The sequence below is a fragment of the Protopterus annectens genome, chromosome 8.part0, assembly GCF_019279795.1.
Source record: "Protopterus annectens isolate FY-2018-M chromosome 8.part0, PAN1.0, whole genome shotgun sequence".
NCBI classification, from domain to species: Eukaryota; Metazoa; Chordata; order Ceratodontiformes; family Protopteridae; genus Protopterus; species Protopterus annectens.
Genome location: NC_056741.1, coordinates 882,962,287 through 883,106,465, shown reverse-complemented (window position 1 = coordinate 883,106,465; position 144,179 = coordinate 882,962,287). Strand labels below are relative to the sequence as shown.

The 144,179-nt window shown below is 39.0% G+C and overlaps 1 protein-coding gene across 1 annotated transcript; it reads left to right on the top strand.

The window, feature by feature from the left end:
* The first annotated feature begins 39,752 nt into the window (after nucleotides 1–39,752).
* LOC122809134 (troponin C, slow skeletal and cardiac muscles-like) lies at nucleotides 39,753–130,688 on the top strand. Its single transcript, XM_044080403.1, has 6 exons — nucleotides 39,753–39,948; nucleotides 51,915–51,945; nucleotides 61,282–61,428; nucleotides 101,703–101,817; nucleotides 107,867–108,003; nucleotides 128,880–130,688. The coding sequence occupies exons 1-6, from the start codon at nucleotides 39,925–39,927 to the stop codon at nucleotides 128,909–128,911; spliced, it is 486 nt and encodes a 161-aa protein (XP_043936338.1). The 5' UTR covers nucleotides 39,753–39,924; the 3' UTR covers nucleotides 128,912–130,688.
* Nucleotides 130,689–144,179: the final 13,491 nt, after the last annotated feature.

Genomic DNA, 144,179 nt, shown 5'->3' with positions numbered 1-144,179 from the left:
TGTTGAAATTGATCATCTTGTCTTCATATTGTGGCATCATTCTTGGTGAGGGTAAGATGCTACTCAAGGTCAGGATCATACCGGCCTGGGCTACATGCTCAGAGAGCTCCTCTATGTCTCTTTACATGTAGTCCAGGGAGGTACATCTCAGGTCATTCACACCAGCATGGACAATGACTGAGTCATATTTGTACTTGCCTTGGAGTGACCTGAGTGCTTGTGTTATGTGGCGGATCCTAGCGCCCGACAGGCAGCTCACCGTGACCTTCTCCTTGTTCAGCCTGGTGAGCGGGACGTCAGTGTGCCTGACAATAGAGTCACCTATTACAAGTGTATCAGGTGTGTTGTTTAGCCTTAAGGGCTGTGACTGTTCGGCACACTGGCTTTCTGAGAAGGCACTACCAAGCCTTGTTTTCTTGCTAGCATGTTCTAACTGGAAATGTGTATATGACTCTGAGAAGCCTTGTTTGCAAGATCATCTTCATGGACCATGTGCAGAAACATGCATACTCAGAGGCAAAAGTATATCAGACTGTAGCATCTGCAAGCACACACATCAGCTAATGGAAGAGGAGGTTAAGATTAGAAAAAAATAAAATCCCTCATGGCTGCCTGGACAGTAGCCTGCAGATGTTAAATGTGCATGGTTGTTGTGATGAGGACTATACTGGCAAACACAGGGAGAGAAAAAGCTATAAAAACTGGGCTGAGACATTAACATACCTTTCAACCACTTACTGCAAGCATCTGGACAAAGGGAAAAGTAATGGAGGGACAAAGGCCCAAAATCAGGGACGGATTTTAAATATTCTTCTTATAAACTTTGAAAGGTGCTAGAATAATAGGTTTTACATTAGCAGGTATTTTTTTTAGAATACAAACTCTGTCATTATTTAGTGACTTCAATCCTCAATGATTTACCAAAAAATACTGTATATGAAAAATAAGTGCTGCCCTCATCCTTTAGTGGCAAGTGTTCCCTCAGTTACCTCCAACAGTGCTGAGGGGCAAAATACAAAGAAAAACTTGGTCCCTTGCTTTGTGGTTGGGAGGTCACCAATGGAGAGGCTCTCCTGTAGTGGTCGGTTCTCCTGGGGTTTCTCTTTTGCTCAGCCTAGGTCAGGGGTGTAAGCCAAGTATTCTGTTCTCTTGATAAGGAATATTCTTTATTGGAAGATCTGCCAATAAAGAATATTCCTTATTAAGAGAACTGAGTGTTGGCTTTAATTTTTGGCTACTAAATAAGGAGAGAAAATGAGGAATCTGACTCTTACACCCCTGAACTAGGCTGAGCAGAGGAGAAACCTCAGGACAATTGAAGAAAGAGCCACTCATCACTACAGGAGACCCCCTCCATTGGTGACTTCCCAACCACAAGGCAAGCAACCAAGTTTTTCTTAAAAAATATATGAGGAACAGACTAAAAATATGAGGTAAATATATGAACATTCTATGAAAATCTGGACAGTTAAGAGAACATTAGACATGAACTACAAATGAGCTGAAATCAGAAAGCCCAAACATATCTAAACCTATTATAGTAAGACATGGGAGGGTACTACATCGTTCACGTCTACCTATGACATTTGCATTCCTTACGTATATAGTTCTGTGTATACCTATACAGTACCCACCCAAGGGCACACGGGCTCAATGACTGGTAATCCAGCTTCAAAAGACAGTCACAGTTGCTGTATCACTGTATGGTCAGTCACTGTAGTTCAGTCTCAGGCTATCCACTGTGGAAAGCAAAAGGAATGTACAAGCTGGTCACTATGGAAGACACATATTTGTGGTTAGTGGCCCTGGGAAAACAACTACAGTTTTGAAAGACGTTATCATCACAGGCATATTCTGTCACTTCGTAACATACAAATTGACCAGACCTCTGTGGGCCAAATCCATATCAAGGGACTTTCAGATGACTTAAACATACATATTCACCAAGTTTCTTGGCATTTATATAGTTAACTCTCCAGTCCAGACAGCTATCATCATTGTTGTTAAAGCATTTCCATTTTAGTTTCTGTGGGTGTGTGTGTGTGTGTGTATGTGTGTGTGCACGTGCGTCCATGTGCATGCGTGCGTGTGTGCGTGTGTGCGTGTGTGTGTGTGTGTGTGTGTGTGTGTGTGTGTGTGTGTGTGTGTGTGTGTGTGTGTGTGTGTATGTGTATGTCTTTTGTTGCACGTGTTTGTGTCTGTCATCGTCTGTCACTTGTTTGCTTTCTCATTGTTTGAAACCAAGATATGAGGTTTGAATAATGTCAGTAGAGAAGGTTACAAATATTACGTTGCACAGATGAGTTACAAGGATGGTGACAGTCGCTGAAAGGAACACTAATGTGATATCACATAGACAGGGAAGGAAGGGTCCTGCAGAAAGCTGATAAAAATAGAATAATGATTAATGAATGGCACCATGTTCTAAATCAACTCCCAAAAGAACAAAAGGAAAATAGAATGTTGACTCATAAGTGTTAGGTCTTTTCTTGCACAGAGGTGTATAGCCCTCTGCAGGAGCTTTCTTCAAATGTACAGTTCCTAAAAATTAATTAACTAGTTTTATGTAGAGAAATAGAATCTGATGCGGAAAAAATAGTTATTTGTAAATTACTGAATCAGCGGCAATGTCTTCAACAGGTACTGTCAGGTTTTTGATACAGTAATACAGTCTACCAGAATAATCGAGCCATATAGGGATTAATAAAAGAAAATGAAGCCAGACTACGATTCTTAAAGTGATACATCTGAAACTACATGACACATCTGAAAATCAAATGAAGGTTAGGAATATTTGCTACAGCAAGGCCTGGATTCAAAGACAGGCTCATTGCAAGTGATAAGGGTGCAGCAAAAAATCCTATTAGCATGACTGCAAAAAGAGATTCAGGGAGACAGCAGCTACAATTAGGAAAGATCCCATTATTAGCTAATCTGCATGTATCTGAATTACTTGGTGATTCCTGCAAGCACTAACAGACTCCTTTCTGTTGTCCTTATAGTAGCTGGTGTACTCTTTTAGCACATGAACCGCCCATTTACCCCACCACCCACAACCATACCTCTTACCCAAACCCGAGTTTACAGAATACTCCCTAATGTTGCCTTCTAGTTTGACCCATTTCCTAACAAATCATGAATGCTTACAGTTAGTCAATAATGCCAGACATTAGAGTTTCATTCTTATTATTGTTCAGAAAATACATCAGGATGCAAGACCTGTTGTTCTACTAACTCTTTTAAGTGGATTACGGCAATATTTAGAAATTACTCCCTGCTGTTATCTAGTGTTCCCTCCTGCATTGGCTGGAAATCTTGATTATTTTCCCTGTACATCACGGACCATTACAGTCAATCAACAAAGCCAGACATTAGAGTTTCATGCTTCTTACTACTGCATGCTTCATTCTCCAAAACCTGTATTCTGTTAACTGTGTAAGTGCATTAGAGTATTCTTCAAGATTACCCCAGGTGTCTAGTATAAACTCCACACCACATCTTTCATGCACATATATTTCACGGTCAGTGTTGTCTAGTGTCCCTCCCAGGGTTGCAGGATTGGCTCCTTAGTTAAGAAAAGTGTAGGCACACCCCCCCCAAACACAAACACTCACACAGTCATGCAGATGATGGCAAGGATTTACACAACTGAGTAGTTATATGACTCGCTTTGCTGCATAAATCATTTACTGCAGACATGTTGGTGAGAGCACATGTCTAAGAGTGCCTCATTAGCACTTCTGGTAGGCCAGAGAGAGTCCACCAAGGTGCTGCACCTCTTTGAGGTAAGCATCGCAGTGGGGATGTCTATGAATCGGAAACAGCTACTGCCAGTGGTAAAAAGGGCTTACAGCTGGCAGTAATGTCTCTGTATCCTGGACAAAATCTGCCAGCATTTTAGTGTGCATTATGATATAATTATGTAAGCATATAGCTATAGGGTTGCATGATGCATACTATGTGCTGCTGTACATAAAATGCTTCTTTCTGCAGACGAGACAAAATCAAATACACTGCAGTAATGATAGGCCATGTAAGCCCTGGCATTAACTCACCATTGCCATCTGAATAATCAAGCATCTTAATCCCTGTGGCCTGATTTCACTATTTTTAAAAACATTATCTTCTGGTCAAGTGACCACTCACCTTCCTAATGTTTAATTGGCTACACAATTCTGCTGCAGTGTGGCTACATAATACGACATGATAATATTGCCACCTATTCTCCAGCCCTCCCCTTCTGTTAAAACAGTACTTGATTATCTGCTAGATTATCTACCACCCAAACACATCCACTAACACATGTAGAGAGAGAGAAGGAGAGACAGACACACACATGCACACGTGAGGACACACACACCCTTCATGAGCATATATACAAACACGTGTAACCATCTGTACAAATCACAGAAACACTCATACAGATATTCACACAAATATACACATGCAGACACACATTTTATGAGTGTTATTAATAGTTGAACATATTTACATTGATACACATTATATCAATGCAAGCACACTGACAACAGAGATGATCAAAAAACAAACATCTTCAAAAGTACACTGATTGAAAAAAGAAACCATCAAACAGTATCTCTTTGTCATGAGTGAAAGATAACAAATTAGACCATTCATCTGTAAAAAAAAACATTGCCTGTGTAGACTACACAGTGGTACTGCTAGGGAAAGGGTATTCAGTAACCTAATGTGTACAGTTGGGGTTGGGGGTAAGGTTGGCAAGTGAGTAAGGGAAGGGGAAAAAAAACATACACACATATACTCATACTGCCTTAATAACCCCTCCTATGGCAGACATCAATTAGCAGAGTTGGCACAATCATTCTCACCACTCCACTGTTGACTAAATATGCATTTATGTACACTTCAAGCCAGAGGTCTGCCACAGAAGTGTGAGAAGGGTTGCCTCATTCAAGAGCTAATGAAGCTCTGTTTAGGAGAGCAGTATGGTTTCTAGATAACAGGATATCATTACACTATTATGAAAACTGAGAGGGAGTTGGGTCAAATCACTGTACTACATTGCCTGACTCACACACACGCACACACACACACACACACATATATATATATATATATATATATATATATATATATATATATATATATATATATATATATAGATAGATATATAGAAACACACATCTATATCTGCCGTCCACTATTTATATGCTTTTTTGCTCATTCTTTGCCTTACTTTACCAATTATACTAGTCCAGTTCATAGCTGCAAAAAGCCTCTTGGACCACTCAAAAAATCAAAGCAATTTTATTCTTTAATATTGATAATTACACTGACTACTCCATGTCCAGTGTGTGTACATACACAAACTGACCACACATAAGCACATGAGTCATATATAGTGGTGCATCTTCCAAAACACCCAAAGATAGCTAGCAAAAATGATCCTGCAACACAAATACCCGAAAATTAATTTTAATATCTTTATATCTATATTTCTATCTGTATATCTATCTGTCTATCTATCTATCTAATTTATCTGTCTATATTCATGCTTCGTTTATCAAGATGTGACATGCATAAATAAAAAAATGATTATAAACAGAATATATTTAATTAAACTTTAATTAAATCCAATTATATGATTAACCTATTAAAGAATAATTTTTGCAAACTTAAGCACATGTAAATCAATATCTTAATTATTTTCAAAATACTATATATACCTCGCACCTGTCTAGATTTTTGTAGACTGTCCAGATTTTTGCTCATATATTTGGTCTGTTTCTCATAAAATATGTGGTTTTCTGGTGAATCACTGGGATGATCTGAGGACTGAAGTCACTAAATAATGACATACATTTCAGTTTCAGACTTGAAATCCTTCAGAAAATGTATGTTTAAACAAACCCTGTTACTCTAGGCAACTTTCTAAGTTTATGCGATCAATATTTAAAATATGCCCATATTTTTGGGCCAATGCACCCCCTTTTGTTAGGCTTTGTCCAGATTTCTTGCACTAAGAGGTTGAAAGTTACATCAAAACTGTTTTAGATTAGAATGATTTGTTCCTGAAAACTGATTCATATAGGTTTACACTGTTGTCATATTTTTGCTACCATAATTTTATTAGTACTATCTCTTCCTCTGAACATGCATTGGTCATGTTTGTACGTGCCTTTGCTTTGTGATTAATTTTTTTTCTTGTTGTACTCCTTGTGATAAACTTACAAGTGAGTTTGCAAAATATATAGATTATAGTCTGCTGTTTGATATTTTAGGTTCACTGTTTTCTTAGTTTTTCTCTATAACCACACCCATAAGTTAATGTTATGTTAAGTACTGAGCAATGGTTTACCTACAGCTACAAAGCATTATGGGTAATTAGCATAGCTTACCTCCATAGAGGAGCTGTTTCTTAATTACACCATGGTTTCTCCACTATATGATCGTATGTTAATTTTCAGTGTGGGGTGTTCCTTCTACAAGAAACTACTTCTTATGCATTTAACATTGAAATGCAGTAGTCTAATTACAGATTTAGTCTTTCTTGATGTCATGGCAGGGATTTTCAAGTCTGAGAATAATATTCAAGGGGCCATCCTTACCAACAAAATAAAATGCAAAATAACTCAATTTTTGCATCAAAATCTGTATAATTTGGTATTGTATATAGTAAGGAGGTTATATCCAGTTCCAAATTTTGTTACTTACCCTTACTTCAGAACATGACAAACACAGTTTAAAGTTAATCTAACCATGACGATTAACCCAATAAACAATAACTTAAGATGCCTATAAACATAACATTTGTTAGACTTTAAAATAGTACTTACACCTTTGTTTTAAACTGGTTTCACTGAGAACTAATTTGATTGTGGAAACTCATTGTAGGTCTGTACTGACATCATGTTTTTAATACCATTGCTTTGCCATGAATATCACTCCTTCTTAAAGTGACTGTCGCTTTCTGCAAACATTAGAATAAAAAGCTATGTCTTTCTTCATTTTGCAATATATACTTACATAAAATTTTCTCAATTACGACTTTATGTCATTGGCACATTTACTAGTTCTTAAATTTCTGCATATTTTCCCTTGCATAAAGCGACACTACCTACTCACACAGAACAATATAAGCTCATAATTAATAAACTCGTGCATAGTCATTTTTCAAAATGGTTGATAATAAGCTATGTAGAAGACCTACTATATAGTGTTTACATTGTGCTAATGAATTGCGCTTTAACTTAAAATACATGCTGTTGTTAGACAATGCATGCACTGTATATTTGTCATAGTGGCTTGCATTAATGATTATTACCAGTCCACCCTTGCTGGGAAAATTACAGGAATCCATAGCCAGTTGTTCATATTTAGTATTTCATGTTTTAGATTGGAACTTAGGAGCTTACACCCCCATTCATATGAGCAAAATTGGCTGAAGTAGGTTATAATGTTTAGTACACACATATGAGGCCTCCTAAGGTATGAAGAGACAAAGTACAGTTGAACTTAGCATAACAGTAGATGTTAGAATGATCACTGCTGCAGTAGCCTTAGCTATATGGGTTATATTCGACCAAGGGTATAATAGCTGGCCAGCTTCCAAAGCTTCAGGGCACCTTCCACGAGCCCAAACTGTCAGGCAGCTTGAGCTGAGCTGACTAAAAGACAAATTTGTAAGCAAAGCCCTTCAGAGCTTTCCTGCCAGCAGAGAGAGAGAGGGAGACTGAGTGCTGAAAGGGCAATGCTAGGAACAACAAGAAATAAATGTCCACACCCTGGCATAAAAAAGCACACCAAAAACAAGGGGGGGTGGAGGGAGGGAGGGAGCGGCTACTGCAGCAATGATCATTTGAACATCTACTGTTATGGTAAGTTGAACTGACACAACTGCACTATGTTCTTCATATATATTGATCACTGTTGCAGTAGCCTTAGCTATATGAATACATTACCAAAGCTAACTACATTTGGGAGGAAGAAGGAGAAGAGTCCAAGAACACATAGAGAATGGTCCTAGCTGGATCTGGACCTAGAGAAGGAATCAAAGTTATAGCGCTTTATAAAAGTATGTACAGACTACCAAGTAGCAACTTCTAGAATATTTCTAGAATCCACCCCATTCCAAAAAGCTGTAGATGAAGCCAAGACCCTGGTAGACAGAGCCTTGACTCTGCCTGGAATAGATTTGCTATGGTGAGTATAACAAAAGGTAATAGCCTTAGACAACCATTTGGAAATAGTCTGTTTTGTCCCTTCTACTTACCTTCATAAGAAACTCACAGTTGATCTGAAGTTCTGAAAGATATATTTCTGTCAAGATAGTACCTGAGTTGTCTGTGGACATTCAAGGAATGGAACATCATTTCTCCCTCATTTTTAGATTCAGTAAAGAAAAGAGAGAGATGAACAGATTGGCTTAAAGTAAACTTGGATACCACTTTAGGCATAAAAGAAGGATTCGTTCTCAAAGAAACCATGTCCCTATGGAAAATGAGGTAGGATTGACAAACCATAAGAGCTTGCAATGCATATACCCTTCTTGCAGAGGTCAGAGCAATCAGTAAAAACTGATTTCCATGTTAAGAACCTCGATTAGCTGAGTCAAATGGAGCAAGTGTTAGCTTCTCTAACATAAAATTAAGATTCAAAGAGGGGCCACCTGTTTACCTTTCAGTGTCTTATGCAAAATCCCTTTCAAGAACATTTTGAAAGGAGACTACCTTGAAAGAGGAGGATCTATGGGCAGACATGCTGAAATGGCTGATAAATGAAACTTGAAAGAGGAATAAGAAAGGACACAGGATAATAACTCACACAAAGATTGTAAAACCAGAGAAAACCTAGCCCTGAACGGGTGCTGGTTATGTCATTGGCACCATCTAGAAAACCTTTTCCATTTCCTAATATATGATTTCTAGTAGCAGGCTTTCTTGCCTCCATTAGTACCAGCTGCATGTTCTCAGTAAACAGGTGTCTAAAAGGAATTAAGACCTTATTATACAGGCAGTCAATTGAAAATGATTGATGTCAGAGTGTATCAAACACCCCTGTTATTGTGTGAATTGATCCAGTCTGTCAGGAAGCTTGTGACAATTGCCCCTGGCCATTTCCAAAAGAAGGGGGAACCATAGTTGCCTAGGCCAGAAAGGAGTCACCACAATGATCTCTGGGGCTTCCTTTTGAATCTCCAGAAGTACCCTGAATATGAGTAGAAAGGGTGAAAAAGCATACAGGAACATTCCTGTCCAAAGAAAAGAAACGTAAAGGCACCTGTCTTCCAGACCTTCTTGCACAGAGTCATGGGACAGAATCTGGATAGTTGACTGTTGAAAGTGGAGGGAAAAAGGTCTCCTTGAGGAACTCCCCACAGATGGATCAAATCTTGGAAGACTCCCAATCTAGTTTCCATTTGTGAGGGTCTATCCTGGTCCTGCTCAAGCTTGTCTGCCACACAGTTTTGCTTTGATGGAATGTAGGATGCCTATACAGTGAGATTTTGCTGTGAAGCTATATCCCAGGCTAACATGACTGATCTGCAAAGGGAGTGACCTGGTTTCCCCTTGCTTGTTGATGTACCACAAGACTCTGGTATTGTCTGAAACCACTTTGAAGAAGTCCTGGGGGAATCAAAGATGGTTCACAGAGGTGAGAACCTTGATCAGGGCAAGCATCTCCTAGATATTTATATGCTTGTGTCTAATCCAAGAGCTCCTCCATGTCTCTTTTCATGTAGTCCAGGGAGGTGAGTCTCAGGTCATTCACATCCACATGGACAGTGACAAAGTCATACTTGTACTTGTTGTGGAGTGACCTGAGTGCATAAGTTATGTATTGGATTCTGGCACCTGATAGACAGCTGACTGGTACCTTCTCCTTATTCACCCTAGTGAGTGGGATATCAGTGTGCCTCACTATCGAGTCACCTATAATTAGTGTATTGGGCAAGCTGTTTTGCTTTAGGGGCATAGGTTGAGGGGTACACTGTGTAGATGAGCTATCTGTCTTGTGGTTTGTGTTGTGTTGTGGTGGTCGAGTGCGTTTCTGCCTTGGCGGTCTCTGCTGTTTGGGGTAGATTTCTATTGAGAGCCTCTGTGAAGGTGGGTGTGTGGTTTGTGTTTCTATGTGAGAGCTGTGATGGTGGGGTTTCTGGAGGGCTATGTGTTGCATGTGGTGTGGTGCAGGTGTTGACCTTCTCCTCTTGACCAGCTTTTCCGTTCTTGGCTTGAGAGTTCATGGCTTCCAGTTTGGATATATAAGTGCATCTGTCACAAGTCTGAGTGTTGGGAGGTAAGAAGAGAGGGTTGTCTGTGTACATGAGGCAGTAGCTACACTGCCTCAGAATGCCCAAGTTCACCAGGTTAATAGGAGAAAGCACAGGGAACTGAACTTTAGACATGCAATAAGGGATGGTCATTATTATTAAGTACGGGAGCTGTTTCCTTATATATTTCTGTTACAGGAAAATGTCACTCAAGGTGTCTGAGTCTATACAGAGCACTGCCAAACACTTGAGGGGAAGCAAATACGTAGACCCTGAAAATTTAAGGATGAAGTATTTAGGCAGATATTCTGAAGTTAGAAAGAAGTTAAGCAGTACTTACTGAAAAATAAAGAATTAACTTGTCAAGAATGATGAAAAGAGGGGAATCGTATGAATGGCTACTGCCTGGCTACTACTAATGCTGGTTTCAGCACAGCTTCACTCTATTGGGATGCAATACTCCTTTGCTTCTTCTCTCACCAGAAGCAAAATGTTAGCACCAAACCCAAGAAGAGAAGGAGGCCCTGGCCTGTTTGGTGATCCACAGTCTTGTCCCAGATGATGCAAGTGTCTGCAGGCATGTAGCCTTTTTCTGACAGATGCCTCAAGTAGCAACCAGACCAGTCGGGTATGCAGAGCACAGACACACAATTTCCAACCAGAAAGAGTAGTTATTAAGCTTTCTGATGATCAGCCGTCTCCTGGAAAAAATGTAACTGCACTCCTTCTCTCACCAGGAGAAAACAGAAACACTAATCCCAAGATGACTACTGAGAGGCATGAATGTGGGCTCTCCAATAACTGTGGTCTTGCAATAGATGCTTAAAGGTAAGAAAAAAAAATGGTTTATCCTAAACACTGCAGTGTGCACTAGATGAGTTAGATGTGAAAGTAGGTAACTTAAGTTTTACCTGTCTAAGAGACAGTATGATTCTGTCACTGTCCATGTGGGTGTGAATGACCTGAGATGCACCTCCCTGGACTACATGAAAAGAGACATGGAGAAGCTCTTGGATTATGTGGCCCAGGCAGGTATGACCCTAGCCCTGAGCAGCATCCTACCATCGCCCAGAATGATACTGCAGTACAAGCAGAAAATGATTGACTTCAACAATTGGCTAAGTTTCTGGTGTCATTCTAAGGGGATCCAGTATCTGCCTGCTTGGGATGACATGACTGACAGACCTCGATGCTTTGCCAGAGATGGCCTGCATCTGTCACCCCTGGGTTTCCGGATACTGGCTAAGGCTCTTGCCACCCCTATAGTGCTCTTTTTAGGTGATGTTCCAAAGACCAAATTACCACTGTAACAGCTATAAATAAATGCAGTCTGAGGGTCATGCTGCTCAATGCTAGAAGTCTAAATCTCAAGATGCACTTGTTCGATGCACACCTCAAAATGGAGAATATCAACATTTGTGCTGTAACAGAGACCAGGTTTAAAGCAGCAGAAAGCACCCCTGTGCTATCAGGTTATAACACATTCCACACCTTTCGGCCCCAGAACATGGACCAAAGCTCCAAAGGCAGTGGAGTATCCATATTCATAAAGGATATGCACACCACCAAACAAGTAGCCCAGCATAACACATCCAAAATACTTCAGGTACAACTAACATTGGGTAAGATGGTGATTCAGGTCGTAGCCTGCTATAGGTCCCCAACCATCTCCCAAACTCTCACTCCATGTTCCTAAGCACCCTGGAAACTATTAGGGTCCAACCCAACACTCTCATACTAGGTGACTTCAACTAACCCTCTATCGACTGGGAAAACTACTCATGTACCAATACAGTGGCCCAATACTTCCTGGACGTCATCAATTCCAATTCCCTGGACCAGCTCATTTTTACCCTGACTAGAGGAAACAACATCCTTGACCTAGTTATTGCAAACATGGGCAACCATTGCTCTACACCAGTAGTCAATTCCTCTCTAGTTAGATCCGACCACTAACTAATCACCATGGAAATCCACATCTCACCCACACACCCCCGCAAAGGTAACCACCATGAAAAACTTCTTCAAAGCTGACTTTGGGCTCCTAAAAACAGAGGTGGCTAACTTCATGGCACCAATGTCAATGGAAAATAGATGCATGACTGCAGAATCATACACCAATGCACTGTACGAACATGCACATAAATGCATGGAGATAGCCATGCCCAACAGAACCAAGATGCTCTCCTCCAAAAAAAGAAAGTCAATCTGATGGTCTCCTACCATTAATAAACTCTACAACAGAAGGAAGAAACTGTTGCAGAAAAAAGGTGAAGTCACAAGACTGGAAAAACTCTCTTATTAGCGTCAACAAAAAGTTGAGTTCCCTCATCAAAACATCTAAAGCCAGCTATGAAGGCAGAATTGTGGCAGACACTAAAAACAACCACAAAGCCTTCTATATTTATATCATGAATCTCCATGGCAATACTCAGGTTTGCTCTGAGTTACTGCACAGTGGTACCTCCTATACTGAGCCAACAGATATTGCCAACATACTGGCCAGCAGATTCAGTGCCAACTTTACCTCTCTACCCCTCCCATAAAGTAACAATCACAATACCATGGGAATGCCAGGCACCCAGCATTACTGTAGCACAGGTTAAAGCTACATTGTCCAAGGCCAAGAATACAGCTTCCGTGGGACCCGACAATATCCCTGGATGTGTTCTACATGAACTACAATGTGAACTGTTCAATCACAGCCTCACCTTAGGCTTTGTCCCTACCAAATGGCACACTGCTACAGTCATCCCTCTCTATAAAAGGGGAGTGACTACAGACCCTGGGAATTATCTCCCCATTAGCCTCACAAGTCTGATATGTAAGGCTATGGAGCACATCATCATGGACCTAATTGCAAAGATATAGGTAATCTCCAAACTCTAGATCCCACACAATTTGATTTTTTGAAAGGTAGATCATGCTTGCTCAACCTGGTTGACTTCTTTGAGTCAGTCACCAGACCTGTGGAGAGGGCAAGACAGTTCATATAGCCTACCTCAATCTGGTCAAGGCCTTTGATACTATTCCCCACTCAGGAATTATTGATAAACTCACCAAACTAGGCATCAATCCCTATTTCGTAATCAAAAAACAAACCAGCTCCAAGAAATCTAAAGCTTTTAATGGACCAAACAAACGAAGCAACAATACAAAACTATTAATAGCAGATAAAAAGCAAATAAAGGTGTTGCAACTTAGCACTTTCACCCGTAAAAAATGAACAGGCATCATCAGAGTAACTGAACCCATCTAAGGTTCCAACTTTTAAAATACTCAAACCACCTGTCCCCAAATTAGAACCAATCACAATACAAACACTATCGTAAACAAGCTAATACAGTTTGTTTATAAATCCTGTGTTGTATATAAAATAGTACTATAACAAACTCGCTTATTTAAATAAACAAATAGATTAATCTCTATCAGTGTGTTAAATAAACACTGTTCTAGTGTGTAAATGTGCAAATTTTGTAAATAAATGTTACAAATGTAAAATACAGTCCATAACCTATACTTCCTATTAAATTAATTACATTAATAATCATGAAATATCAATAACTTAAACTTAAAAATAATGTAGAAGTAATAATAATAATAATAATGATGATGGTGAGTACAAAAGTAAAAAATAGTAAAAAATAATAAATATAACTTGTCTAGCCTATCAATTAATAACACTCTATGGTGATGGTCCATTCATATACAGTAAGACCTATATTTTAAAATACTGGACAATGAAATGTGGTTGTTAATCCCTGGTGCTTTAGAAGCGTCAAGCCTAAGCTGCCATAAACATTCTTTGACCTCCAATAAGGTCTTAATGTCACCACCTGTGTCATTAAAAGGACTTCTGTCCACCACAAAGAACAAGAATTCTTTTTAAATTAATACAATTCAGATTATGCAAATGGAAAAATGTGGATACCCTGTAGACTGCAATGTGCTATTACTGGAGCTAGACAATTTGTGAACACACTTGGTGCAATGGATCGTGTAAAGGTTAATGCAGAGAACTGATAATGTGATCCAGACATACAGAGCCTTAAGAATTGACTGAAGTCTGGGTGAACAGTGATGTGATGATAAGCATCTTATAAGTCTAGTGTTACCAGGAAAATTGAAAGAGGAAGAAGTTGTGAAAAACTGAAAGGCTGCCAGCCCAGCTAAATAGAATTTTGCAGATAATTCTATGTCATTGTAAATATTAATAACATCTACAGGCTGCTTCACAAATGTAAAGTAAACTGTGTTAAATGTTGAACTTCAAAAATGTAACCACAAATGCACTCTGCTGGAAGAAAGCTGATAAAGTAAAGCATTTTATGACTGATCTCAAAGCTCTGAGGCAGAATGTCTGGACTAAGGAATTCCTTCTATTGTTTTGAGACCAGAGTTAATTGCTAGATTTTACATGTATAATGTCTTTTATTGCTGTGGTTTCCTGGCCAGGTGCAAGATCAAAGAACTGTTAAAACTCTGAGTTTCCATTAGCCTGGAAAATTAAATCAGAAGTGTCAAGAATGATGTAATCTAAACGAGTCAGCAGTGATGTATTATCAATTTAAGACTTTCTCAGAGAGAGAGAATCAGAGCATTTTGGATTTTTCTGAAGGACATCCACTCACCAGTACTCTGCCTTTGCTCTCTATGTATTTAAGTTATTTAGAACATTGTTTCTCTTAGAAATAGATAGAAAATAGTAAGTTTAGTCTAGCTGTTTTCTATATTTATGTCATAGTATTACTTTAAGAATTTCCTGTGATGTCTGAACTCTTGACTAGCACAGTGTTGAACTGAGGAGATTTGTCTTGTGTTTTTATTATTTATTATTAAATATTTTTAAACCATTCAACTGTGGCTGTTTTGTGTAGAGATAATTTAAGCTCTAGAGTGCATTGAATGTATATAGTGATACTGTACAAAGCCACTCCAATAAGCCTTAAAAGTTCTGCTCACACTTACTAATTGGATAATAATATTGCACAGTAAAATTGGACACCCTTTGGTAAGGGCCTTATTACTAGATAGTGGTTGGTGGCAGTAATTACCAACTTATAGTCTGGGCCGAAAGGGGGCACAGCTGGAGAGCCTATGCCAGCCTTCCCCAGAAGTGTCTGTGTGTTTGTATCTAAATCAAATCTTAAAGTGTGTGTATGTGTGTGTGTGTGTGTGTGTGTGTGTGTGTGTGTGTGTGTGTGTGTGTGTGTGTGTGTGTGTGTGTCAGCTACTTGGGCAGGGACATGAAGCACTGGTTGGACAGAGAGGGTGCTGGACATTTTAGCTTGACCACTAGGCTGGGATCTGGACCCTATAGCTGTGCCAATGTGGAGTCTTATTGGGTATCTGGAGAGAAAGGGACAAACCAGCCCCAGACTGACTGTGATCTCTGTATTCTCTTAAGGGAAATTGTACTTTGGTGTGTGTGTTGCTTGATCTGAAACTTTATGTGCGCAAATTAAATCTGAACTTAATGCTCCACAATGACACTTGTCCAAATAATAGTTTGACAGTTTCTAGTACATTTAACCCCTCCCTCCACTCTTCCTTGGAGCTTTTTGAACATATGTGTAAACTGGACATTAGGTCTATTCTTTTCTAAATCAGAACATTTAGTTCAGTCAGGTAATAAATGAAGTAAAAACAATTTATCTGAATATGAGAGGTTCAATCTAGACCTGCTTTTGTCATCAGTTGGTATTCAATTCATGAAACTTGATAAGGGAAGGGGGTTGGTAATTATGAATGTAAATGATTATAATAGTAAGATGAAAAATATTTTTGACAGTGGAACATATGATCGTAATTCACAGAATGAGCTTAATACCACATATTCTAGAATTAGAAGTTTCTTACAGGACTTCTTTATTGATGGGTTTGTTTCTGTGGATGAGTATAATTACTTGTTGGTGTTATACCTGGTTACGCCTACAATTTTTGGATTACCAAAAATTCACAAAGACCTGAATCAGCCATCTATGCAACCAATAGTTGATGCTAGAGGGTCTATCACTCACCCACTAGCTAAATTCCTGGATACCAAGTTAAAAGATGTAGTTAGGAGTGAGTCACATTTGTGTATAAACTTGTGGGATTTTTTAAGGAGACTGGATACAGTAACTTTTGATTCAGATTATTTATTTATTACCATTGATGTCAAAGATCTGTATTCAGTCATACCCCATGATGTTGGTGAAGACTGGTTCTGTGAATACCTCAGGCTTAAGGGTACAGATCAACAGCAGATTAACACCTTTGAACAACTATTAGATTTGGTGTTAAAGTCAAATTTTATTCTGTTTAATAAGGAACTGTACCATCAGAAAGAGGGGTTAGCTATCGGGTCCTCATGTGGTGGTTTATATGCCAACACAGTGATGCTTGAGTGGGAGAGAAAATTTCTTTTTCCATCTGATTGGTACATCTACTGTGTGTCATATACTCGCTTTTTGGATGATATTTTTATTTTATGGAAGGACCCCAGTACAGGTGTTGTTAATTTTATTGAATACATCAATAACACCACATCATTTCTGAAATTTACTCACGCTGTTAGTACAGACCAAATAGCTTACCTAGATGTTCTTATCATCAAGGACATCTTTAATAATAGACTTATAGCTGAAATTTATCAGAAAATGACATATTCCAATGCCTTCTTACATTTTAGTAGTAACCATCCTTATACACAAAAGTGAGCAGTTGTCAAAGGACAATTTGTTAGAGCAGCAAGGATGGTTACTATTTGGTCATCATTTTTAAATGAGGTTGATAAAATGAAAAATGTGTTCTTACATAGAGAGTATCCCGACCTGATGGTTAATGAATTAAGTCAGGAAGTTATTGAAAAAAGAGCTAGGGGGTATTTTACACCCATTTTGGGTGACAAGCTTAATAAGGATGGTCCCTACTGATATGACTGAGGTAGTTTCTTGTGTTTCATCAATGGATAGTAATAATGTTATTATTTTTACTATAAACGGTAATGATGAAAGAATGAGTAATAAAAATAATAATAATAAAAAATTTTCTCTAGCTTTTCTTACCACATTTAGTAATGACAGTTATATGATTATGAATATTCTCTATAAGAATTGGAAAATTTTGCGGAGAGAAAATACTCTAAGAGACCATTTGGGAGGTTCCCCTATTTTTGTCTATAAAAAGGACAACATTTAAAATCAGCCTTTGAACACATTGTGCCTAGTTGTAAAATAGGTCATATGCATAAATGTGGTTCACGTGTATTTTGTCATTATATTCTCAGGGGCAGCTCGTGCTATAGGACTGTGGGACTGCAGCCCTCCCACCTATAAAATGGGTCCCCCACTTGTGCATAAAATAAAGTCCCCAGTCCTCCCACCGTCCACCGTAGAACATATAAAAATAAAAAAATATCTCGGACTCTGCGCATGCATGCTTAGTTCCTGGCTGCTGTGTTAGGCAGACCAGAACTCCAAGCACACATGCTCAAGCATTCTTGAGCTCCAGACTGCTCAGTTAGGCAGTCCGGATAGGGAAGGGAGTTAACTCCACCCAGTATGGAGGACCGATTGTGGAAACAGGATCACATTTGCAGAGTACATGGCCGTTCTGGAGACAGGTAGGTGTGTGCATTTGCAGAGTACATGGCCGGTGTGTAGAAGACAAGACAGGAGACAGGTAGGTGTGTGCATTTGCAGAGTACATGGCCGGTGTGTGGAGGACAGGACAGGATCGCATTTGCATGGGCCAGTATAGAGGACCGATTGGAGAAAACAGCGGGAGACAGGATCAGGCCAGTATGGAGGACCGATCAAGGGAAACAGGATCACATTTGCAGAGTACATGGCTGTTCTGGAGACAGGTAGGTGTGCACATCTGCAGAGTACATGGCCAGTGTGTGTGTGTGTGTGTGTGTGTGTGTGTGTGTGTGTGTGTGTGTGTGTGTGTGTGTGTGTGTGTGTGTGTGTGTGTGTGAAATGCCCCAGTTGCTTCATGGTGGTGGGTAGAGAATAAGGCTTGAGCCCGTTACCTTGGGCCCAAGTGACAAGAGCCTGAATTCCCTACCCACCACCATTTCTAAAACATTTGCAGATTTTTGCCTCATATTTGTTCTGTTCCTCATAAAATCTGTGGTTTCTGTATTTTTGTTACTTAAAATAGACAGTAGTGCAGTGGTGCAGTGTTGCCTGACAGCTATGGGTTGTCTGGTTTGATTCTTGGCTGGGGTGCCTTCTGTGTGGAGTCTGCATGTCCTGTGTGGGTTTGCTCTGGTGTTCTCAGTGGATATTTGTCCCTATTTTTTGGACTGTATTCTCCTATTATTGGCTTCGTCCAGGTTTTTTGTGCCAAGGTTGAGAGCTATGGTGATAACTGAACTCACTGAATATGTTTGGGGGCTGTATTCCCCTGTTATTGGCTTTGTTCAGGTGTTTTGTGCTGATGTTGACAGCTATGGTGAGAACTGAATTCACTAAATGGTAGCCATTTAAGTTTCAGTCTTCCTTTCTTTCATAAAAATAGATGATTTGGCATAGTGGTATGTTGCTCTGGCTGTTTTGCACAGGGACCTGGGTTCAATACTTGGCAGTGCAATGTATGGTGGTAACACAGCATTTTATTCTAGCAACTTTCCAACATTATACAAGCAATGTTTAAAATGTGTCCCTGTTTTTTGGGCTCCCCCCCCAAATAAATTTTGGCTTTGTCCAGATTTCTTGTGCTGCAAAGTTCAGAGATACAGCTGAGTGTCGAGTAGATTTTACAAGGAGCTGAGAGCTGCATGGGAACAAAAGTTTAGTCCTGCTTATGCCGAGTTTGCTTGGATTGTAAATAGCAAAACAGGTAGTGTACTTTCTTTTGATGCAGAAGGCTGTGGGTTCTACTCCCACAGTAGGTAGATCCATTGCTGATACTGTACTCTGTTGTAAAGCAGATGGATGCTGCAGTCCTCTTTGGTGAAGATACCTAGTAACTATGAACCTGTTATCAGTTTGCCATCCATTCCCTATTGCGATATTACTAGCATTATAATTTTTTTAGTGCAACATAAGCAATTTATTCCTCAAGGGCAACAGGCACTTTATTTGTAGATGAAACAATGACATATAAAGTTGTTTGCTAGCAGTAACCTCTTCATTAGTTAACAGATTTCTTTAATGTGGAATTATTTAGATGGCTTTTACTTCTTCAGAGATCATGCATATTTACTGATACTGGTGGACTGTTAAAGTTTGAGTAGACTTTTATGATGGAAATGTTCTGAATTGGGCAGTTCAACTGTACTGTGTTGTACAAGGAATATAATTTAATACAGTCAGGAAGGTGTATACTGCAGTGGTGGTGTTGCGGTAGCATTGTTGCCTCACAGTAAGACATTGTCCTGTTCGATTCTCAGCTAGAGTGTCTTCTGTGTAGAGACATGCGTGCATGGGTGTACCTTCCTTGAAGGTTGTGCGTCAGAGCTGGCAACTCAGCACGTAAAAATCTACTGCCAATCATTAGCGGACCGGAGTTCCGCTATGGCGACCCCTAACCGAGAAAAGCCGAAAGACACAACAACAATCAGGAAGGTGTATCAAAGAGCATGTGTATGTTTCGCGTTCAAGGGGCTTATGATTTGAAAACAGCCCCAAATTAATCTTTATCTGCCACTGGCAAAATGTATTTTCTTTGAATGTGGATTTCAGTGCTGTTTCAATGAATGTGAGTTTCAAGGGCAGAGAAGTTTTAATGCTAAGTCTATTTTCATTGGTCTGACTGCATTGCTTTGTTTAGCAGATATTTATTAGGGTTTATGCTGTAAAATATAAAATAAAACTTTCAAATGAAATCCATATCATCGCAGAAGTAAAGCAGTATGCACATTACAGTGTTTATGGCAAATGGGGTGAAATAATCAAGGAATGGGACATTGGAATGGATGTAGGGGGGATGCTCCATTCGACCATGATTTTGTGAGGGGGGGAAGGGCAGCAAACTCAGACAGCCCTGGCTGAACTATACCTCTCAACTGTCCAGAATTTTGCAGAATTAATAGATTTTTGCTTCTTATTTTTGGTTTGCTCCTCATAAAATGTGTGGTTTTCTGCCAAATCATTTAGGAATGAAGTTACTAAATAATGACAGACATTGAGTTTCAGACGTCATAACCTTCAGAAAAATGCATGCTAAAGCAAGACCTGTTATTCTATCAACTGTCTTAAGTTTATACAAGAGCAATTTTTAGTACTGTTTGTATGTTCCCCCGATATATTTGGCCTTGTCCAGATTTCTTGCATTAAGAGGTTGAGAGGTACGTGCAAATAAATCGCTTTATAGAATTAGGAATATCCAAACCTCTCAACTGTCCCCAATTTTGGCTCAAAATTTTGCTCTCCCCCTAACAATCCCTCTGAAAAATGGCAATTTTGGAAGAAAACGTGGAGGGTTTACAATTATAAATAACTGTAATGATCAGTTATAGATTACTTTTATGGTTGGGAGGGTGGCCTAATGGTTAAGGTGTTTGCCTTACAAACACAAGGTACAGGGTTTGAATCTCACAGGGGGATAATTGGCTAGGCTTAAAATGGCTCGCAAGAGCAGTTAGCCTAGTACTAACCTATGAACCTATGAACCTATTTCAGAAATACATGTAGATGATCTTATTTTGTCAGCTGCTCAAGTTAACAGTACTAATTTTAAAAAGGTGTCCCTTCTTTGACAGGTTCCCAGCTGTATTGTGTGGCAATTTTATATTTTTGCATAACATTTTTGGTCTGTTTTTCATAAAATTGTGGTTTTCTGGCAAATTAGTAGCAAATCATTAAAAACTGAAGTTAGAAAATAATGGCAGACATTTGAGTTTCAGATTTCATACCTTCAAAAATTCATACTAATGCAAGACCTACTACTATTCTATTATCTTTCTAAGTTTATAAGAGCAATATTTAAACATTGTCTTTATTTTTGGGCCTGTGTCCCACTTCTATGTATGGCTTTGTCCAGATTTCTTGCTCTGAGGTTGAGAGATATGAGTGTCAGAGCCATCACCGTCAGCCAGAGACATTTCAAACTGTGACCTACTTGTTGCACCCCACTCCCATTGTAGTGGCTCTGGATGTGTCCAAGCAAGGCAAGGAGCAGTTATGCAGTGTACGTGTGCAGAGTATTCTCCTATCCAAGGTAGACCACAAGTACGACTGTGGATTTTTATCTGTCTTTGATTTTGCAGAATGTTCTGGTTTTCTGTCATATTTTTATACTGTTGATTTGTGCTTCTTATTATTCAGAAAATGCATGCTGTTGCAGTGCCCTGTTGCTCTGTATTAAAGTAACAATGCTTTATTGACCATCAGGTAAGCTTGTCATAGATTGTAAGATGCAAGTAAGCTTTGATAAGCATACTGTTAAAGAATTACCAGCACTGAAAGCATTTTCATTGTTGCCATGCAGAGAATATTTACATAACTAGATAACGTATAAGCTTTAGGTATTGAAATGCATATGACAGTATTTGAAATAAAGGACAGGATTACTGTATTTTCAGAAGCTCATTACATTTGATGGAGACTTGCAGTTATCTTTGCAGGCTTTACCATAAACTAAACAGAATGCCAATCTATCATGTGTGGTCCGTAACTTGTGCAGTAATCTTGAGCTTGTTTCTTGTTCGCTGATCATTTTTTACTTTGATCATGTGTTCCCCATGAAACAAGTAGATAGTTGTCAGGCAGCATGTCTTTTTTGGATAAGAAACATTTTTACAAGTGAGGGTATCACAGAGATTGCTACTTTCAGCATGTTACTTGGTAATTTTATAAAGCTGAATATAAATTATAATTAGAACTGCAGTGCAAGGAGAAGTGGTTTGAGCTGAGTGCTGCTTGTTTTATTTTATACTTGATTTTGACTGGCATTCCAGTAATGTATTTAAAAGCAATTTATTTTTTCATGCCTCATAACCTTCGTGTTTCCATCTAGATATTAAGTAAGTTGGCATGTAGCCAATGCATTGAAATATTTTTCTTCTACACTTCATTTTGTCTTGATTGGACTCTCGTAATGACGGTTTGGCACCCAGGACAGTGTATTTAATTAAAGTTCCAGTTGTTATGGTTTTGAGCATAGCTCCACCCCTTTCTAGTTGGTCACACCCCTTCCCATTGGCCCCACCCATTCAGCTGTCTCCTGCAGCTCCCCTTTAATTTGAAGTTACCAGCCACCACTGTATATTCTTGAAACTAGTGAGACATTCATTAATAAATATAAGGCGAGCATTAAGAGAAGACCTAATTGTAATAATAGTAAGATAGTATATTGTGCTATTTGTTCTCATTGTTCATGTTTTTATATAGGGAAATCTGAATGCAAATAAAAAATAGAATGAGTGAGCACCTTAGTGACATTTGTCTAAGGAAAGAAACAAATGCTTTAGCAAGACATATTATTGCCAGTCTTGGCCATGTTTTGAATTTTATTGTTTTACAAACTTTAATAATGTCAGAATGTGGAGGTGCCTGGCCCCTTTTACTTGAGAAAGCAGAATTGCTCTGGCATTTACGTTTAAATGCATGGTTTGGGCCAAGGCTAAATGATGCAGAGAATATAAAATGTCTGCTTAAATTAAGAGCTTTAAACAGATTTTTTTTTTTTTTTAGCCTTAGGATGTTACTATTGTGTATAACACTGTTACATTCTTTTTATGAATGGAATAGTATAGTGGTTATCATGTCTACTTTATATGCAGGAGGTCCTGGGTTCAATCCCCAGTGGACTGTGTTTCTTTCACTATGCCTTCTTTTACTATGTTTTTTACTATGCCTAGGTTATGTCAGGCTAATTGATGCAAAAAGGGTGTGTACTGAATTTTTGCTGTGATTGGTTTAAGAGAATGTAAGAATCTTAATGATAGTTTGTTGCTTTATCTGATGAAGTTCCTTTTTATATGTTAATGGGACGAAAGCGCTTATTTTTTTGGATTACTTTTAACTACTGTGTTGGCTTTTTATGTACTGCATTTGGCTGAACAGTTTTTAGTTGTTCTATGTGAAATAAAAGCATTTTGGAGTGTGGAAGCCTTTTTTGCCCTGCTTTTTTGGATTACTAGTGCTGGTTTGGTGTTCTTCTTGTGTGTATTTGTTATCCTCCCAATGTGCACGCCCATCATTGGTGTTAGTGGTGAGGATTGAAGCTCCTTGATTACTGGGCCAGTGCATGGACATCACAGAAGTAAGAGTGGCAAAACTTTTAAATTAGGGCACTATCACAAACAGGTTTAGAAAAGAAAGATCCAGAACTGGTCTCCGAGTATTTTCTTTTTTGGCACTAGGAACATCATTGAATAAAATACTTTCCCCACTTGGAAAGGAGGAATTGGGTCGATCAGTCCTTGGGTCAGCATGTGATGAAGACAAAGTGGAAACAAAAGAGTCTGATCTGGAGGATGAGGGATGACCACTTGAAAAGGAAGAATTTCCTCCTACTGCCATCTGTAATCTTGATGAGTGATATTCAGAACCTATTTGTCTGAAGCAATCTCATTTCAAAGATGAAAAAAGGAGATTCAGTATTTCTGAAAGAAAAAGGGACCAGAATTGGAATGGGTCACAAGGTCTTTTGTATAGTCAGTCAAACATATTTGATGTCCTTGGTTTGGGGAAGTTAGAGATTTATTTTGGAACTCCCTTGTCATTCTTTCTTAAACTTCTGTTTACCTGAATTTTGTTGAGACTGCTTATTTTGTTTTCTGCCAAAAATGGAAGAGGTGAAAGAAAATCCTTTGAATAATTTGGAAAAGGTGAACTGAAAAATCTTAAGAGATTCTGTGGATCATCTCACCTACCTACGGCTGAGGCAAATTGCTAGGCTTCGCAGCAGAGGGCCAAACACTAAATCTCTATTCAAGGGAAAATTTAAAATGTAATTTTTAACATCATCTGGAAGGTTCTATGAATGCAGCCATGCAAACTTCCTCAAAACAGTGCTAGTGGCCATAGCCCTGGAAGTCAACAGTCATACAATACAAACAATGAGTAGTGACCTATGCAAAATAAAAAAATAACTAATTTAAAGTAGATTTTCCTCACAAGAAGAAACTACAGATAAAACATTCCTCATACTTCACAATTTGTCAGAACAAGCTTTAACATATGTGCCTGACAATTCAAATTTTAAAAGCCAAAGTTGCAGAAGCATACACTTTTTCCCCATACCCATCGATAATTTTCCCATTCTTATCAGAAAGAATAGGATTGGAATTAAATAAGTGCTTAGCAGCAATGGGTCAACTAAGGCTATAGCTGTGGGCCGGGTTTGGGTATACAAATTTAAAAGACCAAGGAATTTTATACATCCTATCTGTTTTTTTTAGGGGCAGCTGTCTGGCTAACAGGAAAATTGCAGGCAGTAACACACACACACACACACACACACACACACACACACACACACACACACACACACACACACACACACACACACACACACTCTAAAGTTGACAGAACAGGAGGCATGGGTGTAGGTTCTGGAAAATCCTTTTGCAAAACTTATATTATTTATGAGGGCTGAGAAATCTCAGTGTTCTCCTACTGAGAACAATAACACATTCTAGAAATAGTCTCAGAGAAAAAGAACCCTCACAGGGAGAATAAAAAACTGAGTCTGAAACAGAAATCTGACGAAAAAAACCCTGAGTACATCCCCACATCTTCCTGTTCATATTCAGAATCTTAAATCTCTTCAGGAAAAGAGGAATCCCTCTTTCCTTTACCAGGAACTACTTTACAAGAAAGATCGCTAGCCTGAATTAAACTCTCAGCCAGACCCAGTAAACTACTGCGGTCTAAAGAAAAGTGAGGAGGAGTAACTACATGCTTGGTCTTCTGTTTCTTTTTGACAAGAAAAATGGGGCAAACTGCGTTACTAATGCAGCAGCTGCTTCCCCAGGGATGAGCACAGCATTCTGTCACAACAGGGAAACCTTCCCTGTTCCCTCTCCCAGGACCCACAAGAGTGGCTCACCCTTTATCACTGAGGGGACTCCAACAGCTGCAGAAGATGTGGCTAACCCCTAGTCCATAGTGGCTGTAAGTGTTACACAAGAGGGCTCCTGGGTAAAAATGAGTGGTCTGAGGTACAACAAATGACACAGCTGAGTCACCCACCTGCAACTGGGGAAAATTGCTAGCCTACTGGGGTGGCAAAGGCTGTTGCTTACCTTTTTCTTTTTGTGGCTGGATGAAGGACTGACCATGAGACCAGTAGTCTGTTCCCTGGTCAAGCTTAAAATGGTGCCTCTTTCCAGTGGAAGACAAGCAGCAAATGCCAGTAAATCTAGCAGTCCACAAACGTTATTTTATTTTATTTACTTTATTTATTTATTTTGACAGAAAAAAACACAGCTTAAAAAACATTTTCAAACTCTATGCCATCCCCACCAAGGAAAAATAAACACATTTATCCACAGAAAATATGTTTTCTGTTAGCTAACACTACTTTTAAAATGACAGAAACAGCGAGTGGTCCATTTAAAGGTGTGTTACAGTCTCAAGACAGTCTGTTAAAATGTAACTCAATGCACCTAGCTTTAAAATAAATTTTATGAACAGAAATGTAATAAAACATCAATAAATTTAAGAAAATGGAAGGGTTCCCCCCCCCCCCCAAAGAGAACTTATCTGCCCAGCAAAAGAAAGCACAAACTGACCATCGGTCCTCAAAAGCCTCAGAGAAGCATACCCTTCAGTGGCAGGAAAGCTCTGAGGGACTTTGCACCCAAACCTGTCTTTTAGTCAGTTCAGCTCAAGCTGCTTGACAATTTGGGTGCATGGAATGTACCCCGAAGCTTTGAAAACTGTCCAACTATTATATCCTTGGCAAGATATAACTCATATAGCTAAGGCTACTGCAGCATTAATCAACATGAAGAACATCTGTACATCTGAATCTGTCTAAAATTCATTTAAATTCACTTTCTATATATGGAACAATATATCCATTATTTTCTTGTAAAATTACCCCATATAGTTCAAATGGAATGTATTTCACAGTTTAAAGCAAGCCACGCATGAGTATTTCAGGTATGTGAATAAGTTATTAAAACAGTGTTGTCTGTATTATTTTTCAAAGTTTGTAGACAGGGACATTCATCTTACTCTTCAAAAAACAAAACAAAACAAAAAAAAAAAACATGTAAACAAGCCAGTATCTATGGCAGAGAGGACAGTACCATGACTGCTACCTTGGTGACCAGGATTTGATTAGCAGCCCTGACAATTGTGATACCAGGCACTTGGGAGGGGGAGAATTAAAGGGTGTGGCCCACTCACATCTCCTGGGGGGAGCTGGAGAGAGAGAGATGCATGCACTTGAGGGCACACCAGTGATTTCCCTGGTGGTGACTAAAGGAACCACCACATTTGTCATTTAATGAGTGGGACATGGCTGTTTGAGAAGAAATGCCCCTTGTGGAGGTAAGGGACACACTTCACTGAGCTGATTGTACAACCTTTCCTTGACACTTTGCTAGGTGTGTGCAGGGATAGATCAGGATATCAAGAATCTTAAAGTACCCTTGATAACGTTGGCCCCTCCCAATCGAATCTCACCTTGGTGATGAGAAACAAATGGGCTGATTGGCTGGAAGGGGGCTGATGATCAACAGATAGCAGGGAGAAAGAGAAATAAAAAAATGCAGATGGACCATGCAAAAAACAACTTGGGCAAAACTTAATGTAGAGTCATAAATGAGCAACACTTCATATCCAAATTAGCATCAGACTTGATCAAGAAACATGGAGTTATAATTTCATTACAGCAAAACTCAAGGATACATAGAAATCATAGGTTCTTATGTAGTTAGCCATTTTGTCATGTATGTTTTGCAGCAACTAGAGCTGTTTTTTAGACTGTCTGATATAAAAAGTCTGCCTTTCTGTTCACTGCTTTTGGCATTTTCCCAGTGAAAGAGTATGAACTTCTTGGATCCCAAGAATTCTGAAGAACTATATCACAAGAAATAGATGCTGTTTTTGAGTTCTTACTATTAACACAAGTCCACTAATGCAAAGTGAAGACATGCAGTGGTGTTCGTTAAGAGAAAAAAGTGCATCCATATATAACATGTGTTATCCACTATTGCTCAGCCCACCAAGAAACATATATAGTCTCTTCTTTGATACTGGTTTTCTATATGTCACAGAGTATACTGAGATAGTGGTCCATTGTTAATGTGCTTTTAGTAACCCATCTATCCACAACCCTTTGTCCCATTTTTTGTACATGGGGTTGGGGTGTATCATCAACAGTGACAATAATTTAAAGTCAGTTGTTCACAGCTTTTAACCATCTTTCCGGGAATTTCTGTGCTGGATTTTCCTGTAGTGAGAGGAGTTGGAACTAGACAATTTCTAGGCTTCTGAATGCTTTAGACCTTTAAAGAGTGTTTCTATTGGTCAGTGAGCCTTTTGAGGTCTTCAGCCTGTCTTGGTATAAATCGAGAAAATCTGTACAATAATGAACAATAATATGCCACTGTATACACACACATTATTTGATGTGAATTGTTTATTGGTATGTGCTACTGGACTCCATATATTTTCCATATATTTCCATTGGTATTGGTTTCACCTGTAAACCTTAACTGACATTAGTTGCTCTACGAGCTACAGGGCACTGTTAGCTGTGCTTTATCTTATTCCTGCTAGTGAGTTCATTTGAATGTTGTGCTACTTACATACATTTCCCATAATCCTCCATTGGCATTGGGTTCCCTTGTTAAGATGATCTACAACTTACATAGTTGCATTAGCTGTTCCTTATCTTATTACTAGTAGCTTCCCTTAGCTGTGCTGTTAGCTGTCATGTGATTATTGCTGTTATTGTTGCTATCAGCATGTCCTCATTAATATTCCTATAGTCCATAGTACTGAGTCGCCGGTGCTGACCTCTTTTGATTATAGCATCTGTTTTACCTGCTGTACTATTGTCTCTCACTTATTGTTGTTGTGCTTGCCTTGCTTGTCCCCCAGACATTGTGTAGGTCTTGTACACTAATGCCCCCCCGTGACTAACTTAGTTATTAAACTTAAAAAATATGCTAACTCTATACATATATATATATATATATATATATATATATATATATATATATATATGGTACACTTATCCGTATAAGACACAGACCCATCTGGCTGACATGGAAAACAAATCTCGTGTGCCTTCTTTTGTCAGCCTTGTAGCACTTGATATTTTTTAGCCAGTGTAGGAACTGCAAAAGGTGCACAAATAATGTAGTATTACTTGACAGAAACAATTCAATCTCTAAGAGGTAAAAGTATGTATACAACTTGAAGGACATCCTGTTACCAAACAAGATACTTTGTGAGCACCACAGTATCACCCATACCTCAACATGACAATAACAAAACTAGCATATGCCAAGGCTGTCAAAACGTCACTCCCCCAGACTCTTAAAACTAAAAAGATAAAGTTTCAGCAGATATATAAACAATACATCATCATTCTTACACATATTAATGAGCTACCAGGCTGTAGATAGCAAACTATCCACTATCAGCAATTTCATGAGTACAAACAGGAATGTTCTAGTAAATGGTGACTATTGTTAGGCACACTGTCTCTATGCTTATAAATCTAGAAAAGGTCAGGGTTATAGTTATTTTTTTCTTCAGTATCAAGTCTCACAAGGTTATGAGGGATCTATAATCCCTCACAGCAGGCAAATATGATTATGACCTTGTGGTGGCCTGTGTGGGTGTGAGTGACCTGAGGTGCTCAACTCTGATGGACAAGCATAGAGATATGTTAGATCTGACTATGCATGCTTCAAATGCAGACAAGACCCTTGTCCAGCATGGAATTCTACCTTTACCTAGAATGATGCTTATAGTTATAGAAAAGATAACTGGATTCAATAACTGGCTTCGTTGGTGTCTTTCTAGGGGAATCTGCTACGAGAAAGCTTGGGATGAGATGATAGACAGTAAAACCAGTTTTGTAATGGATGGTCTGCATCTCACTCCATAGCTTCTGTGTACTGGCTAAAGCCTCCCATAGTGAATTTTTAGGCAAAGTCTGCTTGCTGGACATCCTGTCATAACAGAAAAAATACAGCAGATTCATACTCAGATCAGACTACATCAAGTTATCTCTTTTCAGTGTCAGACATCTTAATAACAAACTGCAGGATCTTGAGGCTGTCCTGAACTATGAACACATCTGTGTTTACTTTGTAACGGAGAGTTGGTTTTGCCTTGGAAATAGTACTGCCTCCATATCTGAGTTCTGTGTTTACCTGAAGGAAAATGACCACCTACTCACTTACATCATTAAGCATAAAGTAGATAACCTCCACCAAGTTCTGTATAAATCTATCAGAAACAATAACTTTTAACTCCACTGACTTTCAGAATGAAGTCAGAGCATGCAATTGGGCTATACTTAAAGAACTTCCACTAGGTGATGCTGTAGCCTACTTTAATTCTAAATTTCTCCCCATTCTAGATTCCCACACTCCTATCCGCACCCTCAGAGCCAAAACTAAGACCGCCCCCTGGCTCTCTAAAGTAACCAAAACCAAAATCATAGCAAGAATTAAAGCATGTGACAAATGGCACACCTTCAAAGATCCACTTGACCATATTAAATTCCGACAACTAAGGAATGATACCAAGAAAGCCACACTGTTAGACAAAAAAAAAACTTCTATCATCACCTTCAGCAAAATCACCAGAACAAACCTCAAAAATGTTGGTCAAGCATAAACAAACTGCTCCACCCTGGCCAAACCTCCACTTCCACCCCCTCAACTTGCGGCCTTAAAACTCCAGAGGAAACTGCTAACATCATTAACAATTTTTTTTTTTTTACCAAAACCATCCAATCACTAGCTAGCCAACTACCCCTCTCCAGCTCCTTTCAAAACTCCCCCACAACCATTACCCCACTCCCTTTTGCCTTCCAACCTGTATCTACATCCACCATCTCATCTCTAATTAACAAACTAAAGCCCACTACCCTGGCTGATCTCTTCCCACCAGAATATTTACAAAAAGGGGCAGATGCCATTGCATACCCTGTCTCGATCATAATATACCACACCTTGACTGAAGCCACTATCCCCTCTCTCTGGAAGGTTTCCAGTGTCATTCCCCTTCATAAAGGATGGAATTCTTTAGACCTCTCAAACTTCCGACCAATAGCCATACTTTCACCATTGGTCAAAATTATGGAAAAGTACATCCACAACCAATTAATGCACTATCTCACTCAAAATAAACTACTGGCTAACTCTCAGCATGGTTTTAGGCCACACCACAGCACCACATCAGCCCTCCTATCCTTCTCTAACTCTATCAACACCAATCAAAACAATAACAAACTTACCTCAGCACTCTTCCTAGATCTCTCTAAGGCCTTTGATATGGTCAGTCACCAACTGCTTCTCTGTACCCTGAAGGAACTGTCACTGAATAGTAACTCTGTTAAATGGTTCCAATCTTACCTGTCTGATAGACAACAAGCAGTTTTATGGCAGAATACCCTATCCACACGTCTACCCATTACACTAGGAGTCTCCCAAGGCTCCATACTAGGACCAATACTCTTCTCAGTCTTTATCAATGACCTACCCACCATCACTCCCAAGGCCACCTGCATCCAATATGTGGACGACTCTACTTTAATATGTACCGCCTCCTCTTCAACTGAGCTTATAACCCTAACCCAGAATACTTTCAATGATGTAGAAAAATGGTTCGCAAACTGTCAGCTTCTGTTAAACCCCAACAAAACTAAACTGATCATAGTTTCCCCACCTGCAAATCCTCCTCACCATTCTTTACTATAAGTTCCAACAATGGCACAATCATATCCCCAGATACTCACACAAAACTCCTGGGCATCACAGTCGATAACGCCCTAAAATATAATATCCATGTCAATAAAACCGTCAAATCTGTCAACAAAAAACTGGGCTCCCTATACAGGATCAAACCCTTCCTCACTCGTTTTGCAAGAATCACTATCGCTCGGTCTCACCTACTTTCTACCCTCCTCTGTGCCTCCCCCCCTTCACTAACCTGAACCAAGCCACCCTTAACAAACTTGCTAGTTGTTACAACCATATTGCTAGATTTGCTACAGGTGCTACCTCTAGGATCCACCATTGTATCAACCTAACTCAACTAGAATGGCTGGAGTGGCCCAGTCTTCTCCAATACAACCAACTTGTAATAACCCACAAAATACTGTATCAACCTGAAAAAACACCAGCACTAAATAAGATCATCAAACCATACAGCAACCTGAGGTCACTACGCTCTGCTGACAAACTGCTGGTACAAACAACTAAGAGCATAAATGTGGCTGGGGACTCTCTAGTCACCAACTCAGCAGGCAAAACATGGAATATGCTACCTGCCGAACTTACTCACCAATCCTCCTTAACTCAATTCAAAAAAGCCTCAAACTACACCTCCAACAGCATTGGCAATGTCCCTGCTTAAATCCCGACTAATCACCACTCACTGTTCCTGCAAACTCTCCCTAAGCATTTCAATCATATACTCTAATAAGTGTATAAATTTTTGATGGGACTTAGCCCATAACTGTGTGTATTATTGTCTGGGGTTCCTATTGCGTGATTGAAAATTGTAAACGGCGAACGCATATTGAGCGAACCCGATTGGTTGAAACGTCACGTGCATAACATGGAAATTGCCATAGAGAATATTTTCCCTTTAATGCAGTGCAATCTCGGAGTAGGAATATTTAAATAGTGGGGGTGTGGGGGGGGCACAGCCCCCCACATGGGGCGTGCAGAGGGGCTTGCCCCACTGCCTACAACATTTAGGTAAGTATAGTTTTTTATTTTAAGTTTTTAATTATATTTTCAAAATTTCAAACATCGCTCATATGGTGTCGACCATATGGTGCTCGATGTTTGAAACTTTCAAAAATATAATATAGAGCCTATTGTCTGAAACTGAAGCCGCATAATTTTGATGTTGTCTACTATGTTTTATCTAAGTTTGTAACTCTACTGAAAACTGCATATTATACTTATCTCTAAATACTTCTATTATTCCTAATGTATTTGTACTCTGCTTTCTGGAGCTTTTCTCCCCAGGCCTCCGCTGAAAATAGACATATATCCAGTCGGACTTTCCCAGTAAATAAATGTAAAATAAATAAATAAAATAAAAAATAAAGTATTGTGATGTTTCCATTTTTGTCATAGACCATATCACCTCTAGGCAGATTCCTAGGGACCCAAAAATTCAAACTCCAGTTTACCTTGAACAAAGTAAATTATGAACTTATAGCCTGTTATAGCACACCTTCCATGTCCTCAGCTGACAATTAAAGATTTAAGCAATAACCCACACCTGTGGTGTGGGTAATTCTGGATTTACCCATGGTTGGTGTGGTTTGGTCATGAAGCCGAAGCCCAAGTGGCCAAACAAAGACAACCATGAGTAAATCCAACATTATCCACACCCAGAAGTGGGTTATTGCTATTATACAATGACATTGTCTCTTTCGGCTTTTCCCGGTTAGGGGTCGCCACAGCGGAACTCCAGTCCGCTAATGATTGGCAGTTAATTTTTACGTACTGGCTTGCCAGGCCTGACACACAACCTTCAACGAAGGTACGCCCATTCACGCATGTCTCCATGCAGAAGATGCTCTAGCTGAGAGTCGAACCGGAGAGCATCTTACTGTGAGGCGACAATGCTACCGCAGCACCACCACCGCAATGACATTATTTAAGAAAAAATACTTACTTTTCTTAAATAATGGCATTGTATAATGTCTCCTTGCTGCCCTTCCACAGCTGTCCAGTATTCTGTGGCAGTTCTGATGTACTGTGCATGCGTATGGTTACGCAGTACATCAGAGCTGTGTGTGGAAGCAACGGAGAAAGGAAGATTGCCGTTGCTTAACATAGCGAGATAACAGCAATGGAGCTCTTCCATTCTCCATTGCTGTCCAACACACACAAAAAAAGACTTATACTAATGGAAAAAGTCCGAGCGACCGGGTCTTTTTCCATTAGTATAAGTCTGATTTAAAATGGGCACGCTGACCAATCAGCGAGCATGTTTTGGAATATTAATGGGGGTTCATTGTATAATCCTAAATATACTTATTGAGTTACGATAATGAAAAATACCTTTATGATGGGCAATTACAACTATCTGATGATTAACTGGTGCACCTACACCTCAAACGTTGGGTATGCCTAGAGATTCCTATACTTAATAAGCAGTAATTCCCTAGGAAAATACTTAACTAACCAACTAGAAAGCAAAACATTTTAGATCTTGTCCTGAGAAACATAACCCCCACATGTGGCTCTCCATTAGTATCTCCATCCCTCATTAAATCTGACCATAAACATGTGACCTTTTCCTTTAAAGTCTCAAACATCTCCCATAGTCAAATTTTCTGAATTTAAGGATTTTGAGCATACAGATCAACTCAAATTTTATGATGAGCTTTTGAAACTTACTTGTAATATCACCAGTCCTGATGCAGCCACAGCTGGTACATATGCAGCAGAGTTCTGTTCCCACCTAACTAAACAATTCTCTACTAGAACCAAATATAACTGGAAATTTAGGAACAAACCACCCTGGTGATCTACAAGTATAAAAAAGTAACAAGAGAAAAGATTTCTACCTTATACCAAATCTAAATATTTCTTTAACAAAAACTGTGGCAAAAAGATTAGCAAGGAACTAAAAGCTACCTACTGGAAGATCAAAGCCAATCATAAACTGAAACTAGTATCTGAGGCCAAGGATAATTACAAATATTTCTTTAGTTACAGAGAGTACCATGCCCACTTTGGCATGTATCTATCCAGACACAGCAAGCAACTAGTAAGGTCCTAAAAAAACGTGGGCTATCAGGAGAGATTTGAAGCCGTTTCACTATAAATTGTCTCTTATAGGCTTTATATGGTGATCTAAGTCTGCCATTTCATTCCTTTAAGGATCCAACCCTCCTTAGACTCTTGTGTCTCTGTAAGACCAACAGATCCACAAATAGCAGAGCTAAGGACTTAAATATCTAGCAACAACCCTGAAGAGGCAGATTTATTACCCAGTAATTATCCCATCATTCTAATAAATTACTCCTGCATGTTAAGAAAACTGACACCCTTGCATCCTTCAAATCTAACCTTGATAATTAGATGGTTATGTTCAAATTCATCCCTGGAAAATCTGCTTTGCCCTGCTAGATATGGTGTGTGTGTGTGGGGTGTGCAACATCAGGATAGGGATTGGGAATGCATAAATGATCTCTGGATTCACTTGCCTTGTAATTTGTATGATCCTGTGACCTACTCATTCCTTTAGCAACTTTGTTAAATTAAGGAAACATATAATGAAGGGAGCATGATTCTTCACAAAAGTGGGATCACACAGAGTTAGAAAACTGCAGATCACTTAGTTTAAGTTCACTGGTTGTAACATTCTGATGAACAGAAATAAATAAAACCATGTGAAAGCTAGTGAAAGCGGATAACATATGCATACTAAATCTAGAGCAATTTATAATAGTTTTTCAATCTTACTCACAAACACTGGCTAATCTACAGTGTATGTACTGTACCTGTGTACTATGTATGTATTCTACCTACATTCCAAAGTTCAGCTGTACACCACAAATCTATTACTTACCTTTATTTTTAAAATTAATATCTTTTTTGATTGTTCTCTCCACTGTAACTGTTTGTGCCGCATGTCACTGTAAAAACATGTCTCTTGTAATTTGTGTGTATACTGATTATGTCTAAATAACTAAATGTGTCTGTAATTTTTCTTTGTGGAGCTTTTCTCCCTGGGCCTCTGCTGAAAAAGGGCCTTTTCGGCTCAGTCAGACACCCCCGGTTAACAAATGTAAAATAAATAAATAAATAAAATTTATAAAAGAAAGGCTTACAGTTCACTGTTAATATGGTATGCAATCATGTCAGCAGAGTAAACGCTTGAAAGCCAGATCACCTTCTGCACATAGCTATTTCTTCTTCAGATATTTTACAAGGGTCTACTAAAGTGACATTACTCCTAGTAAAGCTATATGAACAAGGGTTAAGCAAGAGAAAGTGTAATAGAACCTGGGCAAGACCAGCCATTTCATTGCTACTCCCAGTCTGCGATGTGCTCATTCTAGAGTATAAAAGAGTTGTATTACAGGAATAGATCAGTTGTACAATGGCTCACTATAACATAATGTACAGATGGATGGAACAGCACACAGGCCACACCAGAGGAATTCATCTTCCCTGGAGGTAAAGAGATCTAAGAAATGATTATGTTAAAGGGTGCAGAGATAAAGTCCTCTGCACATAAAGTGCCAGGGCTCTACCCCTTCAGAAAAGCAAAACTTGAATGCTCTTTTTTCTTTCGCACACAAAAAGGAACTGAAGGAAATGCTCACAAAATGGATGCCTTAGACATGTCTCAATAGCTTTGAAAGCAGTAGCACCTTAACGCTCTGGCCACTTGTTCCCAGGCTCTCTCACTCTGTTTTTCTCTTGATCCTGCACATTATCATTTTTCTAGAAAGGGGAATTGGTTTATTTCTTAATGTTTCCTTCTCTAATTGTCTTAGTTTTCTCGATTACTCACTCTACTTCAGATTATTTTAGTTTTCTCAGTTGCTTACCCTACTTCAGATTATTTTGATTGCCCTTTTTTTACTGTCGTTTTTTTTACCTTTGTTACAAGAAATGTATGTATGTTTTGTTGCAAGTTTCATCCCTTCCTCCCAGCTAGAGTAAATTGAAATCTAACACTCTTTCCCTATCACCTGTACTTGCTACTTGAAATTCATGTGAGCATCAATCCCCTTAAGCAGTTTCTCAGACCTCTTTTCTTTTAAAAATGTGAAACTGTTTAATCTGCTTATCACAGTCTATTTCTTTCCTTTTTCTTTATTCACTGGTATGGCTTGTTGGTGGAGCTCAACACGCTTATTCATTAGGCAGGTAAATCAAAGAAAACCAGTGTGTCTTACCATTTTGTTTGCTCAGCCTTTATACGTTTACTATCTGAATCAATATTCAGTCCCTACTAGTTAAACTTTATAACAGTAAGCTTCAAAGGAGGCAGTTCAGTTAATTACAGACATGTATAGTATGTTCCTGCTATTTAATATCTTAATGTCTTTCTTAGTCATTGCCTATTCAAGTTTTCACTACCTTCTGCATTTAAAATTAGTATTTGTTTATATTGCATTTATTCAAATGCTATACATATATACTGTAAGTACCACTGAATGTTTCCGTTTTTTTGTCTCACCCTGCACATGCCAACTATCTGACCAACCATTACTGATCTTAGGTTCATAGGAGATTACTAAACTAACGGCTTAACAGCCCTTACAAGCTTAGCCAGTATTACATGAATTTTATGCAATTTTTGATCCCAAAAGGCTAGGGGATAACTTAGGTTTGTGCCTATGCCTTTGAGCATTTTACAGACTGCCCCTGTTCATAACGGACACCGGCACCACCCCAGGAGCGAATTTATGATTCCCCAGCCACTGATCCAAACTGCTTTTGAAGAGGGCTAGGAAAGGGCTCTGCTTTACAGGAATAGGAAGCCAGTTTCAGAGAAGGGGTAATCCCTGAAACACATCTCTGTCTCTCCAGCATGTTTTGTTTGTGTCACAGACCAGGCTTTGATCCCTAGATCCAGTGACTCTCGTGCAGTTTATCTTGCGAATGTGTAACAGTTCTATCAGGGCTGAATTTGTGAGTGCATGTCCATTTGTTTACCTTAAAAGTGAGTAACAGTCAATTGCAGTATAGCCCACAGGGGATTTCTGATGCTAGGCTAACCTTTCTCCACTGGTAGCGGAGTGTGCAATACTGAAACGTGGGCAGCTACACTTTCCCTGAAGCATATACATATGTGCAATGGTGGCCACAGTATTTGGGCATTGTTTAGCAGAGCCAAGCACATGACATCTGACAATACACTGTTATGACATTTTTTAGCGGGTATTAGCAATACAATGGACTGGACCACATCTCTCCATCACAATAGGTTAGATTATGTTGGAGGCTCTCTCACATACACCCTAGCTGGCTTCTCCAGCACCTGCGCCATTACTCAGTCTCAAGTTGGCTGGATCACAGTTAGGGCTTTATCCCTCTATGGCACAGATCTGAAAATTCTGAAGATTTTCTTTTTAGCCCAGACAGTAGCTGAAATGGATCCTGATGGATAAATCTGTTACTCTTTTTCTCAAACATTAAATCAAACATTTTTCTCAAACATTAAATGGATACATAAGTATTTACACAAGATGATCTAAATGCTTGCAGCCATTTGAAAAGGAAGTAAGGAAAGCCTGGAGGAATGCTGGGATGCATTAAACAGAAGTAACACCACTATAAACTGGAAGTTATTCTTTCTCTGTACAGACAGCTGATAATGCCATACCTGGATCATTCTGTACAGGTCATTCTGCACATGACCCCCATTTCTGCAAAATGTAGGCTATGCAGAAAAATGCAATGAATTTGAGAAAAGATGCAGAAGGTGAAAGGGTAGAAATGCCTAGTTTATTTTAACATGTTAAATTCAAAAAGGGAAATGTCATTTAGAGGACATTCAATATCAAGGGAATCGAGTGAAAATAGAAGACAGTTCAATAGTGATGTTAGGAAGTAATTCTACACAGAAATGATGGTAGATGCATAAAACAGTCTGAGGGCATTCTGGGAAAAAATGTATTGTTTTTTAAGAGTTGATGAACTACAGAAACCGGCTCTGTAAAGATGCAGTAATAATCTGGACATATATTAGCAAGGAACCATTAATCATTGTATAAGAATGTGTTTAGTTAGACTAGCTGGAATAAACAGTACTTCCTTGCTGACAGTTTGCCTTACTCCCCAGATCTCCATCAGAATTCAGGTGTGCATTCCCAGATCTCATCCTGAGATCAAACATGTGCTGACTACATTGCCACTAGGGGACCCCCCCGCATATTAGTACCAGCAATTTAATATGCAATCCCTTGATGTTTACCAAGGATAAGCATTTAATATCTAGCTCTACATCAATTTTTTTTGTTGTTTGTCTGTCGGCTTTTCCTGGTAAGGGGTCGCCACAGCGGATCTCCAGTCCGCTAATGATTGGCAGTAGATTTTTACGAAACATCGAGGTGCCAGCTTGAAGCCCATCCTTCAACGAAGGCATGCCCATTTACGCACGCATGTCTTTCGAACGCTACCCAACTGCAGGGAGGACATGCAGACTCCACACAGAAGGCACTCCCAAGTCCAGCCAAGAATCGAACGGGAGAACCTCTTGCTGTGAGGTAACAATGCTACCGCTGTACCACCGCAGCATCTAGCTCTACATCAATAGGGAAGTTTTTTTTATTTCCCAGAACTGCTTCACTGGCAAGCATGCACTCCCCAGATATATAGCCATTGTTGTGTCCACTGTCCAGTTTTCCACCAGGAATCAAATACGCTCTCCATATTTCTATCAGGATCAAACATACTTTCTCCAAGTCTCCTTCAGGACTCTCAACTTCTGTACCAGAGGTCAGCTATGTACTCCCCAGATTTCAGTGAGAGAGCAAATGCATACTCACTAGATATCTGCCAAGGTTCTTAAAGTATTATCCTCAGGTCCTCATCAAAATTCAAGCGTGCACTGCTAGTCAACTACATAAGGCAGTCAGTCACTCCTACCATTTATCAATAGGGAGAGCCTTTCTCTTCCAAGCAACACAGCCTTATCAGCCATTCAGTAATATCCTCCATGTTCTCCATAATTGTCACGCTGAAAAGACAGATTTCAGACATTCATGGAGGTTTACAGGAACTAGCTTCTTGAGTCAGAGAATACATTTGCATTTGACCAACTCCACAGTGAGAATAAAGAGATAACCATTCATTCTCATCTTTGCTACATGTGGCCATGTACCATCCCTGTAGTTTTAACAAGAGATCATAAATGCATCAGATCAGCAAGCACTGATTCTCTCTTGAATGAAGCAGAGCTGCTAATGTAATCTATGGCTCCCTTCCCAAAGCAGTGTTTAAATGACACAAGTTCATTCCTAAACCTTAGCATTACAGGTGCAAATCTAACTGCAGCAGTAATAAGATGCCTTTACTACCACCTGCTATCCCCAAATTCCTTATCTGTGGCTTCTGTTTATACTGCACTGTGTCCCTCTTCAGGAGAATCAGCATTCTGCAAGAGAGGTGGCCAAGAGGAAGTACCTAACATGGAATTTTTTCAAACAAGCATCCCAGTGTCCACTTTATTCTTCCTTTCAGCTTCAAAACATACCGTTGAATTTATGCTGAACACTTGGTACCATGACATGAAATCAGTTGTGCTGTAGTCCGCCATGTGACTAGCAAGCCCAGAAGGGCCTTGCTGCAACTTATACAGCAGGGTGACTCATGTCCTTCTAAATAGGATATTCTTGCTGCTTTGTTCATCTGTTCTATGTTATGCATGTCCTTCATCTCTTGCTGCCTTGAGTCAGTCCCTTTCAATATATTTATAGAACAAGCCAATTGCATTGTGACGCAAGGACACATTCTTTCTTCCACCCTAATAAAAGCTCTTGAAGGTGCTGAGAGGCTTTTGTTTTTTCACTTGAGGATCCAGACAGATTGAAACAGCTTAGCCATGGATGATGTGTATAAGGCAGCGGTAAGTAGCAATGTTTATTTTTCAAGGACAGTGAATAAATAGGCTTTGTGAAGCAGACTATGTCAACCCCCACATATTAGGGGATATTAGGAGATAAAGTAATTTTTATCAATTTTTTTTGCTTTTTTCCACCTCATACACTGCTTGTAAGCACTAAATATAGACTGTTCTCAGAGGTAAAGGGCAAGGGATGACTTCCTGTGCAGTGGATATTGATGCTTTTTGAAACTGTTAAACATATGAGATTTGATATGTCCTTCTCAGAGTCTGATATTGCTTCTTTACAATGCCAACATTAGATGCTACTGTTTTTTCAGAACTGTTTTCTGCCTTACAGTGCTAACAAATTAATCTTTCTCAAGACTTACATACTCAGACTGTTATCCTCATCGTTGTCTTAATTTTTTTTTTTAACTCGGATATTTTTTTTTCATTTTAACTTATGACTGTGGTACTCTGCCTACCACTAACCCATGGAAAAGTACCAGTGGGACCAATGGTACAACAGCACTTTTGTCAGTCAGCATATTTAGACAGAAGAGAGGGGACTTTTTTATTTACTGTAATTTATCTTCACTTATTCTCTGCTGCTGCTGCGGACACTTACATTATTGCCATTATACAGGCTAATACTACAAGGCAACCTATGCAGAATGTATGTGTATCCTGTCTACTTACTTGTGTGGCCTGGCACACAATCAGATCTGACAATACCCCTAATCACATCAGCTAATTGTTCTCTCTCCATCTTCAATAGTGGTTGCAATCTTTTCTCCAGTGCCTGTTGCCTGTATATCAGCACAATAAGCAGGTAATAAACCTGCATTTGCTTACTTATTTTTTGCTAAAGGGGTGGGATCTGATTCAAAGCAGGTCTTTTTCAGTGATGACAGGCAAGAAAGTAAAATGTTTGTCTAAAAATATTCCCTCGACCTCACAATAGCAAACTGAAGTATAATTTAAAATAAAAAGGAATGACATAGAACTGTAATATCTTATGATATCCTTTCACGATGTCCAACATTCTAGTGAGTACAATCACAATAAGATATATATTGCATTATTATGTGTTTTGTGCTGGGAACACAGCAGGTAATATCAATGTTCTGTGGAACTATAGCTTGGAAAAATGCGGTTGCCAGACAAGCTTCTTCTGAGTAAGTGAGTAGCAGCTGCAGGACAGATTCTGGAATTACAACAATGACAGGTGTCAGCTTATTGGTATGCCCTAAATGCCTCATCACAGTTCATGAAAGGTCGGCCATGGAATAGAAGCAGTTTTGTAAAAAAAAAATGTGAACCAACTCTGAATACAACACAGATATAAACAACAGTTCAATGAGGCTTTCTGCACTGTTAAATTCTACTCTTTAGGAAATATTTTTCTGCATTTTTAGCTATTTTTCCAGTAATGGTAGATAAGTCCTGAAAAGTTTTGAGTGAAGTTGTTTGTCTTTCGGCTTTTCCCGGTTAGGGGTTGCCACAGCGGAACTCCTGTCCGCTAATCATTGGCAGTAGATTTTCACGAACACTGAGGTGCCAGCTCGACGTCCAACCTTCAATGAAGGCACGCCCTTACGCATGTCTTTCGAACGCCACCCAACCGTGGGGAGGACATGCAGACTCCACACAGAAGACACTCCCTGCACTCCAGCTGAGTCCACATTTGAATAAAATTATCTGTTTACTTTTCATATCATTAGCTGAATCGGTTACCTGTTATTAGAAATGTCAAAATAATCCACAAATACTATTCACAGGAGTTATTATTTAGATAACTATTTCTACAGCATACATAACTGATGTGTACAATACACTGAAATGTTATCTTTTTAATGCATTCTAGAGATGAAAATAAAAGGCAGACTTTTCCTTCCCTTATATGCCTTATATGAATGCTGTCAGCATTTAATGATGGATAGGTAAGTGTGTCAGACGCATGTGCAAAATATTCCTGTCTTCTTCAAACAAGCCCAGCCTCCACCCTACCTGTAATGAATTCCAGTTTGGGGAATATCCGTCTTGAATTATTGGTGCCAAATAATAGAGTAGAGTAGAGGACCAAAGGGGCCGGCCTAGAAGATAACATGATTTAATGCTGTAGAAACAAGCTACTTATTCAGGGGTCAGATTGTGTTGCTGCAGTGAAATGTTATGCAGTTACTGTCCCCAAATGGCATGTTTAACTACCTGAAAAGGGGAGTGGAATCCCATGATGCCTCTCGAATGGGAGCAGCAATATCATTTGTGCTTTTTTAATCTGCATATAGACATGCAATTAAATACACTTGTGTATATTAACTCTTAGCATTAAAACTCTCAAGTATTTAAATCTTGCTGGCTCTGCAGATGTACAGACAGTCTTCACTATATCCCAGATAACCCACCTTCTATTAGCGTCCAGGGAGCTTGAGATGGCTAGAAAGGAATGGGAGTGAGCACCCAATACAGCTAACCATCCTGAAGGGATAAAATACTGCCACAAGAGAGGCACTAGGTAAACACTGAGGGTGTGCAGAAATGTGCACTTGGAGAAGCTCAGAACAGGCATGGCCTGAACTGTACCCAATCCTAAACTACTACAGGATGGCAGCCTCTGTGCTCAGACTTCACCCCTCCCTCCTGCAATCTGCCATTGCCAGGAGGGAAAAACCTGACTGGATCAAATATAGATGCTGCTTTATGGTCAGAGAATGGAGAAAGCCAACAATAATACCCAAACTAATTTAAACAATTTATTGCTTTTGTTTACTGGTGAGTGGCCACGGAGGTGCAGTGGTTAGCATTGCCACCTCACAGCAAAAGGCTCTCCAGTTTGATCCTCTGCTGGCGTGCCTTCTGTGCGGAGTCTGCATGTCCTCCCTGTGGTTGCGTGGGTTTCCTCTGGGTGCTCCGGCTTCCTCTCACATCCCAAAGACATGCTGGACACTATAAACTGGCATGAGAGCATCCGTGTGTGTGCCTTCTGTGGAAGGTTGGGAGCCAGGCTGGCAACTCGACACCGTCAAACTCCACTGCCAATTATGAGTGGACTGAAGATCCGCTGTGGTGACCCCTAACCGGGAAAAAGCCAAAAGAAGAAGAAGATTGCTTTTGTTTACTGGGAAATTCCAACCAGACAGGTACTTTTGGTGATATGGAGTAAGTATATTTATATCTTAACCCTTTATAATATAAATACCCTATTAGTCTGTCTTTAGAAAATGAAGCTGAAACTTAAGAATCAAGTAAAACAGCATTGATTTTGAGCTGCATTTAATGTGATTATGGGGGTCAGCACGAAAAAAATGGTGTGTGCGAGTGCACATATGCCTTTTTTGTCATTCTGCAGTGATGGAATTCCTTTTAACAAAGGGTCCTAGATTTTGCATCATCTTGGATGCTGGAAAGCACTCTACTGGGGTTTAACTTACAGAAGAGACAAGGCTAAGTGGTGGCAGAGAAATAGGGAAGATGTGTTCCATAGAAGGAACAAAATCAGCTGTACAGTCTTATTTGGTTTGGTTCATCTAGATATTTTGAAAAACACCAAAGTGTCATTTTATATTGGCATTTTGCTACCTTGTGAACTGAAAGACTTTACATGTACCATCTCTTTTCTAATTAAATGGTGATAGACATGGCAAGTAAATTAAAAAAATAAAACAGTGTAAGAAACTTCTCTGTGTGGAAGATTTTCAGTCCATATATCTCTAGTTAATCACTGTATATTAATCAGATCAGACAAAAGTAGGAGAAGTAGCGAATTTAAACTCGTCTTAAGTAAAACAAAATAAATAAATAAAAAATATATAATTGTACAAGGTTACTAAGTTGTTCTTCTTTTGGCTTTTCCTGATTAGGGGTTGCCACAACTGAACTCCAGTCCGCTAATGATTGGCAGTAGATTTTTACTGTGCCGAGGTGTCAGCCCGATGCCCTACCTTCAACGAAGGCACGCCCATTTACGCATGTCTTTCGAACGCCACACGACCGCGGGGAGGACATGCAGACTCCACACAGAAGGCGCTCCAGCCGACAATCAAACGGGAGAACCTCTTGCTGTGAGGCAACAACGCTACCGCTGCACCGCTGCGGCTTGTAAAGAGTTACTAAGTATTCGAAAGTAATCCAAGCAAGGCAGGCAGTCTGTTTCCAGCTGAAAATCCTTTATTAAGTACACAGACAAGCGATCCAAGTAAACCAAAAATAGAGTAATAGTTTCCTCACAAGCTTTCTAAATATATATATATATATATATATATATATATATATATATATATACTTTTTATCAGGCAAGGGAGTGGTTTATTGTGCTGTAAAACAAAGTTTTATTGGTACACGTTAAATTCACATCCCTTCCCCCATCAGTGTGACATTCGAGCTGGTCTTGCCCTAGTTAGTAGCTGTCATAATAATATAACCCTTATGTACTTAAAATAAAATTTATAATGATTTGGTACCTCGTATTTAACCAGATTATTAAGTAGATTATTAAGTCTTGATTTTATCCAAGACAATATACTTCATGGCTGGAAATATATCAACCTTAGTCCATTTGGCAATCAAAAAATATATATAAATATGATGAAAATAGAATATGATTTTTACAATTATTTTTTTTACATGCAAAGTGTGTACGTATATATTTATATATATTTTTTGATTGCCAAATGGACTAAGGTTGATATATTTCCAGCCATGTAGTATATTGTCTTGGATAAAATCACAGACTTAATAATCTACTTAATAATCTGGTTAAATAAGAGGTACCACATCATTATAAAATGGGTTATGTTATTATGACAGCTACTAAGTAGTGCAGGACCAGCTCGAATGTCACACTGATGGGGGTAGGGATGTGAATTTAACATGTGTACCAATAACACTTTGTTTTACAGCACAATAAACCACTCCCTTGCCTGATAAAAAGTATATATATATTTAGAAAGCTTGTGAGGAAACTATTACTCTATTTTTGTTTTACTTGGATCGCTTGTCTGTGTACTTATTAAAGGATTTTCGACTGGAAACAGACTGCCTACCTTGCTTGGATTACTTTCGAATACTTAGTAACTCTGTACAATTATATATTTTTTATTTATTTATTTATTTTTTTGTTTGACTTAAGACGAGTTGAAGTTCGCTACTTCTACTACTTTTGTATGATTTGATTAATATACAGTGATTAACTAGAGATTTATGGATTGAAAATCTTCCACACAGAGAAGTTTCTTACACTATTTTGTTTTTGGACCCACTACACTTGGGTTGTTTTGAGACTTTGGGGATACCACTGAGATTACTTGTTTTTTTTTTTAATTAAAAAATACATACACATATATATAGATATGTGCCTGTGTATGTCATATGTCAGTGCTGCTAAACAGACTAAGACTAAAGAAAGTATATCTTCCTGGGTGCAGCTGCATTTTTTTACTTTTTATGGCTCTTTTTCCAGTGACCTCTAACACTTTGGTGGAATGAATCTACTCTATCCACAGCCAGACACTTTACTAGATTTGCTCCTAGAAATATAGGCTGGGAAGTGGACTCCCAAGATCAACCTGCAGTACCAGGGTTTCTTATTTTATGGCCATCCTTCTACTTGCCCACACCCTGGTAACAGATGTGATGACATTATTGTAAGATGTACATACTGCATGCCCTGATGTAAACATTTTTCTACACTATATCTGCACCACAATGCTTACCTGTTTGTAGCCAATCCCCAGCACCTATCAAGAGGAGCTTCTAAGCAGTTTAACATCCTGACCCCTCCAGAGAGATGACGGCTGAGTACTAACTCAGTATGCAACTCTAAAAGTACCTTTTCATCCAAGCCAAATGTTTCTGCTTCAACGCAGACCATATCACCTACAGATTACCCCCATCTCCTTTCCATTTTTCTTCTGTTTTCACAGAATTATTGAAGATTGACTCACTTTTGTAAAAGAATGTAAAATATTGTACATGACATTCTGCTTGTTTACTATAATTCACACATACATACTTCTCAACTTTTTAGTACAAGAGATCTGGACAAAGCCAAAAATAATGTGGAGGGGGGCAAAGACCCACATTTAGGAAACTGCTTTAGCATGCATTTTCTTAAAGTATATGAAATCAAAAATTCAAATGTCTGTCATTATTTAGTAACTTCAGTCCTCAATGATTTTAGTCAGAAAACCACAAACATTATGAGGAACAAAGCAACAATGAGGCAAAAATCTGGACAGTTGAAAGTTATGAATGAACATACACAGTTTTATGTAACTAATCTGAACTTCATCTGTTATTGCTTTCATTTTTGCCTCTTTGTCTGGGAAATATTATAGCAATAACCTACGCCTGGGTGTGGGTAATGCGGGATTTACCCACGGTTGGCGTGGTTTGGTCCCGAGGGCTAAGCCGAGGGACCAAACAAAGACAACCGTGGGTAAATCCCACATTACCCACACCCAGAAGTGGGTTACTGCTATTATACTATGATATTATTTAAGAAAAGAAACAATTACTTTTCTTAAATAATGGCATTGTATAATGCCTCTTTGCTGCCCTTCCGCAGCTGTCTGGTATCCGCGGCAGTTCTGATGTACTGCGCATGCCCACGCAGTACATCAGAGCTGTGGCCAAAAGCAACGGAGAAAGCAAGATCTCCGTTGCTTTTTACTGTTTCGCTATGTTAAATGGGTTTAACATAGCGAGACAGCTTTAAAATAAGCAACGTAGATGTCCGTTGCTTATTTTAAAGCTGTCTCGCTATGTTAAACCCATTTAACATAGCGAAACAGAGTAAAAAGCAACGGAGATCTTGCTTTCTCCGTTGCTTTTTTTTAAAACCTGTCTCGCTATGTTAAATGGGTTTAACATAGCGAGACAGCTTTAAAATAAGCAACGGAGATCTCCGTTGCTTTTTTTAAAGCTGTCTCGCTATGTTAAACTTTTTTAACATAGCGAGACAGTGTTTTAAAAAAAGACATACTAATGGAAAAATTCCATGCAACCGGACCTTTTTCCATTAGTATAAGTCAATTTACAACGTGCACGCTGGCCACTCAGTGTGCACGTTTTGGAATATTAATGGGGGGTCATGGTATAATTTGTATTTCAAATGAGTTGAGCCTGAAATTGGTCAGTATTGAACAGTGCACTGCCCTGATGCCCTATATCAAAATAAACTCCATCCCCTCTCCCCTCCTCATAATCCAGTCTTCTGGCATCTAGCATGCTAAAGTTACACATCCAGTGCTAGTGATAGGAGCCTTCACTGGGTGCATTATACCAGACCCAGGCTAACTTGTGTTGATAACTACTGACTAACTTGTGTTGATAGCTATTGCTGTTTTCACTTGTACTCCTCTATTATGCATTTATGTTCTTCCACATTCTTGTTTTGTATTCTTCTAATTGTAAATATTGTCAGAGGCAAAGTGAAATATATTTCTTTTCTTTTTATAATAATTAATATATTAATGCAACTAATATGGTTGTATTGCAGCTCTTAATTTCTCTGCTGTCTGCAGATTTGTGTGTTAAATATTAACTTTGTCTGCTCTGTCAATCCTAAATATACTGTAAATTTATATATAGAGAAAAGATAGACATGCCATGCTGGTCCACGAACTGAAAAATCTGGAAAACAGATGTTATGTAACACCTTTTATTGTACCATCCCAGGTTTTACATTTACCTGAGCTTTAGGACGAACAGGAGATTTCCCTCAGGAATTATCTAACAGTCCTAAAGTTTGAGTAACTGTAAAACCTTGGTTGGTCCAATAAAAGGTTATCAGATCACTTCTGTGCTTCAGCATTTTATATATGTAGATGTATAACTATGTTTATTTTTTTGTATACATCTCATTTCATACATACATGCGGTAGTCTCTGTGGGAGCTTTCTCCCAAGTTCCTTTATATGAGACAAGTCCAGCAGGGTTAATAAGCCAGTTTAATAAAATATAAATTAGTAGGAGCCTCTGTATCAGATTTTCTGATGTGTTTCCAGTGTCCCAGTCTAACTCTCTCCATGACAATGAGTAGCAAGTACAGATAATATGTGATGTTTTTTGCCTGAGAAACAGTTATACTACCACATGAAACATTTCATGGAAATGGTCATAGCACCTAACAAAATCCAGGTGAAATATGTAATCACATGGCAGAAAGCTGAAATTCTGCAAATGAAGACAGAGTGAAATTTTGTTTACTTCTGTAGGAATATGACATACTGCTTATCTTTAAGGAAATAATATTTCATTTTCACCAAGCAAAACATTTTGTAAAATTACAAGGTTGCACAAATACTTTATAAGATAATATTGTCTTTAGTTACACACAACACTGGCAGCGAATAGCACTAGTTATTGTCTGTCAGAAGTTTACAGATGCTCCCCAAGTTCAGATGGACTGCCTATAGGTGATGCTAAGTACTAAGTTCTGTGTCTTACAAGTCCAGCGTTTAAGGTTCAATCCTGACCTCTGGTCATTCTCAGTGTGCCATTATATTTTCTTTCAGGGTCTGAGCCATTTTTTTTCCTAAGTACTTTGAGTTCTTCACAGGAATATAGTGGTTGACTGGTCACACTAGAGTCCTTCTGTGTATTGTATTTATCCTTGCCCTTGTCACCTGAATCATAACTAAAAGGGCTTGACAAAAGGCCTGTTCACTTAATGTTAATAAATAAAAATAAATCTTAAAATACAGTTTCCTACTACCTCCTAGAACTTCTAATTGGTTTGACTGCCTTCTGTAAAGTACCTTTTAGTGTGCATTTTGTGTGTGTGTGTGTGTGTGTGTGTGTGTGTGTGTGTGTGTGTGTGTTTGTGTGTGTGTGTGTGTGTGTGTGTGTGTGTGTGTGTGTGTGTGTGTGTGTGTGTTTGGGGGGGTGGACACTGTAAGAGATTGATCTCAACCAGGACATATCCTGCCTTCAGATGATTTATGGGGGCAGTGCTGGTGGCAGTGTAATTATTGCCTGCAAGTCACCCCTCCAACTGCTCTGCCCTCCAGAACCTCTACTACTCCTTGGATTTGGAGCTGTTGTTATGAGGAGGGAAGGGTAGGTGGAAAACAGCTTTAGTCCAAAACTATCTCTTGAATGGGACAATGTGCAGGATGGGGATGTTAATGGGAGAACGGCATCCTTGAGGCCGAGCAGACTTGGTGCTTGCAGCATTGTCCTGCTGCACACTATGCTTTTATATTGTCCTACTTCCCACTTGTGCTGATGTTATTTTCTGCAAGGTTGGACAGACAATGAGGCATGCCCTGTAGGACATGCCCATCCTGGGCCTAGGATTATCATGCCTTCAGCTGTGTTATCCCTCATAGCCCAGCGATTAGTCTGAGCTTCAGTCTCCATAAGGCCTTACTGAATGGTTTGCCTTGGCAGCAGAATCTCCTCCCCCCTCCTGTATGGGTACACCCATCCTTCCTGCCTGAGCTCTCAAGCACTTAAACTGCTAAAAAAACTCTGGTCACCTAGGTCATAGTTAGGGCTCTCTCCCTCGACATTGTAAGTACAGGCTGCTTGTGTCCATTTTTGGAAGGATAGGTTCTATGTTGCCATGCCACTGAATTGGAGAAATGGTTATTGATAGTTTGCTAGATGATAGACAAATGCACAGTATTAATAGCATAGTACCCACCAGGAACATGGTGTCTTTGGCACATTCTCCAGAATCTAGATTTTAGGTTTAAGAAAGCCTTCATCAGATAGTAATGAACATTTCCACTGTGAACACCAATGAAGTTTCTAATGGCTGTTCAGACTAGCTAGGTTAACAGTTTATGTCAATAAGCAGAAGTCTAAGTCTATTACCAGTGTTAGGAACATGCGAAAAAGCTAATATTTTGAGGTGAATGATCTCTTGTCAAGAGTTTGCTGAAGTCTAATTCTAGCCATATGACTGCATGGGTGGAGCTTGCCAGAAAGGTATTCCAGTGAACATCTTGTCCCAATTTCGGCAGAGGAATGGGAGTAAAAAGTGGCTTCTGCTTCTCAGCCAGTATATAAGGTATTTGTTTAGTTCCATTCAGCTAAGAAAGGACCAGAGTATACCTGAGTTGCTGGAGAATGCGTTTATAGGAAAGAAGAGGGCAGAATGCATTGAAATTCTGACAACAATACAATCTATACAACTTTATTATTCCAAAAATTTTTATAATTTATCAGTGAATCTGATGATTGAATCTACCCTCCTCAAGTTTCACAATTCTCTGTCAGTTGTCTCTCCCATCCATGTCCTGCAAACTGTGTACCCTTTTGCAGGGATACAGTTTGCTGCTTCTTGTCATGTGTACCCCCCCCCCACATCCTGGATGTTGATATGGACCAGTAAGTGATATTAGATTTACTTGTTAGGGTTCTCACTTTTTGGTTATATCTAGCTTCCACCACTGTTTCTGCTTTCTCCAGTCCTCTTCTTAGCCAGGAGGTGGACATTTCATAGTCTATGGTTCCACATCACCACATGTATTCTACTTGTTACTAACCCTTTAATTGTACTTGAACATATCATCACCCATCTTCCTTGCAGCTAATGATATACATACTGTAGATTGCCAATAGGGGAACCTAGCTTCTATCCCAGCTTTAAGGCGGACATCTACTCTTTCCATGCATTTTTGTTCTTATTGAACTTCACTTCCACTTATAATCCTGATACTAAGATAGCAAACTGATGTCATAGTATGTACTGAGCAATGCTTTATATAAATCAGAAAGGCATTCTGGGTAGTTACTTCTTTAGATGAACAGCTACTTATCTCTTTCTAGTTTCACTACTTCAGCACATATGTTAATTTTCAATGTAAGGTACTTCACCTGGAAGCTATAGACTCTCTTTTTGCTGCAATTGGTATGGAACTACAATAGATCATATTCTAATTTAGATAGAGAGGTGTTGTTGGTTCAGTCTTTCACTGTACAATGGCAGATGTTTAAAAAACTTCAAGGGGTATAAATTATAGATGAAATTAAAATAAAAATCACACATATACAAGATAAGTTGCATTGTATACGGTAAGGAGGTTAATGCCACCTTGAAGAGTTTGTTACTTTTACTTGTTTTGAAAAGTGCAAACATACACTGAGGTTAGCATCTGTATCAGTTTCTTCCTTCCATCTTGTATTCATCCTCCCCTGTTCTACAAGTTATCTCTTCTGGGGAAAAGTATCACCTTTCTAGCTCTCCTTCCAAAACACCCTAAATCTGGAAGGCTCATTTAAACAGTCCACTTCTCTTGCAGTATATATTTACACTATGGCAGCAAACTCACTGTTTCCCTTTATACAAACCATCTGCAATCAATGCCTATTATTTAAGGATGGTACAGTGGCAGTCTGTACTCTTTCTTAGTGCACCTTTCCCTGTCTGTGCTCCTCTGTTAGTGACTCTCTCTCGCCATTTTAGTTTTAAAAGGATCACTATGTTATTATTCTGTCCGGAGCCATCCTTCAGCATGATTGCCTTCAACAATCGGCTGTATGCCATTGCAAATGTCAACACTCAGAGTTAGATAAAAGTTTAAGTCTTAGTTCTCTCATCCAACTGGGGATTTTAAACCAGCAGGGGATCCATGGCAATTACCCAACTATTCTAAACAGAGAGAGAATGAATGAAGACAATTATTTACTTTTGTGTTGCTATTTTCAAGTAGTTTAAACACATAATAGTCCATACATAGTTGGCAATGACCATTAGAAGCTACTGTGATGTTAAATTGAGACACCCTTATCTCCTTAGTTTTCTGAGATAAACAGGGACTTTAAGATTTTGTTCAAGGCTATATAAAAATAGTCTCGTCTGCTGGGTTGCCTGAAGTTCGAGGAAGTAACCCTGGTAAGATCTGAACACTGAATATCACTGTCCACACTGTTCAACTGAAAAAGAAAAAAAACAATCATTTAAACCATGATTTAGTATTGTGAAACGTTTACAGTAAACACACAGATTAACATTTTTGTTTTTTTGCATGTAGGTGGAAAACTTAACAGAAGAACAGAAAAATGGTAAGTTGAACAATCTGCACTGACTGCTTATAACTGTGGCTTGTCTGTGGGGGAAGGAGGTCAGGTACATGATAGTATCATACATATCCTATCGAGGCAAGAAAAATATCAAAGCTTCTGACTAGAGCTCATGTCAACATATTGACTACAAAGTAATGATTACTGACTTATGCAACCAACTACCTCTCTATATGCTTTATTCCTAACCATGTCATTTACCAACTCTACTATTACTGGGTGGGGGCATATTAGTCCTCTCAAGCAATTGGGGACAAATTTCAACAGAATCAGGGACAAGTCAAGAAAAAATCAGGGACACTTTTAAAATATCAATGCTATTAACTTCAAACATTGACAGAATCAGAGCATATGAATTAATACACATTTTCTGAAGTAAAAGAAGTTTATAACTCTTAATTATTGTCATTATTCATTAAGTGTAATTCACCATCTTTCCTCCAAAAGTCACTAGTTTTAGGAGGGATTAAGAGGGACAGAGTTAAAATCTGAGTTAAAATCAGGGACGTCCCTGAAAATCAGGGACAGTTGAGAGGTAACCCTGCAGTGGGATCTCTTCGCAGCTGTATCAATCTAGGGACACATATTAATTCACTAAAAATGGTCAAAGTAGCTGTGTCACTCCTGAAATAAATTATCTGTAACTACCCGGCCTTACCTGGTTAGAAAAGCGTAAAGAGATGCATTCTAGTCTGTTATCATCAAAGGGTAGAAACAATAGTAAAGGAAGCATTCTACTTATTTGTTTATTTATTTATGTCACATTTGTTTACGAGGAAAGTTTGACTTGGAATGAAGCTAATTTTCAGTCGAGGCCTGGGGATAAATGCTCCAGGCGCATGTCTTTATAATCCATCTTCTAATCCATCATCAAAGGACAGAAACAATAGAAAAGGAAAATTCCAGATGGGTGGCAAGCTAAAACTGGTTTGTCAGAGACCTACTTTTCCATATAGCCATAACTGTCTCTCAAAGAGTTAAATAGTGGCATTAAGTATGAGCAACATTGTGGAATATACTTTGAGATAAGAGGCACACGGTTCTGATGGCCACTTCAGTATTTAAATGCCAAAAGGAAAATGGAGAAGTTTGACAATGGAAGGGGGCACGGTTAAAGAAAAAAGCAGTGTTGTGTGATTGTCTGATTCAGTAACCAACTAATAATCATTTAGAAAAATGAATGGATCTGAAACGCAATACCCTATTGGAGAACATACTTTCTCCAACAGAGTATTAACCTCACTCAAAAAACAGCCCAGGAACAAGTCCACAACAATATATTAAGTCATCAAAAAGCATGTAGAGTGAAAAAAAATGGCACTCATATTATTGTTGCACAATAAATGCAACTGTTTAGCAAGCATTATAATGAAAAGAAAACAAATGAAAGACAAATAACAAGCATAACTGCAATAGGAAACATTTATTTTCCTCCTCCTAACCTGGCATTTGAAAAGGTGCATTGAAGGATGTGTGTGTGTGCGCGTGTGTGTGTGTGTGTGTGTGTGTGTGTGTGTGTGTGTGTGTGTGTGTGTGTGTGTGTGTGTGAACAAGATAGTGTGTGTGCGTGTGTGTGTATGTGCATATGTGTGCACGCGTGTGTGTGTATGTAACCATGTGAGCAAGAGAGAGAGAGAGAGAGAGAGAGTGTGTGTGTGTGTGTGTGTGTGTGTGTGCGCATGTGTGCGCACGTGTGTGTGTGTGTGCGTGTGTGTGTGTGTGTGCGCATGTGTGCGCGTGTGTGTGTGTGTGTGTGTGTGTGTGTGTGTGTGTGTGTGTGTGTGTGTGTGTGTGTGTGTGTGTGTGTGTGTGTGTGTGTGTGTGTGTGTGTGTGTGTGTGTGTGTGTGTGTGTGTGTGTGCCCACGTCTTAACTCTTTGCTCAAAAATTCTGGACAAATCCACAGACCAAAATTCAGGAAAATGTTTAAATATTATCCTAGTTAATTTAAAAGGTTAGTAGAGCAAAATAGGTTTTGCTTCAACACACTTTTCTGACCAATAAGAAGTATAATAATATACAATAAGAAGTATAATTAAACAGCTTTCAAATGATTGAACCAAAATCTGAGGCAAAATCAGGGACATTGTACAAAATCAAAGACATTATACAAAATCAGGTACATTGTACAAAATCAGGGAAACTTGAGAGGTATATGGGATGGGGAGGGGGAGATGCATTGTTTAGAACTCACAATGAGACATCTGAGGTATAGATAGTCAAGAAAATACCTCTAACTGTTGGGCACATTTGTGACTGTGTGTGTGTGTGTGTGTGTGTGTGTGTGTGTGTGTGTGTGTGTGTGTGTGTGTGTGTGTGTGTGTGTGTGTGTGTGTGTGCATGTGGATATGTGAGTGATTGTGTGTTTGTATGTGTGTGTGTGCTTGTGTCTGTGCTACTGCTTGTGTACGCATGATTGTGCAGGAGTTTCTGGATATGTGTGACAGACTCTCTCTCTCTCTCTCTCTGCCTGTATTTCTTTTAGTGTATGTATATATGAAATGCATTGTGTTGAAGTTTATGGCTATGTGTGACAGGCTCTCTCTCTCTATGCCTGCACTTCTACTAGTGTATGCATATATGAAACGCATTGTGTAGATGTTTCTGGCTATGTGTGACAGATTTTCTCTCTCTGCCTGTACTCCTATTAGTGCATGTATATATGAAATGCATTGATGTGTCTGTGTGTGTGTGTGTGTGTGTGTGTGTGTGTGTGTGTGTGTGTGTGTGTGTGTGTGTGTGTGAGTGTGTGTGTGTGTGTGTGTGTGTGTGTGTGTGTGTGTGTGTGTGTGTGTGTGTGTGTGTGTAAAGACATAACATACTTACATAAGGGACCCTTACAGCTGCTAGAAACCAAGGAACTTGAAGCCATGGGCTCAAGTGGTTGGTTCCCCATCCGTGAATTTGCCTGAGCAGGTGCTCGAACTTGAACGTAAGTTCAGGGATGCAGCTGCTGCAGTGGTCAGGCACTATCAAGGTGTCATTGCAGAACTGGTAAGTGAGGGAGGGAAATGGAGAGGGGGCTTAAGGTTTAGGGAGGGGAGAGGGATTTTTAGGTTTAGGGAATGATCGAGAGTTGGTACAGAGTTAGGGTTAGGGAGCGAAGGGGTTGGCTCAGAGATAGAGTTAGAGAACAAAGGATAGTTAGGTCAGATTTAGGGTTAGGAAACAAAGGGGAGTGGGCTCAGCTCAGAGTTAGGGTTAGGGAACAAAGGGGAGTTGGCTCAGAGTTAGGGTTAGGTAGCAAAGGGAATTGGTTTTGGGTTAGGGTCAGTGTTATGGGAAGGATAGTTAGCTTAGTGGTAGTGCACAAGAATCAGGGTAGTGGCATTTAGGGCACTTGCCAGTATGAGCTGGTGACAGCAGGGATATATGTTGCAATGGTATGCAAGCACTTGTAGTAGAACCCTTACATAATGTATATATGTATATTTTGGCTGTAAACTACACCCTCCAACAGTAATTACATATTCTACATCAGCTATAAAACATTAGGTGAAAGAACTATTTTGCATCAAAATTATAAAACATGTATACTAATAGTAAAATACAATAGCAAAACAAATGCAAACCAATTTAATGGATAACCTATTTTCTAAATGCAATAATACCATCCAGGTTGAGCAGTATAAAGGAAATAACAGACTTTACAGGGGGTGCAGTGGCTCTCTGCTGCAGCTTTGAGCTTCGCAACACCCCTGGGTGGTCTGTTATTTTATGTGCATCATCAGGCATTACTGCTTGTTTATGTATTAGCCAAGCCTAAGGCTTGGACACTTGAGATGTATTTCACACAATCACTGTCCATTGTTACGTCACTACAGGATAACTCCATCCGCCCGCTTCACCAGCAATACCAACAGAAGTAATGGAACTGATCAACTTTTACTTTGTTTCCTCAGAGTAACTGACTCAGTGCTATTGATATGCAGAACTTAATCATGCTGTCAAGCTCAAAAGGTTAATTTGTGTTATGAGCGTTCACTATATCTGAAACAATAGCATAAACTCTGGTAACCTGGACTTTTTGGCCAACAGAAATAGGAGAGCTCTGCCATGTTTATATTCCTCCATCCATTCTTCTGGTTTGAAGCTGTAATGCATCAGCTCTACCACTTAGCACAGTACCTGCTATGCATCCTGGTTAGTTGGCAAAGCACGCTTCTCTTACACTTGAGATTATCTTTATTACAGACTCAGAGAGAGAATGTTTTAGTTTATGTGAAGGACAGGGGGCTACAGCACCTTTAACCTGATGTCTAATTATGGTTTCCCAATTTTTTTTTTTTTTTAGTGGAAGGTGGCTATGATTTGGTAGAACTCATTTCTGACCTTTAATACAGGACTGGCTATACCTATACGGTATCTCTAACCATACAGAAATTAGGCCAGTAGAATGACTGCCAGGCAACTCAAGTCTAAGTCACACTAAGAAACATTGCTCTTGACCTCTTAGAGTTTGTAAAGTACAGAAGCTGGGTGTATCTTGCCACCTGCTTCCCTCTTTTCTCAGTGGGCATGTGCTCCTTATAAGGCAGTTACACTCCTTTGTAATGCCCTTGACTGCCATATTTACCCATAAATGATGACACCTGTTTTAACTTCTCTTATAGCTCTGACATCAGGCTGCATACTCAAGACCCAAACATAGTATTCCACAAACAATATTGTCTATTCTTAACACACAAGATATTATTTACACCAGGTGGCCCGTGCAACATCCAGACGTTTCTGATGCAGCATTGTCTCCATTTTGGGGGAGGGCTAAAAATGGGAGGTATGCACAACATGGTTTATTGTTACCATATACATACTGCTGTGGCAACCCTGCTGCGGACACATTTTTAATAAGGCTTTCTCTACACATGTACAAGTAATTTGTGATGACAGTTAAACACAGAACACTTTATCAGGCATACAGGGTTGATGACAAAGTTCTGTTGCATCTTATAAAGAGGCGTGATTATTTTATAGTCTGTGGGTGTGCACTTGCTTTATTCATCAGAATAGTGTTCTGACTCTCTCTTTTCCAAATACCATAGTTTTTGCTGAAGGCATTTTGTCCTCTAAAAATTGGAAATGGAAGAAGCAGTGCAGTTTGCTGCTTTGTCTTCCTTAGAAGCTTCTGCTGGATAGAGACAATATTTAATTTTTTTAACAAAGTGAAATTTTGTTAATCTCCTTATCTCATCTCTTCCCCCCAAGTTGCCCAAGTGTCGTAAATATAAGAACCAGACTTTACTACATATGCATAACAACGTTATCTAGCAGTAAGTGTTGTCTTGGTGCAAATCTACACTTGAAGCAAAACCAACTACAGGCATTATGCAGACTTCCTTGGTATGCACTATCCTGTTCTTGTGCCTGGCATTGTTCAACAAATAGACACCGAGTGCTACATTCCCTGTGCATTCTATTTTATACTGGGGAAGCCTATGACTGGGCTGTAGAACTAGCAACGACTCAACATCAAAGGAGCAGCTGAGAGTCAGAAAGTGGCTCACAAGAGTTTAGAATCCTGAACTGCAGTCAGCTGGATGGGAGTTCCCAAGTAACACAAGTAATTCATTGGCACATTATGGGCCTTCCCAGTCACCAGATAGCATGTCTGTTATGCTTTGAGAGTTGGGCTTTTGATTTTAACATTCTGACATTAACTGAAAAGATCAGCAGTATAGTAGTCAAAGAAACTTTCAGGCTTCTTTAGTTGGCAAAGCAGGAGACACTGTAGAAAGAAAGGCTAACGAATAAGTCAAGGAAACGTCTGCCTATGTGACTAGCCATAAACTAGCTCAAAAAATTAAAATCCTTCCATGGGATTTTCAGTGTAGAACTGAATTATATTATAATACAACAGAAAACATAAACTAGCAGCAGGTTTTTCTAACACACCTAGGCAGTGTTGGTAGACAAATCATACAGTATAGCAAAGTCCTTTTAATTTAATAGGGTGAGATCTGTTTGCTGACTCACTCATAGTTACAGAAACATCATATAAATTACATATGTCCAAAGGGATATGTTGCCTTTCTAGGCCTTTGATAATAATCATTTTTGCCAGAACTGTATGCAGCATTCCAGGTGTAGCCTTGACAATGCCTTGTCTAATTAAAAATATGATATCTGCTTTGTTTGTGCCTCTCATGTTACACTACCTTTTGCTACTGCCTTCTTACACAATGTTGTGGTTTAATTTAATGTCAGTCATCACTCCTAGATCATTTTCCCTCATGGTTTTCTCTAAATGCAGTCCACAGCTAGTGCAGGATTTCTGAAGTCCATTAAATGTAAGCCTTTAGATTGCTTCCTATCCAGTCTTACCTGCTACATAGCTACAAGCACTGCTAAATTTTCAGGTCTAACTGTCTAATAAGGAAGTCATTACAGTCTGTTTTGGTGGAGGAAGTAACCACATGTAGTCCTGCTTAGCAAAGAAGTCATGAATGTTAGTTGTAGTTTTATACTGATAAAATGGTGCAAGATAATTGTCCAGTGATTATGCTATGAAACAAGATGCTGGGCCGGATTCATCAGTGCCTACACTAAGTGTACATGATTTGTATTCAAGAGCATCCTACGACATTGTTTGTGCTTCCTAGTCACTCAGAAGGATTACTCTAAGTGTACACATAGCCTTTGTAGTGACCTATATGAATCCCCCTTAATATTTCAGGTTGCAAGAAAATGTGTAGAAAAAATAAAACCAGGAGAAAGAATAAATGAGTTCTGATTGTGTTGTCTATTAACTTAGAACAGTGTATACTTAGTGTTCATTTAGTCTAGGCATTAATGAATCACAGGCCCTGTTTTCTGTCTTAGTTAAGAACTGGACAGAACAGCTCAGAATGTGGACAAATCAAAAACAAAGCTTGAAAGGGCAACCCCCTGTTCAGATATATGCTTCAGAAATAAAATAGGTTTAGGTTTATTTCACACATTGTGCCATAAACTGCAAATGAAATGGAGACATTTTTGTCTTAATGTACTGGTAGCCATTTTATCTTAAAACTTGGTGTATATGGATAAAAATGGCACATAGAAGACTAGCACACATGTAGAGTAGAACACACTTTGCCTAAATTTAGGCACACTAGATTGTTCCCAATTTGTATTCATTCATTTGTTAATCAAGTATGAGGAATAAGCTTTGCATATTTGTTTCAGGGACTACCCAGGCCATAGCGACAAACACAAAGACTGTATGCATGGAAAAGTCAGAGAAGTGTACCATCCAGTATGTCTTTGGTCAGAAAGTGGTATAATTAGAGGAAGCTCACATGGGAATAGATTCCACACGCATAAATTGTAGTAACCGGTGGTCAGGATCAAACCACAGACAGAGAAGATATGAAGTAGTAACATTAAACACTGCTCCACCTGTATGCAAATAAACCTGTGATAACCATTAGGTAGATGCACACAACTCTGAAACTAATTATTTGCAAAACCACCCAACCAAATTTATATTTACTTCTTTCAAAATTTATTCCATAAAAACAAGAGGCCATTTTCTCTTAAGCAGAATCCTGTTCTAGTTTTATTTTGTATCCTATTTTATCCTATGCCATGAAGTAGATGGTAGCATGCTGTTCTCATACAATAATTTTGTGACCATTTTGCCATAGACATTGTCACTAAACTTTGATTGTTTCTTTTCATGCCTTTGTTTGATGCCCTGCCTTTCCTTACTGATCAGCCTGTTTTGCCCTCACTGCTTGTTACCAAATATTTTTTTTTTTTGTGAACTTTTCCTAGTTCTTGGTCTCCTCTGAAAATTGTGTTTGGGCCTAGTGGATCCAAGTGGCTAGCAAACAAAGATAGCTAGATAGATTAGATAGATAGATAGATAGATAGATAGATAGATAGATAGATAGATAGATAGATAGATATATAGATAGAGAGATTGATAGATAGATAGATAGATAGATAGATAGATAGATAGATAGATAGATAGATAGATAGATAGATAGATAGATAGATAGACAGACAGACAGATAGATAGATAGATAGATAGATAGATAGATAGATAGATAGATAGATAGATAGATAGATGATAGCAAGTAATTTAAGACAAGTGGCTAGTTTAATGCATAAACAAGTTTATCACACAGTTAAATATTTGAGACTAGAACAAGTAAATCTAGGAAAAATTAACAGTATTTATACTGTGATCCTCATTTGTTATTTCTATAAAGTATTTGTAAACATTTTACAACTGCCATTTTATAGGGAAACTATTTTCTTTTGTTTGTGTTTAATGCATCATCTGTATGGTCATTTTGGATGACTGTGTTCCAAATCTTAAAAAAAAACACAGGCTAAAATGGAAATACGTTTTTAGCACTAAACTGTCCGTTGACAGTCAGTTTCCATCTTGAAAAGCACATGTTGAAATAGCAAGTCCCTGCTAAAAGAGGGTTTGTATATTAAAACTGACATACTTGTAGATATCAAAATCCCAGACATCAGACTGTTATTCATTTTAACTGTATTACACCCTTTGACACCCAGATTTTGCTTTGTGCCAGTGTACTCATGTTGTTGCCACACTCTCATTCTCACATTATTGTTTTCAAAACACCTGAAATATCAGAAGTAAACAGTTAAAAAGTGAAAAGTGTATACTATGTGACAAGAATGTCCGGCACTAAATAGAGAAATTGTGGAGTTTCATAATATCACATGTAATACGTATTTGCATTTATTAAAGACTGGGATAATAAACAATACAGATGAGTTAATTTATTTTTGATACCTGCTTTATCCTTTTAGCAATGCTGTCTCAGAGTAGTTGTCTGGTTTGGATTCTTACTGGGGTGCCTTCTGTAACATATCTGCATATCTTCCCTTTATTCACATCAGTTATCATCAGGGTGTTAAATTTCTTCCAAAATCCCACAGACATGCTTAGAGGTTAAGTAGTGACCCTCAAAACTACCTGTAAATGTACTTGTAAATTAATATGGGAGTGACTATGTGGGAGTGTATATGTGTGTGTGTGTGTGTGTGTGTGTGTGTGTGTGTATGTGTGTGTGTGTGTGTGTGTGTGTGTGTGTGTGTGTGTGTGTGTGTGTGTGTGTGTGTGTGAGGTTCCTGTGATAGACTGGCATCCCAAACTGAATTGATTCTCTACCTTATTCTTGCTGAGTGGAGAGATAGGCTTCAACTCCACCTGGGGCACTGAAATAATATTTATGTTGGGTATTTACTTCAAAGTGCTGTCACATGTATAGTTTCATCATCATTAATCAGACACATACATGACATGACTATGCTTTTGTGCCTACTTTTTAATGTATCTTTGCTTCTTGCATTACAGAGTTTCGGGCAGCCTTTGATATTTTTGTGCAGGATGCAGAGGATGGCTGCATCAGCACGAAAGAGCTTGGAAAGGTGATGAGGATGCTGGGCCAGAACCCTACCCCAGAGGAGCTGCAGGAGATGATCGATGAGGTAGATGAAGATGGTAAGCAGATACAATGGTTAGAGATTGTAATGCTAATATAAAAATCCATCTGAGAGCAAAATCATTCTAAGTAGCAATTCTCATGCTGCTAGCATATCTTATACCTTAGTTTTAAAGTAGTCATTATTTGATTCTGCATTTCTCTGTCATGTCATTTCCCCTTAAGATTAATGCTATAATTTAATACTGTTTGAACGTGGATGCATCTTGTTGAATGTTGCAAAAATTGGAAAATACATGCATCATAAGTATTGTTTTGTCATTCATGCATTCTTCTCAACTGTCTCTGGTTTGTTTCATATTCTTGAATTGCTCCTCATAAATGTTTTGATTTTCTTGTAATCACTGTGGATTACAATCATAGGATCATAGGAAATTACTAGGCTAATGGCCCTAGGGCCCTTACAAGCCTAGCCAAATTTTATCCTTAATCCCACAATCAGGGCCTATTGCCTTTGTCCAAGAAGGACACAGGTAGAACCCCCGGTGTGAATTTACAGTTACCTATCTAATCGTCCAGATTGCGTTTAAAGAGGGATAATGAGGTGCTCTGTTTGACATGAAGTGGGAGTCTGTTCCAAAGGTGTGGTGACCTCTAGGAGACAAATCTGTCCCTCCAGCAGGTTCTGTTAATGTTACATACCAGGTTAAGGTCTTCAGAGCAAGTAACCCATGTACCATTTGACTTGTGGATATGCAGCATTTCCAACAAAGCAGGATCTGAAATCGTCTTATATGCAAAGCAGAGATCATCTCTGAGTAGTCTGTATGAAACAGAATAAAGTGACAGTGACTTCAGATGATCCACATATGACAGCTGTTGAAGACCTCGAAATTTTCCTTATGAGGAACCTTTGTGTCTCTCCAGTTGCAGTGGGTGCTTGGAAAGGTACATACCAAAAAGGGCATTGTACTCAATTATTGACCTTATGAGGGAAGAGTACAGGGAGGTTATAACTTTTTTTTATTTTTTTTGAGGCAATGCCCTTACTTGTGAGATGAGTAATATAGAATGCCCTTCTTACCACTGTGGAGACATGGTGATCAAAGGTAAGGTTGCTGTCAGCCTGTGTGCCCAGGTCTGTCACCAGTCAGTGCTTACTTAAGGTGTTGCTATTGATGTGGTAGCTAGCAGGAACATCGTTACCAAAAGGGATGGTAGTACATTTTTTTTGCATTGAGTTTAAGGCCATGACTTTGACACCAATCATTTGTTTGTTTGTGTAAGACCCTCTTGTAGGATGTTGACATTGTTTGGAAATTCTGTCACCACTCCCAGTTTGCAGTCATCAGCAAACTCTGTCAGCCACAGACCTTTAGTTTTTGCTTGTACTTCAGAGAAATAGATTCCAAACAGTAGAGGTCCCAAGACTGATCCTTGTGGAACACCACTGGCTACAGGCCTGCTGCTGGAGGTCGATTCCCCTATTTTGACTCTATGGGTTTTGTCAGTGAGCCAGTTAGCGACCCATCTAATGATATAAGGGTTAATACGTAGCTGGGTGAGTTTGTGAATGATGCTTGAGTGAGGGATAGCATCAAACACCTTGGTTAAGTCTAGGTGGGCTGTATGCACAGATTTCTCCTTGTCCAGGGCCCTGGTAACTGTCTCAAAGAAGTCCATCAAGTTTAACGTGCATGATCTCTCTTTGACAAATCCAAACTGAGTAGGGTCAAGTATTTGAAGATTACCTACATCTTTGTTGATAAGGTCCATGATGATGATGTGCTCCATGGCCTTGCAGATAAGGCTAGTCAGGCTAATAGGTCTTTGGTTCCCAGGGTCAGTGGAAGCACCATCTTTGTGCAAGGGGATAACGGTGACTATTTTCCATTCAACTGGGACAAAACTATGACTGAAAAGAGTACCCGATGGTGTTGCTAATTCTTGTTGGAGTCCATGTAGGATGCATCCTGGGATGTTACCAGGTCCCATGTATGCTGTGTTTTTGGCCTTTGAGAAGGCGTTTGCAACCTGCTCTTTAGAGATACAAGGTAATAGGGATGTCATGGGGTACGTGTGGTGGGGACAGGGGAGTAAAGTTTTCACAGAACCTGTTGGCTAAAAGCTTAGCTATGTCCACAGGCTCAGTATATGTGGTATCATTAACCACCAGTTCAGCATAAATCTGGGCCTTTCCTTTTAGGTTATGGATGTAACTAAATAATGCCTTATGGTTGTCCTTAATTGAGGAAGCTAATTTGGATTCATAGTGTGCTTTGAGGAACTTCACAAGAAGTCTTATTTCCTTGTTTAAGCTGAGGAGGAAGTGTTTCCAGTTTAGGGCTTGCTCCCTCTTACTCTTAGCAATTTCTTCGTCTTATTGTAAAGCTTGTCAATCAAGAATGGCAGATGTTCAAACTTTATTCGTATTGTTGGTACAAAACATTTGGTCTATTAACTTTTTAAGTGAATTAAAGTAATATTTACAAATTATCCTTGATTTTGGGCCTTTGTCCCACCACCCCAGTTATTTTTCGCTTTTTCAAGAATTCCTTTTTAAACAAAAAACGTCTTTATTAAATTATCATTTATGACATAGCCGATCATACATTTATATAAATAAAAACAAACCACACTGACATGTTTTCAGTTGCAAACATTATACATCACTTGTAATCTTTTAAACAGTCAGTCAGTCAAACATTGCACAGCTCATTCAGTTCCTGCCTTCTTTTAAACCACATTCCCCTCCAAAACATTATTCAGCATGTATTGTTCCCACAGTTCCCATTTTTTCCTGTGTAGTTTGCTCGTACTCTTTTCTAAAGATCCCACTTCCAGTTGTTTTATCTCTGTTACTACATTCAATACGTCTAGTACAATTAGTTTAAACTTTGAGTTCCTTTTTCTAGCAATTGCTTTTTTTTTTGGCAGCCACCAAAATTAAACTCGGCAAGGCCTTATCATAACTAGGCAATTCCAATTCTGTATCATGGCTCAAAGAAATCATTTCCTTAGTTACACCAATTTTTTCACCCAGTATTTTTGATAGACTAGTCTGCATGGAATCTTTAAAGTTAGCCAACTTATTACACTTCCCAGAAATATGCTCGCAATTACCTCTTTCTATAAAACGTATTTATTATAAACGGTAAGCGCTTTCACTAAGTAGCTTCATCAGACCATACAACAAACTAATGTCAAGCATTTGAAAAGTTTGTAAAATCCAATCACAGAAAGAAGTAAAAATGACATCACATCCTTTGAATTAGCTGCATAGTAACTTACAGCCCCTAATGGATACATTTGTGTCAGACTGAAGTAACCACTGACTCATATATACAATGTATCTAACGCTCTTATAAAACTATATAACTTACAGAAAGCTCTTAAAACATATCATAAATATTACATATCTTCAGTTGTCAATAGTTTGGCAACTCTGAATAAACTGATCTATGTTTTTTGTTTTTGTTTTTCTTTTGGCTTTTCCCGGTTAGGGGTTGCCACAGCGGAACTCCGGTCCGCTAATGATTGGCAGTCGATTTTTATGATGCCGGGGTGCCAGCCTGACACCCAACCTTCAACGAAGGCATGCCTATTCACGCATGTCTTTTGAATGCCACTCGACCACGGGGAGGACATGCAGACTTCCACACAGAAGATGCTCCAGAATCAAACGGTAGAACCTCTTGCTGTGAGGTGACAATGCTACCGCTGTACCACCGCAGCTATATAATAAACTGATCTATGTAATATAGAAAAAGACACATCCCTAATTGTAACAAAGCTTTCGCTACAAAGATCTTGTTCAGTAAATATGAAGGTGAAAACACACACTCAAAATACTTTTATGTTCATATTTAAAGAATACGAGGGCACAAATTATTGATAGCAAAAAATAAAATAATAATAAAATAGCCCCATCCTAGGCATATGATAAAACAAATATGAAGGTATCATTATATATATATATATATATATATATATATATATATATATAGATGAATTTCCCTGTAAATCATGAAAATGTCTGTCATTAAAGCATGTGTTCTGACACAGATAACTGACTGACGTGAATAGCATATCGCTCAGAAAAATAAACAACAAACACGTCAGTGAATCCATCAACATGATGTGATATGACTAGTTTGTCTCCATGCACTAGTTGACATGAGTTATAATAATTTTTAATATATTTTTTATTATCCGTGTCAGAACACATGGTTTAATGGCAGACATTTTCACGATTTACAGGGAAATGCGTCAAATATATAATGATACCTTCATATTTGTTTTATCATATGCCTAGGATGGGGCTATTTTATTATTATTTTATTTTTGCTATCAATAATTTGTGCCCTCATATTCTTTAAATATGAACATAAAAGTATTTTGAGTGTGTGTTTTCACCTTCATATTTACTGAACAATATCTTTGCAGCAAACACTTTGTTACAATTAGGGATGTATCTTTTTCTATATTACATAGATCAGTTTATTCAGAGTTGCCAAACTATCGACAACTGAAGATATGTAATATTTATGATATGTTTTAAGAGCTTTCTGTAAGCTATATAGTTTTATAAGAGCGTTAGATACATTGTATATATGAGTCAGTGGTTACTTCAGTCTGACACAAATGTATCCACTAGGGGCTGTAAGTTACTATGCAGCTAATTCAAAGGATGTGATGTCATTTTTACTACTTTCTGTGATTGGATTTTACGAACTTTTTAAATGCTTGCCATTAGTTTGTTGTATGGTCTGATGAAGCTACGTAGTGAAAGCGCTTACCGTTTATAATAAATACATTTTATATATATTTTTATGCTTGTGATTTTTCAAGCATTGCCATATTTGTTGTCTGCTGTTGCCGTTTTTTTTTTTTTCATTTGGATTTACTCTTACTTTATCAGCAATCACAACATTTTCCTCTTGGGATTGGCTGTTCTGGTGTTTTTTATGTTTAATAGTAACAATACATAGTTTTGTCCTCATCCTCAATAGTCCACTCTGTCATCTTTATGACTCTTTTTTTTTGTCCTGCCAGATTTTGTGATTTTTGAGGACTACTACTTCCTTCTACAACAGAAGGGCCATCCATCTCTTGAGCCTGGCTTAATCCCCTGTGTGAATGTTTCTGTATCTTGAAGATTCCCATCCTGGCAGAAGTACATGCACCAGAATTGGGCAGTTTTTTATCCTGGGTCCTGTGCATCCAGCTGTCTTTTTTTATTTTTTTAACCTACCTCTCTCCATGATATATAATATGTATGATACAGTCTATATATCAGTGTTGTCTTGGTGAGATTTTGTGAAAACAAGGTCCACCATGTGAAGATACTCACCAAGACTTGAAGACAAATTTATTTCCATCAATACTACTCTCCTTTTCTTGATGATTTCATCATCTCTCCATTACAACTGGTTTCCAGTAAGGAAGCCTACATAACCTGTCAACAGTTTGAATGTGAAATTATCGTCAGGTGTATATACTTAGTAATTTGTTACTGCATCAGAAATAAACTGTCTGTATATATTTCCAGGTTGACAAACTTAGATTATATGTGAATCATATTGGTGAATTATGAAATTATAGCTACAAATATTTCTAAGAAAACTGATATTTTTATGTCATTCTTAACTGAGGTCAGAAAACATTTTTCGCACATACAGGATGATACCCATACAAGTGAGATGGTATAATTTCATTCTTACTGGTGTCATTCACTCACGCAATGTGCTGTGTAAAGATGAGCACACACGTGCCTTCTCTGGAAAATTGTAAAATATATTGTAAACAATACAGATATATTGGCATTCATATGTAGAGTCAACTTCAGGTCAGAAGGCCATCAGAGGTTGCCAGACTGAAACATTTGCACAACATTCAGTTTATAGTAAGTAGTGCAGCTATCAGCTGTCTGATGTGGAAACTGTCAAAAATATATACAGCATTTTGGTGATGTTAGGCGAGAAAGGGCTAGATTTTTTTTCTAAAAGTTTATTTTTATATGTTATGGCAAGAATATTAAAATGTTTTTGTTAAAAGTCAAGATATGGGTGATCTATTGCAGTACAGATACTTAGGTAGGGGACAGCTGCCATAGGAGTAAGCTGTTGGGGTTTGTGATCTGTAGTGTCAAAGAGTTGTTGATCAGGAGCAAGTGCAGTGCTAGGATCCAATTAAGCAGTTATTATTTATTTTTTATTTATTACATTTGTTAACCAGGTTATGTCCGACTAGGCCAGAAGCCCATTTTCAGTGGAGGCCCGGCTAGAAAAACTCCACAAGCAGTAACAAAGCTTACATTAATTATAATTAATATAATACAGTAGACAGTATAGAATACAAACAATAGTACACATGTATACAGAGTCTGTAAGCTTAAACAGAAATACTAATTACGAAAACTATTGTTAAGTTAGAAATACTAATTACAAAGTGTACTCAAAATAAAATAAAATCAGAGACAGTATGTATATATATATTAACAGTGATGAAAGGCATGGAGTTATTAACTATGCACAGAATGTCTGAAAAAAACATTCTGACAAATTAAAGCAGAGTGCAAGCTGTTATGGGTCAGCAGAGTTAGAGCAAAGTTGGAGGGAGTATATTTGGAGGTAAAGTAGTCTAAGGTATGGGAGGTAGTAGAATTAGCCTGGAGAATGACAGGAGCAAAGCCATTGTTTGGCTAGGTAATTTTTCAGGAGTTGTTTGAACTCATGGTGGTGAGAATTTTGTGTGATGGACTGTGAAAGAGAGTTCCACAATTTGGCTATTTTGTGGGGATAAAGGGAGTCACCATGGTAGTTGTGGGAGTGCAGGTTAGCTTGAGGGGTGCCAGTTTGGGGAATAGCTAGTGTACTATTTGACCTAGTTATGATTCTGCTCTTTTGCCTTTGAATTGGGATCACAGTCTGGAAGGGTGTTTACAAATGACTGTGCCAGGCAACTTGTTCAGAAAATTGTATGAGAATTCAAACAATGGGCATTTAAATATATCAGTCAAAAACAGGCAAAAGTAATCAGCAGTTTTGGGATAGTCCCTCTGAAAATGTTCGGTACTGAAGGCGTTAATACTGCCTGAGGCTATGAAGATGAGACAGTGGTAGAAATAGTGGGTTGATAAGACTATTTCCTTATTATCTCTCTGCTATGACAACAAACTGAATCTGGATCAGCCAGCTCAGCATTGCCCTCCATTTCCTTACTTTGTGTAAGAAGCTTATGTCTTCGCACTATTGCCTTTGTAACAGATGTAAAGCCCTGATTACCGCCTTTTCACAAGCACAGCTTGGTGCATCATATCAAGAAATATCTTCACTGGAGTGAAGGGGCAGCCCCCTAGGTGCAAGGAGTTAGGGGGCACGATGGCAGATATTGATCAGCTATTAGTGCTGTAGTAGCATTTTTAAATGTTCTTACAGAAATGAATGCCGACTCTGCTTTTGTGGTTAGGACTGAAGCGCTTCAGACCTTTGTGTGTAATAAAAGTTGCAGCAAGCAGTTTGCTACAGTTTTAATAATAGAATGTTTTCTTAATCTTGAAGTACAGGAGTTTTTATTTGGTCTGTATACCTCTCAACTGTACAGATTTTTGCAGAATGTCCAGATTTTTTCCTCATACTTTTGGTCCATTTCCCATAAAATTGTGGTACTCTACTAAATTATTGGCAAGTCATTAAAGATTAAAGTCAGAAGATAATGACAGACATTTGAGTTTCAGACTTCATGCTCTTTAGTAAATTCATGATAATGCAAAACCTGCTAAGCTATCAACTTTCTAAGTTTGTAAGAGCAATATTTAAAATCGTCCCTCTTTTTGAACCTTTGTCCTCCATTATTTATGGCTTTGTCCAGATTTCTTGAGAGTTTGAGAGGTTTGGTCCTTAGCTTAGAGTTGAGGGGCATCAGAATGGGGAATGGCACTGGGCACTAGATGAGCCTTTTATGGGTCTGTGTTACAAACCTGGATCAGAGCTTGATGCTATAAAGTGCATCAAAGACCATCTAAAATTATGACCCTTAGACACCTAACACACCTGATTAGTTTTGTAGTTACATGCAAGGAGCCAAATGACTCCCAGAAGATAATTTCCCTATGACTTCACTTTCATTATAAAACTCAAAAGATACATAGCATTCATTGCAAATCAAAAGGGTCATTACTTAATATGGCAATTCATACATTTCAGGACTGTGTATAGTGATCAGCATGGAAAAATGTTTATCAACTCACTCAATCCTGTGGTTATAGAACAGGTCCTGTTTAGATGGAGAAATAAGAACTGCAGGCTTTTTTTTCTGAAGCAAATAATATAATATTAGCATCAGGGAACAGTACAAACCAAAACAAGTGATAGAAACCAAACAGAGGCTATCAGCAGAATTATATCAAATGATGTTCCAGATACTTGTTAGAAACCCGCCGAGGGCAGAAAAAAGCCTTCACTGATTATAAAAGAGTGACATCATGTGGTGAGTTTAAGAACTCACATCTCTTGAACATTGTACTGTCAATCTTCTGGACTGTTACATTCCAGCAATAAATCTTTTCATTTACAGGTATTACAATGGGAATGCTTAAAATTACAAATAAATATTCTGTATGCAACATTATTTTTCTTGTAGTTCAACTCCTGTCAGCATAAGGAACCTAGGTATGTCAGTGTGTAAGTCAAACAATCTGCTACAGAGATACACTATTGTGCCATAATGGAAGTTGCTGACAGTTGTTTCCTCACAAGTTCGGATATGACTGTGCTGTTGAGTACGTATGTCTGTCCACTGCTGGGATGTTTAGCAAATTCTTTAATTCATTTTTATTTTTAAAAACTATATCCATAAGCCATTGCAAAGTACATCTCCATGTCATATATATGCGTGATATTTAGAAATAATAGCATGAACTTAAAATCCTTGTGGCAATTCCTGAACCCTAAAAATCTGAAAATGCTGAGGGAAAAATTCACAAATCCTTTGAAGTTTGCACATAGCACCTTCTCCAAACTCATGCAGAGCTTCTAGATTAGAATGGAGAATGAGGGCTCTTGAAACCTCATTTGTATAACTCCAGCACCACTCTGCCAAGACTAAGCACAGAATGATGATATGCAATTTCTGGACATCTCCACTGCTATTGATGGGTCTTGTAGAGTAAGTTATGAACTCCAGCAGTGCAGAGTACTCAACAGCTTTCCTCGTAACCTCCTTATTAGAAACTAGCTTCTCTATACAGGCTGGAATTTAGTTTTTCTCTACATATAAAACAATCAAACATAGCAAAACGGTACAATAGTAAGTAAATAAAACTGATACTAAATTGGTGCATTGTTAATGCAATTACTTGTCAAATAGGTTCATAGATTAGTACTAAGCTAACTGCCCTTGCAAGCCTAGCCTATTATCCCTTGTGAGACTTAAACCCTGCACTTTGTGCTTATAAGGCAAACACCTTAACCATTGTCCTCCCAACCCCTCCAATATAAAATAATATGTTGCCAAATAAATAAACAGCTACATGCATGACCAAAACAGACTATAAAAACACAAGAGTAAACAAAAGCAGGCTCACTAACAACACTAGCTGGGACAACAATGCTACATATTATGTTAACTAAATTTTACTATGAGTTTTTCAGAAAGGCTTCAGTGTTGGAGAGCATACTTCCTCATAAAGCATGTACTACAAACACAAGACTAGAGTGAACCAATCAAGTTAGACATGCAACTAGAATGAAAGCATGCTTGAAAAAAAATATATGTAAAAATGCACCAAACCAAAGCTCAATCCAGGCAGAAAAAACTAAAACCGGTAAATAATAGCCAAAGTGAAGTCTTCAGGGAATAATACTCCACAAATATAACAAACAAAAAGTCTTTATTTACAAAAAGATGTAAAAATGTTTACAAATCAAAAGCACCATTTATTAAAAAGCTTAAAATAATTGTCATAGAATTAAACATATTAAATGCCTTGTTTTAGAAAGACTTGAATCCTGCTGCTAAAAATGCCCTAAATTAATGTCAATAAAAGAAGAGAACCAATATGACAAGAATGAATGAATGAGAATAAACATTCCCTAAGCTGCTCAGACTGAAAGCATGCTTAGAATAAAACATGTTGAAATCTATAGCAAATTTCTATAAAACTGAGAAATATTTTAAGTAGAATTTAAAATAAGTGATTTATAAAAGAAGTACAGGCCGTACCATACTTTTCAAACACATCAATCTTAGTGTTTAAAATTTTCCCAAATGAGCATAAACAAATTAAAAGGGGCATGTAAAGCAGGCCTTACATGTATACATATGCAACCCAAATGAAGTATACTTGAAATACCAGATTCATACAATAAATAGCAAATGCATTATGAATATCATTGTACAACTGCCCTTTGCTTTTCTGAATAGATATAAACAAGAAAAGCACCTTGACAGAATGAACGTGCAAACACATAAATATTGGTAAGGTGAAATTTAAAGACCATATTTCTGAAAAAAACAAGTACACTATGGATTATTACTTTATGGGTCTCAATTTAAAATCACTCTTTATATGAAATTAGCATTTAGCCCAAGTGAACAAGCTGCAGTAAGTTTGACCTGGCATTGTAATTGTTTCTTTTTCAGTGAGCTGTCTAAGCAACCACCCACCACCTCCTGGCATACTTCCTCCATGCTTATATTTCTAGAAAACACTTTATAACAATATGTTCATGTTTTAATCTTATGCAGTTTTTCTGTCTACCTTACAATTTTCGTCTCAACTGATATTATTTTCTGTAACTATATATATGAAACCTGTATTTTTTACTCTCCTGAGCTGTTCATGAAAAGTAGCACTGCACTGTTCAGTGTAACTATCCTAATAGAGAAAACAAACAAACAAATAAATAAATGCATAAGTCTGACTGTGTTATTTTAGTCATTTGTGTTACAATGGAGTCACATGGAATAAACATAATAATAGATTTCTTTAGTAAGCTTTGCAGTACAGCAGGATAAAGCCTTGGCTATGTCCCAAGTAACACAGGTTTGAGTAATAATCCCAGAGGTTGGAGGAGCAGGCCAGGAAGTAATGGGACTGAGTAGCCAAGATTAGCTTGCTCATTTTGTTAAGCAGTCAGCCATCAGGACAGTGTACTGGTCCTACCAAACAGTGTGTAGCAGTATATCTGGGTCACGTGTGTAGAAGCACATACATGACACCAATATTATAGACTCTGCTTCAACACATTATATGCTGTCCTGTAACATTACAAGGGGGTAGGACTTAGGGCTTATAAAATAAGCCCAAATGTCCATGGATGGTTCCCCCCCACTGTGGCTGATAAGTCTAGAAAACAAAATGTCCAGCAGGTTGCTGGAGGGGGTACTAATTACGGTGAAAGAGGAGAGGAAATAAATCATACTTTTTCTATTTTGAATCATTCTTTTTCCAAACCTGCACTTCCTTATTGACCTCTTGGTATATGCTCTTCATCAATAGCACCTCCATAGATGATGTAGTAAGAGACAAGGGGCAGTTTCTGTATCAGTACTATCATACTGTGGGACTGGGAGCATTTACAGTCAGACATACCCCTTGTCTTGAAGGATAAGGGCACCAATGGGAGTTTGTTTCTAACAATTTATTCTTCCAAATTCTTGCCTAGCCTTTGGCATATGGTTAGGTTCAGGGCCATGTCACCAGCATTACAGCCTTTTCTCTGCACTATTGGAACAATTATTGTATTTTATTTCTCATAAATTAATGCTTTTCAGAGTTGTGAATGTAAACCATATAATTACAAACAAGACAAAAATGAATAACTGTTCTAGTACTTAACTTCAATCAAACACATTCAGATTGGGATAAATACTGACTCAGTAGTAATAAAATACTAGACTAAAAAGAACATAAGTACTGGTCCAACAAACTTTGTGACTGCCTAAACTGAAACGGCTTTAGCTGTTTCTTGACCACATTCGCTCAGCAACATTTATTTTAACACTTGATAGACAGAATTCCTAAGAGCATAAACAGTGAAAGCAAACAGTATTGCCGCAGAAGTCTGAAAAATAATTTTGTGTACCGCTGTCAGTCCCTAAGTGTTTAAGTAAAGCTGATGAGCTAGATAATAAGAGAAAATAAGACTTGCAAATAAGGTGGTCCTTGACTGTGAAAGGTCGGTTGTATCGAAACGTTGAGCTTATGGCTGTGGTTATTAAAATGTTGGCACAAACATTGAGGATCTCTGAGTCCAAGGAAAAAGAAATTATCATTCCATGTGATAGATCACTTGCAGACCACATCTAGAATGCAGTGTTCAGTTTTGGAGACCTTACCCAGAAGGCAGAATGTTGCTTTGCTTGCTAAAGTGTTTCTGACATCTAATTTAGGGTGCTCCTCTACTTTTCCTAAATTCTGCTGTTGTCGTATAAGTTTTCTAGATAGTTTTTGGTCAAGTGTCAGCATCTAAGGACCAGTAGTAGTGATTCTATGGCAGGAAAGTAAACTGCTACTGTGTTCCAAAAGTAGCACATTTTGTCTGAATTCATAGTTAATTTTTACTGCTTCTTTCCCTGCTGGAAAAAAGCAGTATTGAGGCAGCCTGCTTCTTAAATTAAAAGCTTCAGAAAGCTGAGCATAGACCACATGGTCTATAATGACTAAAGCATGTATTTTCAGCTGAGTTTTTATCTAATGAGTAAGCAAACACTGTTTTCTTTAGCACTTATAGGTGTCTAATGAATTATACAGTTTAAGTGCAATTTTATTAAGTTTTACTGTCCTTTTTTGCTGTTTGGTGTTCTGTTGTGTTTATACAGTGGCCTGGCTGTTGCACTGCTAAAATTTTTCTGATATTTGATTAAGTGTTTTCCTATGCTCTTCCTAAATGTTCCTGCTTTCTTGTATGTTTTCCAGCTAGTGTTTAAGAACCAGTGGTTCTGGTTTCATGGCAGAGAATTAAACTGCTTCTGTATTCTGGAATTGGGCATTTTTGGTTGAAATCCTAGTTAATTTTCTATTTGTTCTTAAAGTTTTCCTGCTGAGATAAACACACCGGGAGCCATTCTGTGCTGCTTTGGCCAGTGCTGTACTGGATAAATTTCAGATCTTCCAGTATCAAATTCTCTGCAAACAAACCTAGTCATTCTCACACCCACAATGAGTCTGCAGCTGTATTCCAGCACTGTATGCCAATTAGATTCAAGCTCGATACCATCTTAGATAAAAGAAAACTATTCTTATGCATCTTATCTTTATTATTTTCCCCTCTTACACTAGCATAAATCAAATACTACAACACCAGTTAGCAAAACTAGTGTAATTAAATACCCTTCTAAAAAAAGTGCACTAGTGATTGGTGATTCCATTGTAAGACAAACTGGCTCAGTTCTCACAAGGCCAAACAAAGAGAAAGTGACAGTGAGTTGCCTTTCAGGAGCAAATATATCCAACATATCAAGGGCCCTAAATACTCTTAAGTCAAACAAATATGATTATGGCATGGTAGCTGTCCATGTGTGAGCAAACAGCCTGTTATATAGAACCCTGAGAGATATGCAGAGAGACATCCCAGAGCTCTCCATGCATGTCACAAACACAGGTAAGACCCTAGTTCTGACCTGAATCTTCCTTCTCATTGAATGATGCTAATGTACAGGGAACCATTGACTGCAGAGTTGGTGCCATTTTAGGGGGATTCGGTATGCATCAGCATGAGAGGGGGTACTAAACAGTCACTCTTGCTTTGCAAGGGCTGGTTTGTACCTCTTATTCCAGTGCTTCTGCATACTGGATAAAGCCTTTGCTGCCACTATAATGCATTTTTAGGCAAAGATTAACTAACAAAAACAAATCAAGGACCAGGCCATGTTAAAGTGGCCCTGCTCCATGCCAGGAGTGTCTAAATAACAAGTTGCCTGATCTTGAGGCCCTGCTGCAGTGGCCCTGCTCCATGCCAGGAGTGTCTAAATAACAAGTTGCCTGATCTTGAGGCCCTGCTGCAGTGGCCCTGCTCCATGCCAGGAGTGTCTAAATAACACGTTGCCTGATCTTGAGGCCCTGCTGCAGTGGCCCTGCTCCATGCCAGGAGTGTCTAAATAACACATTGCCTGATCTTGAGGCCCTGCTGCAGTGGCCCTGCTCCATGCCAGGAGTGTCTAAATAACAAGTTACCTGATCTTGAGGCCCTGCTGCAGTGGCCCTGCTCCATGCCAGGAGTGTCTAAATAACAAGTTGCCTGATCTTGAGGCCCTGCTGCAGTGGCCCTGCTCCATGCCAGGAGTGTCTAAATAACACGTTGCCTGATCTTGAGGCCCTGCTGCAGTGGCCCTGCTCCATGCCAGGAGTGTCTAAATAACAAGTTGCCTGATCTTGAGGCCCTGCTGCATTTGGAGTGCATGTATGTATGCTATTACATAAACTTGTTTAAAAAGTACAGAAAGTATTCAAACCATTCCAGGTTTTTTTGTCTACAACCTCTTTTAGCCTGATGGTAACTGGAGTGGAGCATCCACATTTATTAGGGACCAGATCACCTCTAGCCAGGTCCTTAGAGATCCATAAGCTAAACAGAGATACAAATCAATATAAACAGAACCAACTACCAGCTCATAGCATATTGCAGGTTCCCCCATGCTCCCCACAAAACCATGTTAAGTTCCCAAACACACCCCATATCAACAGGAGTTCCATTATCCTAGGGAAATTTAACTACTTGACTAGAAAATGGGATACCTATACTACAGCTGTAGCTTACACCCCCAAATTCCTTAATTTCATAAATAAAAACTCCCTGAATCAAATAGTTATGGAACCACCCACTAGAGGACAAAATATTCTTGAACTGGTCCTTACCAACCTGATATCAATATCAACTATCCCCTCTGTTCCTCCCTTTATCCATTAAATCCAATCACAAACTGGTAACATTTTCCTTCAAAATTTTCAATTACATGATGCAAACTTCAAAAACTTCAGAGACTGCAGATGTAGAAATCTTCTACAATTCTTTGATAAAGTCTCAAAATTCAAGTATAACTAACTGTGAGACACAAGTTGCTGCTACAATAAGTAGTTATGCAAGCAAACTCTAAGTGCACCTAGAGAAATGCAATGACCTGACAGGGGTCTACTACATAACACTGAAATTTTATAACATTGAATTTCATAACATTGAGACCAAAACATCTAAATCCCAAAACACTGAAAACCCAAAACATTGAAAACTCAGAACATTGAAAGTGTGCATCATAACATTGAAAACTGCAATGCATAGTAAATAATATCCTCTCTACCTACAACAACACCTAACTAACAAACACATTTTCTACTACATTTCTGCAGGGGGGCATGCCCCCCTGCACCCCTCCATGTGGGGGTCTGCCCCCTCACCCCCATAAATTAAATATACCAACTCCAAGATCGCAGTACAGTGGAAAAAAGTTAATTTCCTAACCTCACTACACTGAGGTGGGGATGCAGGGTGTTTGCAGAAACTTAGTAGAAAGTGTTTGTTAGTTAGGTGTTGTTGTAGGTGGAGGGGATCTTATTTATTTGTGCAATGTAGTTTTCAATGTTATGAGGCACACTTTCAATGTTTTGAGTTTTCAGTGTTTTTGAATTTTCGATGTTATGGTCTCAATGTTATGAAATTCAATGTTATGAAATTTCAATGTTATGAAGTAGACCCCCTGACAGTCCCTACCATATCCAAACAAAATGTAATCTTTAAAAGTAAACCAGCCTGGTGGTCCACATGTATAAATTGAAAAATGTGTAGCAAATAAAAAAATACTCAAATCAAGGTTAACATTAAAAACTTATCAAAAGAACTGAAAAACACCATAAGGAATACTAAGATATCCCATGAACTTAGACTAGAATCAGAAGCTAAAGACAAACACAAATCATTCTTTAGTTATGTTAGGAAACAAAAGAATAACACCCAGAATTGCTCAGAACCTATCTAAAATAACACTACCTACTTGGATCCAGTACAGAGAGAAAAATATAAAAACAAGCTAATTTGGTTCAGTTTTTACCCCTGACACTACTATACAAAGCCCACATATCCCACAGAATCTCAACCCCCTCCATCATGCTCAAAGAACACTTTCTGAGTGCAGTCTCCAAAATTAAAAATACGTCATTAATGGGGTCTGATAATATTTCCAGTTGTCTGATGAGTAGTACAAAACATGCCCTAGTTCACCCACTCTTACAGTTATTAAATCTAAGCTTAGCCACTAGTTTTGTCTCTGAAGTATGATTCACATCTGTTGTAATGCCATTTTGCAATAGTGGACCCATCATTCATGCTGGAAACTACAAACCCACTAGTTTCATCTGCAAAACCATCGAATATACCATAAATGACCTAATTAACTGTGATATGAGGAATCTTATCAGGCTTGTCCTCCAGCAGTTTGGCTTTATTAAGTGTATATCCTGTCTAATGAATTGTGTCAATTTCATTCAGAGAGCAGAACGAGTCTGGACAGTGGACATGCTGTCCATACAGCATACCTCAATTTGGCTTAGGCCTTTAACACCATATCATATGTTAAAATGATAAATAAGTTGAATGAGCTCCAAATTTACCCCCTATGTGGTCAGGTGGAAAGCAAATGGGTTAAGGGATAGAACCTATGTAGTGAGGGTGGTAGGTGCATCCTCAATAAACATGAATGCGACCAGTGGTGTTCCCCAGGGCACCATGTTGGGACACCAGCTATTCAGCATCTACTGTACAGATCACCATATTACAAATGGGGATCTCTGGCTAACCAAGTCTGCGGATGACTGCAAACTTGGTGTCATCCTGAAGTCTCCTTCTGATAGGCAGAATTTCCAAATGAAATTCACACATTTCAACAACTGGTGCTCAAAAAATAAGTTAAAACAAAACGCTAAAAAGTGCAATATCATCACATTTGGTAAACAATATATTCATCCATCTTATGGTATAGACAACACTCTTCTTCAAAATGAAAATGTGGTGAGAGACATGAGTAGATAGTTCCCTTGCCTTTCACTATCACTTTACTACAGTGGTTACGAAATGTTTTTACCTGAAGCAGCTAATTGCAAAAGATATTTCATGTAGGTCCAAGTAAGTTCTTACCCCTATTTATCCCGCATTGGTTATACCTATTATTGAATACAATGGCCCTTTTGGGATGTACCTTACTAGGCATATCAAACAACTGTAAAGAACCCAGAGGTTCCTTTCTATAAAAATCACAGGGTTAAAGTACAACAGCTACTGGGAGAGGCTGGAAGCACTGTTCCTTTATTCAGTGTCTCATTGACTCTTTATGGTTGATCTTGCCTTTTGGACAATTAGCCATTCAGAATCCAGTAGTTCAAGGCTTCTTTTTTTCTCCACAAGTCAAACAGTCCTACTAACACTGGAATGAGGAATCTAAACCTGAAAAAACATGGTGAAGAGGCAGATTTGTCATATAACACTTACCCTTTCATTGGAATAAACTTCATTGGGATAAACTTCCACTGCAAGTCAAGCAATATGAAGGAGTTAGAAGGCTGAATGAGTATCCGTAAATTGATATGACTGGCCTGTTGCTCCTTGAAAAAAGGGGTGAGGTCTAACGGGGGTACTGGCAAGGCCAAAATGGCCACAGTGTGCAGTTGCCTTTGTTTTCTATGATTGTGAGATTCTATGATGTTACTAGAGTACAAGAAACTATTAGGCTGCACAAACAATAAAAGGACGGTTAGTTGTACAGCAAGACTTGATAGTGCTGATATGGGCTCACTAGAAGACTGGAGAGAAAATGGTGACAAAATTAAGCTAAATAACTGATGGAAGCTGTAAGACAAGAACTGAAGAGGAAGCTAGCGATTCATTAGGGGTCAGAATTTAAATTTAATTTATGTTTGAGAAAATATATTTTCACACAGAAAAAGTGCTGGACAGATGGAATGGTCAACCAGAGTAGGGTGAAATGCAAGTCTACAGAAGCATTCAGACTAGTTTGGACTAGATTGTATTTACTGATTTATTTACTATCCTTTGCTAGCTCAGTTAGCCTGCTTGCTAGACACCATTTGAATAGAGGATATACGGAAAAAATCTCCACTATACTATAAAAGGTTCAGAAAAGGTAGTACAAAATTGTAGATTCTAATGAGTTCCACTTTACAACAAAAAGTGCATAAAATATTGTACAAAACAGCAGGTTCAATCACTGAACAACATAAAACAACACATGAATAGCTATAATTAGTAATAAAAGATCATTTTGTACAATATTTAATACAATTTAATAGATAAAGAGCATTACCTGCTAGCCACTCTCACAAATGGAGAATGCGTTTGTATGAGCATTGTGCTTCACTGCTTATTCTTAATATTACAAGAAAGAACAATCATCTGAATCATTTTGTCAGATGTGGATGTAATTTTGTGAATGTAAAGTAGAAGAAAATCTACAGCAAAAGTTAAATGAAGAGTGTGAATGCTGTTAAAGTAAAGACATAGAAAAGAAAGATGCTGTATGTATAGTGTATCAGCCCTGGGTAGAAGGCTTCAGCAGGGAGTCTGTAAATAAACAGTCAGTAATCAGTAATCCCAGCAGGAAAATGTGTAGGCATGTGTTACTGCATTGCTGCCACCATGTGGAGAGTAGGGATGCGGCAGGCTGCAGGGAGATAAACAAGTAATAAAAATGTCGAATGGCTTAAAACTCGAAAATGCTGTTCATCGAGGTTTTTTTGTGAGATCGCAGTAGAATGAAGATTGGAAAATTTGCCCTTTCCTCACTGTAGTGCAATCTTAGAGTTTGGTATATATAATTAGTGGGGTGTGGGGGCGCAGCCCACCAAAAAAGCAATTTTGATGAATGGCATTTTTGGATTTTAAGCTGTTCGACATTTGGTCTTTTTGGCATTTTAATATAGACCCTAAAAATGGCGAGACATTGCAAGAGCTTTGTTGTAAATGGCAGCATATACAAGTTAAGCACAAGTACTAATTTAGAGCATAGCTCTCAACTGTCCAGATTTTTGCAGAATGCCCAAAATTTTGCCTGATATTTTTGTTCTGTTCCTCATGCAATTTGGATTTTTTTGGCAAGTCATTGAAGACTTCTTCTTCTTCTTTCAGCTTTTCCCGGTTAGGGGTCGCCACAGCAGATCACCTGTCCACTCATGATTGGCAGTGGAGTTTTATGGTGTCAAGTTGCCAGCCCGGCGCCCAACCTTCCACAGAAGGCGCACACACGCACGCACTCACACCTAGGGCCAATTTAGAGTGTCCAATCCACCTACAGCATGTCTTTGGGATGTGGGAGGAAACCTAAGCACCCGGAGGAAACCCACACGACCACAGGGAGGACATGCAGACTCCACACAGAAGGCACCCCAGCTGAGGATCGAACCTCTTGCTGTGAGGCGGCAATGCTAACCGCTGCACCACTGAGGCCACCCCAAGTCATTGAAGACTAAAATCACTAAATGATATACATTTGAGTTTCCTTCAGAAAATAAAAGCTAATACAAAACATGTTACACTAGCACAGTAGCAATGTTTTAAGTTTATAACAATATTTAAAATCTGTCCATATTATATTTTTGGGCCTTTGCCCCCCCCCCCAATTATTTTACCTTGCTTTTTTGTCTTATTGTCATTTGTAATGCAAACTACTACTCATACCATTTGTTTGTATTTGTTTCTGGTCCAGAATGTGCCTAAAAGAGGTCTTCAGAACAATCTATTTACTTAATTAACAAATCAGTCAAGTAAGCAATCAAGGAAGCAGCCATTTTTAAAACACTACACAAATATATTGACTAGAACTCTAGGTCACCAGCATACCTCATAGCTCAGGGCTGAGAATAATGAATCCTCAATAACTCACTGTTTTCTATCCCCTTGAGCTCATGTCAATAAGAGGGTTCAGTTAATAACTGCGGGGCAAAATAAAGAGGAGCAAGACAGTAATGACAAATTTAAGAATTAATTGAACCAGGAGGTACATGACAGACAACTAAATATTATGAAAATAAGCAAACTTAATTCTATATTATACAGATGGCCTGCATGTCCAGAAACAAAACAGTTCTTAGCTTATCCCACAACTGATCCAAGCTTCCATTGCATGACTGCCTGAATTTTTTTAGCATAACACCAAGTGAAACAGAAATCCATACTGGTACCAAACTACATGCCTCCTAAGAAGACATGTCCCATAGGTTACAATCTGCTTCTGAGGCCTGAACTGCTGCACAGAGTATCATGGCCTTTGAGAGACGGGTTCAAAAATAAAAGATGACAGCTTGGCCAGGCTGCTGGATTCACATCCTCACAACTGGATCATCCTCATTTCCTTTTCTCTGTTCCACTCAGATTCAGATGTAGTTTTTTTTTCAGTGATAAAGAATGGTGATAGATACTGTTTTGCTTTTAGCTTCCATTTCCATATCAAGTGATATCTAGTGTTTCATGCACTTCCTGTTTCATTAACATTATGTATTTATTTATTCTTTTTTGACTGCATTAGTCCCACTAGGCCAATGGCCTCTTTTCAGAGGAAATCTGAGGCGGTATTCATACTGACTAGGGGAGATTTGGCAGAGCACTGTGGAACTTACCCTACTCTTCATAGTAGGGGGAAGAGTTTGTGTGTGACACAAATGATTTTTTTTTTTCAGTCCAGGTGCGGACGTGGCCAGGAGATACAGGGAGAAAACATGGAGGCTGGAAGCCAAAGTAAAATGGTGGTGAAAAGAATCAAACATGAAGGAGAAATGATAGAATCACTACCAGAAATGTTCTCAAATGATTTGGGAGCAGAGAAAATGTTTTTGAGTGAAGAGGTGGTTGACAAGGAAATAAAGATGAATGCAGAGGTGAAAAATGGATTTGGAGCAAAATTTCCAGGAAAATCTCTTTAAGTCAACAGAAGCAGTGCAAAAATGCATTATTTCAACCATCAAGTCAGGAGGGTTGCAGGTTGTTTATCTGGAGGAGATGATAAACCAGAGTGATCCAGAAAATGGGGCTGCAGCATCCTGGAGTGAGATAATGGAGAAAATAGAAAAAGAAAATGTACTAGAGAAGATTCCAGAGAAAAAGACTCATGCTGAAACAGTGAGACAAGTGGCCAAAGAGGAGGTGAGAATAAAGGAAACGAAGAAATGTCTTGTTCGGGTGAGCAGTAAAAAGGAAGAAGGTTTGCACAGACATGAGGTATGGGACACTGTTATAATACCACAAGGTGTTAAGGTTGAAGTGGTAAGAGCTTTCATTTTAATTAACAAAGAAACATTTTGTGACTTAATATTTGAAATTGGTCAAGCTATGGAATTTTTTTTTAGGGGGGGGGTTATGAAAGACAAGAAAACAGATTTTCCATGGTCAGAATATGTTGTACAACCTTTTCTCAGACAAACAATAAAAGGGCTTTGATTCAGTTTAGAACTGAAGTGGGAGCAAAAGAACTGAATGAACATTTGTTGACAATATGTAAAGAAGTGATAGACACTACTAAAATATATGATGAAAGAGGACTATTTACTGGGGGGCAGGAATGTGGAGTAATTTAAAAAAATGGAAAATAATGTGATACATATACCTAGCATTATTAATGTTCACTGTAATAGAGGTTTTGTGAAATATAGAGAACAACCTAAAACTTGCTGTTTTTGAGGAAAGAATGATCATTTCATAGGTTCGTAGGTTCATATGTGTGTACCAGGCTAATGGCCCCCCTGGGGCCTTACAAGCCTAGCCATAGGATTACCTTGGCATAGTGCCACCCGACCTTAGTTCCCAGTGCCTCTGTTGAGTAGAGCCACTGGTGTTATCCCCAGAGTGAATTTTCTGTTTCCCATCTACTCATCAAGATTTCTCTTGAATCGTGTCAGCAAGGTGATCTGCTTGACATGTATGGGAAGTCTGTTCCATAGCATGAGCAGTCTCTGGGTTATGAACCTGTCCCTCCAGCATGTTCTGTTAATTGTGGTAATGAGGTTGAGGTCTCTGAAGCGTGTTTTTTGGAGGGATTGGGATTTCTTTAGATGTAGCATTTCTAACAGAGCTGGGTCAGACATGGCTTTGTAAGTCAAGCAGAGATCACCTCTAAGTAGGCGATATGAGACAGAGAATAGTTAGAATTTTTTGAGTCTGTCCATATAGGACAAGAGTTTATGGCCTAGGATCCTCTTTTTGAGCTACTTTTGTGGCATCTCCAGTTGTTGCAGGTGTCTAGTGAGGTACATGCCAAATGGGGCATTGTACTCAATGACTGGCCTAATGAGGGAAGATTGAGGGAGACAATGACCTCTTTCTTCCTGGATGCAAAACCCTTAGTAATGAGATATGCCACATAGAAGGACTTTCTGACCACAGTGGCAATGTGATGATCAAAATAGAGGTTACTGTTAACCTGTGTTCCCAGATCTCTTATAACATCTTCTGTGTTCAGTGGACTACCACCGATGTGGTAATTCATGGGAACTGGGTTTTTCCCAAAGGGGATGACCACACATTTTTTGGCATTGAGCTTAAAGCCATGGTTCTGATACCAGTCGTTGGTCACAGTGAAGCCATTCTGCAGGATGTCAACATCACTTGGGGAGTTAATTATAGCTCCCAAGTTGCAATTGTCTGCGAACTTTGTTAGCCAGAGTCCCTTCATTTTGGCCTGGACTTCCGAGAAGTAGATACCAAACAGGAGAGGACCCAGGACCGAACCCTGTGGGACTCCACTTGTGACTAATCGGCAGTCTGACTTGGAGTCAGCTACTTTCACACTGTGGGTTCTATGTTCTATCTGTGAGCCAGTTTGCAACCTACCTAGTGATATAGGGGTTGATGCCAAGTCTAGTGAGTTTTTCTATGGTTCCTGAGTGGGGAATGGTATCAAAATTCTTGGCCAGATCAAGGTAGGCTGTATGAACCACCTTGCCTTCATCCACAGCTCTGGTGACTGACTCAAAGAAGTCAACCAAGTTGAGCAGGTATGATCTACCCTTCACAAAGCCAAACTGTTAGGGATCCAGAGTTTGGAGATTCCCTATATCCTTGTTTATTAGGTCCATGATGATGCATTCCATAGCTTTGCATATCAGACTCATCAGGCTAATGGGCGATAGTTTTCAGGGTCTGTAGTCACTCCTCCTTTGTGGAGAGGAATAACTGTAGCGGTATGCCATTCAGCAGGGACAAAGCCTGAGGTGAGGCTGTGATAGAACAGAGCACACAGGTGAGGTGCCAATTCACTCTGTAGTTCATGTAGAACACAACCAGGGATATTGTCAGGTCCCATAGAAGCTATATTGTTGGCCTTGAACAGTGCTGTTTTAACCTGTGCATCAGTAATACTGGGTGCCTGGCAATCTACTGGTATTGTGATTGGTGCTTTGGGGGGGAGAGGGGAGGGGTAAAGTTAGCACTGACTCTGTCGGCCAGTATACTGGCAATATCTGTTGGCTCGGTATAGGAGGTGCTATTGTGCAGTAGCTCAGAGCAAATCTGGGTATTGCTGTGGAGATTCTTTACATAACTATAGAAGGCCTTGTGGTTGTTTTTACTATCTGCTGCAATTCTGTTTTCATACCTAGCTTTACAGGATTTGATGAGGGATCTCAACTTTTTGTTGAGGCAGATAAGGGAGTTTTTCCAGTCTTGGGACTTCACCTTATTCCACATCAGTTTCCTCCTTCTGTTGTAGAGTTTGTTTATGGTAGGGGACCACCAGATTGGCTTCCTTTTTTTGGAGGAGAGTGTCTTGGTTCTACTGGGTATGGCGAGATCCATGCATTTGTGTATGTGTTCGTACAGTGCATTGGTGTATGATTCTGCAGTCACGCAAATATTCTCCATTTGCATTGGTGCCATGAAGTTAGCCACCTCTGTTTTTAGGATCCCAAAGTTAGCTTTGAGAAGTTTTTCATGGTGGTTACCTTTGCTGGGGGTGGGGGGGTGGGAGGGATGTGGATTTCCAAGGTGATTAGTTTGTGGTCGGATCTAACCAGGGAGGAGATGACTATTGGTGTAGAGCAATGGTCACCCATGTTAGTAATGACCAGTTCAAGGATGTTGCTACCTCTAGTGGGGGGTAAGAACAAGCTGGTCCAGGGCATTAGAATTAATGGACTCCAGGAAACATTGGGCAAGTGTATTGGTACATGAGTAGTTTACCCAGTTAATGGAGGGGTAGTTGAAGTTGCCTAGTAAGTAATTAATGAATGTGACAAAAAAGTTTATATATGTGGGCAGACAGGTCATGATGCAAAGAAATATGAATTAAAGTGTAAAAATGTGGCAATACAGGACATTCATAGCTAGAGTTTGAGACAGAAACACAAGAAAATGAAAATAAGAAAGAAACTGTAAATGAAGTTATACAAGAAAAAGAGATAGAAGAGGGCGTTGTACAGGAAGATACACCACAACTGAAAATTTAGAAATTGCTTTTAAAATTAAAGAAAAGATAAAGAAAAAGAAACAGATGAGACAAATGAAGTAGAGTTAGAGTGGCATATAGTAAAACGCAAGAAAAATTCAATAGGAAAGAGAATGAGGGAGAGAAAAAGAAAGTTTAAAAATATAATGGTAACAGAAAATAAGAAAGGTAAGGGATAAAAATATATTTTATACAACTGTTCTATTAAACTGAACATTTTAGCTTTAAACATGAACAGTATGAAAAATATTGAGGATTAATTGTGAGAGATTTAATAAAGAAGACAATGAATATTTAGAGAAAAAAATATAAATGAGTTGAATGAGATTATGAACGATATTAACATAAATTCAACCCCTTGATTAGATGGGCTTGAATATTATATATTGGTGTGCAGCTGTAGATGCTCAAATAATAGTGTTAGAAGACTTTAAATTGTTAAAGGAAGAGGAAAGAGTACAAACAGAAAGGCTTTGGAATGGTACTGTTATTTGGAATATAGGTAAAGTAATATGTTCAGGTATATGCATATTAAGTAAAGAGAATATAAAGGTATGAGATATAACAATAGTAGAACTTGAGAGAATAACTGCAGTCGATTTGAGATGGAAAAAGCATGTATATAGGGCTAGAGCCTAATATGCATATGTGATAAATAATGTTTAAAAGTATACTTAATTATGTTTGTGTGAATATGGATATAATAACAGCAGGTGACTTTAATTGTAACCTAAGGAATAAAAAGAAGGACTGTGATGTTAAAATAGTTACAGAAATTATAAGGAGTGGACAATTAAAAATATGAGAGAATAAACACTGGACCTATAAAATAAGGGTCTATATTATATCCTCGAATGCTTAAAAAAGCGAACGCTGATTGATCTAACTTATTTTCGTGAAACTGCAAAATATCGAAGCAGCAGAAACTCAAATTTTTTCCTAGGAAAAGAATTCAGTTGTCCGTTTCTGTTGCTTCGGTATTTTCAGTGTCATGGTGGAAAGTTACCGGTCAGATTCAGGTAAGTGTGCGATTGTGTGGATGTGAGTGTTAGGGTGATTTAGGTGAATTAGGGTTAGGGCTCGGGTTAGGTGTGTGTGCGATTGAGTGGACATGAGGGTTAGGGTGGATTTACGTGAGTTAGGGTTAGGGAGCGGGTGAGGTGAGTGTGCGATAGCGACAGACCTTAGGGTTAGGGTTTGGGTTAAGGTAAGTGGGTAGTTAGTGGTGTGTGCATAGTTTAGTGTAGGGTTAGGTATCAGATTTTAGGTGTATGTGTGTGGATTTCTGTTTGTTTGGTTTGCTTGTGTTGCGTGTATGTATTTTGGATCAGCAATTTTTTTCCCTGGGAAAAAAATTGCTGATCTGACAGTTCGAGATTGTAAGCTTTTGCTTAAATTAGGTCAATCAATCAGCATTCGCTTTTTTAAGTGTTCGAGGATATAATATAGACCCTAAAATAAATGAAATAAAAACAGAAACTGATTGCTTTTTAATATGAGAAAGTTTAAAAAGTACTCAAAAAGGATTAAAATATACTGGATTTTCTGATCATGTGACTATTTGGATAAAAATTCAGGAAAATGAGGAATATGTTAAAATAGGAAAAGGAATAAAAAGAACTGAGGAAAAAAAATAGATATAGGAAAGAGAAAAGAACTTATATAGAATTATGGAAACAACATATTAGTATGAGACCTTTCTATGAAAACTTTACCATTTGGTGGATACAATTTAAAAATAAATATAAAAAGCTATTTTTAGAATGTGTAGAAGAGAAGAGGAAAAGAGAAAAAATGGAATATAGTGTATTAAATAAAGACCTTTTCAATGGTTTACTAGAAAAGGATAGAATATTATATGAAGAAGAAAGAGAAATATATAAAAGAAATCAAGAAAAAAAAATAATTTGTTATATAAGCAAAAATATTGCTTATAAGGAAAATAGAGAAAATAGCACCATTTTATCTAAAATAATGAAAGAAAGAAAAATAATAAGAGAATTAAAAAACAAAGAAGAGAAACTCATAAAAACGCAAAAAGGAATATATGAAATAATTAAGAGCTATGTACTAGATTTGTATGGCAAAAGTGAAGTGGACATAGAACAAATTTATAATCGTGAGAGATTTAATAAAGAAGACAATGAATATTCAGAGAAAAAATAAATATAAATAAGTTGAATGAGATTATGAACTGTATTAACATAAATTCAGCTACAGGATTCAATGGTATTGACTATAATATGTATAAACAAATTGAAGACTAGCAGAAAATGGTATTCATACAACTATGGATGAATGGATGGAAACAGGAATTATGTACAAGAAAATTTGTACAGGGTTTTAAAATTCATGTTTAAGAAAGGAAATAAAGATGACAAAAAATTGGAGACCTATAATGTTAAACAATACAGACTAAAAAATCTTTATGAAAATAACAGGTAAAAGAGTACAATGTAAAATGGAAAGGTTTTATGAGCAAAATTTGTTTGTAAGAAAAGGAAATGGAAGTCAGGATTTGTTGAGGTTAATACGAGAAGTAATCAATGACATTATTAATAAAAAGTAGAAATAAATGTCATGATAGGTGATATAAGTAAGGCATATGGTAATATTCAGTATGAAGCATTATAGAGAATTTTGCAGGCATATAATATAAGTGACAAAATATTACATGTTATTAAATCAATAAATAAAAAATGTGATGATGATATTTTCATTCATCTGGGTGTCGAGATTGGACCCTGTAAAGAGAGGAATTTTATATGTGAAAGAAGAGCAGGGAGGGGCTGGGACTGATAAACCCAATTGCATATGCAGCTTCTTTAAATATGTATAAAGTATTAAAAGGAGTTATAAAATATAATAAAAAAGGCAATAATATATGGTAAGTACAAGGAACTTTGAGAAGAAATGGGAATGACAAAAATAAGTAAAAGTGTTATTAATGAAGAAATTAAAGAATTTCATAGTAAAGTTGTATTACAGAAACTAAAAAAGAATGTAATAGAAAAGAAAAGAAAAGGAATGGTATGTTAATATTATGACATCTTTTTATTTTGTTTATCCATGGAAAGAGTTAGAAATAAGTAAGAAAAAAGCAATAATGATGAAATATACAAATTATAAAAGAATTAAAGAATGTAATGAATTTTTTGAGGTTATTCATAGGAAAACTATCAGTAAAAGTAAATTTGGTATACAAAAGTAAACAGCGTAGAATATGTAATAAGTGTAAAAAGTTTGAAACTACAGCATATGTATTTTTAAAATGTAAAAAAATTTAAGAATTGTGGAAAGAAGTATGTAAACATGATTTGGTTAAAGGTTACTTGAAATTTGAAATGTTAAATATGTACATAATATAATATGGTTATTATGGAACAAGATCTCAAGAAAAGGCAAAGAAAATGGACAGAGTTATATTTTATGTAACATGGACAATATGGAACAAGATACTTAATGAGATCAAATACAATGGAAAATGGACATTGACAAAAATATTGGAGAAATTATGGTTTTGGTTATGGGTAAAAGGGTGAGGGAATACGTAAAAAGAAGTTGATGATGTACTGAGTGATTTTATTTATGTAAGTAATGTAAATATGTGAATATGTAAATATGCAAATAATATAAAATGTATGAATGTTTACAAATAAAAAAACCTACTCATCATTGCTGTGAGTGGGATACATTTTGGAGGAGCATTTTCTATTTCTGTTCCATGCTCAGAGGAGGCATGAAGAAACAGGAAGGCAATTGGAGAGAGAAGAATTTAATACTTAGATGAAAGAAATGAAGGAGAAAGCAAATATTGAGACCGGAGAATGTATGCAGGATTTTGAGGAAATGTTTCAAAGAAACATGTTTAATGGAGACAAGTCAGCAAATGATGGATGTATAATTACAACCCTCCAGTCAGGAGGGTTCAGGGATGATTTACTTAAATGGCGATGCAGGTTGAACCAAAAATATTAAGGAGATGTTTCCTGGGGGGACATTATGGAGAAAATACAAAAGGAGAAAGCAGAGACAATCCTGATGAATAGTGGTGAGATAGAAAGTAACACATATACCGAGAAAGTAAAATAAGGCTGAAGTGGAGTAGAAGAAAAGGCAGAATAAAATGAAAAACAAAAGTATGTGGCAAGGCTTCAAAGTGAAGAAGACAAAGAAATGGGCAGGCATGAAGTGTGGGGCAATTTAATAGCTGGTTTGGGTACAAAGGCACATGAGGTAAGAACATGTATTCTTATTAACAAAGAGACAGTATGTGACACTAAATTTTAGACTGTTTTTTCAATGGAAATTTTTCTTGGAGAATATGAAAAAAGAACTGACTGTAACTGTCACAAAATGAAATACTGCCAGCCCAGCTATCTGGAATTTTGTAAATAATTCTATGTCATTTGTGAATATTGATATGAGTTATACAGAACTGTATGTTATGCACTGAGCTAAAATGTAACCACAGCGAACAGAAATGTATATAAACTACTGGGGCTGTGTAAATGTATATATTTTTAACAGTGGCAACTGGAACATAAAAGGGTAACTTGAAAAAAATTCATAGAAAATAAGTTGAAATTAAATTTGTTTACAATTATGGTATAAAAGTTATCTTTCAATTTCAGTCAACAAGAGGTAGGATGGCTACACTAGGGGACTCTTTGTGTTGTTTTGTAAGTGTTTTATTGTTTTATGTCTTCCAACAGTTGCAAAGATCTAAAGGCTATGTATTTTACAGAGATATGTTAAATGTGTGTAGTTTCTGACACTGGAGGGTTTAGCTAGGGAACTGTAAGACAGATGACAAAAAGTGATGTCATCCAAGCTAACCCAGCAGTACTATTTAATATTGATTTAAGAACTCTCTCAGAGGGAGTGCATTTTGTATTTTGTCTTTGACCTGGAAACATCCACCCACAACTGCACTTGCCTTGCTCTGTAAGTAAGTTTCTAGGGAATAGTAACTCTTTTAGAGTCAGACAGGAATACAGTAAAGTATATCTTAAATGTTTTCTTTATTTATTGGAGACTGTCCTGCAATATTGTTTTAAATATTTCCAGTGATTTTGAACTCTGAAGTTACTATGTTGATTTACTGTGTATTGTCTTGTTCTTCTCTTATTTATTATTAAACATATTTAAACATATCTTTGAGGCTGATATTTTTGAGACATATTTAAGCTCATAGAGTACTTGCACATCTCTATTGTGACACTGTACAGGCCATTCCTAAATAGCCTTGCTCTTGGTCATACTACCATTTGGATAATAGTAACATTACACAGTAGGATTGGGCACCTTTTGAAGATGAACAAAAAAAAAAGAAAGTTTAAAAGTAGTAGAAATAGAAGAAAGATTAGATGAGAAAAATAATAAACAAGACATAAAAGAAGGTTCTGGAATAAGGCATGAAGAAGACATAAACTGGGAGGTAACAAAATAGAATAAATTTCTCTTGGTAAAAGACTAAAAAAGAAAATTTAAAGGGATAAGTACAAAAGAAAAAAAAAACAAAAGGCATGGGTGAAAAAAAATATATGAAGCTAAAGATCTGGTTTTGTATAATGGTTAAGGTGCATAACTCACAGACACAAAATATACAATGCTTGATTCTCAGCTTTGGGAAGGCAATTGGCTAAGCTTAGAATAGATTTAGAACATAATGGCAGGAAGTACTTTGACAGAGAAAAAGCATTATATGAAAGAAATCAAGAAAAAAATGCAAGATTTTTTTATAAGCAAAGATATTTTTTACAAGGAAAAAGAGAAGTATCAAGTTATTTAAGCAGATTAGTAAAGGAAGATGGTAGTTCAATGAGAGAAATAAAACATGTAAAAGAGAGATAAAAAGAACTCAGAAAAAGATTATTAATAGTGCAGTACAATATGTACAAGAAATGTTTGAAGAAAAAGAAAATAATGAAAAAATATGGAAAGTAAAAAAGTTAACAGAAAAGGGGAATAAAGATTTGGAAAAGAGATTTCTTTAAATGAACTAGATGAGGTATTAGGACAAGTAACTATAGATTCAGCTGCAGGAACAGATGTATAAAAATTTAAGGGATTGACAAATATATATATATATATATATATATATATATATATATATATATATATATATATATATGTGTGTATATATATATATATATATATATATATATATATATATATATATATAAAGATTTTAGATGAATGGTTAAATTAAGGTTTTATGTATAAAGAATTATGTAGTGGAATACTTAAATTCATATGGGTGGAGGAAGATAGAAGGCAATTTAAAAACTGGAGACTAATACTGAATAATAATGATTATAAGATCTTTATGAACATAATGCAAAACTGAAACTAAAATGGGAAATGTTACTGGAAAATAGCATAGATAATACAAAGGGGAGGGGTTGTCAAGAAATATTAATGCTAGAGAAATTGTGGATGATATTATGAACAGAAATAAAAAAAAGAAGTAAAATTCATAATAAGAGAACTTAATAAGGCATGTGACACAATTGGACATGAAATCTTATGGATAATAAAGAAAAAATATAATATAATTGTGTGAAAGTTAGGAAATTATGTATGTCAGTGTATAGTAATAATAAAGTAAAAATACTTGAAAATGGCTTGTTAAGTCAAGAGGTACATTTGAAGAGACAGGGATGTCCAATGAGTTGTATACTCTTTGCATTAGTCTTTGTCCCACTGTACACATCCCTCATTAGATCCATCATAGAGTACAACGCCCCATTTTGTATGCACCTCAGAAGACATCTGCAACAACTGGAAAGGCTGCAGAAACACTTCACTAAAAGAATCACAGGCCTAAAACAAATGCCCTATGCTGACTGACTAAAAACATATATCACATATCGGCTATTCAGAGGTGATCTCTGCTTAACATACAAGGCCATGTCAAACCCAGAGCTGTTGGACATGCTACACTTAAAGAAATTCCAATCCGTCAGAGCCACATGCTCCAGGGACCTAAACTTTGTCACCACAATGAACAAAACATGCTGGAGTGATATGTTCCTGACCCAGAGACTCCCCATACTCTGGAATAGACTGCCCATACATGTCAAGCAGAGCACCTCCTTGGCCCTCTTCAAAAGGAACCTTGATGACTGGATGGGAGATAAGAAATTTACCCTGGGGATCACGTCAGTCACCCTGCTAGACAGGGGTCCAGGGAAGTAAATATTGTGGGAAGAAATAGCCAGGGAATTGTTATGGCTAGGCTTGTATAGGCCCTAGGGCCAGTAGCCTAGTACCAACCTATGAACCTATGAATCTATGAATGTGATAGTATGTGAAATAAATGACAAAAGGATGTGGGATATGTAACACCTGAATGGTTAAGAATTCCTGTTCTGTTAACATATGCAGATTACATTATAATAATTGCAAAAAACAAAATTTGGATAAAAGAAGTAATAATTTGGACAAATGAGTGTCTAGAGATGATAGGGATGACTTTATATAAAGAGAAAAGTAAATGTTTATGTAATGTAGTAAGGATTGGGGGAGTATTTATCTTACAATGAATGAAATTGCTGTGTTAAGGAATAACATTTGGAAATAAAGATATAAGTAGAATTCAATGGGAAAAAAACTATAGAAGAAATAAAACAAACATCTTTTCTGGAGAGCATATAAATTATCATCCAGAAAAAAAGGCTTATTTGATAAATTCAGTACTGATGGGAAAAGAGTATACTTAGCAAGTGTATTTATGTTGTCAACAGTATTTGAAAATAAATTATTGCAGTTATTTATTTTTCATTTATATGGGGTCCTAGATTAAACCCAATAAAAGGATGAGTTTTGTATGTAAATAAAGAAGAAGGAGGTTTAAGGTTAATTAACCCAGTGATATACACTGTTCATTATAGTTGTAGAAGGTGTTAAAATCAATAAATGAAAAAGATGAGAGATCAGTAGTAAAACTGTATAAGTATAAATTTGATACATTTTTGGGGTATGGTAAAAAGAGTAAAAGAGAGAAAAATAGTGTATAAATGAAGAAATAACATGTTACCAAGAAAAACTGTTTTTGTGGAAAATCAAAATTCATGACAAAGAAAAAGATAGAAAAGTATGGTATAAGAATGTAACAATTAAACATTGCTATGTAACACCATGGGAAAATCTAACAGATGAAAAAAATAAAGCTATAAAGATAGGAAACAAATGGTGTAATCAGAAAGTAGAATGTCATGATTTTTTTGCCATATAAAAAGATAAGTGATAGAATATATTGTCAAAAAAGTTATGGGGGAAAACTGTGGGGAAAAATATGTAAATAACATTTTTTAATGATATAAAACAAGTGGATAAAATAAACATGGACATGATTAAATATGGATATTACAAGAATAGAATTCAAGAATGTGTTAAAAGAATAGATAAAAAATTATTTATGTTATATGGGTTATATGGAGTGAAAGAATAAATTAAATTATGTTTAATGGTAAATCAATTTTAGTAACAATATTAAGTAAAATCAGATAGTGGTTATGGAAAAAGGAATGTGGGTCTAATAGAGATAAAAATTTAGCATGATTGTAAAGGAAATTATGAATATGTGTAAACAGATTTGTATATTTATATATTTGTAGATATGTAAATATATCAATATTTTGTAAATAAGAGTTATTTTTGTATATAAGTAAAGGGTCCCTCCTCTTTGGAGCTGCTAGATGGTGCTGGAAGGCGATAGTAATGAAGAGGCCTAATGGAGGCAGCAGCATAGAGGAGAAGAGAAAAGCTTTGGATAGTTGGGAAGTAGAAAGTTAGACTTTGGAAAAAAACGTGTTTAATATGGAGTTTCAGAATGTAAACAAAGATTCCTGTGTGGTGGACATAATAAATGAGCAGCATTTAGCTGTCACCTTGGAGAAAAAAGTGAGACTGTGAAAGTGGTACAGATAGTAGAAGTGGCATCAGGAGGGCTTGCAGATGATCTTCTTTAAAAAATATTTGAACAGTATGATTAGGGTGACAGTTCTGCTGTTTCATAGGGAGAAATGGCTGATAGCTTTTTCAGAAGTGCAGAGGATGTGGAAAATGAACTAGGTAGAGTGGCAGCAGAGAATGCAGCAATAAAAACTTATTCAGCAGTGATATAAATTAAAAGAGGAAAGCAGAAACAAACCGAGAAGTGGGTCCAGTTTTGTAGAAGCAGATAAAGGAGTAAATAATACTTATGCAACAGTGACAGCAAGCAAGAAAGGAGAGCAGCAGTAAACTGTAAGTAAAACCATTTTTAAAAAGAAGAGAGATGAACTGTCAGAATAAGAACAAAAAAAAAATACTGTAACAGAAAGATATTATGTATGGAACTGTTTGGTGACCATTCTGAGTTTTAAAGCTCAAGAAATTCTGCCTTTTATACATATTGGGACAGATACTTTTGTGGCTTATGAAACTGATGGAATCATAAAATATCTGGAACTGTGCAACAAAAAGAAGGGCATTTGTCTGTGGAACAACTATTTTTTTTCTAGTAGTAACTTAAATGTTAAAAAAAATGTTACTTTGCAGTTTAGAATTTATGAAGTGGAGAAGATGTTAAAAAATGCATGCAGAGTCTGAATGAAACTGTTAATAATATTGTGAAAGTTAAGGATGAGAGAAACTTATGGGATGGAAGATGGAGGTTGGAAATTGTTTTAAAGTGTGAAAACAACAGTGAAAAACTTGCCAGGTATTATTTTTGAGGCTGGTCAAAATAGGACATTTAGACATCCTGGCCAGCCGTGTTTTATTTTGCAGGGACTTTTTTCATTTAATTAATGGTTGTGGCAAGGTACACTGTAACCAGTTCAAGGGGAAAGGATATACTGCCAGAAGGTGTGTGCCTAAATGCAAGTTTTGTTAAAAAAGGGATACTTATGGATGGATTGTCAAGACTGAACAGTAAATAATGAAAAGGAAGGGGGAAAAGGGAGAAAAACATATGTGAGGAAGTACAACAAAATGCTGGGGGAGAGTGTGAACTAGGTGAAGAAGAAGAAGGTGTAAAAGAAGAAAAATTATGGAGGTGAAAAATGAGAAGAAAGAGTGCATGCAGGAAGAGAGGACAGGAGAAGGGATCGATTTAAATATTTTTTTTAAATTCTAGCCAGTAAAAAAATCTGACTCTGAGGATCAAGAATTATTTGTGCATAAACACAATTGGGGAAATAGTAAAAATAAGAAAACAAAAATTGAAAAATATTTCCCCTAAACTTAAAAAATAAGGAAAAACAATTTTAGAGCACTTTCAGTAAATGTGAACAGTATTATTAACACTAACAGAAGGACAGAGATTTTGAAATGGTGTGCTAAATGTGATGTGGATGTTATTCTGTTAGAGGATGTAAAATTCCAGACAAGTGAAGAAAGACTGATAACAGAAAAATTGTGAGGTGGAAATATAATATGGAACTTAGGAAGTAAATGTTCTGGCTATGTTGGGTAACAAAACAGTAAAAATACTAGATGTAACATTAGTACTGATGGGAAGGTTAACTGTTGTGGATGTGAGGTGGAGAGGATATGTTTATAGAATTATAGTATTATATACATATATAACTAGCAAGGAAAGTGACAATCTGCCTCATTGAATATTGGACTATGTGGTGGTTAACATGAAAATTAGAACTGCTGGGGACTTTGTAATTTAAGGAGAAAGTTTGAAAAGAATGGGAGAGCTGTTTAAAAAATACAGGAAGTGATAAAATGTGGGAAACTACCTGTGTGGAAAAAAAGTCAGTGGACAGATGGGAGGCACTTGGATCTGAAATTGATTATTTTGTATTATAGGAAGGCTTAGGGATAGCAGTTGGTGATTCATTTGTGTCAGTGTTTTCAGACAATTTAGCAATATGGATAGAGGTGATGGAAGACAAGAGTATATTAAAATTGTAAAGAGAATAAAAAGAATAAATGAAAATTTTTTGGATGAAATTGGAGAGTGGGAAGCATTGGAGTTATGGAAGGATCATATAACCATGAAGTTAAATAAAAATTGGTCTGAATGGTGGATTGAATTTAAAAAGAAGTATAAAAAGTATTTTTTTTTCCAAATGGTAGGATGATGTAAGAAAAGAAGAGAAAGTGATGTATGGGAAATGTATAGAAATATATTAGAAAATTATGAAAATAATGCAAGGGAGTGTTATGATATGGAAAAATAAATGTATAAAAGAAATCAAGGAAAGAATAAGGCATTACTGTTTAGGCAGATATATTATTTACAATGGAGAAGGTAGGCGGTATATGCATTTTTGTGTAAAATAGTAAAGAAGGATATTAATATAATAATGGAAATGAGCAATGTAAAAGGAGAGGAATAAAGAGAAAAAACTAATTATGAGTATTGCAGTACAATATATGAAAATATGTATAAGAGAAAAAAAGAAGGAAAATAAGAGAGAAATGAAATTAAAATATATATCAAGAACAAGTTAAAGAAGAAATTGAAAAGGAAATTACTATTGATGAATTGGTTGAAGTACTTAGGAATGCACATTTTGAGTCAGTATCAGGCCCAGATGGTATATGGTATTGAATACATAAGAAATTAATGTATTGGCAAAGATTGTATTTTGTAAATGTACTGAATGAATGATTGAAGGAAGGGTTTGTTTATGAAGCATTATGCAGTGGGATATTAAAAGTTTTGTGGAAGAAAGATGAGAAGAATGAAATAAAAAATTGGAGACCCATCAGATTACATAACACATTTTAATTTTTAATGAAAATGATACAGAGGAGAATGGAAGGAATGATGAGAAATATTATGGAAGAAAGTATATATGGTATAAAAGGGAAGAGATGTCAAGAATCATTTTCAGTTGTGAGAAATTGTGGATGATATAAGTAAAAGGGAGGATGTGAAACTTATGGTAAGTGATATTAGCAAGGCATTAGATGCAGTAGGACATGATGCTTTGTGGGATGCTATGGAGAAGTATGTAATAGATAATAGAGTTTGGAGAATGTGTATACAAGGATATCTAAATAATAGAGTGAAAGTGTTAGTGAATGGATGGCTGAGTAAAGAAATATGCATGAAGTGTGATATAAGACAAGGATGCCCTACGAGTAGAATATTGTTTGCACTGGTAATGAATGTGATAGTGAGTGAAGTAGCTTATAAAATGAAAGATGCCAGATATGGTGATTTAAAATGTGGTGGTAATTCCAGTAGTTCTGACATGCACAGATGATATAGTTGTAGCTGCTAAGAACAAAATATGGATGAGGGAAGTTTTGGTTTATCTGAATGGATGCTTAAGGAAGCAGGAATGACTGTGAATAAAGATGAACATAAGGGTTTGTATGATGTGTTGAAAACTTTTTTTTTCAATGAATGAAGTGTCCTTGCTAGGAATAACATTTGGGGAAATATTGTAGTTATGATGCATGGGAGAGTTTGATAAAAGAAATGAAAGAAATATGTCTTCTGGAGAGGACATGTAGATTAGCATTCAGGAAAAGGCTTATCTGGGGAATTCTGCATTAATGGCATGCATGTCAAATGTTTATATGATCCCAGAAAAATATGAAAAGGAAATTATCCTATTAAGTGTTTTCTTTCATGTGGAGGTTCAAGACTAAACCCTATGAAAAGAGGTTTGTTGTATATGAATGAAGATGAAGGAGGACTAGGATTACTAAATCTAGCTGTTTATGCTGCCTCTTTAAACTTGTATAGAATATTAAAGTGGGTAAATAAGGAGAATGACAAATGAATAGTTAGAATGTTTAAATACAAGTACAACAAGTGCTGGGAGATGATGAGAATAAATAAAAGAGAAAAAGAAAATGTAAATGAAATTAAAAACTATCAAAAAATTCTAACATGGAAAATATAAAAATGATGATGTAGAGAAAAAAACAGAAGTGTGTGGTATAAGAATGTGATGAAACATAATAATAATAACAACAACAATAACAACAACAAAACAACAACAGCAATAATAATAATAATAATAATTATTATTATTATGTAAATCCATGGTAAAATTTACCAGAATAAATGATTAAAGCCATTAAAATAAGAAAAAAAGAGGTGCACCAAAACAGAATGCCAGGATTTCCTTTGGAGACTAGTAATAAAGGTGAACATGCCATATAAAAATAAACGTGGATGGGTTTATTTTTGGGAAGGAAGAGAAAACAGATCATGTTTTTTTAATGTAAAAGTGCAATGAAACTCCATAAAAGGTTGTGTGAAGAAAGAAATTTTGAGAATAGTAATGATATAAACAATGCAAATTTGAATATGATATTTTAAGAAGAAAGAATATGCGAGAAGGGTAGATTATTTTATGCAATATGGGTTATTTGGAATGAAAGACTGAATACAATTTTGTTTAATGGGAAATGGATTTTGTTATATATAGTGGGAAAAATTAGGTTATGTTTGTGTAAGGAGTGGGGGTCAATTATGGAATGGTAACAATGAGTATGTTGTCAGAAAAATCCATGTAGCTTAATGGGTAGAGTTACGGCTCCATGTGTAGTAGGTCCAGGGTTTGAACACATGGAAGGCAAATGAGTATTTGACAATTATAAGGTCTTCTTCACATATGTCCACAGTCTCAAAGGAAGCACCCAGATCTGTTCAGAACTGGTGGTCAAGGACACCACATACACAAATGCTGTAGATATAGCCAACCTACTGGCTGACAGATTCAGTGAAAATGTCACTCCTCTTTCCCCCCATTAGTAAATCAGGATATCCCAAGTACCTATCACCCTCCCCTTATCTCTAGGGAACAGGTCATCACTGTCTTCTCAAAGGCAAAAAATGCAGCCTCCATGGAACCCAATAACATCCCAGGCTGCATCCTATATGAACTCAGGCATGAACTTGCAGCACCACTGGGCACCCTATTCAACCAAAGCCTGAGTACCGGCTTTTCCCCAACCAAGTGGATGACAGCCACTGTCATCCCTTTATGCAAAGGTGGAGCATCCACTGATCTGGGAAATTATAGACCCATCAGCCTAACTAGCCTGATCTGCAAGGCCATGGAATGGATTATCATGGACCTCATTAACAGGGACATTGGCAACCTCCAAACACTCGATCCCACACAGTTTGGCTTTGGCAAGGGGAGGTCATGTTTGTTAAATCTGGTCGAATTTTTTGATACAGTCACCAAAGCTATGGACAAGGGGAAGATGGTGCAGACCACCTACTTGACCTGGCCAAAGCCTTCGACACTATTCCCCACTCAGGCATAATAGATAAACTCTCTCATCTAGGCATCAATCCACATGTTACCAGATGGGTAGCAAACTAGCTCACTGATAGAACCCACTTAATGAAAACAGGGGAAGCCATCTCAAGAAGTAGACCCATAATGAGCGGTGTACCCCAGGGATCAATCTTTGGACCTCTGTTATTCGAAATATACTTCTCTGAAGTGCAGGCCAAAACCAGTGGGCTATGGCTGATGAAGTTTGCAGATGACTGCACGCTGGGCATGGTCATCAATTCCCCAAGTGATGTGGATGTCCTCCAAGAGGGTCTCATCCAAATAAATGATTGGTGCTGGAAACATGGCCTCAAGCTGAATGCCAAAAAATGCATCATCATCCCCTTTGGGGAGAGTGACATCCCCACATATTATCACATTAATATCAATGTCCTAAGTACGCAATCAGTCGTGAGGTGTTTGGCCACCCAGGTTGATAGTAACCTGACTTTTGACCACCATATTGCTTCCATTGTACAGAAAACTTTCTACCTGGCCCACCTCATAAGTAAGGGTATCTCATCCAGGGACAAGGAGGTCATAACTTCCCTGTATTCTTCCCTTATAAGGCCAATTACTGAGTACATTGTTCCCTTCAGCATGTATCTTGCAAAACACATGCAGCAGCTGGAGAGACCACAGAGATTCCTCACCAGAAGAATCCAGGGCCTCAAACATCTACCCTACACAGATAGGCTAAAAACCTGCCCCTTTACTCAGTTTTATACAGACTCCTCAGAGGTGACCTCTGTCTGGCATACAAAGCAATCTCAGACCCCGCCTTGATGGGACTGCTGCATATCCGCAAGCCAAGCTCCACTCGAGTATCCCACATATGCAACTTCAACCTGGTCTTCCACATCAATAGGACTTGCTGGCTGCACAGATTTGTGTCCCAGAGACTCCCTCATCTGTGGAATAGACTCCCTCTCCACGTCAAGCAGAGTACCTCATTATCCCTTTTCAAGCGCAACCTGGATAACTGGATGGGAAACAGAAACTACACCCCTGAGATTCCACCTGTGTGCCTGCTGGACAGGGGCTTTGGGTGCTGACTTGTCTAAACATGGACTAAACTCTTGGCTAGGCTTATAATGGCCTCAGGGCCAATAGCTTAATAACTTCCTATGATCCTATGATCCTAAAAATGATAAATAGTAATAAAATAGAAATGTGTATATATCTGTTTATAAATCTGCACATTTTGCAAATATGTAAATACATAAATAATGTTTTTTATGATTTGTTAAATAAAGGACTCCCTACTCTTTTTATAAGTACCATGGGATCTTTTATATCCACCTGAACTACCATCACCTCAGGCAGATATGGCCTCAGTTTAATGTCTCATCCAAAGGACTGCACACTATATGCTGCACTACACTGTCCGTACTGGAAACATTAATACCATTACTTGGTGTGGCTCTAGACCCCATAACCTTATGCACCAAAAGTGAGTGTGCTACCTGTTGAGACTTCATTCATTATTCACCCCTCTCTTTGGAAATGAATTTGTAAGCAGCCAAAGGATTATTTACATGTACAGTTACTACCTACATCCAAATGCAAGTCTGAACTAATAAGTTTACGGTTGCTTTTTTCCCTTCTTTCTTTCTCATCATTTCCACCACTAGGTAGCGGGACTGTAGACTTTGATGAATTCTTGGTTATGATGGTTAGATGCATGAAGGAAGACAACAAAGGAAAATCAGAAGAGGAACTGGCAGAGCTGTTTCGCATGTTTGACAAGTAAGTATTGCACTCTGACTAAAATATCAGCTTTATTTTTATTTATATAAAAAGGCTGTAGGCATTATATATAATAGTGCAGAACTGTCAATATGGAAAGCCATCTTTGACTTCCATCCTTTGACTCACTCAGTGGCATAGAGTAAGCCCATTAAAGTTAAACTATATTTATCAATTAATGAAGGGCATAGCAAAATTCTGACACTTGATCAGTTGTATTAAATTGTTTTGAGCAGCAAGAATGTAAAATGTTTCAGTGATATGCAAAATCCCTTTACTATCATTGGGAAAAACTGTAGGTTTATGCAAAAACACTGATATGTAGTGCAGGGATATCTCCTAACTGGTGATAATGCTCAAAGAAGGGATAATACCAGGCTTTCTAGTTTTAATGGGGGTGAGGTTCTAGTCCTCATTGTATTTCTTTTGGGACTAGTAATCCTTTACTGGTTTCTCTTGGGAGAACAATTTCTGCACCTTTTGGGGACACTGCAGTATCATCTTTACAAAACGGTGACATCCAACATTCATTTCGATTATCTCAGATGGATATTTTAACTTTTATACTCCTATATATTTTGTTAAAAGTATAAGGTCACAAAGTATTTCTGCTTGACCTGTCTTAACACACCAAAACATTAAGGATAACTGTTTTACCCAACCATTTTTTATATTTTTTAGCAAAAATAATTCTTGCTGTTCATTGTAGGTCATGTATGATATCTATTTGATGAGCAGGTTTTGAAATGCTTGTTTAAAAGCTGGCAGGGGTTCAGGGCATTTTGACAGAAAGAATACATTCCATTTCTCAGGGGGTGGCTCCATGCTTTTATAAAGGTGGCATACACACATATTAGGTGTTTAAATGGTTTACATTCATATGGTCGATCGCACATTGCTCGACCATACATTTTACCCACTTTTCTCAGCGAATCCTATAACACTGAATTCAACACTTCTGACTGCTCCACACCCTAAAACGAGTGCTAACATGGGTCAAAAAGGGGATGTGATTTTACGATTCGCAATACTTGCAGTCTGAGATGTTGCCGCACTACTTTTGGCCATACCCACTCGACCATTCACCAGTCGACCATATGCATGTACACCATTTAAACATAGCTATGCTACAGGCTCATACACACACATGTGGCCAGGCTTCATGCTTTCTATGGAAATGGAGTTTTCAAATACTTGTTTTCACGTATGGTGTTTCCAACTCATCAGAAGAAACCTGTATGTGTGACAGATGTATGAATGTGTGTATGTATATATGCACATAGAGCTTATACAGATGTTTTCTGTGTTTCACTGATTATTTAGATATGAATATGAATGCTAAAAATGCTCTTGGTAAACTGCAGGCTGGCAGCTACTTCTGTTTTACTGCTATGATGATCAGTTGTGCCAGCTCTTGAGGACACATAAAATTTATCTGTAAAAGGTGCTGCTAGTCTAAAACTGAAAAAAGGTTTTGCAGGGTCTTAGGCCTTTTTCGTGGTTTGTAAAACATTCCCATTTCAAAACAATCAGGCATGAACCTATTACTGATACAACTATTTGAGAACAACAGATGTAAATATTTGCTTAAGATGAGAGAGGCAACGAGCTACTGGATAGGAAAAACAAAACACCAACACTTTCTAAATAGCATCTGTTAAAAATATCTTAATCTGATACTGTGTCAGTACATCACTTTACTCTCCACCAATGTAAAATCCTTTGACAGTAACACGAGGCAGGTTTAATGACTGCTTTTGTTTACTACTGAAGCAAACTATAAACTATGCAGCATATGGGCTCACAATGTCACCATATCTAGTGACTCAACTGTATCCCTGTTCTGCATATGGGAACTAAACAGGAGGTTTAAGACATTTCTGATCATACCTGTTGTAGTGCTGTGGGTACTGTATCATATCTATGGCAGTTACAGAACAATCCTATATCATACTTGGGAAGAATTTTTATGAGTGGATAAAAATGATAGCATTTTGATTCACAACATGAAATAAGCTCTGAGCACCACAGATAATGATGTTACTCTTGGGCAGGCTTAACAGATTCAAATGTCATTTCCGGAGGACACTTTTTATAGATGGACACAGAATTATGGCACTTTTGGAATGAGGTACAACTCTCTCAAACATAGAAATGCATCATCAAAAAGTCATATCCCTTTTGTGATTTTGTATGTATATGTAATACTTATATATTCTGATTCTGAGAAGAGCTTTCCCTGAAGATCCACTTGCTCAGACAAATCTTCTTGAAGGTGTAGAGGAATGTGACAGTTTCCTTAGCTGTTAAGCAATTATTATTATTATTATTAATACTGTAAATAAATGACAATATGACGAAAACCTGCTTATATTTCTTCTTAAGAGTGAATTTAGGGAAAATGGTCCAACTACCTGTAAAAAAGCATAAAACGAAATTATCATTCAGCCTTGCCTTCATTACCTAATACAAATCTATGGTGACATTGTCTGCCTTTTGTACCCAAACTCAAATCTCTTCTTAAATATCAGTTGTGACTATGGACCATAACAGGGTAACTTTGTGAGGCAACCTTAACTTAATAACTGATTTGGAATAAGCAAAGAAGGCACCTGAGAAACACAAATATATTGCTATGAAGAAAGAGATCTGGTGTTTGGACTACTCTGTGGAGAACCTAGGCTCATAGGCACTGTAATACAGACATGACCAACAAATAAATAAAATTTGTCCTGGGCATTTGTGCATCGGTCCATCCCAAAAGAACAGTTCTGATACCAGTGCATCAGTTCTAGGAGACAGGGAGAGGAAGATTTAGCATGCTAATGATAGTTTTCCACTTGGAGGGTAGAGGGAGCAAGCTGCACATTTCATACCACTGCTGCCACCTACTGATAAGGGTGGGGGATGGGGGGCAGGCCTCTGATCCCACACCACTGCTGCCACCTATTGATAATGGCTGGTGATGCAGATGGCTATTGCAGGGATGGAGGCTCTAATACAAAGGTTTCAGCATCTGAGCCAGATTCGTCTGAGAAAACAGGACTGAGAACAAGGAGAAATTCATAGGCAAATCCAGATTAAAGGCAGTACAGGAGACCAATACTATATAACATATGTCCATGTGAATAAAGGTTAAAAACATATGGAAAATGTTGCATAGTAGTATAGTGCATCTAAGCTAACCCACAGAAACATTAAGTAACAAATGTGATACTTGTTCAAAGAACCTCAGGTACACTGTGTGACAAGAAAGGGATAAGGACAACAGGTATGGAAAGGTAGGAGACTGGGAGAGGATGCAATATAAGCAAACAAGCCATTACAAGTGCCGGCATTTCAGTAGGAGCCACGTGTACTATATATTCAGTTAACCAGGTAGGAAATTACAGTAAGACCTAAGAAGGCATAGCAGAACTCAAATACATATAACTGCTCATGACTGTGGTTGTTTAAGGTGATGCTTGGTCTGCTATGAGTGATATAACGTTGCTGTCCTAGGCACGGTTTGATTAATCAGACCTTGGTAAAACATGCTTCTCAACTTGCAGGGACCCTGCTTTGTCATTTTTCTTGTGAAAATATGAGAACTCTCAAATCTGGTCTATCTATTAGAAAAACACTGGATGTTCATGGAATATGGCATTTTTGACTGAAACATTCATCACAACCTGTATTTCTTCTCATATTTACTACCTATAATACTATTAGCTGACTTTAATGAGTATTCTGTAAACAGCTTTAATTTTTCATATATATATATATATATATATATATATATATATATATATATATATATAAAATTATGATGACATCACCATAAAGGCTTGAAATTACACTTAAAAAGTCATGGGTAAAATTCCCACATTTCATCTCATGATAACAGGATTTCATTTCTGAGACCTGTGAATCATTGTCCTTGTCACTATGTCCTAGGTCAGTCAGTGGTCTCTCATTCACCCAACATTTATGTTCTCATGCTGTGAAAGACAAAGTACTCACACCTTTTGTTGCATTCACAACCATTTCGATACCATCAGGCAAAAGGTGTGGTTATGTAAGGACTTTTAACCATCAGTGATACAGTCCATTAGGAAGGATCTTTCATGGACCAGTCAGACATTCCCAGTAAACAAAATGCAAATAAATAGTTGTATCATGATTAAACACTAAGCCCTAAGTATATTTTAGTCACTGTATTCTAGGGGGAGTAAGGTTACCTCCCCAAAACCCTTCTATTTTATTTCAAGGCATGGTGTAATATAAATGCATTTCATTAATTTATAGTTTCATTACTTATTAATCTATTTCATTAATTTATAATTTCATTACTTTATCAAGTATGGAAGTAAAATAGCATACTGGATCCTTTACAACCATCACACTGGATGAGTACTTAAACAGCAAACATTTAGAGTATTTAGAACATTCAACAAGGCATCATCATGAAGAGAATGCATCTTATTTTTGACAGATAATTCAAATGAGTAATTTTCTTTGCTTTTTAGTCAGAACCTAGTTGCAGTGAAAAAAAACGCAATGATATTATTTCCCTGGTTCATCCATGAAATACAGAATGTATTCCTTTGCTTCATTAGTTGCTGTCAGGATATCATTCCATGGTACAGGTGATTCTGGATCTACCCCATTCTCTTGTAGTTGTCCTTCAGCTGTTGCCTGTGACAAGTCTCTGTATGTTCCTGTACTGCCTTTAATCTGCCTACATTCCAATTAACACAGTGCAATGCACACAATGCTGGACTTTGTGTGAGTGTTGCCTTTTGTTCACTCATAATTCCAAATGAAGTGTTCAGAGTCCACAGACATAACTGCTGTGGTCCTGAGCCTTAACATAAGTGGAAATCTAGTGCTGAGACTCCACCACTGCCCTCAGTCTGGGAAGGACAAGCTGATGTATCCATACTAGCACTGGGCCACTACATGAAAAAGGGTCACCTGGGGCATAATCAAGGCCAAAACCTCTATGCTGTGGGGGTGACTGAACCAATATTTTAGAGAAATAAGATACGTTGAAAAGGTAAGAATTTTATAAATCTTAACAAAACTGAGTTTCACAAATTGTGCCCTATGTCAAAGAAGGCTTTTCTTCCAATAAAAAGAGAGTGTTGTCAGATATATATTAAGAGAAATATAGAGAGACAATATGGAGCATAAAAGTTGGGCATACTTGTAAAATGAAAGCACATACTTTAGAGAGAGAGAGACCATAACAAAGGTAAGGTATTGTGTATATAAAGGTGCATGGAGGCAGAGAGTAAGACGTGGCTTTTTGGAGGGTATGTTAGCAGTGTTGTCTCTTTCTCTGTGATGATTTGTCTATGAACCTCCATGTTTTAATGAGATAAGTTCTGAGACACTGATTTTAGAGGTTTCAGGTAAAGGAAAGTTCAGTATTAAGAACTGGTACTCATTTACCAAGTACAAACAATACCTCAGAAGTGACAACCATTGAAACTCTAGCAGGGACATGAAGCATAAAATACAGTTGCTAACCATGCTAGAAGCATGGAGAACAGGGATGGATGAAGTAAAAAGCAAATTATTTGTATGATTGTGCTTCTTCAGTGAGTACTTGGAGTTCAGTAAACAATTCATTTAAAGGTAGCTTTGCTTCTATGAGCTGATGTCTTAAACAGGATGTCTTTGATTGTTTTGTAACAAATGGTGAGCTCTTGTATATAAGATAAGTGAAAAAGAGGGAAGTAAGGTAATAAAGTAGATAACTTAATGGTGAAGCATTTGAAGAGATTGAAAAATGCATATTGCTTGCATATTTTACGTAATTGTAGCTGTTCTGGAGCTGAATAGTAATAATGAAGGGGAAGAGAAATAGTTGTCTCACAGACCTTTGAGGTCCATCCCTCTGAAAAGGAAAGGATTTGGAGAGACACTGATGGTTACTCTCCCAGTCCTGTTCTGTAACACTGCTCAAATGTAACAATCCTTCCTGTGTTGGTTACTCTGTTGAGACAGGTATGGCCATAAGGAAGATCTGACATTGCTTCTTCAACTCTGTTTCTTTTGGCAGAAATGGTGACGGTTATATTGATCTGGAGGAGCTGAAGCTCATGCTGGAGTCAACAGAAGAGTGCATTACAGAGGATGACATTGAGGAGCTGATGAGAGATGGTGACAAAAATAATGATGGCAAGATCGACTATGATGGTAGGCATACAGTGCATTTATTGCAGCCTTTGTGGATCACAGTATATAAAGTATGCAATCAATAACCAGTAAGGAAAGTAAACAAATGTCCTAAGTACGTGTGTAAAACTAAATAGAATAAATGATTGTAGCAGATATTCACATTGTTTTTTTCATCAGTGTCTGTTCTTTTTTGGTAGAATGGTGAAGTAAACAGCTAACAAAGTTGTTCAGTCCTGCTGCATTATACTAATGCAATGTGAAATGTATCTACCATCATTTGAAATGTATCTATCATCATTTGGAATTATTGTTATTAACTGAACTCTGTGTGTGTGTGTGTGTGTGTGTGTGCATGCATGCGTGCGTGCGTGCGTGCGTGTGTGTGTGTGTGTGTGTGTGTGTGTGTGTGTGTGTGTGTGTGTGTGCATTATTGAAACAGTTTACTTGGCTAAATGCTGATATGCTCACCATAGTGAACTGTGTAATGCTTTTGCAAAGCTTTCATTTTACCAAATACCCATATTGCCAATTCCACATTTTGCAAAAGTAATAAGCTGGTAAATATTAGGGGTTAAGTGTGTGTGTCAGTGTTTGCAGGGTAAGGACAGATTACAGGGTAGGTAAAGGGATAGATTTAGTTGTGTGCATGTATGTTGTGTGTATAGTGCTTGCGCATATCTTGTGTAGTAGTACTGTTGGGGAAAGTTTTTTTTTCAGAAAGTAAGGTGCAGGGGCATGGACCGAGTTAGGGTTAGCATACATGAGTAAGGTAGTTCAGGAATGAACTTTAACCCTAATCCTGCCCCTGTCCCTAACCCCAACCCTGCACCTTAACTTTTGAAAAACCTTTTCCTTAACACCACTGCACAAGACAAGCGCAGGCACTATAAATATTGCAACACTCACACTTAATTGTAGAGCAAAACCCTGTATTCTAGTTACCACAAGGTAGTATAACTTTATAGTTAGATATACATTGTTTAGGAAGTATCACTTCTGCCAAATATTTGCAGTTTTCATATTATCATTGTTGCATTTGCTCAAGGCAATCTCTGGCATCTGCAGTTGCTTCTGTGTTTCTTTATCCTCCTGTCTGGTGTATTTCAGTCTTCACCTTAACATAGTTTGTGACTCTATTCCACATCTCAAAACTTACTTGCAGGTGTACATAAGAAGCAAGGCACCTGTTTCTTTCTTTAAAGAAAATGTAGCACTATGGGCTGTTGAGGTGCATCTGTAACACAATTTAGTGGCTAATCCAAATTTCATCTTCAAAGTTCCTTTAGCTGGTGGTAATGGTATAAGTGGGTTTTCAGTTCTGAGATCTGCAGTGCTGCCTTCCATGTTATGTTTTTCATGGCTAGCGTGTATCCACAATCTCATGGTGCAACATCATAGTGGGGCAAATGTTTTTTCACTATTTGCAGGTCTACTCTGATGCACTGCCTCTGCTGGCTATCATTAATGGAATAACACACTCTGTTCCACCATGCCAGTCCTCTGATCATAGGAAATACAAGGCAACTGAGTGTTGTGACCATTTATGCCTTGCCAGTGCTCAGCCTTAGAACATACTTCCTTTTTTGAGAAGGGTAGGTCAATCAAGCTAGGGGTAAATTTGTGACTGCCTATACAATCATCCAGCTGGCATTTGAAGGTAGTTAACATATCACACTACTTCATTTGTAGTGGGGGTCTATTCCAGATGTGGGAAGGGTGCTACAAAATGAACCTTTCATTCCACTGTGTTTTACTTATTTGCTGATGAAGATTTAGATCCCTGGTTTTGGTATTTGGGGGATTATTTGATTTGCTGAGATAAAAGAGATACAAGAACACTGGGCACTTAATGGAGCAGAAGGTAAAGCATAGATCTCCTCTCAGGAGACTGTAAGATACTAAAGAAAGGGAAACAGCTCCCAGTCTTTTCTGATAGCTTAGAGTTTTTAAGCTAATGATCTTCATAGTTAGGAATCTATAGGGTCTTTCTAGTTGTTTGCTATGTCGAGTGAGGTACATCCCAAAGGGGAATTGTATTCAATAGCTGGCCCAATTAATGCTGATATAAGGAGACAGTGATCTCTTTAGAAATGGGTGATGTTCCTTTGGCAATTGAGTATGCTAAGTAGAAGGACTTTCTAACTACTGCTGTTACTTTATGATTTTCCCTTCAAAGCCCTTCAAGATGGTGGTAATGGTGAAAATGTGGTTTCACAGTGCTGCCTTCTCTTTCATGGTACTATGTCTGTGACTCATCACCAGTTCACGGTGCCAGCATCACTGGTGTACTGCCAGCCTGTCTGTGTGTTTTGAAATGTAGATACTTTTTTCCTCCTACACCAGTGACACATCACATTCACAGTATTTGTGATAATGTGCAAGCTTTACAAGTTAGGAAACCAGCTTTCTTTCTTTAAACAATCAGGTGCTTTGAAATATTTTTACTACCTTATAGTCTAATAATCCCCTAAGTCTGTAGGTATTTTAGACAACAGATTTATTTCTAAGAAATTAAGTCAGTTGCTATGTACATCTGAAGGTGAATCACATTTTTGATTGTTCTTTTTATGTCTCTGTTGCTGATGCCCATCTCCAAGGCCTATAGGTAACTCACATATTATTTGACTTATAACCACAATTGTTTATGTATCACTAAAGCATGGCTTTTACATTATCTCCAGTTCCTGCCATTACCTCCTACTTTAAAAGTACCCCTTCATTAGATTCACAGCTTCGATGTGCCTTCTGAGGTTGAGGTAGGCCACTGGTATGTGAACTGTTTACAAGAAGAGGGGGAACATCTAGTGTGGAATGGTGGCAGCTTTTCTAAATATGCCAAAGAGTGTACTCCTACAATCACCAACCCAGACCTACAACTATATACTCAGATAGACTCAGACATGCTATGCACCCCATCTAATCCACAGTGAAGAGCAGTGTAAAAGTAACCCTTAATATATCAGAAGGTAAGAACTATATGACCTACCTAGTCTGCCCACTACCTTACACTTAATGAAAAGACTGCAGTTTCCTGTTAATCAATATCACTCTGTCTCTCCTGCGACCCTTTAGAATTGTTTTACATTTCTTCCATACATTCCTGAAGTTTTTGAGTCCACAGGTTCCAAAGAGAGTGGTTCCCATTGCAACTGCTTCATTGTGGGTCATATCGCTTTATTCCACATATCCAAAAGCAACATTTCTCAATAAGTCATATTAGCTACTTCTTAGTTAACTTTTTCAGGTTTTGACAATTAACTTTCTTCCCATTATACTTCCTTACTCTACTCTCACTCCCCTGTTAGATTCACTTCTACTATTTTTCCATCACTTTAAACCGTATTATTACTGATTACCTTTCTTAACTCTTACTCTTTTGCTACATTGTTTGCATAGTCTTTCCCTACTAAATTCTATCTTTGCCAGTGTTTAATGTAATTTTTTTGTTCTATGTATAAAGCTTTTTGTACTACTTCACACCTTTGTTCACAGTTGTATCAATGCACTACTTGTTTATCTTATCTTTACCCTTGCCGAGTCTGACATTGGTCCTTAATGATCAGAACTATACCTTGGAAAACAAATTAAAAAAATAAAATAAAACAAGGAAGGCTATTTTTCATCTATAATCCTTTACCCTCATATATCACCTCTGAGACATCTTTAATGCGTATTCAAATTGTTCTTGGAGATTGTGTCCTCTGGAAGATACTGCTTTGTTAGATTTTGCTAATAACTTTAACCTTAACTCCACAGAACATTGTCTTCTAACTTCCTACACAGGAATAATTATTGGCTGAATTTTTACCATTTTTATTGAAATCAAATTATAAAATCACAGCAGATGTTCATATCTCTAGAACCTTAAGGGCAACTAAAGAAGTGCAGGCATCAGCACTGTCATTTGTAAGCATTCTTATTAAGCCTGCCTGTCCTGTTCATGCTGCTTAGTTGCTGAGGTACTTCTGGAAATATGAAAATGATGATTACATAAGCAAATGAAGTCATATAGCAAGAAAAATACTCAGTCTAGGGATCTAAACCTCTTCTGCAACATCAACAGAACAGTTTGCAGGGACAGCTGCATCTCACAGAGCATACTGCTGCTCTGGAACGGACTTCCCATCCACATAAAAAAAATTTCATCCCTGTCCACATTTAAGCACAACTTAGGTCTACAGATGGGAAATAGAAAATTTAGCCCAGGACAGCCTCCTGTACTACTAATGGACAGAGGCAGCTCCTAAATGCTTTATCCCATGCATGGGTCACCTCAAATTTTCTACAGTATGATGACAGTTATTCTCATTAGGGGTAATATATAATTATCGACCATGGGATCCATATAGCCAATCTAGATCCAAATAAGGGGAAATTGTCTAGGCTTAAAATGGCCCACAAGGGCAACTAGCCTAGTAGTTACCTATGAACTTATGAACTTGCATAATTAAGTATATGATTATCAGGGACCAATCTCTGCTTCACTGTATACTGAACTGTGCTCATAAAATGTTTTGTAACCTGAGTAAAAGCCCCAGTCAGGTCAATGTTATAGGTCACCACAAATGATGTCTTGTTAAAAGCTGATTCAGTAAAAGTCACGTAGTTCTACAGAAATAAGTTACCTGATAAACAATTGAATAAATAAATACGTTGGAAAATGCAGCCTCAAAGCATTGATAATAGTCAGTATGTTCTTCTAAAACTGCAAAAACAGACATTTTTTGAGAGGTCTAAATGAATATGATATCTCTCATGTTCATATATAGGATAAAATATGTTTTCTACTCCACAATGAAATCGCTATCCATATCTTAGTTGGAAAATGCTGCGTTTGGCCCTAAGTTTGTTTTATTAAATATTATGCTAAAGTTTTGGCAGAAACCTAATGAAAACCAGTGAATTTATAGTCAAGCATCTAATCTGGCAAATCCAGAAAAGTGATTTTTTGCAGTTTTCAATATTTCCCTTAAAATGTATGTTTGTACCTAAAAAGGAGATTTCAGTTTTGCTTTACAAAAATCACTTTAAAGGAAGGTGGTGCTGTAAAATGTGGGTAAAACCTAATTTTCTGATGAAAAAAAAAATGCTTTCTGATCTCCTTCATCAGTTCTGCAGTAGAATTTACTGGTGATAAACTTTGGTAGAAAATTTTGAAATCACGACTCACAAAGCCCATATTTGACAAAGTATAGTTTCACTGTTTTCAGTTTTTCATTCCATTTTCAATGTATTATTAATTTTCAAAGTTGCCATGTGCTATTTGAACATTCTATAAGTGACAGTTTATCCTGCTTCTCTACTTCCATTCAAGAGCCAGTAGGTAAAGGGTACAACTAAGTGTGTATTCTCGCAGCATAAAGGGTCAAATCAGTGAATGCCCTTTGCACTCTATACTGTTTTGTCTGCATACAATTCCTGAAAAATAGAAGTTATGTTCTTACCATAACGTTCCATGTTAGTTGTCTTCTTCTCGCCTTCTTTCTTGCTGGATGGGTCCTCGGCTCCGACTCGGCCACTCTAAAAGCTCGAGAGTTGGTTCCACCGGCTCGAGGCTCCCCTTATATCCCACAATGCTAGGCAGTAATACCTCAGATCTCGTTTGTAAGCTAGGCCCAGCCAGGAAGAAATCCAGAAACACTAGAAAGGGGAAACCCACCTCTATAAAATGGCAGAAGGAAGGTGACCTAAAACCTGATGAAGGAATATATACATAGTACAGTATATACATATATACAAATAGAGGTGGTAGGAAGAAAAGGTCACAATCAAACTCCTCTAGGTCTGTCCAGGCTAGGGGGAAGGAGGGTGGGACGCAAGAAAGAAGGCGAGAAGAAGACAACTAACATAGAACGTTATGGTAAGAACATAACTTCTATATGTTAAGTTGTCCATCTCGCCTTCATTCTTGCTGGATGGGACCGCGTCCCTAGCACCTTGTCCCGGGTGGCCTATCGGAACAGACTCTTGAGTACAGTGGAACCAAAATTAGCTCTGTGTCTAGAAGCTAAGTCCAACTTATAATGAGAAATGAAAGTGTGAGGAGTAGCCCATGTAGCAGCCGCACAAATCGTATCAATAGGCAGCCTGTCTTGGAAAGCTATAGAAGTAGCCAAAGCTCTAGTTGAATGAGCCTTAGGCTTGTTTGGTAACTTTTGATGCCTAATCTCATACACAAAAGAAATCAAGGATGTAAGCCATCTGGAGAGTGATACTTTCGAAACTGGAAGGCCCTTTCTGCCTTCTGCATAAGAAACAAACAGTTGGTCAGCCTTTCTGGTCTGTTTGGTCCTATCCAAATAATACCTCAATTGTCGATGAACATCTAGCCAATGTAATTTTTGTTCAGACCTGTTAGAATAGTTGTTAGAATAGTTAGGAAAAAAACACAGGAAGGCCAATGTTTTGATTTAGGTTTGCCTGAGAGGCTACTTTGGGTAAGAAGGATGGATTGGTCCGTAAGGATACCCTATCCTTATGAAACAAAAGATAAGGGGATCGACTGCAGAGTGCATGAAGCTCCGAGACTCTTCTAGCCAAAGTAATGGCTACCAAAAAGAGTGTCTTCCAGGATAGCAATTTCATTGAACACGAAGCTGCAGGTTCAAAAGGGGGAAGAATCAGAGATGTGAGAACTAAGTTAAGGTCCCAAGAAGGAGGAGGATTTCTAATAGGAGGCTTGAGAAGAAAAACTCCCTTCAAAAAAGCTTTGTAAAGCTTGTGAGACATGATGGCAGAATCTGAGATTCCAACATGAAAGTTAGAAATAGCTGCCAATTGAACCTTAAGAGTAGAAGGAGACGAACCTGCGTGGAATAGTTCGGCTAAGAAATCAAGGACCGTTTGAATGGGAGCAGTGAAAGGATCTATGTCCCTTCCTTGAGCCCAATAGGAGAAGCGTTTCCACTTACTAAGATAAATCTTTCGAGTGGAGGATTTATGGGAAGCTATTAAAATATCTCGAACTGAGTGAGATATTTGAGGAAGCCTGGCTAAGGTTGGAATTGGAGGAACCAAGCAGTGAGGTTCAGAGAGGGGAGGGAGCGATGTAACTGACCCGACTGATGAGTCAAAAGATCTGGAACTAGGTCCAGATGCCAGGGTTGCTCCAACAGAAAATGGTGCAGAAAGGGGAATCAAACCTGTCGAGGCCAGTAAGGGGCAATGAGGATCAATGAAGCTTTCTGAGCGATGGCTTTCTGTATCACTTGAGAAATTAGTGGGAAGGGAGGAAATGCATACAGAAGTCCCCGGGGCCAAACTTGGACTAGAGCGTCTCTGCTGGGATGGCCTGGTAGAGGAAAAAGGGTGAAATAATCCTTGAACTTGCTGTTTTGGGGAGTAGCAAAAAGGTTGCAGCAATGCTGGCCCCACTTCTGAAAAACTTTTTCCAAGACTGAATTTTTCAGAGACCACTCGTGAGGCATGAGAATAGCTCTGCTCAATTTGTCCGCAATGAGATTGGACTTCCCGGGGATGTGCATTGCTATCAGAAACCGCTGAGAAGAAATCGCCCATTGCCACAGTCTGAGTGCTTCTCGACATAGGGGGTAGGATCTGGTTCCACCTTGTTTGTTGATATACCACACTACAGACATGTTGTCCGTCTGAATTGCTATTGTTCCCATCGGAAGAGAGTCTTGAAGGGCTTGCAACGCTAAAAGCACTGCTCTCATCTCTAGAACATTTATATGCAAGTGGCGTTCGAAAGGTTGCCATATGCCCTGGACTGTCCTTCCCTGATAATGCCCCCCCCACCCGATCAGGGAGGCGTCCGTTGTCAGAGTAGCAACCGGAGGGGGGGGGACAAAGGGTCTTCCTAGGAAGAGTTGGGGGAAGAAATCCACCAAAGAAGATGATTCTTGCATGCTTGCGTTATCACAATGGTGTGGGACATCGGAAGTTGCTGGTATGACCATTGTGTGAAGAGCATCCATTGTAAGATTCTCATGTGAAATCTGGCTAATAGAAGTAGAGGGATAGCAGCTGCCATTATCCCCAGCACTTTCAGGACCAGTCTGACTTTGATTCTGTTGCTGTGGAAAAGAAGAGACTAGTTTGTGTATGTCTGCTATCCTTTGGTCTGTGAGTCTCGCTGACATGCTGACTGTGTCTAGATTTGCGCCTATGAAGGTAATAGCATGACAAGGTGACAAAACAGACTTTTCGCAATTTATTGAGATACCTAGCTTTCGAAATATGCGAAAAGTGTAGTCTCTGGCAAGTAGTAGAAGATGCTTGGTGGGAGCTGTAAGGAGCCAGTCGTCTAAGTATGGAAACACCTGGAATCCTTGACGTCTCAGGTGAGAGGCAACCACTGCCATGCATTTGGTAAACACCCGGGGGGCTGTGGTGAGTCCAAAGGGCAGGGCTCTGAATTGAAAGTGACTGGATCCCAGCCTGAAGCGGAGGAATCTTCTGGAGCATCTGTTCATTTTTATATGATAGTACGCATCCTGGAGGTCTATAGAGCACATCCAGTTTTCCTTCCCCAATAGGGGTAGGATGGATTGCAACGTGACCATCCGAAATCTTGTTTTCTTGACAGACTTGTTCAAGATGCTGAGATCCAAAATGGGCCTCCAGTCCCCTGTTTTCTTTGGAACCAAAAAGAATTTGGAGTAGATTCCGGATCCTTGCTGGTCTGTTGGAACTGGCTGAATGGCTCTTTTTGCAAGCAACTTTGATATTTCTAATGCTGCTTGTTCCCTTTGAGCGGGTGGAACATCTGGAAGGGACTTTTTTGATTGATTTGGAATGCGAAAGAACGGAATGGAATAGCCTTCGGAAATGATGGACTGTACCCACTTGTCTTGAGTTAGAGATCGCCAGGCTTCTGGGTACAGTGATAGTCTTCCCCCGACTGCCTCCGAAGGTGGACAGTCGGGCAACACCTCAGGGATGCTGAAAGGGCTTATCGGAAAAGGTTTCTCGATTGCCCTGGTTCTGCGGACCCCCCCTGCCTCTAGGGCGGCGTCTACCATTATTGTTCCCCCCTCTGCCTCTAGAGGGGAACCGACTCTGTGCGTCAGGCAAAGCCCCTTGAGATTGCTTGCGGAACCACATCTTTCCACTTTTCTGGCCCTTGGGGTAAGGCCTAGAAGGAGTAGAAAAACAGACTCCGACGGCAGAAAGAGTTTTGCCATCAGTCTCGCGCCTCATCAGGGTTTCTTTCACTTGAGGACCAAAAAGGGACGATCCATCAAATGGGGAATTAGTGAAAGACGTCTTAAAGGGGTCCGCAAAATTACATAGCCGCATCCAGGCATGCCGGCATAAGGCCACACCTGTACCTGCGGCTCTGCTCGCTCCATCAGCTGCATATGAAAGAAGGCGCATGGAGGCGTTAGCTATCGAATTGAGGGTAGCCAGCTGAGCGTTCATCTTATCCTGAAAACCCGCAGCAGTTGGATCCTTTAACATCTCACTCACTTCCTTGATCAAGTCTCTTTGAAGACGAGTGAAATGACAGAGGTAGTTCAGCGAACGCATAGAAAAGGTCACTGACGAAAACATCCGCTTTCCGTACCTGTCCATAGACCTAGATTCCTTGTTAGGGGGATGGACAGGCACTGAAGGATCAGCTAGTTCCTTCTTGGTGGCAGCAGCTACCACCATAGCATCCACAGAAACTCCTTTAGTCCGAAATTGCTTGTCTGCTGGTGCTGTAATAAACTTTGAAGGTCTCCTGGGGGTGGGGTCCACAGAGTCAGGAGCCATCCAAGCCTTTTTTGCTACCACCTGCATAAGGGGGTCAAAGGGAGGGGACACCCAGGAGGTGGAAGGGCGAGAGCCGAACGCCTCAAGATACACAGATTCATCCTCCGAAGGGTTAAGGGCTGGCCAATTCCCCCTCTGTTTTAAGATCTCCAGGATGTCTGCAAAGGAGACATCTTCAGAGGGGGAACCTTCAGAATCCTCTAAATCCGTGTCAGAGGTGACAGACTCAGGTGAGTCTATGTGCTTCCTCTTGCACTTTCTCTTCCTAGGGGGCTCTCCTGCCAATTCAGGAGAGGCCTCGGAAGAGGATGAGATCCCCACAGGGGATTCTTGAGGAGCTGGCTCTCTGCGGTCTGGGATGAGGGAGTGAGTAGAAATTACCTGAGGCACCGAGGAGGGAGGGGCGGACGGAGCCGACTGTGGAGTTGAACCAGGTTCCAACACACTCCGCATGACCTCGAAAGCACCCCTGTCAGGCAGAGCCAGAGGTCCCCACTCCGAAAAGCTGAAAACCTCCCTCGGCACCGACAGTGATGGCTCCGAGGCCGATGTCGGAGCCGAACTCACCAGCGCCGAAGCACCGAGAGGAAGAGCGGGGTCGGACAAGGGTCCGATGCCACTCACCCCCTCGGAGCCGACGAGGGAAGTCCGGCGCCGAGATTCTTCCAAAGAAGAAATCGGAGCAGACGACGGCGCCGAAGACAATTGTATCGGCTCCGATGCTACCACAGTCTCGGGTCCGAAACGCCCCGGCTAAAATAAGACTTACATCTTTAAGCTAACAATGTTTTAATTAAACAATTGAGTAATTGGTTTTATTCTTAATTGACAAGTGATTGTATATAAGGCTTTTGCCAAATGTGTAGTGGTTATCTTGACAAAGCCTGGGAGAGCCTGGGTGAAAGCGCTTGATGTATTGATCGTTCTGTTCTTGTCGCTACTGGATTTATTTTTGAATTAAAAAGTATTTTCTACAGCAGCTTGTTCTCGGACCGTGGACTTTTTTGTGTTATACCAGTCTGGTGCACTGTTTTTGGTTTTACTTAGTTGTTCCCTTGGTATCTCTTTTATCATGTCTAAAGATACCAAGGTTTCAGGTTTCAAGAAGTGTGACTCGTGCTGTCAGAAGATGTCTCTGACAGACAGTCACACTTCTTGTGTTTATTGCTTGGGCCCCCTACACCTGCAGGACTTGTTCGGTCTGTCATGCCTTCAGTCCGAGAGTCCTGCAGGAGCGTAGGAATAAGCTCATTTTGAGGGGCTTGTTAAAGCCAGAAGGATCCCCGACCAAGCCTTCATCGGGGAAATCCTTAAAGCCCACCAAACCGTCGGCTCCCTGTTCAGAGCCGACGCCAAGCGGAGCTTCTGCCTCCTCGTCGGTTCCAGCCAGAACCAACACTTCGAGACCTCAGTCAGCTCTGACTTTGCTATCGGAGCCTTCTCTGAGCCAAAAGTGTTCAAGGTCCCCCTCTTTAGAGTCCGTTCGCTCGGCTCCCAGGTCCCCATTACTACAATCGGAGCAGAGCCATAGATCCCATTCCTCTCGGTCCTCCAGGCTACCAGATCATGACTTAGAGAGGGTGGTCAGTAGGCTCCTAAAGTAGCAGGCACTGGCCAAAATGTGACTAGCCCTTCTCAATAGACTGTGGCTATCCCTGTTTCTTCAACAGTTCCTCCTCCGACTCTACCACCGTGTTCGGAGCTGGAGCTTGTTGGGGCTCGAATCGTCGCAACAGCTAAGAACTTGTTGTATTCAACTGGACGTATAAGAGAATTTAAGTACCTTTATCTGCACTTTTTTTTTCAAAAAAATACAGTATTTAAATTGATTTTAACTGTGTGTTGCAAGAATATTAACTGAACTGGAAGTTAGTCAGTGTTTGCTGAATTTTGTTATTTGCTAGTAATTACAGGTGTGAGGGTAGCCACATTCGTTGATTTCCTGTCCTTGCCTATTTAAGTGGTACAGTGTGAAATATTTTCTGCTTAAAAACCTCACCTTTGGCCGGCTAAGAACTTGCTGTATTCAACTGGACATATAAGAGAATTTAAGTACCTTTATCTGCACTTTTTTCTGGTTAAAGGTTTTTAGTGCCTGAATATTTGAACTGTATCTTACTGAAATTGGTACACCTTGTTTGCTGTAGCATAGACTAGATCCAGGCCTGCTGAATCTAGCTTTGTTTATATGCTTGTTGTTTGTTTGCTTGTTATTTCCCTGGAACGCTAATTCCACCTAATACACGGCTTCTCAGCACTTTTGTGGATCACTAGTGATATCTGCATTGCTTACTGTACTTATTTCCTTGTTTCATTTGAAAGAAAGTTACTGTTTGTCGTTTTTGCATTTAAGTTACCTGTAACACATTGCACTTAAGTTACCTGGCACTTGTGCGCTAAAGCAATTATATAAGTCAGCACTAAAAATTAAAAGCACTACACCCTCACTCCCCACTGGCCCTTGTTTTCAATTATTAAGGAATTCCCAATATTATTCTAGCATGTCCAAAGGTCAGTTGTCAATCTCCTCTCCGGTCCAGCTGGTGAATCTGGGAATCTTGAGGCAATGTTACAACTGCCTCATGTACACAGACAACCCTCTCCTCCTCCCAACAAATTCCAACACATGTGAGAGATGCAACCATATAGCCAAACTGGAGGCTAAGCTCTCTCAACTCAGTACTGGCATAACCAGTCAGGAGGAGAAGGAAACCACACTCACTACAATTCCAGTCTCACATAGACCTACCATGACAGCAAACCAAACACATAATTACACAAAAACATACTTGGAGGCTCTAAATAAAGATCTGCCTAAGCAGCAGAGACCTCCAAAGCAGACACCCAAGCAACTGCTACCCCAAAACAAAACACGTGCAACACATATCTCACAAAGCCAGTGTGCCGAACAGTCACAGCCCTTAAGACTAAACAACACACCTGATACACTTGTAATACACACTGACATCCCGCTCACCAGGCTGAACAAGGAGAGGGTCACGATGAGCAGCCTGTCGGGCGCTAGGATCCGCCACATAACACAAGCACTCAGGTCACTCCAAGGCAAGTACAAATATGACTCAGTCATTGTCCATGCTGGTGTGAATGACCTGAGACGTACCTCCCTGGACTACATGAAAAGAGACATAAAGGAGCTCTCTGAGCATGTAGCCCAGGCCAGTATGACCCTGACCTTGAGTAACATCTTACCCTCACCAAGAATGATGCCACAATATGAAGACAAGATGATCAATTTCAACAATTGCCCTTAGTACTGGTGTCATTCAAAGGGGATCCAATGCCTGTCAGCTTGGGATGATATGCTCAACAAGCCACGATGCTTCGCTAGGGATGGCTTGCACCTGTCACCCCTGGGCTTTCGGATATTGGCAAAGTCTCTTGCTACCCCCATAGTGCCTTTTTTAGGCAAGGCTCAAAAGACAAGCCCACCTCCATAGGTATCACAAGGGATAAGAAACTAAGAGTAATGCTACTCAACACCAGAAGTCTAAACCTCAAGATGCACACACTTGAAACTCTTCTTAGCATGGAGAACATTGATATCTGTGCAGTAAGAGAAACCTGGTTCAGGGCTCCCGAGAGCACCCCAGAACTACAAGGTTATACCTCATACCATGCTTTTTGGCCCCAAAACTTGGACCGAACCACAAAAGGAGGGGGAGTATCGATATTCATCAAAGATACGCACACCTCCAGGTTGGTGGCAAAGCACGAAGCATCAGAGACTATCCATGTGCAACTAACAGTGGGTAAAACTGCCTTCCAGTTTATAGCCTGCTACAGACCACCCTCCCAAACCCAGGAACCCCACTCGGCCTTTCTGAGAACACTGGAAAATATGAAGGTCTCTCCAAACACCATTATATTGGGCGACTTCAACTACCCAAACATTGACTGAGAGCATTACTCTAGCTCCAACACCCTAGCCCAAAGGTTCCCAGAATTTATAAACTCAAATGCTATGGAACAAATTGTTACTACTCCCACAAGAGGGGAAAACATACTGGACCTGATCATCACCAACATGGGGACTCTATGCTCCAGACCAGAAGTGTATCCCTCACTGGTAAGATCAGACCATAAACTAATCTCACTGGATATTCACATCCCGACCCCACCCCCTGCCCAGAAAACCACAGTGAAGAACTTCTCTAAAGCAAATTTCACACTCCTCAAAACCGAGGTGGAATCCTTCAAAGCCCCCGGGCCTGTGGAAAATACGGCCCAGACCGCAGAATCCTTTATAAACACATTCTATGAACACCTTCAGGAATGCATGGATCATGCGATCCCAAATAAACCCAAGACCCAATCCTCCAAAGGCAGACGTCCTGTCTGGTGGACCCCAGCCATAAACAAACTATACAATAGAAGGAGGAAGCTACTAAATGATAGAGCAAAATCCCAAAAAGGAAAGGCATCACTGATCAGTATTAGCAAAAAACTACGGGCACTCATAAAATTGTCTAAGGTCAGCTTCGAGAGAAAAATTGCACAGGACACTAAGGATAATCACAAGGCTTTCTTTAGTTATGTTAGGAACCTGGGTGGTAATTCCCAGATATGCTCAGAATTAGTCCAAAATGACAAAAAATACACTGAACCCACAGACATTGTCAACATTCTAGCTGACAGGTTCAGCGCAAACTTCTCCCCCCCCTCCACCAAAAGGGCAAATATCTATCCCAGCAGAGTGCTGCCCCCCTGACAACTCAGATGCTCAGGTAAGAGCCGCCCTCTCCAAAGCAAAAAACACAGCATCAATGGGACCAGACGGTGTCCCGGGCTGCGTCCTACATGAACTCCAAGAAGAGCTAAACCCAAACATAAAACTACTGTTCAATCTCAGCCTTACTACAGGATATCTGCCCAAAGAGTGGCGTACAGCAACAGTGGTCCCTCTCCATAAAGGTGGTGCCTCAACGGATCCTGGAAACTATCGCCCCATAAGCCTGACTAGCTTGGTCTGCAAAGCTATGGAAAGGATCATCATGGACCTCATAAATAAAGATATTGGGGACCTACAGACACTGGATCCTACCCAGTTCAGCTTTATTAAGGGCAGATCCTGCCTCTTGAACCTGGTTGATTTCTTTGAAACAGTCACCAAGGCCATTGACGAGGGGAAGGTGGTCCACACAGCCTACCTGGACCTCACAAAAGCCTTCGATACAATACCCCACTCGGGCATTATAGATAAGCTCACCAGCTTAAATATAAACCCCTATGTCACTAGATGGATTAAAAACTGGCTCAAGGACAGAACCAACATGGTTAGAATTGCTGGAGCCATGTCAGACTCCAAACCAGTTACAAGTAGTGTCCCACAAGGCAGAGTCCTGGGACCTCTCTTGTTCCGTATATATTTCTTGGAGGTACAGGCCAGCATGGAAGGACTGTGGCTGAACAAGTTCGCAGATGACTGCAAACTGGGCGCCATAATCGACTCTCCAGCTGACACAAGCATCCTCCAAAAGGGCCTCATAGAAACAGACAACTGGTGCCAGAGCCATGGCCTCAAGCTAAATGCCAAAAAGTGTATAGTCATCCCCTTTGGCAAAAACAAAGTGCCCACAAATTACCACATAGGTGGTAATCCATTAAGTACAGAAGAAGTAATTAGGGACCTGGGGACCCAAGTTGATAGCAATCTCTCATTTGACAACCACATGGCCAAAGTGGTTAGAAAAACATTTTATATAGTCCACCTAATCATGAAGGGATTCACATCTAGATCAGGGGAGGTCATCGTGCCTCTTTACTCATCCCTCATCAGGCCCATAATTGAGTACAATGCCCCTTTTGGGATGTACCTTACCAGACACCTGCAGCAACTGGAAAGACCCCAAGCATTACCTCACCAAGAGGATCAAAGGGCTCAAACAGATGCCATATGCTGCCCGGTTAAAGAAACTCCAGTTCTACTCAGTGGCATACCACCTGTTCAGAGACGATCTGTGCCTGACGTATAAAGCCATGTCCAACCCGGAATTAATGGACATGCTGCACCTCAGAAAATCCAAATCCTATCGAGCTACGCGCTCAAGAGACTTGAACCTCAGCACTGAAATAAATAGGACATGCTGGAGGGACAGATTCATAACCCAGAGGCTCCCTTCACTCTGGAATAAAATCCCAGTCCAGGTTAGGCAGAGTCCCTCACTGACTCTCTTCAAGAGGAATCTTGATGAGTGGATGGGAGATCGTAGGTTTACCCCGGGTATCACTTCTGTGTCACTGTTAGACAGAGGCACAGTATACTAACCTCGAAAAAGGGCATAGCAAAATAAATTTAAAATGGGTGGCGAAAACCAAACACATTCTGGCTAGGCTTATAAATGCCCTAGGGCAGATAGCCTAGTATGAACCTATGAACCTTTTGGCTCCCTCGTAGGCTCCAATCTCTTCATTGGTTCCATCCTTGGAGGGATCCGGGTGCCAAGACTCCCTCGTCGGCTCTGAGGGGGTGAGTGGCATCAGACCCTTGTCCAATTGGGTGTATCTTCCTCTTCCGAGGCCTCCCCTGATCACTCAGAGTAGCCCCCTCGGAAGAGAAAATGTATTTGGAAGCATGTTGACTCCCCCGAGTCAGTCACCTCTGACACCGACTTGGAGGATTCAGAAGGGTCCCCAAGGTCCCCCTCTGAGGATGTCTCCTTCTCAGACATCCTTGAGATCCTTAAGCAGAGGGGGAACTGGACTGCCCTTAACCCTTCCGTGGACGAGTCGGTGTATCTGGACGCGTTTGGTTCTCGCCCTTCCACCTCCTGGGTGTCTCCGCCTTTCGACCCGCTCATGGATTTTCTGAGGTGCAGCATGTCCATTAGAAGGTGTGGACGGCCCTGGACACAGTGGAACCAACTCCCCGCAGGCCCACAAAATTTATTACAGCCCCGTCCGACAAACAGTTTCTTACAAAGGGTGTCCCTGTTGATGCCATGGTGGTTGCAGCACTAAGAAGGAGTTGGCTGACCCTTCAGTGCCTGTCCATCCACCTAATAAAGAATCTAGGACAATGGACAGGTACGGGAAGCGGATGTTTTCTTCAGTGACGTTTTCCATGCGGTCGCTGAACTATCTGTGCCATTTCACCCGCCTTCAAAGAGATCTCCTTAAGGAACTGGGTGATACCCTTCAGGATCCATCTGCTGCTGGGTCTCAGGAAAAGATTAACTCCCAGCTGGCGAACCTTAATTCTATAGTCAACTCCTCCATGCGGCTCATTTCTTATGCTGCCGATGGGGCAAGTAGAGCCACAGGCACAGGCGTGGCTTTGAGAAGGCATGCCTGGCTGCAGTTATGTAACTTTGCTGACCCCTTTAAGGCATCCTTCACCAATACCCCCTTCGATGGTTCGGCTTTGCTTGGACCACAGGTGAAGGATACCCTTACCAGGTGTGAGCAGGAAGGCAAGACTCTCTCTGCCGTGGGAGTCTGTTTTTCTACTCCCTCTAGACCATACCCTAAAGGTCAGAAGAGTGGAAAAATGTGGTTTTGCAAACCCCAAGGAGTCGTGCCTGACACACATGGCGAGTTTCCCTCCAGGGGCAGAGGAGGGAACAACAGACGCCACCCGAGGGGCAGAGGGGGTCCACAAAATCAGGGTAGCAGGGAATCTTTCTCTGACAAACCCTTTCAGCATCCCTGAGGGGCTGCCCGACTCTCCACCCTCGGAGGCAGTCGGGGGAAGATTGTCACTGTGCCCAGAAGCCTGGCGACTCCTCACACAAGACAAATGGGTACAGTCTATCATATCCAAGGGTTACAAAATCCCCTTTGTCCACACCCCCGTGCAAACAAACAGGTCCCTCCCAGATGTTCCACCCAATCTAAGGGAACAAGCAGTACTAGAAATTTCAAAACTGCTAGAAAAAAGAGCCATCCAGCCAGTCCCAGCAGATCAGCAAGGATCCGGGATTTACTCCAAGTTCTTTTTGGTACCAAAGTAAACAGGGGACTGGAGACCCATTTTGGATCTCAGCAGGTTAAACAAATCTGTTCAAAGAACGAAGTTCTGGATGGTCACGCTTCAGACCATTCTACCCTTTTTGGGTCCGGACATTTGGATGTGCTCCATAGACCTTCAGGATGCGTACTACCATATCAGAATGAACAGATGCTCCAGGAGGTTTCTCCGCTTCCGGCTGGGAGCCAGTCACTATCAATTCAGAGCCCTGCCCTTTGGTCTCACCACAGCCCCCAGGGTGTTCACCAAATGCATGGCAGTGGTTACGGCTCACCTGAGATGGCGAGGATTCCAGGTGTTTCCATATCTAGACGACTGGCTCCTAACTGCTTCCACCAGGCATCAGCTAATCCGAGCCAGGGATTATACCATCCAAACTTGCTCCGAGCTAGGTATCTCTATAAACTTCGAAAAGTCTGCGTTGTCGCCTTGTCAATCTATAACCTTTATAGGCGCCATATTAAATGCAAAAGAACTGTTGGCAAAACTTCCATTAGAAAGAGTATTAGACATTCGCCGACATGTTCAAACGTTACTACAGTGCAAGAGAATTCAGGCCAGATTTGTACTGAAAACCTTGGGTCTCATGGCAGCAGCAATCACATTACTTCCCCTGGCTCGTTTTCACATGCAGATTCTTCAATGGATGCTTTTTACCCAATGGTCCTTTCAACAGCTTCCGATGTCTCACAACATAATAATCACTCAATCATGCAAAGACCACCTTTCTTGGTGGATGGTCTCCCCTCAAGTTTTTCAGGGCAGACCGTTTGTCCTTCCTCCTCCAGTTGCCACGGTGACAATGGATGCCTCCCTGATTGGGTGGGGGGGCATTTTCAGGGCAGGACTGTCCAGGGTACTTGGCAACCCCTAGAGTACCATCTGCACATAAATGTCTTGGAGATAAGAGTGGTACTTTTAGCGTTGCAAGCTCTTCAGGACTCTCTACCTACCGGGACTATTGCAGTTCAGACAGACAATATGCCGGTAGTGTGGTACATCAACAAGCAGGGCGGAACCAGGTCCTATCCCTTATGTCGAGAAGCACTCAGACTCTGGCAGTGGGCGATCTCCTCTCAATGGTTTCTGATAGCAATGCACATCCCCAGGAAGTGCAACGTCATAGCTGACAGGGTAAGCAGAGCAATCCTTATGCCTCACGAGTGGTCTTTCAATCAGTTAGTAGCGGACAAAATTTTCTGCAGATGGAGTCAACCTTGCTGCGACCTTTTTGCAACCCCTCTCAACAGCAAGTGCAGTGACTTCTTCACTCTCTTCCCCTTCCCAGGCCATTCCCCCAGAGACACTCTAGTTCACGACTGGCCCTGGGGTCTTCTCTATGCATTCCCTCCTTTTCCCTTAATTCCAAAACTGATTCAGAAAGTGACCGCTTTGGGATCCAGGATGATCCTCATTGCTCCTTACCGGCCTTGACAAATTTGGTTCCCATTCCTGCATCATCACCTGCTGGAGCAGCCCTGGAATCTGGACCCAGTGCCAGACCTCTTGGTCCATCAGTTGGGCGGGCTGCACCAATCCCTTCGCTCTCTCAACCTCACAGCTTGGTTGCTCCACTTCCAACCTTAGCCAGGCTTCCACATATTTCTCAGCCAGTGTGTGAAATCATACTTTCTTCGCACAAATCTTCTACTAGGAAGACTTATGCTAGTAAGTGGAAACGTTTTTCTTTCTGGGCAGAGGCGAGAAAGATAGACCCCTTTACAGCCCCTGTCCATAATGTTTTAGATTTTTTGGCGGAACTTTTTCGAGCAGGTTCCTCATCTGCCACCATTAGGGTCCAATTGGCTGCTATCGCAGATTTTCACGTTGGCCTATCAGAGTCCAGTATCATGTCCCACAAACTTTGTAAGAACTTTTTTAAGGGGACTATTTTACTTAGACCCCCGGTTAAAGATTCCCCCCTCCATGGGATTTGAACTTGATATTAACTTCATTGATTCTCCCTCCTTTTGAACCTGCGGCTTCTTGTTCCTTAAAGTTACTCTAATGGAAGACTCTCTTCTTAGTAGCCATCACCTCAACCAGAAGAGTATCGGAACTTCAAGCCCTTTGTATTAGTCCTCCTTATCTTATTTTTCACAAAGATAGAGTTTTACTCAGGACTAATCCTTCCTTTTTACCCAAAATACCCTCAGAGACAAATCTCATTCAGGCTATTGATCTTCCTGTCTTTTTTTCTAATTATTCAAACAGAGCTGAACAAAAGTTACACTATTTGGACATTCACAGGCAATTACGTTTTTATTTGGATAGGACCAAACAGACAAGAAAATCAGATCAACTCTTCCTGTCCTATGCTGAGGGCAAGCAGGGCCTGCCAGTTTCTAAGGTAACCTTGTCCAAGTGGCTGGCCTCTATTATTACCTTGATCTACCAACTGAGACATAAAGAACTCCCTACAAAACCAAAAGCTCATTCCACCAGAGCATTGGCTACGTCGGTAGCTTTTCAGGCTAGACTTCCAATGGAATCTATTTGTGCTGCAGCCACATGGGCCACTCCTCATACCTTCATTTCGCATTACAAGTTGGATATGGCCTCCAGGAGTCGAGTTGATTTTGGTTCCACTGTGCTCAAGAGTCTGTTTCGATGAGCCACCCAGGGCTAAGGTGCTAGGGATGCTGTCCCATCCAGCAAGAATGAAGGCGAGATAGACAACTTAACATTAAGAAGTTATGTACCTACCATAATGTTCCATGTTAGTTGTCTTCATCTCGCCTTCTTTCTTGCGTCCCACCCTCCATCCCCCTAGCCTGGTTAGGACCGAGAAGAATCCCTTTTGAGGCCTTCTTCCTATGGTTGACCTTTTTTTAGGTTACGTCCTCCTCTGTAGCACTGCAGGTAAACCTTTGGTGGGAACAGGTGTTTTTTTCCATGGTGTTAGCTCTACCAAACGAGATCTGGATATCTGACGCCTGGCATTGTGGGATAAGGGGAGGCCTCGAGCCGGTAAATAGCTCTCGAGCTTTAGTAAAAGGCCGAGTCGGAGCCGAGGATCGGCTCCGAACCCATCCAGCAAGAAAGAAGGCAAGATGAAGACAACTAACATGGAACGTTATGGTAGGTACATAACTTCTTATTCTGTGTTAACGGTATTGACACTGCATAGTATGACTGCCTATGATGGGACTAAAATCATATCAACATTTTTTTATTATTATTTCAGAATTCCTGGAGTTCATGAAGGGAGTGGAATAGATCATTCATCCCACTGCAGTTTTGACATCATTCTTTCAAAAGATGAACTGCCATTCATGTATTACTTTGCTGCCTTCCAAGTTCACCATTAAAAAATATGCAATCTATTCATAATTCTTCTTTACAGCAAGGATACAGCTGCATTTGATAAGCTCGATATTTATGACCACAAATAGAAAAAGGGTATTCCTGAGTGGAAAAATGGAAAAAATAAAGAATACATTGAAATGGAAGCCACTTGCTTTTTGAAAACAGACATGAACTGCTTTCTAAATTGATTTGCATCTTGTTTGGCTAAAGACACAACTCTGGGATTTGAATTCTTCTGTTTGTTGTCCCTTGAATGAAGCTTAACACAAAATGTACAATGAATGTTATTGCTTCCCGTTCTGTTCATCGTGTTTGAGGAATAAAATGTGTAACATGGGCCATGTTATAAAACGTACTTGTCACTGTTTATCCTGTATGTTTTGTGCTTTATTAGTCAGCCTTAAAAGTTAACTGTGCATGGTTACATTGCACCTCTGGTTTACAAATGATTATGTCTTTATAAGAATGAACTAATATATTAAGTGATGTTTATATCTATTCTGTTCAGCAACTTAACAATGCATTCAGAAACAGCTTAAATTATGAAAACATGGACAGTTCCAGAAATAAAAGTCTAAGTGTTATGTGAAATGTGAAGAGATTCTAAAATAAAATATTCAGCACTTGAAGGTACAATTATTGTATAGCTACCCACATTCTAATATTAATGCATTGCACTTGAAGTAAAAGAAAGCTACAAGAATTTAAAAAGAAAGTATAAATTTGAAACAGATATCATTTCCTTTTGTTACGTGTTTAATAAAAAGTTAATCTCCACTTGTTTATTGTATTATATTTTCGCACATGAAATGCAAGAATTAAATATTTGGATACCTCTACAAGATGAATATTGAGTAATCCTAAAAACCCAATTACAAAAGCAATGAAGCAAGCCAAAGTTGCAGTTTTAAATGTATATGGATAGTAGCAGAAAACTTGCTATCATAACTAACATTAGAGTCGATACCCAGTTATGTGATAGCCATTCCTGACACCATCCTGCTATACTGTACCTTTATCTGCTAAGGTATTAGTCATTAAATTGTATGAAGACTAATGCAGGACCATTAATGCAATAGAGATCAATACAGAGTTTTTATACAGATGTGCTTTTCACTTTTTTCTGTAAAGAAACTAAAATATTCTGTTGAATATTTATGAAATAGTCAATTATTTCATTCTTTTCATCAGTATTTAATGACAGAACATATTGTATACTTTCTGACTATGGCTAATTGTGCAGTATTGTTCTGTGAAGCATCAGACAGAGCATTGAACAATGGCATCATTTGAGGATGGCTTCACTTCGACACTTTAAATTTGTATTTCTTCCTGTTGCCATGCATCCTAAGTCCATTGCTTCTGTACCAATTGAAATATAGCAGGCAGTAAAGCTTCTTTTTATTAGACGTTCACAATACTACTTTGTATCAGGGGTAAGCATGTGGAGATGACCAGTTCCATCACTCTGCACAGTTCTGTTGCCACTGCATTACTAAGCTGGTAGTTATCTGAGCACCTTACTTCTAGATAACCCAACCCCCTGATGCAGAGCAACACAGACTATAACATAACAAGTTATGCAAAATAACCAGACTAGTAAAACAATGTGTTAGGAAGTAAATAAATATGATTCCTCCACTGGAAAGATGGAATAAGATGCACTTAATAAACTGTGACTAACTTACCTTTTCTAGGTAATTTAATGTGGTGCTGGTTATGACGTTTAAACACCCTTTAATGTACAATGCTACATGACAGCATTGTAACTTCAGCTGCTTGTCTTAAAATGATGCAGACTGAGTAAGGATGTATTGACCATTTCTTTTGCATTGCTACATTATTCACTTATCAATCATGCACTTTCTAGTCATGTAAAGATAATTATTTAATTTATGTACTTACTAATAGATGTTTTTACCTAAAAAAGCCGCGGTGGTACAGCGGTAGTGTTGTTGCCTCCCAGCAAGAGGTTCTCCTGTTCAATTTTCGGCTGGAGTGCCTTCTGTGTGGAGTCTGCATGTCCTCCCCACGGTTGAGTGGTCTCGGAAAGACATGTGTGAATGGTTGTGCCTTTGCTGAAGGTTGGGCATCGGGCTGGCAACTCGGCACCATAAAAATCTACTGCCAATCATTAGCAGACTGGAGTTCCACTATGGTAACCCCTAACCAGGAAAAGACAAACAACTAATAGATGTTTTTACCTCACAATCAGCATCAAAGTGCCATTCCACCACTCAGCAAATATTTACTTTTCAGGATTTTTCATCATGCTGACCTTGGATTGTGTTTGTGTACCCCCATTTTAGAATTGCTGGTACAGATTATTTTGAGTTTCCTGAAGTAATTTGAAATAATAAGTGTAGCCCTGCACTCAGCAAATGTTTATTTTTCAGGATTTTTCATCATGCTGACCTTGGATTGTGTTTGTGTACCCCCATTTTAGAATTGCTGGTACAGATTATTTTGAGTTTCCTGAAGTAATCTGAATTAATAAATGCAGCCCTGCAGCATATTAAAAACAGTGCTGTACTTTTTTATCAATCTCTCATTACAGATGCCTCAGTAATAGGATCAAACCCTGGGTGCCTACCATAGACTGAAGCCTAAATGATTAAAGATCATTAAGTCTGAAGCACAAATCCTGAAAGCAACCAAAGACTGAAACTCAAAATCCTGAAATAATATGAAAGCAAATACAAAACATGAATGCTACACACAAGATGAAAACAAATAATGTTTTTTTTTTTTTTTTTTTTGCAGGGAGCAAGTTTTCTGTACTCCCATGTGGGGGCTATACCCTCCACAACCCTTTAAATATATATTCTAAATCCATGGTTGAAGACCACTGGGGACAATTAATTCAGTTGTGCAGCTATACTAACATGTCCATATAACAGAACAGGATTGTGTAACCAGATTCATGTGAACTTGCCAAAGATAAAATATGCAAGATCCAAAGCTACAAAACTGTTTTGCTAAAAACCACATTAAGTAAACAAAAAGACAACCTTTTTTTTTCTTTTTCAGGAAGCAAAGCTCCTCTGTCCCCTAACTTAACTTGACAAGTCCCACAACAATGGGGAAAGGGCAGCGTTAGTTTTGCTGAACCTGGGATTTCACTGAAAATGCCTTGTAGCTCTGAGACTGGAATAAATGGCACTCAGAATTCTCACTTACTTTTTCAACCTCAGATTTAGAATACAGGTATTTTTAGATGGATCCAGAGGAGCCACATTTTCATATTGCAGTGCAAGGACCTCACCATCTGAAAAGTCCAGGTTATTTGTTATTTTTGTTTGTTGGGTTTAGTTCATATTTGGTATTTGCTTTCATGTGTTCTGAAAAAAGATGTAATAGGCTGTGAAAAATGTAGCCATTCTTCAGAACAGAAATGAAGAAGTGAACTAAGTTGTATTAAAGCTGCACTGAATTAAGAAAAGCATAAACAATTCTTTGAAAGGTAAAGCAACTTACACTGAATTGATATTTAAAAGACGTCTGTAAAACAGTGTACATAAAAACAATATGTTTTGCTATTTTGGGAATGCACTTTTGCTTTAAAATGAAACTAACTCTTCTGTGCACACATTGCCAGTGTTTGAAAACTAATGTTCTCTGAAGGTACTACTTTAGGATAAAAAAATTTCATCTTATTTAAGACTCGAGAATTCAAAAATGTAGCAAACAGAAAACCACACCTAGGATTCATACTAACAGAGAAGGACTGACTGTTAGCCAGAGAGTTGTTGGACTTTCTTACTGGAACATGTGCAGAGTTAGAGCTGCCGTTAAGGACTCTGCAGATTGTATTCTGATCTTGAAAGCTAGTGACAGGATACATTGTATCTATAGTTAAAATTAGGGTCTGAACTAGCTGATAGGGTTTGTTATACATAATTTGTTTAGAACTTTTATTTTAGATTTCTTGTGCAGGGTTATTGTTTTGTATGATTACTTTTCAAGTGTGATGCTTTATTTTATTTCAGATAAAGAGTTTTATTCTTTAGTCGTAAGTGCTTCTGGTTAGTCATTTATTTATTTATTTATGAGCTTAAGGGGTATATATTGAATATGAGGTAGACCACTGTTTAGTGTCTGCCTATCAATGAGTGACAGCTCAGAGCTAAATGCTACCATCCAAATATTTAGAGATCGGCTTATTTTAAGAGTAAAGAGTTAGTTATATACTTGTTTTTTGCCAGTGTAGTCTGTCTGGTGGCGGCATTATTGTAAATTGAGTGAAACTATGTTGTTACTGAAGATTTATCATTTACCCTACTCTCAGAAAATATTACATAGGTGTGTGTGTGCACGTGGGTGTGTGTGTGTCTGTCTGTCTGTAAAATAATTTTAGACATTTCTAATTACTATTTTTTTTTAAGATTGCACTGGGTGGCACTGGACTTACTCTAAAAGTGTGAAGCCTTGAGGAGCCAGTGACTGCAACTCTAATATGCATCTGTACATTGTGATGCTTATTTGGGTATGTGCTGACTATTATCCAAAGCAGCACAGCAGTGTGATTTACTAATGTCTTTACGGTCATATGTACCTTGCATATTAATTAGCTTGCAGTAGTATAGATCAAGAAATCATACTCCTGCTTGTGACATATTACTTGGTGGCAGTGGATGATTTATATCCATATTCCCCACATATTTCAAGTTCAACTGCTTTATTACCAAAGTACTTTACATCCATAAGCAATTGAACAGTGAATAACAATAATGATGTCCAAATTTGTACCAGGAAGATAATTAAAATCTGCTGTGAACTTATTCTTCAACATAATATTCAGTATGCAATACAAATGATAGCAGAAAGTAACAATTCTGCAGACTGCTAAACTAGTGGAAAATTAAAACAGATGGCTATGAAATTATATATATCAAAATCAAATGTTAAAAGTATAAAGCACAGTCACAAACAAATGGCTTTCCACAAAGCAGTTCAAATTGCTGAAGCCAAACTCCCAGCAATGCTCCAGTAAGCATGTTCATGGTTATCTACAGAAGTCTAAGATATACTTGGACAAAAATGGGACCAGGGAACAAACACATTTTAGTTGCTGATATAAGAATATAAAGTTCTTCAGGAGACCATTGAAAGGGCTCAACATAATTACTGAAAAAACACTGACATGTGTAGGTTAAAAAACTGTTTGTGATGGCCATGCACTGGCCCAGTAATCAAGGAGCCTCAATCCTCACCAACTCACCATTGGCAACAGTGAGGGACGTACACAATGGGAGGATGACAAGTACACACACAGTAAAGTACAATTTCCCTTAAGAGCACACAGAAATCACAATCAGTCTGGGGCTGGTTTCTCCCTCTTTCTCCAGATACCCCATAAGACTACCCAGTGGAACAGGGTTAAGCTGAGGGGTCAAGCCAAGACCTCCAGCACCCTCTCTGACCAACCAGTGCTTCGTGTTCCTGCACAAGTAACACACACACACACACACACACACACACACACACACACACACACACACACACACACACAAACACACACGCACCTGGGGAAGGTGGCACAAGTTTACTAGCTATGCCACCTTCTGCCCAGACTATAAGGTAGTTAGTGCTGCCACCAATCCCTCCTTAACATCTACTATAAAAGCCCTTACAAAGGGTGACCAATACTACTGTGCAATGTTACTATTATCCAAATGGTAAGTGTGACCAAGACCAAGGCTATTTAGGAGTGGTCTGTACAGTGTCACCCAATACATATGCAAATACTCTAAGATCTTAAATATATCTCACAAATATCAGCCACAAAGATAGTTTAAATAGATTTAATAATAAATAATAAAAGATAAATACAGTAATCAACACAGTAACTACAGAGTTCAGAATCACATGAAATGTTTTAAATCAACATTGCAGGGCAGTCTCAAATAAATACAGACAACATCTAAACTAATCGTTACTATGTTCCTCTCTATATCTAAGAGAAATTATTGTAGCCTAGACTTACTTACAGAACAAGGCAAATGCACATGAGTGCTGAATGGATTTTCTAGGTCCAAGACAAGATACAAAATGACAAGTCTGTCAATCTGAGAGAGTTCTTAAATTAATATCACATATTACTGCTGGGTTAGCCCGGATGACACCACTCTTTGTCACCTGCCTTCAGTTCCCAGGCTAACAGAAACTAAGCATGTTATCATCTCTGTGTGAGAAGTACATATCTCTCAGATGTACAGCTGCTAGGAAGCAATAAAATACTTTACATTTTAAACCTAGTAATTAAAATTACTTTCAAGACAATAGAAAAATTTCTAGCTCTAGACATTGTGTCTGCTTACAGAGAAATAACACAATCATAAAACACTTTACTTTTCAACTTATTTTCTTGAAGTTTTGCAAGTTAACTCTGTATGTTCCATCTTCTACTATTAAAGCATACATTTGCACAGGTATACAGTTTATATATATTTCTGTTCTTTTCCAGCAGGGTATTCTGTGGTTACATTCTTAAAGCTCAGTACATACCATACAGTTCAACACACACTTCTGTACCAGTAGTTTAATAAACACATACCATATAGTTCTCTTACATTTGTAGGACAAGCATATGAATCATATTAATATTCACAAATGACATATGATTATTTACAAAATTCCAGATAGCTGGGCAGGCAGTGTCACAATCCCCCCACCCCACCCCAAAAACTCAAGCTAGTTTTTTAAGTGACCATTGAGAAATGTTGCTTGAGAGGGTTGAGTCTATCTGGGAATACCTTACCCCATTCCCTGTCTTGAAAGCCCATCTGCATTGGCATTGCTAACCCCACTATGGTGCTGTACTGTGATATCATATGCGTGCACCCTAGGCTCTACTTTAGTAAGTTGGCATTTTGCTGGCTGGCTCAATGTAGCCATGTTAAGGGATTGTGGTCTGTAACTACAGTGAATTTCCTTCCATACAGATAAGGCTGACGTTTCTGCAGTGCCCACACAATGGCTAGGCATTCCTTTTCTACAGCTGCACAGCATTCCTCCCTGGGTTGGAGCCTATGATTGAGATATACCACTGGGTGTTCTTCTCCCTCTGAGAAAACCTGGCTAAGTACAGCCCCTACACCATGGTTTGAAGCATCCACCTGCACAATAAATTATTTGCTGTAATCTGGACTGGCTAACAGAAGGATGTCCTCCCAAAGCTCCTTTAAGCTTCTGGGGTCCACACTACCTTATCTGGCCTGTTTTTCCTTGTCGGGTCTGTGAAGGGAGCAGCTATGGTACTATAACTGGGGTTGAACTTTCTGCAGTACCCTGCTGTCCCTAAAAATGCCCTCACCTGCTTTTTGATAACAGGAGCAGGCCATGCCTGAATGGCTTCCACTTTGGCAGGTTCTGGCCTGATCTTACCATTCCCCACTCTATGTCCCAGGTAGGAGACCTCTGCCATATCCACCTGACATTTGCTGGGCTTAATGGTCAGCCCTGCCTTCTGTAGTCTGCCCAGCACCTTCCTGACATGCAAAAGGTGCTCTTGCCAGGAATGGCTGTAAATATCAATATCACCTAGTTAAGCAATTGCAAAATCTCTTGCTACTGCTAGGATACAATCTGCCAGCCTCTGGAAAGTTGCTGGGGCATTTTTCATCCCAAAGGGCATCTTTGTGAACCCATACAAGCCAAAAGGAGTCACAAAGTCTTACCTCTCTCTAGCAAACTAAACAATAAAAAACAAAAAAAACAAAAAAATCTTTTTTTTTGGCTACATCCTTGCCTTCCTTCTTTGCTGTTTACCCCTCTCTAGCACTGGGAGTCAAGGCCACCTGCCAGTAACCCTTGTAAAGATCAATAGTGGTAAGATACTTAGCCCCACCCAGCTGCTCTAGGGCTTCATCTGTCCTAGGCATGGGGTAAGCATCTGACTCTGTGTGACTATTTAATTTCTGTAGTCCCCACAGAACCTGGTGCTGCCATCCTTCTTTTTTACCAGCAGCACTGGGGAGGCCCAGGGACTGCTGGACTCCTGAATTACCCCTAGTTCCAACATTTCCTGTATCTCCTTCCTCAGAGTCTGACTCTCTCAGGCACTCTATAAGGGGCCTGCTTAATAGGCCTTTGGGGTCCTGTATCCACATGGTGCTGCACCAAGTGGATGCACCCTGGTTTCCCAGTGAACATGTCCCTAAACTCCTGTAACACTGCTCAGATTTCTCGAACATAGCTACTGGGACATTACTACCCCTTCCACTGAGGTGTTAGTCCAACCCTCACTGAGGAGATCAGTCACCAGATCCTCCTCAAACTCCTCCTACCATCCACTGCAAATACTCAGCACAAGGGCCTCCCTATCATGGTAATATTTCATCATGTTAACATGGTACAGTTTGTGCTCCTGCCTCCTGCCAAACAGCTCTACCATGTAGTTAACATCATTGACCTTCCTAACTACCTTGTAGGATCCCTTCCAGGCTACCTGCAGCTTGTTGTGTCTGACAGGAATGAGAACCATTACCTGCTGCTCTACAGCATACTCTCTAGCTTGAGCATTGCTGTCATACCATAACTGTTTCTGCTGTTGGTCTTCTGCCAGTTTCTCCTGGTCTGAGCCCGTGAGTTCCCTGAGCCCTGTCCTGAGGTTTAGGACATATGCTACAACAGACTCCTTGTGAGATTCACACTCACCCTCCCACTCATCTTGAATCAAATCTAGAGGTCCCCTCTCCCTATTCCCATACAACTCAAAGGGTGAAAAACATGTGGATTCCTGGGGAACCTCTCTGTAAGCAAACAACAGATGGGGCAAATATTTTCCCACTCCCTCTTAAACTGGTCTGCAAATGCCTGTAGCATGGACTTGAGTGTAAAGTTTAGTCTCTCAGCAAGAGCATTAGTCTGTGGATGTTAAAGGGTGGTCTTTAGGGGTTTACTCCCACAGTACTTACACAAACAAGCCAGTAGGTCTGACATGAAGTTGGCACCTCTGTCAGTCAGTATTTCTTTTGGGAAACCTACCCTGCTGAAAATCTCTAACAAAGCATTTGCCATCTTTTCTCCCTCAACGCAGGACAGAGCCACTGCCTCAGGATATTTGGTAGCATAATCTACTACCACTAGGATATACTTTTTCCTATGGAATTTTGGGTACTCGGAAGCCCCACAATATCCATAGCTACCCTCTGAAATGGCTTCTCAATCACAGGCAAAGGCATCAAAGGAGCTTTCACCTTGTCTCTTGCCTTGCCTACCTTTTGGAACTGTTAACAGATCCTGCAGTACCCTGTTAGATCTCTGGAAATCCCAGGCCAAGAGAAGTTCTGCATAATACGTCTCTTTGTACATTTAATGCCCATATAACCTGCAAAGGGAATACCATGGGCTATGGCTAGAAGTGCCAGACAGTAGGCTCTGGGTACTACCAACTGCTGTATTCTCTCACCCTCTAGTCCTCCCTCAGGGGTCCACTCTCTATACAGTAACCCTTTGTCCCAGTATATAGATTCAGCCTTCCCTTGAGAGTCAGGTGCCTCACTACTACCTCCCTCAGGCTTTGTAATGTAGAGTTTGAGAGCTGAGCCTGTCTGAACTATCTCTTTGTAACCCTTCCCAGCTCCCCATCCACAGGAAGTCTGGTATCCTCTGACAGGAGTGCCTCACTGTCATCCTGGGTACTACTACTCACCTCTGCCCATGCAGTCACTCTGTCCAAGAGAACATCAGTACCCACAAGCAGTTGTGGCTCACCTTCAGTTTCACTGCTACAGAGTAGCTCTCTCCCTGAAGTAACCACCTCACCAGTCCTGGCTGCAAGTGTGCAGTCTGTCTGGATCTCCCCCAGGCTACTAGACCCACATGCTTGTTCCCAAGTCTGAGTGCATATAATTGCATGAACACATGGTGCTGCATTATCAAATTCATTCCCTATCAGGCCGTCTGCAGGGATATCCCAAAACACACCTACTTGGTGGCTTCCTTTTCCACCCTCCCAATCAAGGTGAACCCTAGCCAAAGGTATTTGGAATGGGGTACCTCCTAAAGCTCTGACTGGAGTAGACTGCCCAAGCAAGTAGTCCTCCTCTGTAACCATTGCAGGCTTCACAATGGTTAGGTCAGAGGCTGTCTCTCTCTTAGCCATGGCCTCTTTCCCATTCACTAAGATAGGATATAACCTCTTGAGGTAGTTTGGTACCCTTGCTGTCTCAAGACAACTTACTGCTGACATTTTGTCATTCCCACTTACTGGCTCTCCCACCTTTCATTTCCCATTTTGCCTCTGTGGACATCTATATGGTACATGGCCCCACTGGTTGCATTTTAAACATTTAACCCTTGGTCCTGGATGTGTACCTAGACTAGTTGCTTCCCCTACTACCAGCAGACTCTTTTGGGGTAGTCTGGGCTGCTCACCATGGGTTCCTTTAGACCCATGAGCAGCACTGGGTGCCCCTTTCCTGTGCGGTGATGCCCTGCTTGCTAGGTATAGGTCTCCCTTCTTCCTCAACTCATCTGTAGTAGTTCATTGCCTATCAGCTGACCAGATTATCATATCCTCAGGCAACGTGCTAAGGGCCTGTTCCCTCACCAATAGGTCTGCCAGCCCTTCAAAAGTGGTGACCTGACATCCATTCACCCCCCTATGAAAATAAGTGCTTAGTTCAGCAACATATTCACACAAACTTTCATCTGCCTTGCGTCTATGCTGATGAAACTTTTTCCCATAAGCTTCAGGTGTTAACTTCAAATATTCTAGCAAACAGTTCTTTACAACATTATAATTTAAACAATCAGTATCATGCAATTTAGAAATTACAGTTACAGCTTTACCATGACTTAAGGGGGTCAGGAACTGTACCGAGAGCCCTTGTTCAACATTATACTGTTATATACCCTCTCAAACATATGAATGAAACTATCAAAATTATCCTCCTCTGTAAATTGTGGAAGAAATTTACTGACTTTTGTCGCTTCTGGGGTTCGGTTACTCCCTTCCCCATTACCTTCATGACTCTGGCAAAGAGTCAGCATCTCCTTTTCATGTCACCTCTGCCTCTCATTCTCATCAGCCTGCTGACATTCCAGTTTCTCATTTTCCTCAGCATCCAGGTGTCTCAATCTCTCTGCTACTACTATTTCCAAATGTTTGGCCTCCATCTCAAGTCTCTCTAACTCCAGACAGATTTTTAAGTTCTCTTTGGAAAAGTTGAGCTATCCATTTTCTGAGAGTTGCACATCTCCTTGGCCAGTCTGATTGTCCTCCTGGTTGCTATTCTGTGATGCAGCTATGACTAAAGCTGCAATCATGTCTGCTTTAGGCAGGTTGGCATGCACCAGTCCTTTATCCTGGCACATCTCCACCAACTGGCTCCTTGGCAGCTTGTCATAATCATCTGCTGACATGCTTGCCTTCTCTCCCTGACTAAGCTAACAAACAACTCATTCAGTGACCACTGTACACAGTCTACAAGAATTCAATATCCACACCACTACAAGCCAATTAATATGTAATGTGGCTACCTCACCACTGTCAACCAATTAATATGTGATGTGGACATCCCACCACTGCCAAACAATTAATATGTGATGCCTCTGCACTGGTCCAGTAATCAAGGAGCCTTAATCCTCACCACTGGCAACAGTGAGGGATGTACACAATGAGAGGATGACAAGTACACACACAGTAAAGTACAATTTCCCTTAAGAGCACAGAGATCACAGTCAGTCTGGGGCTGGTTTCTCCCTCTTTCTCCAGATCTCCAGTAAGACACCCCACTAGAACAGTGATAGGGTTAAGATCTCAGTTGAGGGGTCAAGCCAAGGCCTCCAGAACCCTCTCTGTCTAACCAGTGATTCATGTCCCTGCCCAAGTAGCTCACACACACACACACACACACGCACACACACACACACACACACACACACACACACACACACACACACACACACACACACACACACACACTTTGATATTTGATTTATATAAGCACAAACACACCCCACTGGGGAAAGCAGGCACAGGTTTACTAGCTATGCCCCCTTCTGCCCAGACTATAACGTAGTTATTGCTGCCACCATCCCCTCCTTATTAACTACTATAAAGGCCCTTACAAAGGGTGACCAATCCTATTGTGCAATGTTACTATTATCCAAATGGTAAGTGTGACCAAGACCAAGGCTATTTAGGAGTGGCCTGTACAGTGTCACCAAATACATATGCAAGTGCTCTAAGAGCTTAAATATGACTCACAAACATCACCCACAAAGATAGGTTTAAATATATTTAATAATAAATAATAAAAGAACAAGACAATACTCAATCAACACAGTAACTACAGAGTTCAGAATCACAGGAAATATTTTAAAACAACATTGCAAAACAGTCTCAAATAAATACAGAAAACATCTAAACTAATCTTTACTATATTCCTCTCTATATAAGAGAAATTATTGTACCCTAGACTTACTTACAGAACAAGGCAAATGCAGATGAGTGCTGAATGGATGTTTCTAGGTCCAAGACAAGATACAAAATGCCCAGTCTCTCTATCTGAGAGAGCTCTTAAATTAATATCACATATTACTGCTGGGTTAGCCTGGATGACATCACTCTTTGTCACCTGCCTTCAGTTCCCAGGCTAACAGAAACTAAGCATGTTATCATCTCTGTGTGAGAAGTACATATCTCTCAGATGTACAGCTGCTAGTAAGCAATAAAATACTTTACATTTTAAACCTAGTAATTAAAATTACTTTCAAGACAATAGAAAAACTTCTAGTTCTAGACATCGTGTCTGCTTACAGAGAAATAACACAATCATAAAACACTTTATTTTTCAACTTGTTTTCTTGAAGTTTTGCAAGTTAACTCTGTATGCTCTATCTTCTACTATTAAAACATACATTTGCACAGGTATACAGTTTATATACATTTCTGTTCATTTCCAGCAGGGTACACTGTAGTTGCATTCTTGAAGCTCAGTACATAACATACAGTTCAACACACACTTCTACACCAGCAGTTTAATAAATACATAACATATAGTTCTCTTACATTTGTAAGACAAGCATATGAATCATATTAATATTCACAAATGACATATGATTATTTACAAAATTCCAGATAGCTGGGCTAGTAGTCACACTGTTCAAAACCACTACACTCTCTATAAAGCAGCTATAATGGCCACATATACAACTCCCTGGAACTACATTCAATCAAGATACCTCTTCCAAACACACAGTCCACCACTCAAAACTTTGAAACATGAACACTAAAGTGGTATCTTCACTACATCTTTTGTCAGTCTTCATCATCTTCCAATTACATTTTAGATCTACACAAGACCACCCATTCACCAGCCAGAACCTTTCAGGACAGCAGCAGGACTAATACCTTTACAAAGCCTTCAGTGAAAATGACAAGCACTGAAGAATAATTCAAGCAGATTTCCTCAAGGAAATCGGAAAGGTGCAGCAGTAACACTGCAGTCTGGCAACCATCTGGCACTGTGTGCATGCTGCTACATCATGGCAATATTTTTAGTAGGTAGTAATGAGGATTTACATGTTGGGCTTGTATATTCTGCAGAAGATTTTGATCAAAAGAAACTATGTATGCTTGCAGTATATGTTAACATATATTGCACAGCAATCATTGTATATTTTTTTAGTCAGAGTAGTTTGAAAATGGGTAAAATGAGCTCTTCTGGAGTTTGAGAAAATGTCATCTCAGTAGTCTAAAAGATGCAAAGTAAATGGAATTTCTTATGATAAATGACCAAGGTGATACAATGGCAGCTTTAGGTACAGCTAAGACTCAGTTCACTGAAACTGGAGATAGCCTGGTAGTGGTTGTGCATGCAGAGCATACAATAAAACAAGTCAGTCCATCCCTGGATGATCTCAAAAATCTAGAGCAAACTAGAAGACAGAGTTAGAGCTAGGAACAAGGCAACTTGAAGAAGCTGAGAGAATGAGAGAATAAAATGGCTTTAGGTACAAACAGAGCGAAATGAGCAAGGAGAAAGGGAGAAACCATGCCAGTACAAGGCAATTTTGGCACTTCATCAAAGGCACATGAATAATGTGAGGGTTAAGATGGGAGATGACTTTTGACAGTTTTATTTGGACCTCCAAAATTATATGTAATCATTCTAAAACTGAGAAATGGAAAAGGTTTTTAACTCTTCTGCCTGTGAGTAAGGCACTGTAAGCATTTTCTAAAATGACTGATATGGAATGTTATAATTAGGATAAAGTTAAGCATTGTTTATAAGTATGTTTTAACTTATTTTTGAAGCATATAGAAAAAACAGAGAATACAGGAAAAAACAGAGGATAGTATTAGTGATTTGATTGCAAAAATATGCACTTAGTTCTGTTAGCAGGCGAGTGGATGTCAAGTTACTACTTTGAAATGTTGGGAGACCCTATTATAAGATAGGAGGTGGTCAGTAGCTTGCCTGAGGATATGCAAATTTGGTTAACAGATCAGGACTGCAAAACTGGAATACAAACTGTGACCTTTATCTAGCCAGCTGGGAACAGCTGCATATGAAACAGGTACCCACCATTAGTCAAGAGTTTAATTCAACCCATGAGGATAAACTTTCACAGTATGTTGCACAAGCAAGGGGGGAAATATTGGCTCAGTTTAAACTAACGTAGTATGTATTGTCTAAATGTCCACTGTGATAGAGTGGGGAAAAGGCCAAGTGGGGGTGCTATTAGATGTAGCAAAATAATAGAGGTGGAATGTCTTGAAAGCAGCTGCTCCAGATATTTACAAAGGCATATATCCTATCCTGATGAAGGGCAAATACATCAGACTTAACTGTTATTCTCTGCAAGTTTACAGAGGAACACTACATGTCCTGGCAGACTACAACAGTTAGAGTTGTGAGAGAGACACCTTTTCGGGTACAATTAGCCAGAGTTCATTTGGAATGATGGGACAGGGCGAAGAATACATGGCAATGCCTGATGATATCTTAGCAGGTGTTCTAATAGATAATAACTTTGATAACATAGTACCTTAACTAAATGCAATTACCTGTAGCCAGGCATGGATGCAGTCACATTGTGAATGTAGCAGTGGGAGATCTAGCCAGTGCTCACACCTGAGACAGATGTTGGTGGTGTGATTACTTCAGGGAAAAGAGCTAGGTAGTAGCTGTAAATATAAACCTAAACCGCAACTGTCAAAGAT

Bases quoted from the DNA above. Each gene is read 5' to 3' on its own strand.
- LOC122809134 (XM_044080403.1), top strand. From the start codon at position 39,925: ATGGATGATGTGTATAAGGCAGCG. The intron at 61,429-101,702 runs GTAAGCAGATAC...TTCCACCACTAG, and splicing joins CGATGAGGTAGATGAAGATG to GTAGCGGGACTGTAGACTTT. The intron at 108,004-128,879 runs GTAGGCATACAG...TTATTATTTCAG, and splicing joins TGGCAAGATCGACTATGATG to AATTCCTGGAGTTCATGAAG.